The following is a 144179-nucleotide window of genomic DNA, read 5'->3' as shown; positions in this document are numbered from 1 at the left end:
CACCTTTTAACACTATTTGGTTGACAGTTCTTTGTAAGGATATCCTTATCCTGGAGCAGTGCAGGTAGCATAATGGTTAGCATTACTGCTTCACAGCACCAGTTTGACTCTCAACTGTTCTACTATATTAGCCTCTGCCACCTCTGATGAGAGGCTATTTCCAGTGTTGTACTAGTCCATAGGGGTACAGGGAAAATCCGTGGTGGGCAGTGTTCCCTCTAAGCTGTGCGCACGTGCGCGCGCACACAACTCGACAAGCGTGCGCACAGACATTACAACAGAGCGCACAAATCAGCAATGGTCCCTTTTTGCAGTTGTGGACTCAATTAATGTGTGTTTCACCCATTAACTACATTGTTTGCTGTGTTTTCAATGTTTAATATCATTTTGAAGTAAAGTTAACACAAATGCTGAATGTCATTTTCCAGTTATCTAGAAGTGACGCACAAAAATTTAAATTTCCTTCCAAAGTTGCACAGCCAACATCTTTTGCCGCACACAGCCTTCGTAAAATTAGAGGGAACGTTGGTGGTGGGCATAGGCGAAACTGGCGGATGGACCGCTGCAGAGTACAAGAGGAAGTCCCAGCACCTGCACAATGGGCACAAAATTTGCAAAACTCCAGCTTCTATGGACAGCATCAGATGCAGCCTATAGATCCCAGATAGTGCTGATGATTAGGCAGTGGTAAAATTCACCACTGTCATTTACCTTGGTGGAGCAGGACCACGGAGAACCATGGACGTTTAGATTATTTTTATGGAACTACATAAATAATAGTGTGCAGTTTGGGTACATCCGAATAGTAGACATGATCTCTGCAGGCTTTATCATCGCTACTGACTGATGAAGAATATGTATTGGCTGGACACAACCCCTCTAGTGGCTGATCAACCCCTTAAGAATGGGCCAATCATACCCCAGTCCAATACTGTCTATTACCCTACCCTCTTTCTGTGAAGCAATTTTCCCTCAAATTTCCTCTGAACCTACTTCCCTTCAATTTCAATACATGTCCTCATGTTCTAATACTTCTCTTAACTGAAGAATGTCTCCCTCCTGGACCTTGTTAAAATCCTAGCTATATCTGAAAGTTGCAATCATGCCCCAACTACCTGCTTTCACTTCTGTACTTCAAACTACACTTACTTCAAACTATATTAATCCAAGTAAGTTTTGTTATTTAGGCCATGCACCATTTTACAAGGTTTTGTTTATGGTTTTGCACTTCCTAAGGGGCAGCTCCCATTAGAATATGTAAGTAAGGGACCTGATGTCTTTAAGGTTACCAATCAGAAGCTGGTAACTTAGCTTCCTGCACTTGTATCTCCTTTGCCGAGTCATAGACAACGGGACACCTGAAGAATGCGCCACCAGAAGTTGCTAGAAATGAGCAAGAACCGCTGGGCATACTATTGAGCAGTCAGGTATTGAAGCGTGCTGGGTCTCTTCTGCTTCCCCATGCGTTTCATGCTTCCTGCAAACTTTTTCAAGGATAATTGACTGTGTCAGCAGTTGCTCTTTGTATCGGCAAAAAAACTTTATTGGTAAAACAGGTCCTGGAAGTATCAAAACTGCGGGAACCACAGGGGAATTTAATAGAATGAGAGATTCAGAAAGTGAGATATTTGGTAAGAAATCTCAATTTTTTTTAAAAGCAGCAATCATTTACATTGCAAAACCAGTTTGATTTTGAAGTGTAAATGACTGCTGCTTTTTTAAAAAAAAATCGAGATTTCTTACCAAATCTATCACTTTCTGAATCTCTCATCATATTAAATTTCACGCCACATGTTCCTGAAACTGGGGATTAATTTCTATAAACTTTATATAGAAAATAATAAAATAGGTATATAAAATAATTATATCTATAAAATAAGGTTCTTGTCCTGATGAAAGGCTCTGGCCTGAAACACTGTTGACTATACACAGTAAAAGATTTTCTACACTTTCCAAGAACCTGGAGTGACGCTGCTTTATTCACCCATATCTATAAAATAATGAATTAATGGGTACCGCTCATAATGTATATAGTTATAAAAATGAATTTGGTACTTGTTTCCTAGCACGGCGCCCATGATATTAAGTTGTATGACATCTAATCGCATCGCATGCCATATGACCGCATGCGATGCAATGCGATGCAATGCGATGCAATGCGATGCAATGCGATTTTAAATTGTATAAGCCTCTATACGATTTTTAATTCTATAAGCACCCTAATGGGTGCTTACAATGTTAAATGCACCCCCACCCCCCCCCCCCACTATCAACGCCAACCTGAAGCATGGCGAGCGCAGCGAGCCCGCGAGGGGTGGCGGTACGCATCCTCTGACCTTTTCATACCCCCACTATCCACGTCGGCGTGGAGTCGATTTTATATAGTATGGCGAGCGCAGCAAGCCACTGAGCCCAAAGCGTGGCGAGCGGACGCGTATTACTTTACATGTATTCCGCGTGTGCTCGCCACGCTTCGGGCTCGGCGGCTCACTGCGCTCACCACACTATATAAAATCAACTCCACGCCGACGTGGATAGTGGGGGTATAAAAAGGTCGGAGGACGCGTACCACCGCCCCTCACGGGCTCTCTGCGCTCGCCACGCTTCGGGTTGGCGTTGATAGTGGGAGTGGCATTGGGGGTGCTTAGGTAACCACCCATTATGGTGCTTATGCAATTAATTATCTTATAGGGGCACATTTAACATTGAAAACACCCATTAGGGTGCTTATACAAATTTAAATCGTATACCATTGTCTATGGCATACAATGCGATGGTATACAATTTAAAATTGTATAACATCGGCTGCCATCGCGTAACATTGAATCGCATCGCATACCATCGTATGCCTTATGGTCTGCGATGCGATGGGCGCCGTGCTAGGAAACAAGTACCATGAATTTAGTTTAATTTCAATATTCATACCAAGAGGTTCTAGTATTTTAATTTTGAATATCCATTTGGTCTCTATCTTTTTATGTAATTTTGTAAGATCGCCACCACACCAGTTTTACACTTTAAGCCTGCTGATACTTTAGCATGTTTTTCAAGAAAATTCTTAGAAATGCTGTGAGTTTTCAAACCTTTTATAATATTATGGGCGATATTCAATCACGGAAAGCGTCTCTCGTCGCGGAGATGCCCGCCGGGCCCTATTCAATGCTGTCTTCCCCAACAGCATTGAGCAGGGTATATCGGCAGAACGAGCCCGACATCACAAGCTGTCGGGCTCATTCTGCCGAGAAAGGCTGGAAAGTGACGAGCTGCCGGCTGCAGCTAGCCTCTTTCCGGCCCAACTAGCGGCCATGCCCCCTTCTCGCTCACCGGCAGGTGGGACATTGAATCCTGCCTGCATGTTCTCGGTCGAGCTGACCGAGAACGGGACTGGGTCAAGTTCCCACTACCCCCCCTCCTTCTCTGAACCTTCTGGGCATTTCTTTTTCTGCTGCACCGCGCGGCTTGGATTTCCATGGTGTTCTAAAGATGGTGCTTTAACCCTCGAACTTGCAGTGCTACATGCTGGAGTTGTAGTGCTAAATGCTTATGCTGCTTCTGCCTATTGCTAGTTCATTTAAAGACCTGGGCAGCAATCAAAACTGAGCTGGATGCCAGTGCTCTGCTGAAGCATCTTCTGCTGTTCTTCCCTGCAATGGGATTCAGCTGTTATGCAAGGTAGAAAAGCCTGTATGCCCTTGTCCGCTGAACCACGATGCTGCTGCTGCTAACAGCTCTGTCCTTATGAATGCTGCAGCTGCCACTCCCTCTGGATTTTAACCCCTTACTAGCTGTACTTGCCCCACTCTAGCCTGAATGGCTGCCCTGCACCTCAGGCATGAAACTAAGGACTGGCACACCTACCCGCCCCCTGACCTTCCTGCAGCCCCTTCCCTATATGCCGCACCGGTGCCATTTTACCGCTTATGCTTCATACATAAGCACCTTTGTTCTAAAAACAAGAACATAGTAAAAGCATATAGAGCTAATTAATAGGGGGTACAATAGCATTAACCCTACTGGTAACATATTAGGGGCCAGATGCACTAAGCTTCAAAAGTGATAAAATGGAGAGTGATAAACAGCCAGCCAATCAGCTCCTGCTTGACATTTTTCAAACACAGTCCGTGACATGGCAGGTAGGAGCTGATTTGTTGGCTGTTGATCACTCTCCATTTTATCACTTTTGAAGCTTAGTGCATCTGGCCCTAGGAATGTAAACCCCAGACTTTATCTAATTAAATTTCTTAAACCATTTGTGGAGGTAGAAAAAAGGAAAAAAGAGAATGGGATCATTGGAGGATTGAAGGTCAGCGGTCAAAAGGTCACTTTTTTTGGAGCCGAGGTGCCGATGGGTGTACTTTCCTCAGTTCCAGTCCAGTGACTCTATCTATAGGCTATACTGCCTATATTCTGGCATCCCCAGATTCAGTCCGCTCCACTGTGCTCCTGTAACTTTCAGACCAAGTTCTCAGACAAGAGTAATGTTTAGTTGACTCCTCATATACTAGGTTAACGGAGGGTACTTCCTGCAGAGTGCCGGGACCTACTGCAGTAGTGCACCCAGGTGTCTATGGGCCCTAGGCTGAAAGCTGTGGATCCCCTCTTTCCATGGGCACAAGAATTTTAAAAATCGGCCCTTGGGAACCAGAGATATCTGACTTCAAAGCAGTGGTCCCCATCCAAGCCTGTTAATTGCTCTTCCCAGTCAGATATTTCAGGTTCTGTCTGATTTAGAGTTTTTCTGAGGGTATATTGCAAAAGCTGGGACTCTCCCCCTTTGATGGACACTAGTAGCTTGTCTGTACTATTCCCAGAACCAGAGATATCAGCCTTCCAGCAGCTGGTTACTGCTCCAGCTCCACACACCTGGTATGTAGTTTTATATTCTCGCTGGCAGATTGCTCTGCCTCCTGAACTCTGATCCCCTAGTCCCCAACAACATTTTGTAGGTGGGATTCTCTACTTTTTAATTCCATTAAAATCTATGAAATCTATTTCCGGGAACTGGAGATATCTGCAGTCAAGCAAGCTGTCCCCCCACCAGAAAATGATGAATAATAAGCCCACTCCACTATACACCCCTCCTCTGCATATTAAACATCCTCTACCACCCTGGAAGTTATGTATCAGGGCCCCTTCATTCAGCCCAATGCCCCCTTCTCCCACCCCATCTCCCACCATCTGTGCAGTAAAGGGGCAATTAGTGGAAATTACTGATCCAGGCCCTACATGCTGAGCAGTTGGTATAATACCCCCTACCACCCGCGCAACATCAAAGCTTCCCCCACCCCTACCATTGGAGGATTGGTAGGGGCCCGAACACATTGCTATGCCCAGGGGTCTACACTGCTGTTGACACCCCTGTATGTGTATATATGTATGTATATATATATATATATATATATATATATATATTGTTTTTTATTATTATTATATATATACATTTGGTCTATAATACTTTAACTGACCCGGCATATACTGGGTCACTGTCCATCCCCATGCTTTGCTCTGCCCCTCTGGAAACCCCCTTCTGAAAATCCTGCGTTTGCCCCTGTACTGACCAGACGCAGCCAAGTCTAAACTTCCTAGTAAAAAACATTGGTCAGTTAGACCCTGTGCCTCTGTTAGGAATATCTGTCAACACCCTAGAAAAAAATTGGGATATAGACAAAATGGCGCAAATAGAAATACTTGGAGATTTACGTTCGGGTTCCTCCCTTTGTAGGACGGATTCTCTCTCAATCGGGATGTTGGTTATCAGACCATGATGAGTCGTGAAACATAAAAATAAATAAACAAAGATTACAATACAATTTTTGTGTGAGTGTCTCTTAATATAAACCCCCTATTGGGTGGTATCATCAGTGTGCGAAGTGAATTTGATTCCACGGGGCGTACCGAAACTCACGTTAGGTTACGATGGTACTCCTCTTATCAAGGTTTCTTTTGGTATAGCCTCAGGGAAATCAACTTCTTAACATAGGTGAACGTTTTCCTTATATGTGTAGGTGGCGGGATAAGCTCACACGTGCTCCGAAAAAAGGAAAGAAAACAGTGTCTGGGACTGTAATGTGACCTTATACTTTTTTTTTTTTTTAGAAAAAGTGGGCAGCTGGACAAAAATGGTTTATTTTGACAGCGTACCTCACTTACATGTGAATAAACTGGAGAACATATATAAAGGTTTCTTTTTGTTGAAAGAAAGGGCGTACCCCTACTCACGATGCAATCTGTGGTTTTCAAACCTATCGAGGTTTCTTTTATATATGTTTCTCCTTAATGTGATATAGAAATTTGGGTGACATCAACTGTGTCTCAACAGACCCGATAACTCCGGTGCCCCGAAATACATAAAATATAAGAGATATCTCAATGTAACGGCTGTTTTTTTTTTTAATAGCCACAATGCTTAAGACCCATCCTGGGGAGGGCGTACCTTACTCACCCCTTTTGATGGGGGGCGAAAAGCCCGTAGCGTTTTCTTTTTTAATTCTGCTGGATAATTCCATCACACAAAGCTAGGAAACCAGTTTTGATAAAATGGTATTCCACCAAAGTTTTTAATCCGTACAAAAATCTTTTACATAGATCCCATAGACAAATAATGGGAACAGAAACCAAAAAAATGTCCAAAAAAATTCCAAAGCCAAAAAGACAAAGTATAAAACTTGAATAAAAACAATACATACATCCAAAAAGTGTGGCTGTTCACTCTCCTCTGACAGGATCTACGCGTTTCGGTCAGGATGACCTTTATCAAATTTCCATGTTGTTGAAGTAAGGGTGTATCTTCAGGGATTGTGATTTTTTTGGGCAGCATTGCGCCACGTATTACCTTTCAACTTTTCTGTGTATTGTACCCTTGTTATCTAGTTTATGTGCCGACATTGTATCCACCACAGCCCACCTCGGTCACAACTGGGTCCACAAAATCCACAGACGAAAAGGTATGGAAAGATAAGAGATGATGAGAATTAAGCTGCAGAAAATGTGAACACAAATAAAATAAAAGTAAAAAACAAATAGAAGTGTGATAGAAAAAAATGGTTAATCTAAACATGTTAACAGCTCTTTTTGGAGGTTTTTTTTTTTTGGGGGGGGGGGGGAGTCCATGGAATGCTCTATGCTATCCCTGTCTCCTGCTAAATACTAGGCATTTTAGGGGTGGCCAGTGTATGGAAAGATGTTATTTGGCTGTTTATTTCCAACTGCTATGTTCTCCTGTGTGCGGTGCAGACTGACGCCGGTGGATGACAGAGCGTCTCCGTGTCCGGGGAGTATTGGGTGGTATACAAGTTGGTAAGATGCAAGGTTTTTATATATCTTCCACCCATTTTTCTAAAATAATGTTATTTTCTTTTTTTATTCTTTATATAGAAGCTTTATTAAAAAACAGAAATAGATTAAAAACAAAAACGGAAGTGGCCATGAGGGTATTTGGTGGGAATATCACGTGCTGTTGGAAGTCCATTCTGTCAGTTAAAAATATTTCTGGTTTCCTCTTTGGTGCCACAATATATATAAAAAAGTTAAGAAATATAAATAAATAAGAATAAATATAAAAAAATTAAATTAAAGATAAAAATCAATAAAGATAAAAAAAAGTAAAATAAAAAAAGTATAAAATGAACATGAGTAAAAGAAAAGAAAAAATGAAGAAATAAAATTAAAATAATAAATAAAAAGGAAAAAAATAATCAAAAAGATATAAGAAAGGTAAAAATAAGAGTGCATTTGAAAGATTATGGGGGGGGAATCTTAGAATGCACACCTGCATTTGAAAGATGTTTATGGAAAACCGTTTAATATCGAAATCAATGTTGAGGCCATTCGGCTGCAAAATTTGAGCTTAAATATCCATTTACGAAGTCTCATTCCCAGAAATTAAATTACTATTGAGTTATTTTCATGTACTTCGGTGAAGTGGTTTGAAAGGCTGTTTTCTGACCACGTTGGATATTATAAATCTGTTTTGAAAAATGTATTTTGAGTTTTCTTTTTGTTTGCCCTACTATATATTGTTTTTCACAGGGACATTGGATCAGATATATCACTCCTTCTGTTTCACAGGAGATGTGGCCTATAATGTAGTATTCTTTTTTTGTTATATTTGATGAAAAAGATGAATCACTCTTGTTGAGGAATTTTGTTTATTCTTGCTGGCTTTAAAACGAAAGCATTGATGGTTAAATGGAGCTTAAAACCAATTCTTGTTGCCGATTTTTTGTTCTGTAAATAACATTAGGGTTTTTTGGTATAAGTGTTTTTATATCTTCATTCAGCTGCATTTTTTTCAATTATTTATATTTATTTATTTATTTTAAATTTTTATAATAAAATTTATTTGGTTATTTGGCATAGTTGATTGGGTTTAGTGTTGTATTTTATCTTTATTTTTATTAGTTTGTTTATTATCATTATTATTTTATAGTTTATTTATATGGTGCCACAAGGGTTCAGCAGTGCCTGACAATACATAGAGCAAAAGAACTAAACAAGAAAAATAATGATTTACAGTACAAATGCAAATTAGGACAAGTACATGGTAAATAAAAAACACAATTGCAGCGGACACTGATGCAATTATAACAGTGGCAGAAAAATATTCTAAGAAAAGCACATGAGGAGAGAGGGCCCTGCTCGTTAGCTTACATTTTTAGAGTTATTTATAACTTTCTTTTATTGAAGCATTATAAGTCAAAACAATACAAACATATTGTGTACAAATTTCGGTACTTGTGTAGTTTCATGGCGCCACTTACGTAGTCAGTGTAGACAGTGTAGTGTCCCTTTCAGCATCGGCGTTGTGTTCCCACAGCCAGCGTAGTCAGCATCCCTGATACGCTTCCTCCTGACCTATTCATACCCCCTCTATCCACGTCATCGTGGAGTTGATTTTATAAAGTGTGGCGAGCGTAGCGAGCCACCGAGCCTGAAGCGTGGCGAGCGCATCGGAAAATGAGCCCGAAGCGTGGTGAGAGCAGCAGATTACTTGACGTGTATTTTGTGTCCGCTCACCATGCTTCGGGCTCGTTTTCCGTGTGCGCTCGCCGCGCTTCGGGCTCGCTGTGTTCACCACACTTTATAATATCAACTCCATGCCGACGTGGATAGTGGGGGTATGAACAGGTCGGGAGGTCCACTCGCCACACTTCAGGCTGACGTGGATAGTGAGGGTTTGAAATGGAGGCATTTGTCAGTATGTAACATGGAGCACTGGCAAATGCGTCCTTTTTTGTGCACTTGCGCCTGCACCCCCCCTCTGTGCATGAGACGCTTGCACTACTGAACCCCTAACCCTGAGCGTCTCCCTGAAGCGGACATGGGCAGGGTTGCCGTACCCGTCGCATGAATTACTGAGACACACTTGTGTATGAGACGCTTGTGCGTCTCAGGCAGATGGAGCACCTCTCTGCCAGTGCCCGCATGATGCTCTCTCCACTGGCGTCCACCAGCGCAGGGGTTCTGGTGGTTACCGGCACTGTGTGAGAGGCGCTCACTAGGCTTTCCAGGGACGCCCAGGACAGAGCTGCGGCTCACGGGGACACTACGGTGACTACACTGCCTGGCAGGGACACTACGCTGACTATGCAGGGCTGCCAAGTGGACACTATGCTGACTACGCTGGGCTGCCGTTGCCATACGCTGACAACGTAGCATAGCGTGGCGCCATGAAACTACATAAGTACCCAAATTTTGATACATTTTCCATATAACATGTTTTTGACAAATAAAACAGTATATCATAACAATATTACGGTGTGGCCTTTGTTTAGAAAAATTCACAAATACCCAGAAAAATATACAAAAAGAATAATATGAAGGCCCTTAGTCCACTGCCACTACAGTACCTCTACAAGTATTATCATATATGGATGAAATGATTTCTGAATCAAATTATAGTCAATGAAATTGCGGTATCCTGTGCATAGACTCGTGTTTCGTACCGTAATGTGTTTTGAAAACATTTCCTAATCTGCTCCTATAGTGATTGATATAGGGTTTCTATATACAGTAGCTCTCCCAAGTGTCGGAAAAAAATTTGGTACATCTTTCTTTGTGTAATAATGCTTCGAGCCACTCCATTCTAAAAATATTAAATAATTTGTTTAAAAAGGAGAATAGGGGAGCTATTGAAAAATAAATTTCCTAGCAGCTAATAAGCAGTAGTTTCCTAACTACTTCTGTCACTTGAGTCCTCTGTGGCATATCATTGCCCATTCAGACGTTAAGGGGAAATTAGATAATAAGGGGGAAATTAGTAAGAAGAAATGGCTATAAATACGCCTATTCATAGCCATTTCTGGCCGTATACAACTGTAAATTAATATTTTGTTTTAATTTACTATGGCCAATATATGGCCATTCGTATTTGTATTCCAGGTGTATTCGTATTTTAAAATACAAATGCATACTACTTCGATAGAATACAAATAGGAATCACCATTCTGTCAAATAGTGATTCCTAATTTACTAACCAGCCATATGTAATATACAGCCGGTAATTGACCCAAAAATATGCCTGGAAAATACAAATTTTCCAGGCGTATTTGGCTTTAGCCTACATGGATTTATTTATTTTTTCTAATTTTTTACACTGAAGCCTGCCGATCTGTTTTTGTTCGCAGCATACGAATAGCCACAAATACAGCCGCCTATGCCATCGGAAAATATGAATCCAGTAACTATGTCAAATTAGTAAATCTGCCCTATTTACAAATTGTATTTTCCCTAAAATACGTCTGATGCCAGTCGTATGAATTCAAACCGGCATTGGCCATATTTGTATTTCTTAATAAATTTCCCCCTGGGTAGCATATTTCCATATTTGAACCCAACCCCCGAACTATTGGACATAAATAATGGTACAATTCTACCCTTTGTGAAGCACATCGAAGGCATAAGCGGTCATCGATCAATCCCATTAAATAATGACAATGTGGCGACAAGTATGTCTGGTGTAATATATTTTAAAACAATTCTGTATAAGCAGACCAATTTAACAAAGGATTTTAACACGTTTTGGTAGTTAGTGATGAGAAGTGATCTTTTGATTGTGCCAACCCAGTTTTTAAGTCATCATACTAAATGGGGGTGCAAAGGAATGAATAGTGTACCAATATTGCCTTAAACAAAGAATCTAGATTTAGATTTCTTTCTAATGTGGCACCAAAGGAGACCAGAAATATTTTTAACTGACAGAATGGACTTCCATTAGCACATGAGGTTCCCACCAAATAACCTCAAGTCCACATCCATTTTTGTTTTTTATCTACTTCTGTTTTTTAAGAACGCTTCTATATAAAAAAAGTAAAATATAGAACATCATTCTGGAAAAAGTGCCGGCACTTGTGTAGTTTCACGGCGCCAGCATGGCGCCGTGCTACTTCCGGGTCCTACGCTCGCCACAAAATATGTCAAAAAAAGTAACTTAACTCCATGCCAACATGGATAGTTCATACCCCCACAATCCATGTTGGCATGGAGTTGATTTTAAATAGCGTGGAGAGCGTAGCGAGCCACCGAGCCCGCAGCGTGGGCGAGTGAAGCGAGCCCCGCAAGGGGACTCAGACGCACGGCGCCATACTGGCGCCGTGAAACTACACAAGTACCAAAGTGCCTAGTGCACAAAATGTGTTAATATTCTGGCTGGAATATCCACAAGGAAAATAAAAGGAGCTGTTAACATTTTTAGATTAACTCCTTTTTTTCTACAGGTGCCATGACTATTTATATTTTACTTTTATGTTTATTTGTATTCACATTTTCTTCAGATTCATTCTCGTATTTCTTTATCTTTCCCTACCTTTGTTTGCTATTTATCTTTTCTTCAGTGCTCAAATTCCAGTTTATCAAACTATATCATCCCAATGGAACAGCTTTTTTCATTCCCAACAAGACCATAGCGCAGTGTCAACTGTTAGGAAACACCTGAACCTGATTCAGTAAGAATCTTAGGGGTAAATTGATTAAGATGGGCGTTCTATTGAAGATGGAATGTTGCCCATAGCAACCAATGTCATCCATAGCAACCAAAAGCAACTGATCCGGACCAGCCCCAGACGTCTTCAGCACTAGTGCACACCCCAGTTACGGGAGATTACCACCGGCTGCCACCACCGCTAGGCTATCCTCCATGGCAGACTGGATTCCATCTGGACAAGCCTAATAGACCCAATAGGAGGCAAACAGGAGTGTGGGACTGCATACCCATTCGTGGTGGACGGTAATTAACATCTTATTTACATATCAAGCACTTACTACCAGAGGCATAATAGGAACAGACAGTACCTTTATTTTCACCAGGAACTGTGTAGGACCTTTGCCTAACATATGCATAATATAGTGCTTTATTTATTTAAACACTATTGGTTATACAGTATGTGTTTTCATAAAATGTACCTTTATATGTAAAATTAGTCCAGTTGTTTTATAGTTATAGTATAAGAGGGGTATGAAATACCACCTGTTGGCACAGGTCGGCTCAAAAAAAAAGTAAAAAACCCATTGTCGACCTTTTGACTGTCAACCTATTGACCCTGTTGACCTTAACCCATGTTGACCTTCAGTCATGTCGACCTTCATGCATATTGATATAGTGACTGTATCCCTGACCAGAACCTGCAACCACAATGAGCAGCGGTAACAACAACTACTTCATTTGAACCAGCACATTGGAACATATGATGTATGAAGAGAAATTTTGTATTTTTTCTTTCCCAGTCATTCAGTATCTTTTTTTCATTTTTTAAAGCTTTTTATGTGCCTTGCACTCCAAATATACGGAACTCCAAATATATGGACTATATGGATATATCTAAAGGATGGCCACAAACAAAAAGAGAATATGAAAGAATAATCAACATTTTAATAATATCTTGAAAACCATCCTTGATACATTACATCATCTTAAATAAGAAAATTAACATTCAAAACCCGATATTATATTCAAATTGATTTGTATTGCCCAGATATCAATAACCATGTCATGATCAGCTTAGTCATGACACAATACTGCTGTACGTAGGGTCGAGGTACATGGAAATTAAATAATACTTTGATGACATTTTCTGAATATACCTATTGTAATTGAAAATTCAATGAAGCACACTCCAGACACATTTGCAGCTTTATCCACCTAGCCTCTTATACACAAATCAGGTTAATCAATGTATAAATTACTTAACTAGCAAACAAATCTCCCGAATTGGAGTTGAGCTACATGAGATTTTAGTTAACAAGACAGAATTTGCATGCTGTAAACTGGGCTTAGCTGGGCAGACAGGCCAGGTAAATTGAGGCATAATACTTTTAATCTGTTTGTCTTCGTTGTAAACCCTGAGGACAATGAATCCGGCTACTACGGACATCCAGGGCAATAGAGAGGCTAGTTGGGACCAGGTATTTATCTGGGGGTGTGGCCTACTCATAGCAGGTGTGGCCATGTACCGTTAAAATAAAATAGAGAAAAAATAGCACTTTAGCACCTCCAGGGCCACACTGCAGCCCACCAAACACTTTTTTTCCTCAGGCCTTTAAACTCATGCATGAAGCTACTTTTGTCCCATAGATTCAAAGGTGGATTTAAACTTTATTGGGCAGTAAACAAAATACTGATTTGGAGCCCCCTTCCTCAAACAATCCCTCCCAGTCATATCCCTTTCACACCGCAGCTGTAACATGGTATATTGATGTTTTTTAAACATTTCAAAGCGGTTCTAGCTGCAGTGTGATAGTGGCAGAGTGAATTTACTGGCTACAAAAACCTGGTATTTGAAACCGTATTAAAAGAAGAACACGTTTCAAAGCCAATCCATTTGCAGTGTGAAAGCCTCAGACCTGGTATTTTGAACACATTACTCTGCAGAAGGAGGTGATAGGTTATCTCTCTGCCTGATGACACTATCCTAAGAAGCATTGCTGGCATATTTCTACACTACAGAACATATTTATAGCAACATGGACGATTAGGAAGGGAGGGAGATGCTTAGATAAGAGGGGAGGCAGACATTGCCAGACATATCACTGATAAAGGCATTTGTAGCTAGATTACAAAAAATGTGAACCATAAAAGTCCACTGTTTTCTATGGGTGAAACGGATTCAGTGTGAAAGGTACCAACGCAGAAATTAATTGGTAATATACTGGTTACTTACAACTGGCGATGTGAAAGGGGTTTAACTTGCTCAGACACGTTTTAAGAAATGTTTCAAATACCGGGTCTAAGCAGGTTTTGTGATGTGAAAGCAGACTCAGTGTATTCTAATTCTCCCTGAAAAAGAGATATGGTATTGTGGGGAAGGGGTGTGACCACAAAATAGTACCTCCAATTCAAATTACTCAACAAAATAGTGTGCCTTACTCAAATTACACAGTATAGTAGTGTTCCTTATTTATGCTACACCACACAGTAGTACCCTTTAATTCATGCTATGCAACACACTAGAGCCCTTATTAACTTTATGCTACAAAGTATTACCCATAATGCCACACATTAGTGCTAAAGAAACACTGGGGGTCACTCTGGTTGGCTCACTAAGCAGAGGTATTTCGCTGTCTAGCAAGCCTTCTAACGCTGTCCTCCGAGCATATGAATGCCCACCCCCGCCATTTTGCAAATGTCCCCGCCACACTGCGAATGAATGTTTTGCATTAACATCCATTTGCAGGGTAGCATGCGGGCCCAAATCATTCGATGGTCACCGACCATCAAATGATTTCTACAGTGCTTGCAAATATAAGTCTGGGCTGACTTAGATTTGCGGTGTCCTGGTTCGAGAACTGGGCAGGTAGTTGACGTCCGGTGTTCTCAGTCGTCAAGATGGGGTTAGGAATGACACATGCATTAGGTCGACATGGGCTAGTTCAACAGTCAAAAGGTCAACATTGGGTTTTTCGCTTTTTTTGAGCCAACTTTTGCCGACAGGCGGTATTTCATGTTCTACCATCCACTAAGACATGGTGGGAGAATAAAATAGTGCGCTCGACACTGTGCCCGAAGCATGGCGAGCACAGCGGTGCACATTTTTAGTGTCCATATCAACTGTGTCCACATTCTGGATAAAAAAATCTCCATGTCGACCTTTTGACTGTCGATGCAGCCATGTTGACCTAATGCATGTGTGGACTGAATGACCCCTTTGACCTAACCCCATGTCGACCTTCAGGTGTGTCAACATTGATGCATGTCGACCCTATGACCCATACCCGATGAATAGAGCCCTAAATTGCAAAACAAGCTCATTAACACAGTGTACAAACTAGAGAGTCCTGGGACCAGGTGCTACAATATGCATCCCCCCTCATTTTAAATATGGACAGCTGCAAATAAAAATTTTATGTGGCCTGACTCAGAAGGAGCATGGCCTCACTGAGATTGGCATGGCCACATAATAGTACCCCCAATTCTAACTACTCCACACAGTAATACAACCTTACTTGCATTACACTGCATGCTCCTTATACATGGTACACCACACAGTAGAGCTCCTTATACATGCTACGCCACATGGGATGCAGTTTACAGTTATACTTTGACATGCAAAAGGTTGATGGTCAATAAGTCGACCACTAATGTGATATAGTAAAACATACAAAATTACACGATTTCGTGTCTACCATTTTCATGTCGACTTTTTGATCTGTTGACATTGAACCACGCCCAATTTTGCGGTGTGGACTGGACATCATATTATTATAGCTCTTTCTGCCACACAAAAAAATCATTCTATACAGAAACACTGTATCAGTTATTGGCTTAAACACATGGTAGCACTCACTGGTATATAATCATTTGATTCATGCTCAAGTTATTTCATGGCTATGTTTTGGATTCTCTGTTTTTCTAATTACCAATTCACAAGACCTCAATAATTTTATATCCATAAAGTGGTAATTCTCTATCCATCCACTAGATAGCAATATGTCACATAATTGAACACTGTCAAATAAAAAAGTACATGAATAAATCTAAACTAAAAATGACAGAGAATTGTAAAACTATACATTTTTATCCACTATCCACAGTTTGAAAAAAAAACATTCTAGCAGGCAACGGGAATGACTTTAATCATATCTATCTACAATTTTATACTACTGACCCTAAATAATAATCCACATCGTCATATTCTGGTTTAGGGACTGGGGCCCTAACCTTTTTTATGATGTTATGATTAGACTGCCATTTTCTATGATTTACATGGTAATTTTCTCATTGAATTGTTATTTGTAATATTTATTCCTGGTTAGCTTGTTTGAAAGTAGAGATATGTGTTGTACCATGGACTTAATTCTGGTTCACTTGCAAAAGTAAATTCTCTCTTTAAAGGCCCATACACACTAAAAGATTATCATTCCAATCTGGCTGGTTGGAATGAAAATCTGGAAATTTTGTGGAGAAATGACAACTGACCATTTGCTCCTACGCATGGAAAACACACACAAAATGGCCCTACAGACAAATTGGTCATACAAACTGGAAGATATGAAAGACAGATATTGCACTGACAGCGGCATACACTCGCGGAGATTTGCTGAGTGTTCTAAACATTGTTAGATCACTCAGACTGCTACTTAAGTTCACTCAGCTCACAGCGCTGCACAGCAATGTTTCAGCGATGTGTGTTGAGTGACCTGTAATGGCCAGTGTTCTTCAGTGAGAACACAGTCCCTGACCGGTGATTAACTAGATTTATCCACCATGATAGGTATTAATCGGCAGGTGATAGCAACGTGCGGGGCCACTCATCGCTATCTATATGGCCCAGTGGTGTAAGTTCGTCGCAGTTGCCCAGAGGCAAGATAAAAATTGGTGCCCCCCTCCCAACACACACAAACCATCCTATATAAATATTAGGGATGTGCACCGGCCACTTTTCGGGTTTTGGGTTTTGGGTTTTGCGTTCTGATTACCTTGAGGTTTTGGATTCTAATGGGTTTTGGCAAAACACCTCCTAAGTGTTTTGTGTTTGGATTTTTTGGGTTTTTGGTTCTGATTTTTTTGTTAAAAAAGCATAAAAACTGCAAAAATCGCAGAATTTGGGTGGTTTTATTTGCTCCTACGAAATATTAACCTCAATAACCTTCATTTCCACTCATTTCCAGTCTATTCTGAACACCTCACACCTCACAATATTGTTTTTAGGGCAAAAGGTTGCACCGAGGTAGCTGGATAACTATGCTAAGCCACGCAAGTGTGCGGCACAAACACGTGGCTCATGTAAGAGTGGCAATGCAGCGGTAGATACGGCAGTACTAGGCACCAGACAGGTAGATAAGACAGTACTAGGCACAAGACAGGTAGATACGTCAGCAATACTAGTATTGTGCACCAGCAGAATTTATAATAATTAATTTTATTATTAGGTACTGCTTGGCAGTGGCACACGTCAGTGCACCAGCAGCATGGAATTATTTTTTACAGTCCCACACAGCACAAGTATTATTTTTTTTATTAAATTAGATATAGCAGCCTAGTATGTACTAGGTAGGTACACTAGGTAGGCAGCAGCACTGCCAGTGGCAACAGTGGACTGAGTAACTAAATAATACTGGCAGATTCAGTGCAGGCAGCACCAGTGGACTATATATATAATATAATTAATTAATTATTAATATAATATATAATATTACAGGCACAGCACAGCACCAGAGGTAGGCCCCAGCACAGAGGAGACAGTAGTGCTACAGGTACACAGTTAGACTGTTCTCCTAAGCAGAGAGGAGAACAGAGTACACAGCAGCACTGAGGGAGACAGCCCCAGGGAATAAAATAATTAATTACAGCACAGCACACCAGAGGTAGACCGCACAGAGGAGACAGTAGTACTACAAGTACACAATTAGACTACACAGCAGCACTGAGAGACAGCCCCAGCGAATAAAAAATATTGCGTTCAAGGTCAAGCTCAAGCTCAAGTTTAAGCCCAAGCAGCAGCACCAACACACCCTCTCCCAACCCACTACTAGACTGGAGTGAAGATGGCGGGCGCAGCAGCCGCTATTTAAAGCCTCGCGAAATCCGGCGCCTGGAGATGACGTTCTGACCACGCGGACGGACCCGAGTCAGGCGGGAATCTCCGAGCGCTGCACGGAACCGGGCTCGGAATGATGACGTCCTTGGGGGCTCGGATCTCTGGAATCAGAGTCTGCACATCTCTAATAAATATATGCATGCATGTATGTATGTTATGGATATTATGTTTGGAATAAAGAGAGTGTGACATTTATGATCCTGCTATGAGGAGGAGACAGCCACAGAAGCGATATCAACGGCTTTCAATTAACTTATTCAAACTCACAGGGGAGGAGAAGTGCCCCCTTGGGAGCAGGAGCCTAGCGGCAGATGACTCCATTGCCTCCCGGAGTTCTGCCTCCGATATGGCCCCTACACACGGAGTGATGTAGGGGCATTTTCGAAGCGTATCTAGTTAGAAGAATGCTTAGAAAATGTCCTGATATTTCCCCATGTGTAGAACTTGTGCTCTGTAGTTAGATGTCTATGCTGGGAATTTGTCTCAGACATGCCTTCTGCTGCTGACATACTTGTTCAGTAAGTATTATCCTAGCTTTATTTAAAGTGGTGCTTAATGTAACTTCTCTTGAGCCAGTATCCTTTACTATCTTGGCAGTATCTAAGTAGGGTACATTCCATGGATCTGGGATCCAGTTTATGTGGTTTCTACTTGGAGAAATGCACATATGCTTTGCTATGAAATAGATGTTGCTTGGCTTTCTTCAAGACCATGCCTCTAATGGTATATTACTTTACACAACGGGAGTGGGAGCACGATTCTTCTGATCTGCTGGTGTAGATATTGCTTCTGACCAAAATAACTTATTCAGAAGTCTTTAGCACATAGTTACCTACCCTCCTGCATTCTAGAAATGAGCACGTTCAGATTCAGGGAATCCAGACACTCCCGTACATGTGTCTGGCAGTCTTCCCTGGCATCCGCGTGCTCACTCTCCCGCCCCGCTGCAACCTGCGTGGTGTAGTAGTTTTAAACTACACTAATGATAATGACAAGTTGACAACCTGCGTGGTGTAGTAGTTTTAACTACTACACTGCTGATAGTGACAACCTGTGTGGTGTAGTAGTTTAAACTTGTAACTACTACACTGCTGAGTCTGACTGTGTTCGTGTTGTTTAGTGTGGTGGTAAACTGACAGAGTCTGTGCTGTATATTATTTATCCCTGTAGTCTGTGCCTGTGCCTCATATAGATTGATTTACCTGTCCTCTAGTCCCTACCACCAACTAGTAACTTTGAACTACTAGGTGGCACATATGTGGCACCCCAACCTGGCCCACTTCTTCCAGCAGGGACCGTGTTAATAGGGTTGCTAAGCAACCACTTCATAGGGCTGCCCAGACAGCGGACTTCCAGGGGTTAATACCCCGAGGACTGGAGGGCACGAGAAAAGTGGCTTCAGGCTAATTGACAGCCTGAAGAACGTATGGGTGAAGAGAGGAAGTGAAGCGGAGGCGCGGTGTCCGGGGTCAAAGGTCCCAGCACGAGGACTGGAGAGCGGGTGTTGTGAGGAGAAGAGGGGGAAGACCTGAAGAGCCTCCGCTTACCCGGGAGAGTGCCGAATTGGTGTCCTGCTGGAGAGGAGAAGCAGCGGCAGGAGCTGAGGATGCGCCACTGAGAGCCGGCGCCAGGGGAAGCAGAGGAGTCGCCGCTATCCGGGGAGCCGCAGCGCGAGAGGACCGGAGCGAGCGGCTGAGTGTGGCAATGCTGCAGCAGCAGCGCCCACACTAGCGCGCCCTCCGCCGCCGAGGAGAGAAACAGCCAGCCGGACAGACTCCAGGCAACAGTGTCGGTACGGGCAGGAGCCCGCAACTGTCTCCAGCCATCAGGTACTGTCCACCGGTCCCCCAGACAGGCCCCGCTATACCCCTGCTGTGGCCAGGAAGACCCTGCTATACCCCCGCTGAGGACCGGCAAACGCTGCCATACCCCCCAGCCAGGCAAACTCGCTATGCCCAACCACACTGGGCAGACCCCTCTGGCCAACCTCCAGGACAGCCAGTGGCCCTGTTTGGCCCATGTCACTGCCCCCTTGACGAACGGCGTGGGACCTTATTATAGGCTTCCTTGCCTACCAGCCTTTCTACCTTGGAGTATAGTGCTCTACTGAACCCTAGGAACCTCTAAAGGATCCTCACCCCATTTACCTGCCACTGTGTTGTGGGAGCATTTCCTCCGTGCTCGGCCTCCGCACATGGAGAGACACTGAGGCTGCATTAAGGACTGAGTTAGCTCCTCAGTTGAGAGACATCGCCATCTTGTGGTTTTAAAAGAGAAGGCCAGGAATTGTTCCCAGTTTATCATCACTAGGGTTGGACTTTAGTTTTAACTCCGGAACATCCTCCCTGCAAGTATGATACCAGGAGAACTGATTAGGGACGTCCCAAGTTATGTGATGTTTTGCGTTAAGTCTGTTTGGTAAAGCATTCTTTGACTGCGTTGGGTGTAAATATATAGGTGACTAGCGTCACAAAGGAGTTGCCGGCACTCCTTAATGTGAGATTGTTGAGATTCTTACGAAGTAAGTAACCTGCTAGGCGGGTGTAAGGTCAGTATTGTAGTGCTAGGCTGATTAGGCCGGTTACAGCCTTGAAATACTTTGACAATTGTTTATTCATTTCTTTTCACTAAATAAAACATAAGCGGTTGTACTTGCTGAGCGCCTTGCTTGAGTTCCTAGGGTGGTGTGTTCTCTGCAGCCGACGCGGCAAAGAATCGGTGTGGAACCAAGAGTATCCAGCGACTCAAGGTATTTAACTACCCCCGCCGGCGGCGTATCACAATTGGCGTCACGAACAGGATCCGAGTCGCGTTGAGAGAACAACCGAGCAGAAAAGATGGAGCAACAAGCTGTGCAACCGGCGGTACAAGCACTGGTGCAACCAGCTGCGCCAGTGCAAGGTGGAGAGATACTGGTACTCGGGGGTGAACAACAAGAACAAGCCACTGCTGCACTAACCACCCAAATCACGCTCCCTTACTACATGGTTGCCCAGCTACAGCGGAGACAAGAAGAAGAAGCCGGTTACCACATTTGCGGAGTTCAAGAGGGGAATATAATCAACATGCCTACTGTATACCCTGCAGGAACAACAGAAGGTTCAGATCCTAATAGGACAACTGACCGGATCTGCCCTCTGTGAAGTGATGTCATGGGCACCCGAACACAAGACAACGGTAGCACAGATACTAAAGAAGCTATTCGCCACCTTCGAGACGCGAAGCCTCCCAGAACTAAAATTGAAGTTGTATGGAAGAAAGCACCGAGCGGGCGAGACGTTGTGGGACTATGCTCTCAGCCTACTAGAAATGAGTAAGGCGATACAAGCCATAGACCCGGAAGAAATGAGGAATGCGGATGAGACACTAATAGTTCAGCTGATCGAGGGGGCCGGGCGAGAGACCATACGGGTGCAACTGAGGCTGTTGCGAAGGCAGATGTCGGGTGCGACCTTCGCCGACTTCAAAGACGCTGCCATTGGGGTGGTCGGGACACAGGATGAAGCATAAGAGGAGTACCCTGAATTACTAGGGTTTCACGAACAGCCGTACTCACAGAGAGCCTTCTCTACCAGCCCAGATGGGGCAAAGAAGAACAGAGACACAGCCATACGGGCCGCACAGAACCTACCGGATGACCAGTTCAAGGTTCTACAAAAGCAAAATTGAGAACCTCACCGTCGGCATGGAAGATATGCAGAGGGAAATACGCCAGCGACCCAGAACACCGGGAGTAGACCCAGACACGGAGGAATGGTGGGCCCAGTACGTAGGACAATGCCCGAGGATCAAAGTGCTGATCAATGGGATAGAGACAGTGGCCATGATAGACACCGGGTCGCAAGTATCCATGATACAATTACCCACTCTCCAAAAATACTGGGGAAAAGAAATACCACTTGGACCGCCCCCCACGCAGGTGAAAGTAGTCGCTGGCAACGGCCGGGAGATCACCTGCACCGGGTACTGGGAGGCCGACCTGAAGATCGGACGAACGCACTTACCCAAACTGGGGTATTTGGTGATCACCTGTGGAGAAGGAAAGGTTTCCCCCATCATCCTGGGAATGAACATCCTGAGAAATTGCCCTGAAGAGCTGATTTCGGCACTAAAGCGGGAACTGGTTGACCAAGATCAGGCTGAGAAGGCAACCCTGGAACACATCATCTGCGTCCAGAGGAGTCAGGTGGAGAAGAAAGCACTGGCCACATGGGTACAAGGAACTGTCAAGTGGTTTAATGTCCGAAGGGGATATGGCTTCATTAACCGAAATGACACGAAAGATGATGTTTTTGTCCATCGGACGGCCATAAAGAGAAACCACCCGCAGAAGTTCCTGCACAGTGTCGAAGATGGTGAGATGGTGGAATTCGATGTGGTAGAAGGAGAAAAGGGTGCTAAAGCAGTGAATGTGGCTGGTCCAGGCGGGGTACCGGTAAAAGGAAGCCGGTTTGATCCCGACAGGCGTCGTTCCCGCAGGCGTTTTTACCGGTGTCGGAGTGGGCGCTGCCACGCCAACACCGTTGCCCTCTTCCGCTTGCCGCTACACCTGGAGGGAGAGGTGGAGGATAGCAGGGAGCAACGCGAGATGCCAACGTTCACCAGTCCAGTAACGTCCCGCTGGGAATCATGCGCATCCTGGGTGCAAGAACACCAGTCCAAATTGGCTGATGCAAGAGTCTTGGTCGACCAGAAATCAGAGCAGAGTAGGGACCGCCAGAAGGTCAACTATGAACAGATCGCCCCAGCTGAACGCATACTTGTTGGTACCCCAGTGTTCAAAAGAAACAATCGCCCCAAGCGCACGCTCGATGCGAAGTGGGAAGCGGACCCCTACGTGGGAGCAGAAGAACCACGGGATACAGTGGCAGCCTACCGCATCACCCAGCGCATTGGCATCCACTCCCAGTGGATCCATCGAAGTCAGAGCAAACCGTACCCAACCCAAACCCCAGTACTTTCCAAGTCGAGCAGCGAAGAAGGTTTTGAAAACGAAGATCCCGTCGCAAGGTGGTCCCAAGACCCATTGGAGCTGATGCTGAATGTTGGATGGTCCGTACCGCTTCTTCCGAATATGCCGCCGCAGACCAGCCTGAGGATCGATGAGCCTGTTCCTGAACCCGTCAAGATTGCACCTTCTGGGACCGAGGCGAGGCGTTCAGTCAGGAATACACAGGGCGTGCTACCCCTGCGGTACAGAGAGTAGGCTGCCGCACATAATGTCTTGTTTAATGTTGTGTACTGTATATGTTGCGTTTAAGACTTGTAAATGTGTGATTTAGACGTGTGGGCCTTAAATTTAAAGTCAGGGACTTTCGCCTGATCCATTTGTAGTGCCCAAATCAATACCGAGGACGGGTATTGTTTAAATGTGGGGATATGTGGCACCCCAACCTGGCCCACTTCTTGCAGCGGGGACCGTGTTAATAGGGTTGCTAAGCAACCACTTCATAGGGCTGCCCAGACAGCGGACTTCCAGGGGTTAATACCCCGAGGACTGGAGGGCGCGAGAAAAGTGGCTTCAGGCTAATTGACAGCCTGAAGAACGTATGGGTGAAGAGAGGAAGTGAAGCGGAGGCGCGGTGTCCGGGGTCAAAGGTCCCAGCACGAGGGCTGAAGAGCGGGTGTTGTGAGGAGAAGAGGGGGAAGACCTGAAGAGCCTCCGCTTACCCGGGAGAGTGCGCAATTGGTTTCCTGCTGGAGAGGAGAAGCAGCGGCAGGAGCTGAGGATGCGCCACTGAGAGCCGGCGCCAGGGGAAGCAGAGGAGTCGCCGCTATCCGGGGAGCCGCAGCACGAGAGGACCGGAGCGAGCGGCTGAGTGTGGCAATGCTGCAGCAGCAGCGCCCACACTAGCGCGCCCTCCGACGCCGAGGAGAGAAGCAGCCAGCCGGACAGACTCCAGGCAACAGTGTCGGTACGGGCAGGAGCCCGCAACTGTCTCCAGCCATCAGGTACTGTCCACCGGTCCCCCAGACAGGCCCCGCTATACCCCTGCTGTGGCCAGGAAGACCCCGCTATACCCCCGCTGAGGACCGGCAAACGCTGCCATACCCCCCAGCCAGGCAAACTCGCTATGCCCAACCACGCTGGGCAGACCCCTCTGGCCAACCTCCAGGACAGCCAGTGGCCCTGTTTGGCCCATGTCACTGCCCCCTTGACGAACGGCGTGGGACCTTATTATAGGCTTCCTTGCCTACCAGCCTTTCTACCTTGGAGTATAGTGCTCTTCTGAACCCTAGTCTGTTTGGTAAAGCATTCTTTGACTGCGTTGGGTGTAAATAGATAGGTGACTAGCGTCACAAAGGAGTTGCCGGCACTCCTTAATGTGAGAGTGTTGAGATTCGTGCGAAGTAAGTAACCTGCTAGGCGGGTGTAAGGTCAGTATTGTAGTGCTAGGCTGATTAGGCCGGTTACAACCTTGAAATACTTTGACCATTGTTTATTCATTTCTTTTCACTAAATAAAACATAAGCGGTTGTACCTGCTGAGCGCCTTGCTTGAGTTCCTAGGGTGGTGTGTTCTCTGCAGCCGACGCGGCGAAGAATCGGTGTGGAACCAAGAGTATCCAGCGACTCAAGGTATTTAACTACCCCCGCTGGCGGCGTATCACACATACACAGTCACTCAGTGTATTGTAACATAGAAACATAGAATTTGACGGCAGATAAGAACCATTTGGCCCATCTAGTCTGCCCCTTTTTTACCCTTCAGGTAAACTCAACCCTTTTTAATCCTTATTTCTTTGTAAGGATATTCATATGCCTATCCCAAGCATGTTTCAATTGTTCTACTGTCTTAGCCTCTACCACCTCTGATGGGAGGCTATTCCACTTATCCACTACCCTTTCTGTGAAGTAATTCTTTCTAACATTTCCCCTGAACCTACCTCCCTCCAGTTTCAGTGCATGTCCTCGTGTTTTATTACTTGTTTTCCTTTGAAGAAAATTTCCCACCTGTACTATGTTAAAACCCTTGATATATTTGAAGATTTCTATCATGTCCCCCCTTTCCCTTCTCTGCTCCAAACTATACATGTTAAGATCTTTTAGTCTATCCAGGTAAGTTTTGTGATGTAGGCCATGAACCATTTTAGTTGCCCTTCTTTGTACACTCTCCAATGTATTTATATCCTTCTGAAGATATGGTCTCCAGAACTGGACACAGTATTCCAGATGAGGTCGTACCAATGACCTATAAAGTGGCATTATTACGTCTTTTTTTCTGCTACTGATTCCTCTCCCTATGCAACCAAGCATCTGACTAGCCTTCCTCATTGCTTTGTTACATTGCCTCCCTGCCTTTAAGTCACTTGAAATAGTGACTCCTAGATCTCTTTCCTCCTCAGTAGTTTCCATTATAGTACCCTTGATACTATATTGAGCCTTTGGGTTTTTGAGTCCCAAGTGCATAATTTTGCATTTTTTAGCATTAAACTGTAGTTGCCATTCTCTTGACCAATTCTCAAGTTTACTTAGATCATCAGTCATTTGATTTACCCCTCCTGGTGTGTCTACTCTGTTGCATATCTTTGTATCATCTGCAAAAAGGCATACTTTCCCTTCAATACCATTTGCAATGTCACTGACAAAGATATTAAAGAGCACTGGTCCAAGTACAGATCCCTGGGGTACTCCACTGGTAACATGTCCCTCCATAGAATGCACTCCATTTACGACAACTGTCTGTTTCCTATCCTGCAACCAGGTTATTATCCATTTAATTGTTTTATAATCCAATCCCACACTTTCAAGTTTATTTAGCAGCCTGCGATGTGGGACAGTGTCAAATGCCTTACTAAAGTCTAGATATGCCACATCTACAGCCCCCCCCTTCATCTAGTATTTTGGTCACGGACAGAAGTGTACAGTACACTTCTTCTGTAGTGCAGTCCTGTGACTGTCTGTGGTACTACTAGTACTAGTATAGCAGAGTCTGTGCCTGTGATATTTTGTAGTACATTTAACCTGTAATCTATCCCTGTGCCTCATAGATTAATATTTAATAATCCCTTTAAATTCATTTTTTTCTGTGTCTGCTGCTGTGTGACTGTAAACTGGTACAGGGTACTACAAGTCTCACCTCACCTGTGTGGATAGTGGGGGTATAAACAGGTCGGGAGGACGCGTACCGCATCCGCTCACCACATAAGTAACCCTTATTGTAAAAAATAAATAAATGTAAAAAAAATTTGCAGCACCAATGTGCACAATTTTTTTTTATTTTTTTTTTATTTTTTTACAATAAGGGTTACTGACTTAATAATAATCCTTTTCAATTTTTCTGTGTATGGTGCTGTGTGACTGTTAACTGGGAGAGGGTACTACACAAGTCTCACCTCACCTGTGTGCACGCCGGTGCTGCAAAATAATCAAATTTTTTAGGACAATAAGGGTTACTGACTTAAATTCCTTAATAATAATCGGTACGTGTGTATTATCACGGAGCCCATGATCGCAGATCAAATCGTATGCAAATTGCATGTAATATTGCATAACATTTGCATACGTTTTGCATACAATTTGCATACGATGCGATTTAGCACACCACCACTATCCACGTCAGCCCGAAATGTGGCGAGCGGACGTGGTACACATCCTCCCGACCTGTTTATACCCCCACTATCCACGTCGGCGTGGAGATGCAGTTATAAAGTGTGGCGAGCAGAGTGAGCCACCGAGCCCCGAAGTGTGGCGAGTGCAGCGAGGCCCGCGAGGGGGCGCTTACAACGAACCCAAGCTTGGCGAGCATTCGCCACACTTTATAAAATCAACTCCACGCCGACATGGATAGTGGGGGTATGAACAGGTCGGGAGGAAGCGTACCGCCTCCCCTCGCGGGCCTCGCTGCGCTCGCCACGTTCCGGGCTGATGTGGATAGTGGTGGTGTGCTAAATCACATCGCAGATCGAATCATATGCAAATCGTATGCAAATCGCATACGATTTGCATAGGATTTGGTATACAATATGGCATGCAATCCGCAGGTATGGGCGCCGTGATAATACACAAGTACCTAATAATCCTTTTAAATTTTTCTGTGTCTGCTGCTGTGTAAATGTTAGCTGGGACAGGGTACTACACAAGTCTCACCTTACCTGTGTGCACGCCGGTGCTGCAAAATAATTGCTGCTGCATAATAATCAAATTTTTTGGGGACAATAAGGGTTACTGACTTAAATTCCTTAATAATCCTTTTCAATTTTTCTGTCTGCTGCTGTGTGACTGTTAGCTGGGACAGGGTACTACACAAGTCTCACCTGTGCGCACGCCGGTGCTGCAAAATAATCAATCTAGTTTTTTTGGACAATAAGGATTACTGACTTAAATTCCTTAATAATAATCCTTTTAAATTTTTCTGTGTCTGCTGCTGTGTGACTGTTAGCTGGGACAGGGTAATACACAAATCTCACCTCACCTGTGTGCACGCCGGTGCTGCAAAACAGTTACACAGCTAACAAACAGTTACACAGCTAAACTGTCCCAGCTAACAGTTACAGTGTTTGTTGCTGTGTGACTGTACTCCAGAAAGATAATGGAGAACTAAAATATGGAGGCTCCAATAGTACAAGAACCACTTCCATCTTGCGCAAAGCCGGCGCTAGCTGCTCAGCAAAGGATGCACAGCAGGGAGGCGCCAGGCAAGAGAGGTGCTCTATCTGCTGTGCATCCCCGCTGATGGCTGCTGTTGCTGTCGGCTGCTGCGCCAGTCACACTATCTGACAGGCAGCAGCAGCGGCAGGACAAAAGTCCCCTCACCTCCGTTAAAAGATCCAGCCGAACAGGACCTGAAAGGGGACGTGGCTACACAGAACTCCGGGGGCGGAGCTACACTGAAGAAGCAAGGCAGAGTAAGCACAGGACGAGCTGCCAGCTAGAATGATAGGGTAATAGAGAGTGTGTTTATGTAGTGCTTGGGGTGAGGGAAGGGCAAATTATAGGTGGAACTATTACAGTGGGCAGAGCCACTTGGGGTGACATGGAGATGCTCCCCTCCTTCAGCTATCCCCTGATGCATGCAGTTTATATATATAAAAAAGAAAAGCTGGGATAAATGAGTGGGGAGGACGATGCCTCGGTGTCTCTGTTCACATACAGAAATCCTGCAACCCTCCAAAAATATAGGCAGCCTTACAGGAGACAGACACTAATAGTGCCCCTGTATGTCTCGCGTCTGTCAGGGTGCCCATTGCTACCCAGAGTGCTGACACCAGGAGCATTAGCGCTGTGCCTCTAAAGCTCCTGTCAATTAGCATGTTATCCCCCCTGGGCCACAAGCATGTAATCCACTGAGGCAACGAGCATGTAATCACCCTCGGCATGAGTTTGTAATCCCCCCTGGCCAACAAGCATGTAATTCCCCCTGGGCAACAAACATGTAAATGCACTGTGGCAATCAGCATGTACAGTAATCCCCTATGCCAACAAGCATGTAACCTCCTATGATACCGAGCATGTAACCACTTGGGAATGAGCAAAACAACCCTGGCAATGAGCATATAACTCCTGGCAACGAGCATATAGGTAAGCAGCACTTATGTGGCATAATATATAACCGGTATAACAGTGTGCGGTATAATATGTAATAGGCATTACGTGTGTGGTATCATGTGTAATGGACATTACAATTGGTGGTATAATGTGTAAAAGGCATTACAGTGTGTGGTATCATGTGTAATGGACATTACGATGGGTGGTATAAACTGTAATAGGCATTACGGTGTGCATAACCTGGCACAGTGAACGAAATTTACTAAGATGGGAGTTTTGTTTCACATGTGATGTTGCTATGGGCAACCAATCAAAATCTATGTCTTATTTATTTTACGACACCTAGAAGATAATACATCGTATTTGATTGGTTGCCCATAGCAACATCCCATTTGAAATAGAACTCCCATCTTAGTAAATTTCCTACAGTGTGTCCAAGGGGCTCTACCTGGCGCAGTGTGTCTAAGGGGCACTACCTGGAGCAGTATGTCTAAGGGGCTTTACCTGGTGCAGTGTGCCTAGCTGGTACAATGTGTATAAGTGGTGTAATGTGAGTAACATGTGTTGAGTAACATGTGGTGTAATGTGCATTGGTACTATTATGTGGACACGGCCCTTTCCCAGGAAGTCACACCCTTAATTTTAAGTGCCTTTGGCGCGCATGGTCCCTGTTTTTATTTGTGGTTGGGGCACTAATTCTTTTTATTGGCACAGTTCACGAAAATGTCTAGTTACAGCAATGCTGCTAATGGACACATTATGTGTATAAGAGGTGCTGCTACTACGGGCATTAAACACCCTTTTTTATTGTGTGCCTTCAGCATGCACCTCTATCTATGAAAAATATAGGAGGGCGCAAATTTATAGTTTGCAGGGGGGCGCCGAACACCCTAGCACCGGCCCTGAGCTTGCGCCTCTTTTTGACCAATATGTGCTTTGTGGGGTCTAGTTTTTCAAACTGCCATCCTGTCTGCTGCGGCAGTGCCACGTGTTTGTACCGCACACTTGTGTGGCTTAGCATAGTTATCCAGCTACCTCGGTGCAACCTTTTGCCCTAAAAACAATATTGTGAGGTGTGAGGTGTTTAGAATAGACTGGAAATTAATTGAAATGAATTATATTAATCTGCGATTTTAGCAGATTATATGCTTTTTTTTATTTTTTATTTAAATCAGAACCAAAAATACGAAACACAAAACATGAAACACAAAAATGGTGGTTGTTGGCACTAGGTTCATGTTGTTAGAACAGTCCCTATTTTTGTTCCCCAGGGCCTGATTAAAGGTTCCAGGTGTCCTAGATTAATGCACATGCATACCTCCCAACTGTCCCGCATACCGCGGGAACATCCCAGTTTTTGGGGATGTTCCCGCGTCCCTCCCGCAGCCAGCAGTGTCCCTTGGCAGGGGGTGGGGGCAGTCGGGAGTCCCCCCTGTCACCCGGTGAATGGATGCTGTGCGCATGCGCACAGCATCTATTCACACAAGCAGAGGGGATGGGGGCTGGCCAGCAGCTTACAGAACTGCTAGCCATGCCCCCATAGCTTCAGAAAATGGGGGCGTGGCCTCGCAAAATGACGCGATTTATAGGCCCCCTTGCTGCGAGGCAATGCCCCCTAATTTTTACGGCTCGCACAGATGTCCCTCCCTGGCCGTGTTAACAGTTGGGAGGTATGCACATGTAGCTCCCCTTGTAAACATACTCGCCATTCATACTGCCTATGTGCATGTAATGAAGGGTATACAACTGGCATGTAGGATGTGATGCTTGTGGCAAGGGAAGGAGACTTTGGCTTTAGGCTGACCAGCTGGTGCTGTAGCACAATGTACATAAAGTAATGTTTAGATCAGTAAGTTACATCGGCACAACCGGTACTTGTGTATTATCACGGCACCCGATTTTACTACGTATGCAAACATAGTAAAATCGCATCGCATGCCTTTATGGTATGGCATGCGATGTGATTTTAACATTTATAATGGCATTTAATGTACAGTACTATACCATTAAATGACATATAATATAATTTATTAAGTCGTCCCCCCCCCCCCCAGTATTGACGTGATCCCGAAGAGTGGCGGCGGTACGCGTCCGGCAGACCTTTTCATACCCCCACTATCTGCGTCGGCATGGAGTTGATTTTCTACAGTGTGTGAGCCACCGAGCCCAAAGCGTGGCGAGTGCACGCGTATTATGTTACATGTATTACGCGTCCGCTCGCCGCGTTTCGGGCTCGGTGGCTCCCTGCGCTTGCCACACTATATAGAATCAACTCCACACCGACTTGGATAGTGGGGGTATGAAAAGGTCCACTATTATATCCAAACACTATTGGATCCCAGTTGGACTATATTGTACACTAGGCTATGACTAGCCAAATAGGGAGACATTTTAACTCCATTCAAAAGGTTCCATACTAAGAATCCTTATTGTGAAGGACTTGAAAAAGAAAAACCTGTGCCCTTTTTCCATATTGATTAACAGGATTTCACCATAAAAGGTGGCAGACCCAATCCAGAAAGGGTCATCCAATATACCGAGAGGCCAGCCCATAAAATAGATCTTATACAAGAGAGAAAATCCTTGTTAGAACCTTTAAAGATTTGTTTAAAATTTGCATACCCCTGATGAAGTCTCATACCGAGACAAAACGCGTTAGGTTTATGTTTCATCCATAATCTTGTGAAAAATACACCTCTGACAAGAATCTAACATGGAAAAACTGTTTTAAAATTACTATTTTTTAATAAATGTTTTATGTATAAAATATATTTTTTCTGTGTATGTAATATTAAGTAAGGAGAGACAGGAATTACCACTTTATGTTATAGGGCGCCTGGTAACACTATTGTGGGTATTTTTGGTTTGAGGAGCCCCACTAGTAGGGGGCCAAGTGTTACTGGCGACCAACTTGAGTTAGTCATACTAGCGCGGCACAAGAGATTTTGATTCTTATATAAATATATATATATATATACCCCTCCCTCATCAATGGCACCTGTGATGGTGTTTGCGATTGGAGCGATAGCAATCTGGGTTTGAGCTCTGTCTCTATGATGGCTTGTTTGGAGGAGCTACACAGGAGGAGGGAGCAGGAACAGCACCAGGTCCAAGTCCCTATTGGGCTCTGTGCTGCACGTATGTTCCAATGCGAGGGTGGTCCTAGGCTCCCTCTCTGATCAACAGGTGGTGCAGCTTTTAATGTTGAACCGTACAGACCTCTTAAGCTTAAAAGAACAAGTGAGAGGGGATTTGGAGCCTTTTTATGGTAGCATCTATGCCAGTGATGGGTAACCTTTACACTCCAGCTGTTGTTGAACTACACATCCCAGCATGCCCTGCATCAGTTTTAGCATGGCCAAATAGTAAAACTGTAGCAGGGCATGCTGGGATGTGTAGTTCAACAACAGCTGGAGTGTCAAGGTTAGCCATCACTGATCTATGCAGTGTCTGGGCTGCAAAAATTAATGTGTGCACTTTTTGCCACAGTCGCCTCACAGTCTATGAGCTCATGGTCTCTAGGGATTACACTTGCCAATTTCTCAAGGCATTTAACTCAAGTGGGAGCCATACATTGCACCCATATTGAGATATGGGCACTACACATGAGGCAGTATGTCTACGTAAATAAACATGGGAATCACTCCCTCAATGTACAGGTGGTGTGCGATGCTAATCTCAGGATTGTTAATGTTGTTGCAGGTTACCCAAGGTCTTGACATGATGCCTTTCGCCTGTGTCACTCAGCCCTCTGGAACCGTTTCCACGAAAGACACCAGCCAGAGATATGGTTACTTGGTGGGTTACATTTTCTATATTGCAAACTATCATGAGCTATCATGTAGTCATCAGGAGGGACTACAGGGACTCCAGTCCTGTGTGCAGACAGAAAAGGGGACCATGACTTGAGTTTATAAAATATACTTTGTTCTGAAAAAATTTCACAATTCAATTGTAGCAATGTAGAGGTTGGGTATACTGCTCACAGTAGGCATTGTAGCTGTGTAGTACAGTTTAGCCATTCTTCCACTTAAATGTTGCACAGAGATCCATGCCAGTCTTGCTAGGGTTTGTTACTTGTAATTTCTACTAAACTTAGTTATTTTTTGTGAGCTAAAGCATGAGTCATGTTTTTAAACATTACTGTAATTGCATTAATATATTTTTGTTGTTGAACCTTTTTGTTGAACACATAAATGCAGGTGATTCAGGATATGGCTGTCAAACTTGGCTCACGACACCTCTGTGAAATCCACAAGGCCCCACACAGCACCGCTATAATGTCGCACACATTGTCACTCGCAATGTTGTGGAATGCACATTTGGGGTGCTGAAAGGCCGGTTTAGATGTTTGCACTGATCATCTGGAATGCTACTTTAAGGCTTGCTGTATGCTTCATAACAGTGCCCTGGGCCAAGGCAATGCATACCTTGAAGATTTTGCAGCAGTGGTGGAGGAGGCTGACGTATAACCTTCTGGGGTAGTGGCAAACATGCAGAGGGGGAATGTGGTTCGGTAAACAATCATACGGCAATATTTCACAGGGAAGTGGTTTATGTGTAATTGTGTCATTGCTCACCATATGGTAAACCCATACATTTTTTGTTTTAAAAAACAATATATCTCTAAATACAGCAAACTGAGGCCCCCTCTTGGGAAGTACTAGCATATCTGAATATATCTATGTAGCATAATTGATGGTAAGTTACTGTATGTGATTTTGTAACATTCTACAAAAACTATTATATTTTACAACAATAAACACCACTACTCAATTTTCAAGGTAACATAATTTTTTATAATAACGATAATGTCAAAAGAATTACCATGAACAATGTCAGTGATACAAAGTAGGGATGTGCGAGTTCGGATTATGGGAATCCGAACACCCCCGAACACCCCTAATCTGAACTCGCTCTCCGAGCTTGTTTGGGTATTCTCCCCCAGACTTGGAGCGTGGGTGTCACAACATTCAGTTATTGTTTGGTGCTTACCTGGTTTGTGACTTCTCCTGTCAGTTCAGTTCTGCTCCATGCTGCAAGAAAGTTCTGTGTGATCTGAGCTCTGCTAATTAATTGCAGCACCTGGGTGAATCTCTGCTGCAAGGAAGTTCTGTGTAACCTGACCATGCTCAGCCGTCATTGATTAAGGCACCTGTGAGTATCCAGCTAATTGTGCTTCCTATAAAAGGCAGCCTCTGGCAGACAGACTTTGCCAGAGTATAGGTTCACACCAGCTCCAGCATTCCTGTGCCTTGTCCATTACTAGATTCCTGACTATCGTATTTGACCTCGGCTTGTTCCTGACCATTCTCCTGCTTTATCCTTCGGTACCTGACCTGTGTTATCCGGTGTTTGATCTCAGCTTGTCCAGTGACCTTTCTTCAGCCTCATCCCAGTGTACTGTGAACTGTGCCTTCCTGTGTATGACCCGGCCTGACTCTGACCATTCATTGCTGCATCCCTTGGTACCGTATCTGCTCACCTGTTACGGACCCGGCTTGACGACCACGCTCCATATTCCACAAGCTACTTCCAACTCACACAGGAAACCTGACCAGAGGGCCGCGACCGACATGTCGGGTGCCGCCGAAGCCCAAATTCCGCTTGGAGGGGTCACTGGCAGAAAACCCCTGGCACGGTTAGACTCCACGCCCCTGTATTAGGTCTAGCCAATTCCCGAGTTGGTAGTATCAGGACTTCAGTTTGTGACAGAATACTCTGGCCCTAACTGAAATATGGATCCTGCTAGTGGTCTGTCTCATAAAGAACTCCTGGAACACCTGCTGGCCAGGGTTAACAAGCAAGAACGGGACCAGGCTCTGATTATGCAAAGCTTGTAAACTCTGCAGCAGCGAATGGACCTTGCTCCATCCCCTCCAACACCCGTGATATCAGATCCAGAGACTATTGGAGTGCTTCGCCTGCTAATACAACAGTTACAGGAGCTGCTGTCCAACCTCTTCACACTTGTCACTAAATTGCTTGGCGATTCTGCTCTGGGTTTGGTGCTTACAAGACCCTCAGATTCCAGTCCAGGCATCCCATTGGTATATGCATCTGTGCCCTGTAAGGACAGGTACCTGAGTCGGCCTCGTCCCCAGTTGTCAGATGAGGAACGCCAGCGGCGCAGGTCCTTAAATTTATGTTTTTATTGTGGGGCCCAGGACCATTTGATTGGGGATTGCTCCCTCCGATAGGCCAGGAATAAGATTATTGCTTCTGTGCCCACTCAGGAAGAGTTTCATGGCTATCACTGGGGTCCAAGAACCAAGATCTTTTTGTCTAAAAGCAGTAAAATTTCGGTCAAGCCGCAAGAGGGGAGTCCTGGTGTCCAACCCCAAGAGGAGGCCCTGTCGGTCCAGGCCCCAAGTAGGGGGGCTCACAGTCTCCATTTCCAGCTCCAGGAGGGGGCATTTCAGAATGTCAAGCCCGAGGAGGGGAATCCGATATTGAGCCTCCAGGAAAGGCAACTAAATTATCTATTCAAAGAGAACTTTATGACCTATTAACCCCAGAAGGGGTACTTCCAAGTATTGTGCTCCAGGAGGAGCTTCTTAGTGATTTGCTCCAGAAGGGGCATCAAAGTGCTTCACCCCAAGTGGACTTTCACAGTGTCGAGTTCCAAGAGGGGTCTCAGAATGGCGAGCCCCAAGAAGGGTTACAGAGTCTTTTACCTCAGAAGGGGTCTCGGAGGGTCATATCTCAGAAAGGGTCCCAGACTGTCATTTCCCAGGAGGGTTCTCAGAGTTTCAAGCCTCAGGAAGAGGTTCAGAAGTTCATGCACCAGGAGGGGTCTCAGACTGTCAGGCTCCAAGCAGGGTCTCAGAGTACCACACCCCAAACAGGGTCTCTGAGCATTGCGCCCCAGGAGGGTTTCCTGAGCACTGCACCCCAAGAGGGGTCTCTGAAAGTGGTACCCCAAAAAGGGCCTCTGAGTATATTACCCCAAGAGGAATCTCCGAGTGTTGCACCCCAAAATGATCCTCTGGTTGCCACACCCCAGGAGGGGCCTCTGAGTGTGGCTTCCCAAGATTTGGCCACTGAGCATTTTGCCTCAAGAAGGGGCTCTATATGTCACCCCAGGTAGGGGTTCTGACTCCGTCACCCCAGGTGGGGGTTCCGAGCCAGTCACCCCAGGTGGGGGTTCTGAGCCAGTCACCCCAGGTGGGGGTTCCGAGCCAGTCACCCCAGGGGGGGTTCCGAGCCAGTCACCCCCTGGTGGGGGTTCCGAGTCAGTCACCCCTGGTAGGGGTTTCAAGTCTGTCACTCCTGGTAGAGATCCATCTGCCCTTGCCTCCAGGCATTAGGACCCATCTGCCCTTGCCTCTGGGCATGAGGACCCATCTGCCCTTGCCTCCGGGCATGAGGACCCATCTGCCCTTGCCTCCGGGCATGAGGACCCATCTGTCCTTGCCTCCGGACATGAGGATCTATTGGCCCTTGCCCCTGGGCATGAGGACTTGTGTGCTGTGGTCTCCGGGCCAGTCTCCGTGGCTTCCGGTCCAGTCTCTGTGGCCTCTGTGCCTGCCTCTGTGGTCTCAGGATCTGCTTTCATGGCCTCTGGGCCTTCCTTCGAGGTCTCGAGGGTTCCAATGCCTTCCATTCAAGAAAATTTGCCTGCCGTGCTTCAAGTCCCTACTCTATCCGAACTGTCCACCCAGCCCATATTCCAGGAGGATCCAGTTCAATTGGATTCAGCTAAAGAGCCTCAGTTCATCCAATTTGATGGAGATCTCGCCCATTTCCAAGCCCTAGCAGACTATTATTTAGATGCTATGAACTCCGACCCATCCTCTGGGGTTAATTTGGCAAACATTGTCAAATACTTAGTGTTGTCATTCAGGGGGAAATCCATGGAGTGGGTTGGTCCACTCATTGAAACTCATGACCCCCGACTAAAATACCTAATTTCTTTTTCCAGGGCTGTAGTTGAAAGATTTGGACCAAAGATTCCTGGTGAGAAGTAGTAGTAGTACGTTTATTTATAAGGCGCCGCAAAGTGTCCGCAGCGCTGTACATAGCAAACAAAAAACAAATGACAAGGGAACGTACAGGGTGTGTTGAAAAATACAGTATAAATAGGGGTATAGCTGGTAGAAATAAAATCAGCATCAGTTCAGAAGTAGGTGTCAAAATTGTCGAGGAGACTGAAGATGAAGTAGAGGAAGGGAAGAACAGGACAGGAGGACAGGTGAGGTAAAGAGGTAGGGTGAGTACATGAGGCAGGAGGACCCTACTCATAAGAGTTAACATACTAAAAATAGGTGGGTGGACGAACGAAAAACAACAGGATAAGTAGGAACGGAGGCAGGATAGGAGGATCAAAAGAGGTTAGGAGGAGGGATAGGCTAGTCGAAAAAAGTGGGTTTTGAGGGAGCGCTTGAAGGAGGTAAGGGAATCAGAAAGCCTGATGGGTGGCGGGAGGTTGTTCCAGTGCAGGGGGGGCAGCGTGAGAGAAGTCTTGGACATGGGAGTGGGAGGAGGTGATTAGGTGACAGGTCAGTCGGCGGTCAGTGATGGAACGAAGAGGACGGGAGGGAGTGTGGATAGAGATCAGTGAAGAGAGGTAAGGAGCGGTGGAGGAGGAGAGAGCCTTGTAGGTGGTGGTGAGGAGTTTAAAGAGAACTCGGAAAGGAATGGGGAGCCAGTGAAGAGATAGACAGAGGGAGGAGGCGGAGGTAGAGCGGCGGGAGAGGAAGATGAGCCTAGCAGCAGCGTTAAGAATGGTTTGGAGAGGTGGGAGGCAGGTGAGAGGTAGCCCAGAGAGAAGGATGTTGCAGTAGTCAAGGCGGGAGATGACAAGAGAGTGAATGAGAATTTTGGTCGCGTCAGTGGAGAGGAATGGTCTGATGCATGAGATGTTGCGTAGGTGAAAGCGGCAAGACTGTGAGAGAGCATGAATGTGGGGGGTGAAAGAGAGGGAGGAGTCAATGATGACACCAAGGCAGCGCATTTGGTCGGTGGAGGTGATCTCGGTTTCACCAATGCTGATGGAGATAGTGGGAGAAGAGGGGATGTTCGGGGGATGGAAGATTAGAAGTTCAGTTTTAGCCATGTTTAGTTACAGGAAGCATTGGGTCATCCAGGCTGAGATGGCCGTGAGGCATTCGGAGACCTTGGACAGGAGTGATGGGGATAGGTCGGGGGAGGAGAGATAGATTAGGGTATCATCAGCATGAAGGTGGTAATGAAAACCATAGGATCTGATGAGGGTGCCCAGAGAGGAAGAGGGCCAAGGACTGACCCTTGGGGAACACCGACTGGCTGCAGAGTAGTAGGAGAGGAGGAGCTCGGAGTGGAGACGGAGAAGGAGCGATCGGAGAGGTATGAGGTGAACCAGGAGAAGACCGTGCCAGTGATGCCAAAGAAGCGAGGGGTGTTGAGCAGGAGAGGGTGGTCAACAGTGTCAAAGGCTGCCGACAGATCAAGCTGGAGAAGTCTATCCTTTCTGCACCTGAGGTCAGTCAGAGTGGTGAGTTAGCCAGACAACATTCTAATACTCCCAGAGCATCTCGAAAAAAAAAAATTTAAACCCGACTCCCTGGACTTAAGAGCTGGAGTTATCTGTGTAGGTTATTCCAAGTTGGCGGATACTCAAGAACTTTCTACATTGACCAGGGACCAGGATTCAAGTTCAGAGTGCGGCTCAGATCATGATGTCACGGCTTTTCTGGGATGTCCAATATTCTCTACTGCCCGTTTTGTAGAGCCAAAGGCCACATCTCAGTCAACCAAATCCAAACAGTCTTCCAAAAAGAAGCACCACAGGCGACCTTGAAAATATCCATGTGGGGTGTTCAGAGCCCACCCCTAGAGGGGAGGGTAATGTCACAACATTCAGTTATTGTTTGGTGCTTACCTGGTTTGTGACTTCTCCTGTCAGTTCAGTTCTGCTCCATGCTGCAAGAAAGTTCTGTGTGATCTGAGCTCTGCTAATTAATTGCAGCACCTGGGTGAATCTCTGCTGCAAGGTAGTTCTGTGTAACCTGACCATGCTCAGCCATCATTGATTGAGGCACCTGTGAGTATCCAGCTAATTGTGCTTCCTATAAAAGGCAGCCTCTGGCAAACAGACTTTGCCAGAGTATAGGTTCACACCAGCTCCAGCGTTCCTGTGCCTTGTGCATTACTAGATTCCTGACTATCGTATTTGACCTTGGCTTGTTCCTGACCATTCTCCTGCTTTATCCTTCGGTACCTGACCTGTGTTATCCGGTGTTTGATCTCAGCTTGTCCAGTGACCTTTCTTCAGCCTCATCCCAGTGTACTGTGAACTGTGCCTTCCTGTGTATGACCCGGCCTGACTCTGACCATTCGTTGCTGCATCCCTTGGTACCGTATCTGCTCACCTGTTACCGACCCGGGTTGACGACCACGCTCCATATTCCACAAGCTACTTCCAACTCACATGGGAAACCTGACCAGGGGGCCACGACCGACGTGTCGGGTGCCGCCGAAGCCCAAATCCCGCTTGGAGGGGTCACTGGCAGAAAACACCCGGCACGGTTAGACTCCGCGCCCCTGTGTCAGGTCTAGCCAATTCCCGAGTTGGTAGTATCAGGACTTCAGTTTGTGACAGTGGGTCTCCGGCAATGTTCCCTCTAATTTTACGAAGGCTGTGTGCGGCAAAACATATTGGCTGTGCAACTTTTGAAGGAAATTTTAATTTTTGTGCGTCACATAACGTGTAAAGGCCTAGGTTTCGAGTTCTGTTGAGTTAATAAAGCAATTTGAATGTTTACAGACTTCACACACCACACATATAGGCTATTGCAGTGATTTTCAACCTTATTAAACTCGTGGCACACTAAACAAGATTTTAACCTTTGTGCGCTCAGTTGTAATGTCTGTGCGCGGGCTTGGCGAGTTGTGTGCGCGCGCACATGCGCACAGCTTAGAGGGAACACTGGTCTCCGGACTATATAAAGGGGCGGGTGGCCGATGTAATCTTCACTCCTGTCTACGGGAGTGAAGAGGCCACCTGTCCACCTGCTCACCCGCCTGCTGTCCCGCTGATACTTCATAGTTTTTACTACTAGTATACAGTTATACTGCTGTTGTCCAGTCCAGTGATAGACAGCACTCAGTGCTGTAGTGTGTGGCCAGTCCAGTGATAGTGCTGTGCTGTATAGGCCAGTCCAGTGATAGTGCTGTATAGGCCAGTCCAGTGATAGTGCTGTATAGTCCAGTACAGTGATAGTGCTGTATATTATAGTCCAGTCCAGTGTTGTATAGGCCAGTCATAGTAACATAGTAATTAAGGCTGAAAAAAAGATGTTAGTCCATTGAGTTCAACCTATCTAACTTGTAACTACTAACTTCATATGTATAGGATTCCCTTAGTGGGCAAAAATGCATACAATTCATTAACAGTAGTTGCTGAAATCACCCCCACCGGCAATGAGTTCCAGAATTTTACTGCTCTAATGGTGAAAAAATCTTCTTCTTAATTCAGTACAGAATTTCTTGGTACTTATGTAATATCTGGGCTCCCGTTTTTCTTATGAGACCGCGTCCGCTCACCACGCTTCGGGCACGGTGGCTCGCTGCGCTCTCCACACTATATAAAATCAACTCCATGCGTAGTTGGATAGTAGGGGTATGAAAAAATGGGGTGCATTTAACATGGGAGCCCAGATAATACATAAGTACCAATTTATTTTACTCAAGCCTCAGTACATGCCTGCGTGTCCTAAGTATAGGCCTGTTAGTGAACAAATCATCTCCCAGTTCCATGTGATTCCCAATCCTATATTTGAACATACTAATCATATCAAATTATATAACCTCCATTTCTCCAGTGAAAACATATTCAGCCTAGTTATCTTATCTTTGTATTCTAGTGATTCAGGACCTTTTAGTAGCTTAGTCGCCCTTCTCTGTACCTGTTCCAATTCATTTATGTCATTTTTAGGGTGCAGTGCTCAGAACTGAACACAAAATTCCAAGTGTGGTCTCACCAGTGCCTTGTAAAGAAGCACTATCACATTGGCATCCCTTGAATCCATACCCCTTTTAATGCATGCCAGTGTCCGGTTTGCTTTTGCTGCTGCACTTGAGAAGTGTGCACTATTACCCAATTTTTCATCTACGATGACCCCCAAGTCCTTCTCTACAGCAGAATTCCCTATAATAACTCCATTTAGCATATAAATTGCTTGTTAATTTTTGTTCCCATAATTAATTACTTCACATTTGTCAACGTTAAACTGCATTTTCCACCTAATACTGGCATTAAAGTCCAGTGATACTGCTACATAAGTCCAGTCCAGTGATATTGCTGCATAAATCCAGTTCAGTGGCACTGACGTTAAAGTCCATTGGTACTGCTGCATACTGTAAGTCCTGCAATACTGCCATTAAAGGTATTATGCCCTGCTGACTGTGAGTATTTGTAAGTCATTTTCAAGCCTGGATCTTTTTACAATAGTTATTCTATTTAGTATAAAACATGCCGAATACCAGATTAAGGTATTAAAAAATCTGGTTTCAGATTATTATTTTGGAGTGATGCATCTTGCATTCCAACTATAACACCTAACAAGATACTTCCGTGCGGTTCAAATACATGTATGGAACAGGACGGAAGGAAACTCCGCCCACTCCATGTACGCACAGTCCTACAAGCCGGATGTTATCATAACCGGCGGGTCCTGTGCGCAGTTTGCATTCCACTAGTCTGTAGAGACGTCACTTCCGTGCATCTCAAAGACCGGAAGTAGACGAACGGGAATGCTGTTTCCCACTTTTGGACCAGCTGCACTTTTATAAATTAAGTTATTCATTAATCTTAATCAAGCGCGCATGTAGCAATATGAATATGGCATGTATTAAACACAGGACTAGCATAAAACCAGGACCAATTACCGTAACCGGAAGTACTGAACCCAGTCCCGGAAACCACTCACCCAGCATGGTATAAAACCAGGCACAGTGTCAGTCACTCTGTAGCCTTGAAAAAGACAGCAGTGGCTGTCGAAACACGTTGGAAGACAGAGTGACTGAGCTCCAATTTTCTTTGTCAGATGACCTTACTTCCATAAGGTAATTTTTCAGGTATTTACTTTTATTCAATTTTATTCCAGTGTTTGTAAATTATTAAAGCCTTTTTTAGTACTACATCTTTGTTTGTCATGTACTGCTTGTAATATGAGCAAGTTCATTGGAACATTTAGAGAAGACCGCCTACTAAAGATACCTTTATAGGAGTACCACCACATAACGTATCGTAAGTATGGTATGCATTATTATGGAATATAAAATACCTCACCCTGGGTGATCCTGATATAAAGATACCTTTATATACACATCTGTGCATGCTTTTCAGTGAGTTTGGTACGCCTTATTGGTTCCCCCTATCTTTCTGATCTATTGGATTGCGAATATTAATACGTTTCTACGATCCTTTCCGCTTCTTTTACAAACCCACAATGAGGAACATTTTGTGTGGAACACTAAACCAGTAGACACGCCAAAAAGAAACCTTTATAGGAGTCAGCATACCCCTCCAACTGTGAGTATGGTATGCATCTCTAGCATTCTCCTACTGTGAAATCCCCTTCATCTCCATGTGAGTCTGGTATGCGCCTTATCTAGATCCCTCATTGTCTTTTAGAACTTTTATTAATTTGAGATATCTCACACAATGTTTCATATATTTTTATTTCAACATGCCTGATCAACATTGAATTTAATAATCACACTACGGAGTCATGCTACATAAGTCCATTCCAGTGATATTACTGCATAAGTCCAGTCCAGTGGCACTGACATTAAAGTCCATTGCTACTGCTGCATAAGTCCAGTCCAGTGACATTGCTGCATAAGTGCAGTCCAGTGGCACTGACGTTAAAGTCCATTGGTACTGCTGCATAAGTCCTGTAATACTGCCATGAAAGTCCAGTGATACTGCTACATAAGTCCATTCCAGTGATATTGCTACATAAGTCCAGTCCAGTAATACTGCTGCATCAGTCCAAATCCAAAATGCCAAAGTTCAGTAAGTTGAGGGAAAAAAATAAATGTAAATCGTTGGAGGAGAAACATAAGCTTGCAAATATGCCATTTACAACATGGAGTGTCAAGTAACGGCTAAGGCCCTGGCTTATGTTCATGACTAGTGGTTCATCTTCACACAACAATCTAAACCCTCCTCCCCCACTAGAAATTTTAAGAGAGTTAAGGTGTCATCAAAAACACAGCAAACAACTGTGCCTTCTAAAGACATGGTATCACAAATCCCCAAGGAGAGTCCAAGATCTTGGTGGTTGCGATGCCTGACCTTCCCATCACTGTACGGGAAGAGATGGCTCCTTCCACCATTTGCATCATGCCCTCTGCATATGCTGGAAGGATCGCCCACAGTACAGTTCCTGATTTTGATATTAAAGGTGTCAATATTGTACACCAGGAGGAGGATATTGAAGTAGCTGGTGCTGAGGAGGAAGTTGACGAGTATGATGCTGCTGATGGTGATGTGGTTTGCTTAAATGAGGCACCGGTCAAGACAGTTGTTGTCCATAGTATGCAAAAGGCCCTCGCCATGCCTGGGCAGAAGACCAAAAAATTCACCTCTTTGGTCTGGAATTATTTTTATCCAGATCCGGACAACAATTGTTTCACCATATGTAGCTTATGTAACGCTGCAATAAGCAGGGGTAAGACCATTGGCCACTTAGGGACATCCTTGCTTATGTGTCACCTGAAGTTCATTCATAAGTCACTGTTTAGTTCATAAACTGTGGCTAGGACCGTAATTAATCCAGGTACACCTAAATCCCTTGATCCTGTTGTATCCAAGCTCCGGAAAACCACACCAGCAAGTCACTCCTCGTCAATTTCCTCCTTGAAGGTAGTCCTGCAGGCCATGTCACCGGCATGACTGACTCAACTTCTATCCGGAATTCCTCTGGAGGATCCTGCAGCACTACGCCTCTGCTGACTCTGGGAGTCATTTATCATCAAAGAGGGCAAGTTGGAACATTGCTATGTCTTTCACTAAGCAATTGACCATCCAACAGTAATTTGCGATGAGGACAAATTATGACAGCGGTCATCCTATGGGAAAGCGGATAACTGCGGCCTTGACAACTATGTTGGTGTTAGACGTGCGTCCGGTGTCCGCCATAAGAAGAGTGGGAATTAGACAATTGATGGAGGTAATGTGTCCCAGGTAAAAAAATCTCATCTAGATTCCACTTCACTAGGCAGGCGATACCCAGTACGTACAGAGATGTCTGGATAAGTGTCCTCAGTGCCCTGAAAAATGCTTTGTACCCGCTGTCCACTTAATCACGGACATGTAGACAAGTGGTTCAGGGCAAACTAAGGACTATATGACTGACAGCCCACTGGGAAGATGCATTGCTTTCTGCAGCAACAGCATCTCCGAAACGCCAGCTCCTTCTAAGGCAGGCTACGCGGTGTATCATCGGTTTGGTGAACAATGCCGACAACCTCTTAGAGAAACTCATCTTGCAATGGCTTACCCCACTTAGACTCTCCTTGGGATTTGTGGTATTGGACAAAGCCAGTAACATGGTGCGGGAATTACATATGGGCAATTTCCAACATGTGCTATGTTTTGCCCACACAGGAGTTGCTTGCAGTGGCCCACAAAATTGCGGTACACATTCGCCATTCTGACACTGCCTGCTAAAGGATGTAGCGACATCAAAAACTCCTCAACCTGCCTTGCCATCACCTCAGACTAGATGATGTGACGCACTGAAACGCCACCCTCTATATGCTGCAGAGGATGGAGGAACAGCAAAAGGCCATTCAAGCCTACACAGCCACCTACGACATATGAAAAGGAGTGGGGATGCTCCTGACTCAAGTGCAGTGGAGACTGATTTTCATGTTGTGCAAAGTTCTCCAGCCATTTGAACTTGCCATATGTGAAGTCAGTTACGACACTGCCAACTTGAGTCAGGTCATTCCCTTGACCAGGCTGCTGCAGAAGCAGCTGGAGAAAGTGAAGGAGTAGCTAAAGCGTTGTGATTATGCAAAGCATGTAGTGCTTGTGGATGAAGCACTTCATACGCTTTGCCAGGATATGAGGGTGGTCAATCTATTATAGTCAGAGGAATACATTCTGGCCTCTGTGTTTGATCCTCAGTTTAAAGCGTATGTTGTAACAATGGTGGTTTTACAACGGTGCAAAGTTCTGCTGGTCAGGAGATTGTCATCTGAAACTCCTCCTTAATTTTTTCCCACACCAGTGGCTCTGAGGAAACAGCTCAAATTTCATTGAAGACCATAAATTACCTCCAGAGACTACAGAGGGACCTGTGATTGTGGATTCCAGCAGAGATAAATTGATAATATGTGAGCATGAGGATGTATGACCTGAAGGGGGTGAGCAATTGGAGCATAAGGATGGCATCTCGCCTCTGTAGAGCCGGTTTGTACAGGGAGAGATGATTTGCTTATTTTTTTTGGGGACCCAAACAAACCAATCATTTCAGCCACAGTCGTGTGGCAGACCCTGTCTCTAAAATGACTGTAAGGTTGAGTGGGAGGGCCCAAGGACAATTCCACCTTCACCTCTTTTTTTGGCATTATGTGCTCTTTGGGGCCTAGTTTCTCAAACTGCCAGACTGTCTGCCGCTGCAGTGCCACTCCTAGATGAGCCACGTGTTTGTGTCGCTTAGCATAGTAATCCAGCTACCTCGGTGCAACCTTTTGGCCTAAAATCAACATTGTAGTGTGTGAGGGTTTCAGGATAGACTGGAAATGAGTGGAAAATAATGTTATTGTGGTTAATAGTAGCATAGAAGCAAAAAAGAAAACCCCCTATTTCTGCAATTTTAGCAATGTTTATGGGTTTGTTTTTAAAAAAAATACAGATACAAAACACTGCTGGAAATACAGATCCAGAACATGTTTTAAGAAACACTCAAAGTGGCCGATGCACATGCCTAATACAAAGTTACAATTTGCAAATAACTTAAGACATACCAAATTAGTGTCTCATTTTAGCACAACATAAATGTTTACATTCTGCAAAGTGTTTTCAATATTGTACTCAAAAATTGCATATAACAATTAACAAACAATTAGTAGGTGCAAGGATCAATAAGCACGGGTATCTTTACATTATGACACCAATCATGAGCTACAAAGATCAATAAGCATGGGTATCTTTACGTTATGCATGAGGTACAAGATCAATAAGCATGGGTATCTTTACTTTATGCATGAGGTACAAAGAACAATAAGCATGGGTATCTTTACATTATGACAACAATCATGAGCTACAAAGATCAATAAGCATGGGTATCTTTACGTTATGCATGAGGTACAAGATCAATAAGCATGGGTATCTTTACTTTATGCATGAGGTACAAAGAACAATAAGCATGGGTATCTTTACATTGGGCCTTATTCTGCTTGGTGCAGTCCGTTCCGAATTCTTTCGGAGGGTGCTTTTTAGCTATCTGCGCATGCGTAGGCAACGCAATGCGCATGTGCAACGTACTGTCTGCGCACTCGTTCTCACCAATACCGTCTAGAAATGTGCACCGAACTCCCTCTGGAAATATGGGCGTAACATAGGCGTCATGTGGGCGTACACAAGGGCGTGGTTTCCAAGTGGGCAAAACTGGGCGTACACGTGGGAGTGCACAAACAGTGGTAGGCGTGCATTCGGACCGGACACCGAGTGCAAGCGAACCAACACGCCAGAAATCTGCGGATTCCATAAGCAAGTTTCAGTTCTCGGAGAGCACTGGTTCATGCGCTAGGCATTCGGACCAATTAGTACGGCCGCACCTTAAACACTCGCAGCTAACCACAATACAACCCACTCCTCTACTCATTAGTGATAAATGATACTCTTTTCACAGGTTCAATTGGAAGCATTGCTGCCTAAATGGCCCATTACAAAAAAGGGATTTTTGTAAGAACTTACCGTTCGAATCCCTTTCTCTGATATGGTCCTGGTGACACAGCTCAACATTGGGATGTAGGAGGGTCCGTAGGAGTCAGGCACCTATCCTAAAGCTTTTGGAGGGTAGGCTCCTCCCTCTGCATCCCAGACTCTTCAGTTCAATCTTGCAAAGCCACTGGAATACATTAACTCAGTACAAATGCTGAGCGTAAGGGAGGGATCGCTGTGTCACCAGGACCATATCAGAGAAAGGGATTTGAACGGTAAGTTCTTACACAAATCCCTTTTTCTCTTTCAATGGTCCTGGTGACACAGCTCAACATTGGGACGTTGAAGAGCCGGTCCTTTGGGAAGGTCCGGGGGCCGGGAGGGTGACCCGGACATTCCGGGAGGGTAGGCAACCCTGGGCTGGAGCAAAATACCATTTTGAAATAATGGTAAGTATTGTACATTTGAAATGTTTGGATTTCTGTGTGAATGGGGGAAATGTGTATCTAACACCTATTAATGGTGAGGTGGAAAGAGTCAGACCTGAACCTTTATGAACGATTTTCACATAACAATCATCATCAAGTTCATTCAGGGGATTACAAGACATTGTTTTCAAAACAGTGTACATCTTAGATATATCTAAGCACAGATTAGATATTTGTTCTGATAGATTGTTCATAGAAAACGTATAAACATATCAGAAAGTATATAATGGTGAAATAATACATGCACATGTTACATTTGCCCCACACAGAGCGTCCGGGGCTGTGCCACTTAATACATTTTTTTACATACCTCTCACCGGTAATACATTTGGAAATTGACACCTACTTTCAATAGGAACATTTAAAGATGGCACCAAAGCACAAGGATTAACCCTTTCAGGGGTTGCTGGCTTGGCATATTTTTGCCAATCGTCTCCCACGTGTTTTGGATAGCTTGTAATATACATCTGGATAAATTCAAACTTGCGCTAAATTTAGTAAAAAGAAACCAGTAAATGTGAACCCGCATATCTCTATATTAGTGTATCCTCACAGATCTCTTCCTGTGTGAACCTGAATGCATTAGACAATGCATTACTGTAGCTTAGATATTTTTACTTCCAGGAAGTGAAGTCAAGTTAAAAATGCTTGGGTTAGGCATATTGATATCCTTATAAAAAAATAAGGATCAAATATGGTTTGAGGTAACATGTTTAAAAAAGGGTCAGACTAGATGGGCCAAGTGGTTCTTATCTACCGTCAAATTCTATTGGGAAATTCCACCACCTACAACAAGAATCACAATTTTTGTAAGGCCAGCTTGCTGGCTCATAATTTGTTGTACCCTACAGCATAATTATTTTCTAGAGTTGCAAATGTATAAGGGAAGAAGCTATCCTTTTGTGAAAGCATTGCCCCCACACCGACAGTATGGAAGCATCCGCTTCCAGGAAAAAAGCTTGTATAGTTACCTGCTCATTAATCTGGACTTAGTCACAATCCCTAATTCAAAAGTTTCCACCAGGATATAAAACGTACATCTAAAGAGGAACTTTCCATATTAAACAAGCATTTATTGAATTACAAAACCTCCAGCGGCACCCAGCATCTCCATTGTTTGGATTCAATCTTGTGGGAACTTTGACATGCTGTTCCAGTGTAGGTCTAACTATACCATTATTACATGATGGTCCCCATTTGTTTTATGATTTATGCATAAATCAATTTCAATTTTTATTGGTGTTTATTAATATTAAATCTGCTACACTTTATTCCATTTGCTTGTGGATGAAGGTTTTATAGAGCGCTGCTAATTGTGTATTTTCTTATTTGAGTAATCCCCTATAGCAGCAGCTCCCAGAATACAATCTTGATGTGCTCTCAGAACAGTTTCTTATTTCTGTATTTCTTTTTGCAACCCACCAGGGTGCCCGGCGGTGGCAGGAATAAAGACTCAGGCACCCAAGTGGGAAGAGCCCGGGGCTGGTGGCAGGAAGAGACCCGGCGCACCCCCACGTGGCCTTCAGCCTCCCAGCGGCAGCAGGAACAGAGACCCAGGCTCTTCCCACTCTGGCGCCCGGCTCCCAGTGGGGTTCAGGATGGGTACTGTAGCAACGGCCACTTCCACTGCTTCCTGCTGCACACTTTTTTCTTAAATAAAAATCACACTTCCGGTTCATTAGTTGAAGAAGTACTGGTATGCCATAAACCGGCACACTGATACGGATCATATTGACCCAAACAGCACATGAGTATAGTAGGACATCAGGGTTAATCACACACATTAATCTCTACAGGAAGTAGAGGTAAGGAAAGGAGGACAGCATCTGCATGACGACCTCATTCTTAAGTGAACTATTCAACAGAATCAACAGTAATGCGGATCAGTGACAGTTAATACTAAAAAAAAAAAACGTGAATCAATAGGAAAACAAGAAAATAATCCTGCAGTCTGAGTAGAAATAAAGCGACATAGGGTAGGAGGGACAATGAGCCCAGTAGACCAATTACACTGTGTGTAAAACCAAACTGAATGAGAAAAAAACAGCTAAAGGGAGAAGTGGATCATGGTGGATCGGAATCTTCATTTCTAACTTTGTTTTAGATATTGGAAGTAATGGGGTATGGGGTCCCTTGAAAATTATAGCATATGGTGATAGACCAGCAAGTGGTTAGTTTTGTGAGGGAGTATAAAAGACACAAGTGTAGATTCAGGATGGCATGCAGTAGGATAGTAAATTTCACAGCACTCTAATGTATAACTTATCCAAACTGCATCCTAGGATGTAGTGGGGGATATTTACTAAGCCGAATATGCCTAAAATAGGCGTTTTTGTAGGCATTCGTATGCAAATATGACTGCCTATACCTATTTCTGGCATATTCTATGCCGAAAATACATCAATTCGTATTCATGGCACATTCCTATTCATATTTACGAATATGAATGCATATGCCATCAAAAGAATAAAAGTAGGAATCACCATTCAGTAGAATGGTGATTCCTAATTTACTAACCAGTCGTATGCAATATACGGCCGGTTATTCCCACGATACGGACGCTAATTGCCATGAAAATACAACTCATTTCCCAGGTGTATTTGGCAGAATCCTGCACGGATCACTCAGATCCATCCAGGGTTCAGTATATATAAAAAAATAGATAAAATAATGAAAAAAAAGGCGTGGGGTCCCCCTCCATGTCCGTATCCAGACCGAGCCGCTTCGGGAGGCTTCGAGAGGCAAATTAAATAGGGGTCCCCTGGATTTTTTTAAACCAGCATCAGGCTCAAGGGCAGTCCTGTTTCCCAAAATACGGGGGACAAAATGAGTAGGGGTCCCCCATATTTCGAGAACCAGCACCGGGCCCAACCAGCTAGCAGGGTAATGCCACAGCCGGGGGTAGACTTTTTATACAAGTCCCCCCCCGGCCAAAGCATTTACCCACTGACCAGTCAGCCTGAACCGGGAACCTGGGGAAGTGGGGACCCCCTAATTGAAGCGGTTCCCCCCTCCAGAATTTACCTGACCAGGCTGAAGCCCGGTGCTGTTCCTGGTGCCCCTGGGCTTTGGGCACTGAGCAGATGTTAGTGTAAAAGATAAATCTATTGGGTTCTGCTGGGGAACTATGAGATCCAGAAAGCCTGGGCCACATACTGGGACTTGGAAAACCACAAGTCCCAGCATGCGGCCCATTAATGGGCTTGCTGGGACTCTTAGTTCCACAGTAGAAACAATAGGCAAATAAACACACAAGGACACCTGAAAAATAAAACTATATTCCATACAGAGAAAGTGACAGAGAACCTACTATTGTTTGGATGTTCCATACAGAGCCCATACCTATATACTTACCTACAGTATCTTGACCCAAACCTTTGCTCTCCTTCTCCAGTAGTAATCCATATGGAGTACCTGTGGAAAGAAACCATACTCACCAGGATCCTCTGGCAAAGATCGCATCCTCTTGGGTCCATGTAGGCATCTACTGTACTTGGCAAAACAAAAAAACAGCTGACCGCGATCCCTGCATGAACTGGTGGAGCCGCAGAATACCTATGTTTACACTCTGCTGCTCCTCCCCCTGAATAGTGCTATTGGTCACCTACCAACTCCTGATTGGCCACCAGGCGGCCAATAGCGCTATACCAAGAGGCCAGAAATCTATTTCCTCTGATGAACATCCAGGCCTCATCCTTCACTGGTAATGGTTTTGAGAAATGAAGGCATTTGATGTCCTCTTTCTGCCCTCAAATAGCATTAGACTATCACTGATTATCCATGTCTCCTGTGACTGGATGCTGCTACTCAGCCTGAGTGCCAAATGGCCAGATATCACCAAATGGTTCATTAGACTGCACCAAGAATTTTTTTTTATAAAACAATAGGTAGATAGCATAAGATATTCTCATATAAAGACAGTACAAATTTAAGCTAGAGTGTTTATCCTTAAGACAGTACATAGCCCTTTATCTGTCCTTTATTTATATCTCTGAACTTATACTCTTTGTTCTTCCAAAGACGTTTTTAGCAAATCTTATCACTAATTTAGCCATTCTATTTGTGTACTGCACCTATCATCTGGAATGCTGCTCCTGATTCTGTGAATCTGCCTTACCCCTCAAACTTTTAAGCAGAAATTTAAACTCACTTAAGGCCCATACACACTGGGCAACTTTGAGCTGAAAGCCGCTCAAAACAGCAAGTTTGAGCAACTTTCAGCTTAAATCCGCCCAGTGTGTATGCCCCGGCAATGAGTGCTGCTGCGCACTCCCGCATCATCACTGGGAAAGTCGCACATCTGCTGGTATTACCAGCCATTGAGCAGCTTTGAGGATAGCTCTGCATAGCGCTGTGCTATGCAAAGCCGTCCGCCCCCACGCCGGGCAGGGGGAAAGCGGCTCAGTGTGTATGCCCTGAGCGGCTTTTCCCCCCAGCGATGATAGAGATCATCGCTGTCCATACACGCTGGGCATAATCGCCCAGGGTATATGGACCTTTACAGTATTCAGGGACGTTTATAACATTCCCAAGCTACAGTACTGTTATCTCCCAAAGGTTAATAGATCAAGGGGGTCATTTTGGTTGATTCACTCCCACGCGTTCACGTCGGGAGTTATGTTTTTAATCTGTGCATACGCATAATGAGTTATGCGCATTTGCAGGGTCCCTGGGGAAAGGACTCTGCTACTTGCATAGTCACCTATCAGTTTGCACAGACCGATGCGGGCCAGGGGCATTTGGTGGCAGAATTGGATGTCTCCCATGGGCATCCCCATTAAAACGCTGGGCGTTGCCATGAGATTGTGGGCAGGACAAGGAGTGACGGGTTCTGGAGGCTGACATCACATAAGATCAGTGCCGGTCCTGTCTTCGTCCCACTGCCCGCAAATATAAGTTAGTCTCCACTGACTTATATTTGTGTGGCCTGAAGAAATCATTTGTGATTTCTCTGGCAGTGGGACATGCGAGGGGATGCCTTCCTCACACATGCCCTCGCATGGTTGCGAGGGGATAGTGGTGATGGTGGTGGCAATTCAGCGGGGCGGGCCCATTGGGATTCAGTGTGCCGAGCATAGCGAGGCACCGACCTTTTCATGTGTCTACCTTTTTCATATCAACCTTTACCAAGTCAATCTTTTGAACCTGTTGGCCTATTGCATGTCGACCTTTAGGGTCGGCAAATTGACTGTCTTTTTAGACACTATCTAATAACTCACACCCCATCTCTGGTGCCATCCCTAAAAAATATGGCCCTTATTCTGGTTGACTCACAAGTCTGCAAATTTTTCAGGCTTGTGAGTCCATCAGGCGTGGTGCTGTTACCGTGCAGGCACAAAATCATTTGATGATTGCTTACCATTGAATTCGTTTTCTTTCGCCTCTTTGGTGTCTTACATCTACGAGTACCTGTATGGGAAGAAGGAGGGCATCTGACTTCCGCTGTCATCAGGTAATTACCATGAGAACGCCCAGTGTTTTCATGAGAACACCCATGGAACGTTGGGCGTTCCCATAGGCAAATAGCCTGGCCCGCAACCCCACCCGCATTGATGTATGTGAGCGTCAGCGAATAATCTATTTGCCGTGGCTGCTCGCACACAGCGACTGCACATAACGGACTATGCGTGGTCGCTAAACAGCGAATGAAACAGAATAAGGGCCTATATTTCTAAATCCAGACATAAAACAGCTGTGTAGCCGGGCCATTTAGCGCCTGCTAACTTTATTTACATGTCTATATGTTAAAATGAGGTCATAAAATGTCATGAAGCCTTTTATCTACAGACTGATCTAGTGTAAAACCAATATTCATGGTTTTAAAAACACTCCTAAAAATAAATATTAACATTGTATAACAACAGCTCTTTAAACTTTTGGGCTTATGAAGCACCCAGGGTCTGACCCAGTATTTTGAATAGTTCCAAGCAGGGTCAAACCCAGGATAGACCCAGTTCACACTGCAGTTCCAAGCTGCTTTACTACCAAGTTGGCACTGTTCACACTACACATGGATGCTCTCTATGGGGTTTGAACACATCCCAGATTCATTGAGCGTTCAACCTAATGGTGTGTACACATGGTCAACATGCCGTGCGATGCGAGTCCCGATGCGATCTGATCGCACGGCATGAGGACATTACCGATACCTGTCACCAGGTGCTGGGCAGGGGCACAGATGGCAGGGTGCCACGGCACAGCAACAGCTTCCCCCCGCCGCATACATCAAAGGCCACACCAACAGACTTTCACAGTGACCCGGAAGTCTATATGGCGGACTTCCGGGTCACTGTGCATCAGCCCTGCAGCCCCAGGAGAAGCCCCTCTGGCCGCCGGAGCTGTGTGAGTATAAAGGCACAAAGACTATATAGTGCAGATCTGCACTATATAGTCTTGGCTGCCCTCACGCATCGGGCTCGCAAGCCCTGAAAAGTACACAATCGGTATGCGATATGGCTTCCGATGTGCACTATATCGGCAACATCGGAAGCCATATCGCCCCCGTGTGTACACACCTTAAGTTGTTGGATCTGTTTTATATTTGCTTTTTTTTTATTTTTTTTACAGGGACCATTTTACACTGAGACGCAACCCAGGTTAACCAGGCCCAGGTAGCTGTAATTTGAAAGTGGATCTTTTGCTAAATCTCATCTTACATGCTGCATGAAAGATCAGAAGATTTAGCAAAAGATCAATAGGAATGCACATCGGATCTTAAGATAAATCTTCGCTGAAAATGCGCTCTTGCCTAAAATCTATTGTCCAGTATGGACAAAAGATTTCAAGGCAAATTTATGGGCAGATATTTTTAGTGTGTGGGTACCTTTAGGCTGGTCTCACACACTCCGGCTCCTGCCGGACGGCGAAATCCCGCACGGCCAGGAAGCCGTGAAGCCCTCAGTAGTTGTGAATGGACACTATTGTGTCCATTCACACGGGACAGCCACGGCCCGGCCGCACGGTTGCAGCCGGATCCCGCCACTGGAAGGGACGGCTGCCGGGCTGTGGCCATCCCCTCCATGATAAACTAGTGTGTGCTACATGGCTTCCTGGCCGTACGGGTTTTCGCCGTCCGGCAGGAGCCGGAGTGTGTGAAACCAGCCTTAGAGTCAAAAGGCCTACTGTGTGGGCAAAAAGGGTCTGGCAATACACTGGGGTGATTTGAATGCAGTTTGGTCACTCTTTATATGATTGTACATGCACATTGCACCAGAGCCTCCGAATCAGACCGGCTGCAGAAGCAATCTGTTGGATTGCATCTGAGCCGGATGGGCTTGGATTGCATACGATATATCAGATGGTGCCGATTTATGTTTTTGCTGGTGGGTGCTCAAGGCTCAACAAACAAATACAGTGGCCAGGCAATGGGACTCTGGAGTTACGGGCACGTGGGTGCTCATTAATTCCTGTGGGTGCTCGGGCCCTTGAGCACCCACAGAATCGGCACCTATGCGATACAATAGATCACAATTGATCCTGCGGCTCAAGGGGGTGGGGTGGGGGGGTGTGCGCCCTCTCAGAAGTCACTCAAATGTATGGGCTCCTTTAGAGGAACCCCATCCCACAAAGGGACAAGGGTCATTGGACTTCCCTCCACCTTGCACCTCAGGGTCGTCGCATTCTCCCCAGGTTTTGAGAGCCTCGACGACGAGTTTGGATGCATTCCATGAGGGTTAAGCCCAAAAGCCTTGAAAAAACATGACAGGTACATGAGGCGGTAGAGGCACACACTATGTAGTGTGACAGCAGCTACAAGCATGGGGGAGGGGTGTGAGGAGAATGATGCGATCTCTATTTAGGGCTGGCAGACCGGGGGCTATATTTAGCAGGCACATGCATTGCACTTAATGGGAAAGTTGTCCCCGCCCCACTGTTGCTTTTTGGGCAGAACAGCAGACGGGGGACCCGGCCATCCCTCCCACGGGCCCCAGCATGTCCCCTCCTGGCTCCCGGTCACATGCCCCCGCCTGTCCTTAACACTGCTATCCTAGGGAGACACCCCATTCTCCGACGCCGGGTGTACCCTGCCCTGCTCCCTTCCCAGACTGCGTTCTCCTGCGCCTGCAGCAGCTGCGGGCCGCGACGGCCTCCCCGCTGTGTGTACAACATACAGTACTACTGCTGCTGCTGCGGTCTCCTCCCCTTCCTCTCCACCCCCCGCCCCCGGCTCTCTCTCTCTCGCCCTCCTTCCGTGACGCAGAAACTTTCTAGAAATCCTTCCCATCGCCCTTTGCGTTTCCAACATGGAGGACCTGACGGTGGAAGTGCGCGGCTCTAACGGAGCTTTCTACAAGGTAACCCGGGCGCCCAGACGCAGCCCCGACGCGACAGGGAAAGGGGACTAGACCTAGTGTCAGGGACAGATATATTGGGAGCGGCTGCTGGCTGCCTGCAGTGTGGGAGCGCGAATGGCGGCAGGAGGAGGCCGCGGCTTTGCGGCGTAGTGGAAGCATTGTCGTGATGAGTCTGGGAGGTCTTTCCGGGGGGAGGCAGCTGGGCGAGTAACCGGCCAGTGGGCTGTAGTGGTGGTGGTGGTAACTGGATGTGGTGAGATGCCTATGGCAGCCACCTGGATAGGTTCCCAGCTTGAGCATCCCGGTGGGTGCTGTGTTCCTGACTGCACCTGGTTACCAGCACCCCTCCCATTGTCACTTCCTCTCTGTGCTCTTCAGCCCTCTATGTTCCCCACACATCCCCGGCCCGCTACCGTGCTGCAGACTAGCTCACCCCCACCTTCTCGAGGCCCCGTCTGCAGACCATCTCACCCCCTGGTGAAGTTGGCCTTGCAGTGTCCTGTAAGATGCGGGGAGTTGGTACTGGAGATTAATGTGTTGCAAGTTTCTTCCAACCAAGCTTCCTACATCTCTCTGGGTCTCTGCAGTACACAATTAGGGACAATATATCAGGATTTATTATTGTCTGTTATGCTATTTACAGAATAAATAAGGCAATATTATTTTCCTTAAAATGCTCTACTAGTAAAAAGTTGCTGTCATACAGAACATTCTGAGTATAGCCTTAGATGCTCTCTGATCGCACCCATGCAAGACCATTCACAGCGCTTGCAACCCCCAGATTTACATTCATATAATAATGGTTTTTAAATGTAGACTTTATGATAATTAAACAGTGCGTACTAAAGAGTGCCAATTATATCTCCTGTCAACTATATTTGTGGATTTATAAATATTTATTTTACAACTTGTTTGCTCAGTAGTGTTCAGTATGTGGAGAGAGTAAGCATAGTTTTAACAATCAAACGCGCAAATGTTTCTATAGACATCCTTAGCTTTTATATTTTCATTTTTTTCATGTTATATTATACTCAGAAATAGCTAACAGACCAATTTGATCATTAGCAATATAACACTGCTACTTTGTAACAAGAAAGACACCTAAAGCATCTTGCCAGGGAGGCAAGAATCTAGTAAAGAGTATTTCAGCTGTTCCTGTCACTCTCAAATCTCAGGCGCATTGTCAGCTATTTAAAACATGTTAGCCTTTCTATTTATAATCAGGCTTCCTTTCATATGCTGGTGTATTTAGTTTAATAGATAAGTTTCCAAGTCATTTGAAATGGGTAGTTCCTTCATTTGTTGCAGAGTACCCTGTAGCTTCAACAAGGAAATATTTTGACACTGAATAAATCCATTTGTACACAGGTGTAACCTGTAAATGCCAGGCATGTAGTAGCTGAAGTGTATAAAGGTGCCCACACATGGGGACAGATGTATTAAGCCGGGCGAAGAGATAAACTGGAGATAAAGTGGAAGGAGATGAACCGCCAGCCAGCCAATCAGCTGTGTTCAAAATCTGACAGTTGGGAGTTGATTGGCTTGTGCGTTTATCTCCTTCCACTTTATCTCCAGTTTATCTCTTCGCCCGGCTTAATACATCTGCCCCATGGTGTGATGTGCTCCGTGCGTTTTGAGCTAGATCGCACCTATTTCAAAAATCATGCGGTATGCTAAACAGCATGCGTTCTGAACTAGATGCGATGCAAACTAGTTCAAAAAAGTACATGCTGCACGTACTTTGCGATGTGATGTGCGTGGGAGCGTGTATCGCATGCCCAAAATGCACAATGTGTGCACAGCTTTACTTCATTTCAAATTGGCAACTATCAACAGTATATCTACTTTATTTTTAATTAATCTTTCCAAGCTATTTTTTTCATAGGATTTGTTTGAAAGGGCACACAATAATATTTTCTCATCTCCATCAAAAAATGTAGTGCTTGATTACACCATTGTAGAAAGACCGTTTTGCCTGCTGGAGCTTTGAGTCATGTATTTCAATATAACCGATCTTGTAATGAAGCAGTAACTTAAGTGTTATAAATAAGGCAAAGGATGGTCTCTGTCCTAGATGAATAGCCACAGGTGCAAGAGCAAACTTGACCAGAGATGTTATGGCTATCTAGACACAACTGGTTAAACAGACACACTTCTAAAAATGTTCAGATACTTTTTTTTTTTTTTTGTGTAGTCACCAGTTAGGTAACACATTTTGTTGCCTGCAACTTTTCCGTATTGTTTTAAGACATTACTGGTCTATTGCATAACTGTAGACTTTTTTGCCCACTCCTCTTTTATAAGTTATACATCTTTTCTATATATGACCCACTTTCCATTTCACATATGGACCCGAATGTAATAGGGTTGTTGCCAGATTTTGTCTTTATAGCCTTAGGAGTTAAACCTGAAAACTTGCTCAAAAGAAAAACTTACATGGATTTGGGTTTGTTGTGCTTCAAGCCACAAAGTGGGTAATTTAGGGGCAAGTTTATTAAGCTTGGAGAAATGATCAAGTGTCTGGTTTTTATCACCGGCCAATCAGCTCCTGCCTGTTACTTTTCAAACCAAGCCTGTAACTTCACAGTTAGGAGCTGATTGGCCGGTGATAAAAAAAGACACTTTATCACTTCACCGAGCTTAATAAATCTGCCCCTCAGTTATTTGGGTGACATAAAATGGGGCACACCAGAGCAATTCAGTTCTTTGCAAACGCCCAATAATTATCCCAGTTTTTGTGCCCAAACAAACCCGCCCCACCAAATTATTTCTTTACCTCTTCCCTGGATCTGCTGCAAAGATCTAGGGAAGTTACCCTAATGGTATTTGTTGTGGTTAGCGTTGCTGATTCATAGCATGGTTATGAGTTTGGTTCCTCATCAGGGCTATACAGCGCTTTGGCATAAGTTGTGGCATTATATAAATATTAGCTTGGCTATACATGTTTAATTTAGAATTGTGTAAAGGTGCCATACAGGGTACAACATTTCTGTGTGTTTTGAGCTTGATCACATGCGTTTTGAATGCAATGCGAAAGTTCAAAAAGCACAGGCTGCACAGTCTTTGTTCTATTCGCGAGAGCACGCATTGCACTGCACCCTCGCACCTTTAGGATCTGCGCTGGATTGGAAATTACTCTATTGGGGATCAATGTTTTAGCGGTGCTAATCTTTTTTTGAAATAGTGGCGGTGCCATCATTCAGTTACATGTTCCAGCAAAGTTTTCCTTAATGGATTGTGTATGTTGCTTGGTTCCTAAATTTGAACACTAACATTTTTAAAGAATGCTGCTGTCTAACTACTTTCAGTATGTTCTCATGGCCTTTTAGTAACCAGTGAAAAGGGATACCCATAAACATGTTAATGGTCATTAACAGGTGCCGGAAGGGGTCCTGACAGTCGGGATCTCGACGGTCATTTACCCAACATCGAGATCCTGACTGTTAAAATACAGACGCACGGGTTCCTGACGGACACCGGCTATTCTCCCTCGTGGGAGTCCATGACCCCCATAGAGGGAGAATAGAATAGGTGGCGAGTACAGCGGGCCCATAAGGGGCTTTGTTGCGCTTGCCGCGCGGTCTGAGTCCGGCCAGTCGGGATCCCGACGTTGGGCTAATGACTATCGGGGTCCCGACTATCAGAACCCTGTAGCACACCCGACATTAACATATACATTGTATAATATAGGACCATGTATTGATGAACTTTTGGGGCTGTATTCAATTGTCATTTTGTGTCTGATCTGCAGTTTAAAGGGATAGAAGATATCAGGGTGATATGCGATTGATCTTTTTGTATTGAATTTTTTTTTTTTTTGCATTGATCGCTCTCATTAACATCTGGTATAGCTGCACACAGCAACTAAACCAGACCAAACTATTGGTGCTCAAATGGTGACTTTTCATGGATTTCAGCATGCCACCCGCAGAAGAACTCGACCAAACGGAGTTACTTTTAAATGGCTCCTTCAGTTAGCCTACAGTTGCTGCCAACACTAAAACATTTAATTGTGGCCCATTTGCATTTTCGTACTTTCACTTACATTTAATGCTGGATAGTCTTCTCTAGCATGAGTGACTGATAACTGGGAAGACTTGCTTTACAAAAATGCATTAACAGGCAATGTTGGTGATTTCACAGCAGCTGAAATCTGCTGTATCTTATTTCTGAATGTTTTGCGGTTATAGCATATATAACTTTGCACATACTCCAATGTTGAGAGTAGCATTCTTTAACAGCATAACTCGAATTTACTAAGCAAGCCTAGTGAAGGTTTTTTTTTTTTTTTCTTCAACATCAATTGAAATGCATCAGTGGTCTGCAGCTTTAGTCTTGTGCTTCATTTATAGAACACGTCCAGGATCTCCGTATGCTTAAATGTTCACGTTTTGAAGCACTAAAACATTTCTCTATGTGAAATTCTATTGACCGCTTGTGGCCTCACAGGTCTTTCTAGCATGTCACCCCATGAATTTATAGAATTGAGGTAATCCAAAACGGTAATCTTTAAATAAAAATGTTACTTATCTAAAATGTCTGGAATTCCAGCTCTTCAAAGAGAACAATATATGTCAACAAGTACCTCTAACAGCGCGATTACTTTCGTACCAAACTTCTCCCAAAATAAAGCCATAAGCAAATAACATCATTATTTTAGAAAAGCCAAAGATTATAAAGCCTTTCAATTGTAATTAATTAATACAATAGCCGCATGCTACTACCGGATTTTTTAACACGTCAGAGATGAGCAAGAAAAATTAAACGGTCTTTGTTGGGGCACTCCTATAACAGTTTAAAACTTTACTTTAAATCACAATACTGTGTAAGACTCACAAAACACATTCTGACCCATAAAGATAAAAACATTATATATTAATACAATTACAGGCGCTGCTTGAAAAATCGCACAAGGTCATTGTCTGTGTCAAAGTATAAACTCATGGTTAGATTTACTAAAGCTTCTAAAAATAAAGAGGTGATGTTACCAGTAGCAAAAATTAGGTTTTGTCTATCATTTCTCTATTTTCTAGAAAATTATATAATCTGGTTGCTATGGAGCTTAGAAGGTTTAGCAAATAAACCCTACAAATGTGTCTACATACCTCTAGCCCTGGGGTAGCCAACCCTAGTCCTCAAGAGCTACCAACAGTGCATGTTTTACAGGTCTCCTCACAGAATCCTAAGTGAGCTAATTGGCTCCATCTGTGGATCTTTTAAAATGTGTCAGTGATTAATGAGTGCAGCTGATAGGTTGTCTGGAAAATATGAACTGTTGGTAGCTCTCGAGGGCTAGGGTTGGCTACCACTGCTCTAGCATCTCTGCGTTAAATAGCCCTTCTAGTTGTGACTTGGGTGTTTTTTTTGTTTTTTTTTGTGTGTGTGACTTTTTTTCTGTTCATTATCTTCGTTACAAAACAGGTAGGACACAAAAGTAGCTACTGATTTATGTATAACGCACATGGAGTATACTTGTATGTATACACCTGCATCAATAAGTTTAGTGCTAAAATTATGACAATAGGCCAGATGATATTGATAAACTAAACTAACAGCCAGTCAGCTCCGAACTTTAATTCTACAGGCTATGGGGTAGATGTATTAAGCTTGGTGAAGAGATAATGGACCAGAAAATCAACTCCCAACTGTCCTTTTCAAACATAGCTGATTGGCTGCTGTGTTATCCCTTTCCTCTTTATCTCTTCACCAGGCTTAATACATCTGCCCCTGTGTTTGAATAATCAAGCTGATTGTTTTTTTTTTTTTTTTTTATCCACTATCAACGTCAACCCGAAGCGTGGCGAGGGGCGGCGGTACGCGTCCTACGACCTTTTCATACCCCCCCCCCACTATCCACGTCAGCGTGGAGTCGAGAATAGAAAGTGTGGCGAGCGCAGCGAGCGGACGCGGATACCTTCACAGCTATACGCGTCCCCTCGCGGGCTTCACAGGTATCCGCGTCCCCTCGCGGGGCTCACTGCGCTTGCCACGCTTCGGGCTCGGTGGCTCGCTGCGCTCGCCACACTTTCTATTCTCAACTCCACGCCGACGTGGATAGTGGGGGTATGAAAAGGTCGTAGGACGCGTACCGACGCCCCTCGCGGGCTCGCTGCGCTCGCCACGCTTCGGGTTGGCGTTGATATTGGGGGTGGTACACAGTGAAAAATTACAGTTGGGGCCAATTATCATACTAATTTTAATGCATTTGGATGCATTTAAGATCAAAAACATATGCCGTCGTATGGCATCCGATGCGATCGCATACGATTTTTGACCAAAAATGCTGAAAAATCGGTAAAAATCACATCGCATACCAGCGTATGCCATCGTATGCCACTACATATGGCATACGATGGGAGCCGTGATACTCCACAAGTGCCCAAATTATTTTAATAGAAATGCACACATGAAATTAATGCATTTGCAGACATAACTGTAAAAATCAATAATTAATAAAATCTCACTGTTAGGATGGGTGTTGGAGCCACCTAGACTCAGGACTGAAATGAGGTCCTCTTGGTAAGTGCACTTTACCGTGGCCAATGTAATTGTAATTCCACTGCTTTGATTCAGTACTGAGAGGAAGTGGTGAGTCCACTGTGTTGGACTGTGGCCAAATGGGGCCGTGGGGGGGAATTGGATGGAAAGGGGGTTGGCCAATTTCGATACCAGGGACCAGTCGTAGCCAATGAAAGACTGGACATTGTCCGTCCTATTGGAAAAACCTCCTTGGGGTGGCCTTGATGCAGTAGCCCGGAATGACCTCCTGGAGATGGCTATTTTGCAATGTCCTGGAGGTGTCCAATGATGGATATTGGCTGAGATCTTCAAAGTGGTACCCAGGGGGACATGACCTGAACAGATGGCTGGAATGGGTGCGCCTAACCTGGAGATATTCTCTAACAGGGCTCCATTGTTGATAGTCCCGGGGAGGGCAGGCTCAACAGGTGGCTGGTGGAGAGGGCTCACCTGGAGATGTCTCTAGTGATGTGGTCCTGTATCGATGGTCTTGTGGGTGGATTTCCAAAGTGGCACAAGTGGAATGGTGTGTGAACAGATGGCTCGGGTCCAATCCTGAGAGTGGAACGATCACAAACTGACGCGTTTCGCCAGATCAACTGGCTTTATCAAAGGTGATCACCTGAGTCTAGGTGGCTCCAACACCCATCCTAACAGTGAGATTTTATTCATTATTGATTTTTACAGTTATGTCTGCAAATGCATTAATTTTGATGTGTGTTTCTATTAAAAAAAATGTATATCCATATCCCATGGTGTTTATTCCTTCTCAAAAATAGCGCTGTGCCCCTTTTCCTTTTTCCTCTCCATTTTGTTGCTGGGACTAACTACCCCACCTTTGCACAGCAGCTGGGATCTGAACTATTACCAGCGCTTGTTCGTCCCTTAGGGGACCACCTCTTGTACAGATCTGAAGATAAATCTTACTAGTGTATGGGCACCGATCCCGGCGTGCTTTCTGGGCTAAAATAGCATTGCATGCGTTGTGCATGCAATGTGCTGAAAAGCAAGTACAAAAAGTATGTGCAGCACATGTTTTTTTTACTATGCGATGAGGTGCCGTGGAAGCGCGCACCTCAAAGCACAGATCGCACCGCTGGGATCTGTGCATGTATGGGCACCTTTAGTGTAGCATAACCGCTGCTTCCAGTAGTTAGGGCTTTGTCAAAGAGAGTACTATCTAGTCATGTCTGCTGATGCTAAACGGGGCAGTGATAATCGCTGATGCGCTATCCTGCATCATTGCTGGCTCAGCCACTCATCTGCTGGTATTACCGTAGAATGAGTGAGGTGGTGGACTGCTTTCCATAGTGTCCTGATATGAAAAGATGTTCACCCCGGGAAAATCGTTAAAACAGGCGAAAAACTCAGTGTGTATGCACTGAGCATTTTTCAGCCCACCGATTTTACCCATCGGTCAGGATACACGCTTGGCAAAATTGTTCAGTGGCTGTGCACCTTTTTCAAATGTTAAGCTGTCACCAGAATTGCTCTGGTCATGAAGGTATAAATAACCTCCAGTTTTGAAAGGGTAAAAACCCATCTATTGGAAAACCAGTGCCTCAGTGAGCTGATAAGAATTCTAATGGAATGAGATTGTTGTTGTGACACGAGAATCACTGGTTTAACCGCCATTGGAATTTATTTAACTATATCAGGGCTGGGCAACATCGGTCCTCCAGATGTTAATGAACTACACATCCCAGGATGCTTTGCATTAGTTTTGCTATGTGGCCATGCTGAAACTGATGCAAGGCATGCTGGGATGTGTAGTTCATCATCTGGAGGCCCGGTGTTGCCCAGCCCTAAACTAGATGCTCACTGCTGCCGTTTGCATCCTGAAGTCAAACAGCTTGAGTATTTAAGTGTTTAAACAGAAGCAGGTGAGTTATAATACAACTATAGGAAAATTCAACTTCCTTTGGGATATTACATTATTAGAGGAAATGCTGCCGAGCTAGAGAAATAGGGTGCTTACCTGGTGCCACAGCTCCAAGGGATAAAGAGCATCCTAAAAATTGAATTAAGCAAAAAGATATAGCTTTAGATGTCATTGTTCAAGCTTGTAAAAGGGGATCAGAATACTTATGTCCCATACACATAGAGCAAGTCCATCTTTGTGCTGGGCGACACTGAATTGCTCAGCACTTCACCAGCGATGTGTGCTGAGCTATCTGTCCATGTTCTCAATAGAGAGAACACAGGCAATGATTAGATATATTAAGCATACTTAAAACATCTAGCCCGGCGATAGTGATGCGTAGGGCTGCACATCTCTATTGGACACACATACACACACAGAGCGATTTGTGCTTGTAGTCACATCACTTAGAAAGGGGGCTTAAATTGTCCTGTGTGCCCCATAAGCGAGCATTTTAGAAACTTCCGGAAATATTTAAACTAGCATAGGGAGGCAGTAAACTAAATAGGAATAAAGCAACCTGAACCACTAGCAAGAAGTATTGTATCTGCATGTAGAGGGAAGCTACATCCACAGCAGCAGAAGACCATGCCGAATGAAATGCAAATAAACCGAGTGCTATAAACCTAGATAAGTATATGAAGAGCACATACAAAACTCCTAGAGGTTGAGAATGTCTATATGAATGGATTTCCATTTGAGTGATTCAACTGTTTCTTCAATAGGGCACCCATCAGCTGTCGCAGTCTGTTTTTCTCACAGCCTCTGGAGGTGCAGGGAAAAATTGGGTACTTGTGTATTATCACGGCGCCCATCGCATACCAAAAGGTATGCGATATTGTACAATGTCATACAATTTTTAAATTGTATGACATTGTGTATGGCATACAATGCCATACAATGCGATGCGATGCAATTAAAAATTGTATAAGCACCCTAATGGGTGCTTACAATGTTAAATGCACCCCCACGCCACCACCCCACTATAAACGTGAACCCGAAGCGTTGCGAGCGCAGCGGTGCGCGTCCTCCGACCTTTTCATACCCCCACTATCCACGTGGGCGTGGAGTTGAGAATAGAAAGTGTGGCGAGTGCACGCGGATACCTGTGAACCCCGCGAGGGGACACCAATACCTGTGAAGGTATCCGCGTCCCCTCGCTGCGCTCGCCATGCTTCGGGCTCACTGCACACTTTCTATTCTCAGCTCCACACCGACGTGGATAGTGGGGGTATGAAAAGGTCGGAGGACGCGTGGGGGTGCGTTTAACATTGTAAGCACCCATTTCGGTGCTTAAAAGCACCCTTTAGGGTGCTTATACAATCTTTCATCGCATAGTGGGCAAAAATTGCGTTGCATCGGGTGCATGGCATGCGATTAAAACATCGCACGACCAACATCGGGGGGCGCTGTGATAATACACAAGTACCAAAAATTGTGAAAGTCTTTAGTTTGGCTGCCCAAGCAGGACAGGAATTTGAACGCCCAATCAAGATCTTTAGATCTAAGTGAAAAACGCTTTGTGCTGATAATGCAGGAACTGATAGGTTAACTACTAATGGGCATATAGCTAGAGGTTGAGTGGATCCGCACAGACACTTAATGAACTGTACATTTTTTTGCTCATCATATAAACCCAATATCTTGGACTACTATAAAACTCAATTCTTGTAGTCGTAGATTGGTAGTGCACTCAAAAACATTAAGTACAATTACTAATTGGCATTCAGCTCAGTCACCCAGTGTATGGGCCTTTACGCAGGAATAAAGGTGCCCATACACGTCCCGATGCGGGCGTGCATTTTGAGCTTAACTAGCACGCATCGCATGCGTTGCGATGAAGAAAAGCAAGTGTATGTGCAGCACATACATTTTGTACTGTGCGATGAGGTGCCGCCGAGCACGCACCCCATCGCATAGCATCGCACCGCCGGGAACGGTGCGTGTATGGGCACCTTATGAAGATAATCAGATATGAAAAAGCACAGCCTGAGGAAAAAAATGGCCCAGTCTGTAGGTAAAAGGGCAAAACTTATTTTTTTGTTTATAGCAGTGAAAGGAGAATTTTTCGTTAAAGTAGTATTCGCTACTAAAGGAGAGGAACGGGCCACAATTAAGTTGTAAGTATATTCAGAAAAATTAGGTAGATACGAGTAAGACTTTATTTACAGAGGAAAGCCTGAACAGAAATGAATAGGATACATCCAAGATAATGGTAACACCATTAACTGAATTATACCCCTTTTCCACTAGCCTAAATATCCTGGGTTTTTGCACAGGAGTGCGCGAAACCCAGGATTTTAGGCTGGTGGAAACGCTCCCTTTTAGAAATAACCCAGGTCATGAGACCCGGCATTTCTACCCAGGTAGCGACCATGGTTCAACCTGGATCACTGTGTAGTGTAAACAGGTAACCGGGGTTGATGCGACCCGGGTCCTATTCACTACAGTGCCAAAGCTGGGAGATGCTTTCATCTCCCAGCGCCTCCCCGACCCCACCACCCGGTGACGTCAACCGCCCGGCTTTATGCTGGGTGGGGACTGTAGTGTGAATGGGTTTGCAAGCCAGGTCGCACACAGGTTGTAGCCGGGTACAAAATCCTGGGTGCGACCCGGCTTGCAGATAGAAAAGGGGTATAATTGAACAGTTTACTAGCTACAGAAGTAATTCCAGTGGACTAAAAAAGAGCAGTTCCCCACTGCACAAAATTAGAAGCAAGAAGAGACAAGTAGATACCTTCCAGTGAGCCTTATATTAGTAGTGTGAGGATACCGTGTGACCTGGGTACCCAGGAGGTTCAGGGATCACACAGCAGAGTGAGCAGGTAACAATGAAAACAAGTTGTACTTTATTCAGGGAGACCAAGAAATCCAGTAACCAGCAGCAGCAGCAAGATTATACTAACAAAGTCCACTCACAGTTCAGCAAAGTCTCATCAAGCTGCTATACAATGTATCAGTATATCTCCTACAGTCCTGAGCAGCACTGACAGCTGTAGCAGGGCACACAGAATGGCTATTCACTGATTACACAGAGGGGATGGCACCCCAACCTCCAGTGACTATAGCTGTGCACCTCACCTCACAGTCCCCTCTTCTTCCATTTCCCCTCTCCCACAATCCACCTTTGCTGGTTCTTTCCATTTTCTCCTTTCAGATTGGTGGACCATGCTGTCAATCTTTACAAAGGGGAGTAGGAAGGTTTTTTCTAAAAGGAACACTTCCTTACTGTCTGCTTTTGAAAGGCTTCCTGTTTGTGAACTCTGCAGACTGAGGGATTTCATTTAAGAATACAGAACTTGGGCCATAGGGTAACTAATTTCTAAAATGCAGGCAGGCCCTATCCTTTGCCTTCTCACAAGTAGTAAGGAAATTGTTGTAGAATATCTCAAATCCAGCAGTTCACAGCAGGCATTCCCAACCACGGTCCTCAAGGCACACCAACAGTGCTGGTTTTAGTGATATCCAGGCTTCAGCACAGATGGTTTAATCAGAATCCCTCAGATACTAATTAAGTCACCTGTGCTCAAGCCTGGATATATATAAAACCTGCACTGTTGGTGTGCCTTGAGGACCTTGGTTGGGAATGCCTGGCTTACAGGAACCAAAACAGCAATGGTTCACTGGAGGTAGAATATGACAAAGAACAATTTACTTTTTTTTGACTGGGTTACTAAAGTTTTAAATCAAAGGGTAATGTTAACTACTGCAGGGGAAATGGATCTAGGTGTCCCTGTTTTAGATGACTTCAAAGCAGGTAAGCAATATAACAAGGCTATGAGGAAGGAAAGCAATCTGTTTGGTTGCACATGGAAGACAAATCTGCAGCAGGCAGGAAAAAAAAATGAAATCACTTAACAGAAAGAGTAGAGAACAAGGGAGTCTCCAATCAGAGGTGGTAGAGCTACTTAAACATGCATGGGATAAACTTAACAGTATCCTTTATAAGCCTTTAATATGGTTCGCTGTAACCAATAAGGCTAAAAAAGGGGCAGACTAAGGGCCAGATTCTCTTAGCTTCAAAAGTGATAAAATGGAGAGTGATAAACAGCCAGCCAATCAGCTCCTACCTGCCATGCCACAGACTGTGTTTGAAAAATGTCAAGCAGGAGCTGATTGGCTGACTGTTTATCACTCTCCATTTGATCACTTTTGAAGCTTAGAGAATCTGGCCCTAAATGAGTAAAGTGTTTGTTTTTTTTTGGCACTCAAATTCTGTATTTATTGAAATTTGTGTTTTTAACCCCTTCCCGACATTTGACGTATATATACGTCATGGCCGGGAAGTACTTCCCGACACATGACGTATATATACGTCATGACTTAAAACTGTCACTGCGTCTAGAGACGCAGTGACAGAGGGACGATGTCTGCTGTCCCTGACAGCAGACATGTCCCTGCATGCCCAGGGGGGGGGCTGCGATGCCGCCCCCCCCGTCGGCGATCGCTGTGATTGGCTGTTCAGTGTGAACAGCCATTCACAGCGTTTTCTGTGTCACCGGCGAATAACGTTCGCCGGTGACACGGAATCGGAGGTGATTGGTGCTGTAAAGTACAGCACCAATCACCGCGGGGTGTAAGGGTGACACTGGTGTCACCCCACCTCACCCCGCCCGCCCCCAAAGGCCGTGATTGGTTCGTCGGACCGACGGACCAATCACAGCCATGGAGGGGGGTTTAAACTAACGGTGACTGCACTGCAGACGCCATTCCGGTCTGGAATTGCGTGCAGTGCGGTCACCGTGCCCAGCTGCCGCCATATACTGACCAGAACCTTGCTAAATACTTACCTGATCACTGCCTGGATCTTGCTTCTTCTTGTGACATCCTGTGCTGTGTTGTGCTGTGTTGTGCTGCTGCGAGTTATTAGAGAGATAGAGAGAGATTGTGCTATATATTTTTTATATCACTGACTGCTGCCCCCCCTTTTGTGCTGATCAGTATAAATTAACTGATCAGCAACTTTTTGGGGGCGCAGGTTTTTTTTTATATATATATATATATATATATATATATATATATATATATATATATATATATATATATATATATATATATATATATATACATACCTGTCAGTGCTGCTGCTGCAGTGTCAGAGTGATAGATAGTGAGAGATAGTGACAGAGAGTGATAGAGACTGCTATATTTTGTGTCTGCTGCCCCCCTTTTGTGCACCCCCAGCAACTTTTTGGGGGTGCAGGGGTTATTTTTCATATATATAACTGTCAGTGCTGCTGCTGCAGTGTCATAGAGTGATAGATAGAGAGAGATAGTGATAGAGAGTGCTAAATTTTGTGTCTGCTGCCCCCGCCTTTTGTGCTGATCACTATATCTGAGGTGATCAGCAACTTTTTGGGGGTGCAGAGGTTTTTTTTTTTAGATATATACCTGTCAGTTGCTGCCAGTTGCACTGTCAGTTGCACCAAAGGTTGTGCACCTGCTGCCCCTCACTGGTAATCAGTGTCGCATCACTGATCACCTTTTTTTTTTTGTCGGTGCTGTGGGGTCTTTTTTTAATTTTTTTTTTACGCACACTGTGATTTTGTGGGTGTCCTGTGGCCACTGTGCGCTGATCAGTGACGTACATCACTGATCAGCTTTTTCGGCACAGGGTTGATCTATTTTTATTTATTTTTTTGATCAAATTCCTGTTGCCTTTGAGCGCTGTTCAGTGACGGACGTTACTGACCAACATCTGTGCTCAATTTTTGGCGCAGGACCTTTTTTTTTTTTTTTTTTTAACCCCTTCAATTTTTTTTTTTGTATAAAGTATTTTTTTTTTCTGCACTACATACACACTACATACCCCCCGGGTTGAAATAAAGTTTTTACCCCCCCTACACTATACACGTGTTGAAACATTTCACTACCAGTAACACAAAAATAAAAATGGCATCCCAAATGTCATCCCAGTCATCCAGAAGAATGTATTCAGCGGAGGAGGCATATGCCATGCTTGCCTCTGACTCTGACACAGCCAGTGATGCAAGCGGGGAATTTGAAGGATTCGTCTTAAGCTCCTCTTCCTCCTCTGGTGATGAGGGACCCCCTCAAAGACGCCCCCGTAGAGCAGCTGAGGACCCCCCCCCCCAATAATTGATCTCGTATGGACCCCACCACCAGACAATTTTGAGCCCCAGGTTCCTGAGTTTTTGGCCATGCCAGGAATCCAATTTGATTCCACAGGTCTCAGAGAAATTGACTTTTTCAAATTATTTTTCTCTGATGATTTTATAAATTTAATGGTGGACCAAACTAATTTTATATTGCTCAAAACCCCACGTCATCATTTGCTAGGTGGACCCCTGTAGATGCAGTAGAGATGATGACGTTTTGGGGTCTGGTGTTTCATATGGGCATAGTAAAAAAGCCAGAAATTAGGCAATATTGGAGTACAGATGTTCTGTACAGCACCCCATTTTACCGTATGGCCATGCCCCGGGCTCGATTTGAGACGATCCTTAAATTTTTGCATTACAACGATAATGCACAGTGCCCACCCAGAGATGATCCCACCTTTGACCGGCTATTCAAAGTCAGGCCGGTCATTGATCATTTCAGTGCCAAATTTGAAGAGATGTACATCCCAGATAAATTCATTTGCATAGACGAGTCCCTTATACATTTTAAAGGAAGGGTTAAATTCCGCCACTACCTTCCCAGTAAGAGGGCAAGGTGTGGCATAAAAATGTATAAGCTGTGTGAAAGCACCTCAGGGTACACTCACAGGTTTAGGGTATATGAAGGGAAGGATTCCAGAATTGAACCGCCAGAATGCCCCCCCTCCCTCGTAGGTGTTAGTGGAAAAATTGTCTGGGATTTAGTGCACCCCTTCCTGGATAAAGGTTATCACCTCTATGTGGATAACTTTTACACTAGCATCCCCCTGTTTAAGGCCCTTGGTTCAAGAGGTACAGCAGCTTGCGGTACTGTGCGCAAGAACCAAAGAGGCCTCCCAAAAACGCACATTGCCCAAGTAATGAGAAGGGGTGAAAGCAGGGGAATATGCACCGAAAATATGTTGTTGGTCAAATATAAGGACAAGAGGGATGTCCTTATACTGACAACAATTCACGGAGACAGTACCACCTCCGTCCCTGTACGAGGTACCAGTACCCACACCTCAAAACCTAATTGTATCCTGGATTACAATAGGTACATGGGCGGAGTGGATCTTTCAGATCAGGTACTGAAGCCGTACAGTGCCCTGCGGAAAACAAAAATCTGGTACAAGAAGCTGGCCGTGTATATCATCCAGATGGCACTGTATAACGCTTACGTGCTATTCCGTTCTACCGGCCAGAGGGGGACATTTATGCACTTTCAAGAGGAAGTCATAAAGGGCCTAATATTTGGGAACCAGCAGGCAGAGGGCCCCAGTACTTCTAGTACTGTCCCCCGTATTGTACCAGGGCAGCATTTTCCGAACGAAATCCCCTCCACTGCAAGAAAGGGCAGGACACAAAAAAGGTGCAAAGTTTGCTATAAAAAGGGAATAAGAAAGGAAACTATTTTCCACTGTGAAACTTGCTCCGACAAACCCGGCCTATGTATAAAGGAGTGTTTTAAAATATACCACACATCTATGGATTATTAGGTTCATCATTTCACCGTGCTTCGGGGGTCTTGCTAATGCCACATAGCACCCACCAACATTCCACCAGAATCTGAGCTGCAAAATCCAAAAATCACTCCTTTCCTTCTGAGTCCTGCCATGCACCCAACTGGTATTTTTTGGTCACATATGAGGCATTGCCATACTCGGGAGAAATTGGGGCACAGATTTTGGGGTGCTTTTTCTCCTTCATACCTTCTGAAAATCAAAAATTTTGAGCCAGAACTGCATTTTTGTGTAAAAAATTGTGTTGTACCACAATTGGTGAAACCCCTGGGGGTTTGAAATGTACACTATACCCCTAGATGAATTCCCTGAGGGGTGTAGTTTGCAAAATGGGGTCACTTGTGGGGGGGGTTCCACTGTATTGGTGCTTTTGGGGGTCTTGCTAATGCGACATTGCACCCACCAACATTCCACCAGAATTTGTGCTGCAAAATCCAAATATCACTCCTTCCCTTCTGAGTCCTGCCACTTTTTGGTCACACATGAGGCATTGCCGTACTCGGGAGAAATTGGGGCACAGATTTTGGGGTGCTTTTTCTCCTTCATACCTTCTGAAAATGATGAATTCCCTGAGGGGTGTAGTTTGCAAAATGGGGTCACTTGTGGGGGGGTTCCTAAATTTTAGCATCTTATGGTGCCTAGAAACCTACATGGTGCCTAAAAAATAATCTCATAAAAAGGAGGCTCCAAAATCAAGTAGGTGCTCCTTCTATTATGAAGCCTGTGGTTTGGTCAACGTGCACACTAGGGCCACATATAGGATATTTATGAAAACAAAAGAATTGGGGGAATCAATTTTTAGTCACATTTCTCTAGTAAAATGTACTGTGTTCCTTAGAAAAATGTATTAAAATTGCAAATCTGCAAAAAAAATGAAATTTTGAAATTTCACCTACACTTTGTTTTAATTCCTGTGAAACACCTAAAGGGTTAACAAACTTCCAAAATGCGGTTTTGAATACTGTGAGGGGTGCAGTTTTTGAAATGGTATCATTTATGGGGGTGTCTCACATACAAGTCCCTCAGTCACATCAGAACTGAACTGGTTACTAAAAAAATCAGTGTTTGAAATTTTCTTGAAAATTTGAGAATTTGCTATTCATATTGTAAGCCTCCTAGTGTCCAAAAAAATTAAAAGGAAGTTGAAATAATGATGGAAACATAAAGTAGACATATGGTCTATGTTAGTTATTAACTATTTTGAGTGGTATGATTATTTGTCTCACAAGCAGAAAATTTAACATTTTGCAAATTGCTAAATTTTCCATTTTTTTACGACATTTTGGTATTTTTCACAAAAAAACAGACTGTATCGACCCAAATTTACCACTAATTTGAAGTACAATGTGTCACGAGAAAACAATCTCAAAATCACTGGGATAAGTAAAAGCAAAAAAAAGTTATCCCCACTTAAGTGATACATGTCAGATTTGAAAAAAAGGGCTCTGTCAGGAACGCAAAAACTGGCTCTGTCAGGAAGGGGTTAAAAATGTTTTGAGTTCACATTTTTTGGGGGAAATAAAATCTTTTTGGATGGATTACAACACACTGCGATCCAGACATTGGGCAGTATTCAATGAGAAAAATTCGCTGTGATTTCTGGAGAGTTTGTGCTTTTCACGCGGTGGAGAGAGGTTTTTTTTCTCCAAAGGCGAGCCACCCTATTCAATGTGAAATATTCTCCGTCTTTCTAAGTGATTCTCGCCGTCTCTCTCCGTGTAGAAATTCTCCATCTTTTGATGGAGAGCAGGAATGTGAACTTTTAAACTAAAAGGGTGTTTTTTTTAATTTTGGTGTCAAAAAATCAGGTTTTTTTTTTCTGTGAAGGGCCATGTTATTTTTATTCATGTGCCTATAGCACATGAATATATATTTAATTTTAAAAAAAAATATTTTTTTACATTTTTTTTTTTTTTTTTTTTTTTTTTACACAGTGCAGCCAGCAGGGGGCCGGAGCGCTCGAGCCGCTCATTAGATATTCATATATTCACTGCACCCGATGCACGTTCGGGTACAGTGAATACTGGGTCCCCCGCTGGCTATAGGGGGGGCAGCCTGTGCTGCCTGGGTCCAGGGGAGCCCTGCTCCCCACCCCATATCCCCTGCAGCAGCCAAGAGAGACTTTAATCTCTCTTGGCTGCTACGTCCCCTGGCTCCCTGACAGCTCCCTGCCGCGGACGCTCGTCCGCTGCAGGGGTTAAGACTCGCCGCGAGTGGCGGCGAGTCTTTAACACGTTGAATAGGGGGAGCAGGAGGCTCCGGAACACGGAGAGTGCATGGCGAGAGAAAAAATCTCTCGCCATGCACTGAGAATATTTGACATTGAATACTGCCCTTTGTCTAATCTCGCGAATGCTCTTGTGACTGAATGTATGAGGACTAGTATTTAAAATCTGAAAAGCCTACCAAAGGGTGGAGGCTGTTATAATCACAGGGCTGACCATCTCCATACAGCTCATTAGAAATCAGCTATTCAATACACGCATTGGTTTTTCGCTGTTCAGATGTCCTCATACTTTCGCCCATGTGCTACACACATGGTCACACATTGTATTTTAGACTTCAAAACATTTGTCTTATGTATGTGAAAATATATTTCCTGTCTCTGGCTAATATGGGTAGCACGGATGGTGTAATGGTTATGGATTCAATTCCCACCATGGCCCTAACTTTGAAGATTGTGTATCCTTCCTGTGCTGTGTGGGTTTCTTCCGGGTTTTTTCAGTTTCCTCCCGTTATCCATAGATCTACTGGTAGGTTAATTGGCTTCCAAAAAAATTAAACCTAGCGTGTGTGTGTGTGCAAAAGGGAATAGAGATTGCAAGCTCCACGGGTGCATGGACTGATGTGGATGGGTGAATATTCTCTGTAATGTGCTGCAGAATGTGTGCGCTGTATAGATAACTGGTAACAAATATATTTACTGTTTTGCATGTACAAAACCTAAAATTAAATTACATTTCTTTAAAGATGTGTGGTTGTATTTTTTCTAAATTCATGGTTCACTGTAACACAAGGCCCATACATGCTGGGCAATTTTGAGCTGAAACCTGCTCAAAACACCAAGGTTGACGACTTTCAGCTCAAAGCTGCTGGGTGTGTACGGCCCGGCGGTGATGCGTGCTCCCGTGTGATCGCTGGAAATGCCCCCCCCCGGTCCATGCATGCTGTGCATAATTGCCCAGGGTGTATGGACCTTTTTAGTTCCTACTAAAATGCTAATTAAACTTACTGAACATTAAGAAAGTTTTTAGAGTTTTGCAAAGTATCTCCCCCCTGCTGAAAGTGCACCTGTCACCATTGCTTACATGATTCATCCATCTTATTTGGTCTGTAATCACCAAGCCCTCCAAAGCATCATTCAGTAATTGACAGCCCCAGTGTTGTTATTAATAGCGCTTGGACTGTTAGTCACCATATGACACTATGGAGTGTAAGCTTCAGCCTTGATTGGAACTGCTCATCTACCCGATTATAGTTACCTTTGTCAGGTTGGTAAACATGAACAGTAACCTCGTAAAAATTGCAGTCACACAAGTTGCTTGGAAGATTTTCATTTTTTCCCAAGAGAACATAACTCTCAGCTATTATGTGTTTGTTTTTCCTACTAATCATTTTCTACTCTTCCTGAAAGAAGTCTGCTTTCATCTGTGTGCGAGCACTGGGCAGAATTCCAGTTGTAGCTATTCAACACCTCCTCATCCTTTGAGCAAAATGCTTCTCCGGTCACTATTCACACCAGGGCATGCTTGTCTAATCTTATGGACATAGCTGCCTGACATTTTGAATGTATTTTGGTATGTACAGGTATTGTGTGTGTGTGTGTGTGTGTGTGTATAGTTCAACATTCACATCAGTCCCTGCCCCAGTGGAGCTTACAATCTATATTCCCTTCCACATATACACACACATTCATTCCAGGGTTAATTTTGTTGGGAGCCAGTTGACCTACCAGTATATTTTTGGGAGGAAATGGAGTACCCGGAGGAAAACCACGCAAGCACGGGGAGAATATACATACTCTGCAAAGTTAGGGCCAATGTGGGAATCAAACCCATGACCTCAGTGCTGTGAGGCAGTAATGCTAACCATTACACCATTTCTGAAGGGTCGAGGTCAAATATTGCAATTCATACCACTTTTCCACTACTGCAATTACCTGGGTTATTGCCGTATCTACCCAGGTCGTTTAGTGTTAAATACCCCTTTCACATCGCACCTCGGACCCAGTTTATTGCCCGGCTGATGACGTATGGACCCATGTTGAGGTGCAACGTAAAAGCACCACATCGTATTACCTGGGTTGACCAATCTGGCAATTTGACTTGGGTTATAACCAGGGCTAAACCTGGGTTTAGTGTGACAGCACTGGAGCCGGGGCAGACACTGGATAGTAATCATGGGTCTGACTCGGCTTAGCAATCTGAAAGGGATAAAAGGATCCTTGAAAAATAACCTGACCTGAGCGTCCAACCCCGGTGATCAGCAGGGCTGGACCCAGGTAATGGTGAAGTCTGCATAGCTGCTGATGTAATGCAAAGTTCCTTGTTGTATAGTTACTTAAACTATTTTTAATAATGTATTCTACATATGTACTTTAGTGCATAAGTGTACGTCTTTTACTTAGAACAAATGTGAGGTAAAATAATAAGTTTTGGGCAGAATATTTTTACAGCAAAGTATCTCCAATGTGGTACAAACCTGCTTTGTAACTGCAAAATCTTTGTTTAGATTAATTCTCATGTAATACTCTGTTGTGCCAAAATTGGGTATGGGTCATAGGGTTGACACTGTAAAGGTTGACTTATGAAATAGGTCGACATGGCTAAGGTTGACACAAGTACCAGGTTGACATGAGTTGTTCACGATTTGTTTTTTTTTTGTCTGAAATTTCGACTTAAGTGGACATTGACGCTGTTTCAGTGTACTGTGTCCCCTCACAGTGTACTGTGTCCCCTCACAGTGTACTGTGTCCCCTCACAGTGTACTGTGTCCCCTCACAGTGTACTGTGTCCCCTCACAGTGTACTGTGTCCCCTCACAGTGTACTGTGTCCCCTCACAGTGTACTGTGTCCCCTCACAGTGTACTGTGTCCCCTCACAGTGTACTGTGTCCCCTCACAGTGTACTGTGTCCCCTCACAGTGTACTGTGTCCCCTCACAGTGTACTGTGTCCCCTCACAGTGTACTGTGTCCCCTCACAGTGTACTGTGTCCCCTCACAGTGTACTGTGTCCCCTCACAGTGTACTGTGTCCCCTCACAGTGTACTGTGTCCCCTCACAGTGTACTGTGTCCCCTCACAGTGTACTGTGTCCCCTCACAGTGTACTGTGTCCCCTCACTTGTGGCATGGTGTCCACAATAGGTACTGTGGTGGCTTCCTTTACAGTTAAATTTTTCTCATCTGTAAACATAGAGGGCCAGATGTACTAAGCTTGCAAAGTGATAAAATCGAGAGTGATAAACCAATCAACTTGTAACTACAATGTCACAGGCTGTGTTTGAGACTGTTTGAATTGGCAAAATCCCCAGTTTTGGCTTTAGTCCCAATTTTTTTTTTTTCTTCAGACACATTTTGGCTTGTCAATATGCATTTGATCAAATTCCAGGTTTTTTTTTAATTTTTTTTATGTTTTTCAAAAATACGGTTTCCTGGGTCCATCTTGCTTTGACCATACTATTGCTCAAAGAGCAAGAAATGGTGCGATCAGACACTGACTTTACAATTTAGCTTGTGTTTCTGTGAAAGATTTATTTGGCTCTTTAATGACATGCTTGCTATCCTTCTGTTTAATCTGGAGTCAGTTTTCTTGTGAATAGGCCTGGGTGGTTGGCTATAGACCCAAACTTTTTCTAGTAATATTTGAAACTGTAGTCACTGGAACATCCATATGCTTGTAGATCTTATAGCCTTAAACCAGCATGTTTATCATTTTTCTTTCTGGTCTCCTCCGGTAATGTTCTCTTTTTGGTTTCCCTTCTCCATGTTCAGTGTGGTACACATGGTGATACCAAACAGAGTGACTTTTTTTTTTTATCCATTTAAATACATAGGCTGAATGATTACAAGATTAAAGACTTGTTTCCATTTAAAAAAAAAAAATGAACTCCATGTAGCTTAATGCCTGGTACACACCAGGACGACTAGGGCCCGATTCCCTCAATCTAGATCCAATTCCGACCAATTGGATGTAGATTGTGTGGTGATTGGGCCCTTTTCTGTCCTGGTGTGGACCGATACCAATCCGATGCGCGGTCCCGCGGGTCGGTCGGTCGTTATTCAGATCCTACCTGCTGCAGGTAGGATCTGTTACATTAAGCAGCATAGGAACAGTGTTCCTGATAAAATGTTCCAATTGAGCCCCTTTTACTGACTCGGGTATCCCTGAGATCCTTAAATTATTGCGTCTGGCCCTATTTTCTGCGTTTTCCAAACCATCCTTAAGGTATCTCTGTTCTTTTTCTAGTTTGGTCACAGTTTTTCTCAGCATGAGCAATTCCCCCATGTTGCTATCAATTTGAGCCTCCGCCAACCCCAGCCATGTGGTAAGCTTCCCCATTTGCGCAGTTATTTCTCCCACAGCGTTTTGCAGTAATGGCTGTATCGCTGCCTGTATTAGCGCTGTGAAATCTTTCTGGGCTGCTGGGGACATACCTTGAGTATTATGTATATCCAGAGGGGGGCTTCCATCTTCCGTGATGGTTTTTTTTGCAGCTGGCGTGCCTCGGGCGTTGTCTGGGTCAGATGCCATGCTGTGATCACCTCTGTGTTTTTCATGTCGTTGCTGCTGTGGCGCAGCGGCGTTCTGTCCTCTGGTCCCCGGGTTCAGTTTGGTGTCCATCCTGGCGTGTGGATGGCGGGGTGATCGTGAGCGGTGTCGACGTGGGGAATTCAGGTTGAATGTAGCTGTAATATAGCTATAATATGCGGGCGGGTAACGGAACAGTGGAGAGAAGCTGCTCACCTCTCCATGCCGGAACCGGAAGATCCTGCAGGTAGGATCTGAATAACGGCCATACTGCCAGGTGCGGGTCGCCATTGGATCGGCCCGCTCACAGTGCACATCGTGAGCGGGTCTGAAGAAACACTGACAACCCGCTCACAATGTGCATCGTGAGCGGGTCGTCGTGGTGTGTACCCTACATAAGGATATTTTTGGTGATAAGCAATACTTGCTCTTCCGGTTTCTCTGTTTTTATTCTATGATTTAGCAACGATATGCAGCTATACAGAAGACCATAGCTTTTAATTCCATCTTCTTCTGGCTGCCCGGGTACCAACAAATTTGTCCACAACTGCACTTGGTGTGTATGTCTCTGCAGCAAGTTTGATTAGGGTGTCTAAAGGCCCATACACACTAGATGATTTTGAGCTGAACGTAGCTTACTTTTGGTGTTTTGAGCTTATTTCTGCTGCTAGTGTGTTGAGCGCTGATGCGTGCTCCCGCGGTATCGCTGGCCGTCTTGCAGTTTTACAAGCCGACTGAACCACTGTCTATAGTCTCCTACTATGGGCAGTAGTTCACCCCCTGTGGAAATTGCTGGGACGGGTTGAAATCTCCTGTATATGCATTGAGATTTTTTTTTTTTTTTTTTTTTACCATAGACACCCTCCTCCTTATACACGTTGGGCAAATACGCATTTAGACTGGAAACCTTTTGATTCATATTCGCCAATTTTAAGGTGGTCATGTCTGAGACAGTCAGTACTGCACAGATTCATTAACCCCACCTTTCCCTGAGATGTGCCATCAAAGCTTAATGTATGACTGAATACTAATTTGAAAAAAATTCTAATTTTAGGGATTCATCAAAGATGTCCATGAAGATTCGCTCACAGTTGTTTTTGAAAATAAGTAAGTACGATCATTGATGGCATAAAGGCTTACTTGTTGTATGTTGTACTAATGTGCCTTTGCTTTATCAGCTGGCAGCCAGAACGTCAGGTTCCATTCCATGAAGTTAGAATGCCCCCCCTACCTGATATCAAGAAGGAAATTACTGAAGGGGATGAGGTTGAGGTAAGTTTTACAGAATCTAATTTTTGCTTTGTATAGTAATCAACTGTAAGAAATCCCCTTTTTCCTAACGCGCAGACGTAATGTCTTATTGTCTCTAAAGACTGTGAGCGAGCTGTGGTATGTACTTCAGAGTATAAAAAGATGAGCAAACCTGTAGTTCCCACATTGGGAAGAAGAAGAAAAATATAACACTCTATATCCATTTCTACTGATGTCTGCACTGTTCAGTATTTTCCTGATGCTGATCTTGATTTTTAAAGTCAATTTTCCAACTACATATTACTTTTACATCTTTTACAATACACACACATGGAAATCCTGGGTTTTTATCCATAACAGTGTACGCTGCCGTGCAGTTGAATACTGCCTTTAGTATGAGAACAGACATCAATACATGATTTTACAAGTGTGGCAGAAATGCTGTAGTGTGCATAGGTCCCCATCAGATGTATGGCAAACATTTTTTCCTAACAGTCATGACCCTGGCCCATTCTCGGCCCTCTCAACTGATATTCGGCAGGCGGTTTCAATGTCCCGAATTTGAACGTCGAAAAGGGGGGGTGTCTGCGAGAAACGCCTGCGGATCATCAAGATACAGCCGTGATCTCGACAGTCCACGGCTTTAAAGTTGGGTTCGTTCTGCTGAGATGCCTCTTCAATGCTGTCGGGAAACACTGCATTGAATAGACTCCCGCTGCTGTTTTCCCCATCGGAAATAGTGGCAGGGAATTGAATAGCCCCCTTCATATTGGTTAATATATTTCTGTCTATTATCTGTTAAAATACTGATAACTGCTACGCAGGTTATATTGTGAGGAATTTGTCTATAACATCCTTTAATTATGTAATTATAATCTTTTATAGAGATTTTTATAGTACTAACTGGTTTTAGTGATTACATTAGAATTAGTTTACTATAAAGCTTCTATGACTAAATATATCTTTTTATTTTTTCTAGGTTTACTCCAGAGCCAATGACCAAGAGCCTTGTGGATGGTGGCTTGCTAAAGTTCGAATGATGAAAGGAGAGGTTGGCCATTGTTTCTTTATAGATACATTAAGAATAATCGTGTACATCTAAAATGTCACTTGTCACATTTCACTTGTGATATGTACATACGTTTATATAATAATTATAGTGCCTGCTTCTAGTTTTGAGTAGTAAACTGGCGCTGCTTCATGTTCCAGACAAGCGTCTTTCTTTATTGCAGAACAGCTGCAAGTTCTTAGTGTAATTCTCCCTTTTTTTTTTTTTATAACTGAAATTCACATTAAGGTTTTTTTGGTACTCTTTACCTAGAAGGGCGCCCACGATTTTGATCGTGGGCATCGTTAGGAAAAAAAATCGCGTCGGTCGCATCGCATGCGACCAAAAAATTGCATGCGATGCGACCGACGCGATGACCGCGATTTCCCATAGGGAACAATGTTAAATGCCCCAATTGACCCGATTTTCCATAGGGAACAATGTTAAATGGCCCACAGAGGCCAAATAGGCACCCTGAAGTGTGAAATGGCCCCCCCAATTGTTAACGCCACCCCACGATCAACGACAACCCGAAGCGTGGCGAGCGCAGCAGTACGCGTCCTACGACCTTTTCATACCCTCACTATATACGTCGGCGTGGCGTTGAGAATAGAAAGTGTGGCGAGCCACCGAGCCCGAAGCGTGGCGAGCGGACGCGTATACCTGTGAAGGTGTCCGCATCCCCTCGCGGGGCTCGCCACGCTTCGGGCTCGGTGGCTCGCTGCGCTCGCCACACTTTCTATTCTCAACTCCACGCCGACGTGGATAGTGGGGGTATGAAAAGGTCGTAGGACGCGTACCGCCGCCCCTCACGGGCTCGCTGCGCTCGCCACGCTTCGGGTTGACGTTGATCGTGGGGTGGCGTTAACAATTGTGGGGGCCATTTCACACTTCAGGGTGCCTATTTGGCCTCTGTGTTCCATTTAACATTGTTCCCTATGCAAAATCGGGTCAATTGGGACATTGAACAGGAAAATCGGGTCAATTGGGACATTTAACATTGTTCCCTATGGGAAATCGCGGTCATCGCGTCGGTCGCATCGCATGCAATTTTTTTTTTTTAGTGCATGCGATGCCCGCGATGGGCGCCCTTCTAGTTAAAGAGTACCACTTTTTTTTGTTAATAGCCTATACACACTAGACCAGGGGTGCTCAAACTATTTTGCTCTGGGACCCCTGGGTCTTGGACTTACTGAGAGGAAACGCCTAAAGCGTACAAAAGAAGCATTTCATGGCATATCCATTATATTAACTCTGCTTAATTATACAGCATAAGCGATATCAATCCTTTATCTTAATAGGTAGTCATTAGGATCATCAACTTTCTCTGTATCAATACGCCTAAAATAAAAAATAACCGGTGCATCAGGGACATTTATTAAAATATATATTAGTATGTGTGTAGAGCGGATAGGTGGCACTTAAGGTCTTTAAAGTGTAGAGACACAGGCTCAAGTTGAAAATCAACTTGAGCCTCTCTCTCTATACTTGAAAGACCTTTAGTGCTGCCTATCCACGCTACTATTACCTTAGAGAAGGCACCCGGGCATATTCAGAATGGTTGATTAAACCCTTTCAAGTACTGACCAGGCCCAACTCTACGGGTTTGGTATGACTCGCTGACTTTCGGGATCCTGACTGCTAGTATACAGCCAGCTGGTATGCCCATTGGGGGGAGGGGGTGGAGCACAAAAAGAGCCCTTTGCTGCGCTCTTGCCCCACAAGGGAGAATAGTTAGTTTTGGTCGGGATTATGACTGTCGGGCAATTGAACATTTGGTGTTTCCATGTCTGCATTTTGGACTGCCAGGATCCCAATTATCGGCAAATCATCTAGCACTCCATTACTTGGTTTCCAAGATCAGATGGGTTTGGATATTGCCAGTGTTATATCACTTCAGGTTTATAATCCCCCAGTGCTAATGAGCGTTCAGAGAAATGTATGGTAAGGTCTAAAACAGGCATGTCCAACGTTGGCCCTCCAGATGTTGTGAAACTACATATCCCAGCATGCTTTGCCACAGTTTTTCTATTAGAGAATGCTAAAACATGCTGGGATGTGTAGTTTCAAAACATCTGGAGGGCCAACGTTGGACATGCCTGGTCTAAAACATTAGTTGTGTAATACTATAAAGCATTTTATGTGAAAACTCGGTACTTGTGTATTATCACGGCACCCGGCTACCCTATGTTTTCAACTTAGACTAAGCTACGTTGTCGTCGTAGCCGGCGCCGTGATAATACAGAAGGCAGCATTGGGAGCAGGGTGGTGTGGTTTATACTTACCCCCTTCCGGGCAGCGTTTCCCCAATGACGCGACGGTTACTCGGCAGCGGCGGTCACTCCCCGGCGGCAGCGTTCAGTCCTCCTCCTCCAGCACTCCTGGACGGACGCTGTACGTAATTCAGCATTGTGCCGCTGGCGGTGCATCACATGGTTTCCCTGCTCCCCTAGCGGCACTACGCTAATTGCGTACAGCGTCCATGGCGATTGCCGGAGCAGGGGGGCTGAATGCGACTGCCGGGGAGTCACCGTGGATCCCAGCGTGAGTCAGCGGGGATCGACGCGGTTCCCTGAGGGTAAGTTTAGACCAGCCATTTCACCCCCAGTATCCACGTCATCGTGGAGTTGATTTTATAAAGTGTGGCGAGCGCTGCGCTCGCCACCCTTCCGGCTCGCTGCGCTCGCCACACTTTATAAAATCAACTCGTGGATAGTGGGGATATTAAGCATTGTGTATTTGTAGGGCTCCAGAGCCACTTAAGTAGTTAATGTAAACTATGTAATGGGCGCCCTGATAATACACCAGTACCGAAAACTTTACTAGCTATATTTCTAGAAGGTCATTGCTCTAATTGGCCCTAATAATTGCTGATCCAAAATCCTAAACTGTGTGGTCCATGTATAGTGTAATATACTAGTATTATAGTGAGAGAGAATTACCCTGCTGTCATATGAATAGTTAGGTCGGCCCTCTTGCACCAATGCAGTGAAGGGTTAATGAGGCTCCTATAGTGCAAATAAACAGCAATTGCAAAAGAGTGCTTCTGCACTTGACCAACTGTAAAGTAACAGTACTTTATTTTTATTTTATTTTTTTTACTTAAATTTGTCTCTTGGATAGATCAGCTAAGATGCAGCAGTGTAAGGCTGGTTTCACACACTCCGGCTCCTGCCGGACGGTGAAATCCCGCACGGCCAGGGAGCCGTGCCGCACACAGTAGATTATCATGGAGGGGATGGCCACAGTGCGGTCGGGCCTTGGCCGTACCGTGTGAATGGGCACAATGGTGTCCATTCACAACTAATGTGTACGGCACGGCTCCCTGGCCGTGCGGGATTTCACCGTCCGGCAGGAGCCGGAGTGTGTGAAACCAGCCTTAAGCTACATGTCACTGTTCTTGCTTGCTGGGTACAGCGACATTCATGCCGGCTTCCTACATGTGTTTCACCAAAGTCTGGCTTTATCAGGGAAAGGGTTCTTGTATCCCTTTAGGTTATTCATGGCTTAAATTATATCATTTTCAATAAACTCCTAAAAAGGATGTGGGTGTTGTAAACTAATGTAACTGTAAATTTGTGTGCATTGTTTGTATTAAATGTATATGTATGTATTTTACACACACTAATGTTAAAGTACTAGGCAGGTGGGTATAAAAAGTATTTTCTCCAACATCGGAATCTAGAATGTCAGGAGCCCAACTGTCATGAGCTCGCTGCACTTGCCACCTATTATTTTCTCCCTTTATGGGGATTGTGGACCCACACAAGGGAAAATAACCTGTGTAAGTCGTGCTTCTGACAGTTGGGATTCCGATGTCAATGTAATGACCGTCGGAAACCCGACTGCCGGTGAGTCATCCGGCACCCTGGCAGGTGTGGAAAAATTCAGTGCTCATTCACTTCGCATTTTAATTGATTTAAAATAATCTATAATCGCTTATTTATTTTTTTTTAAGCATTTTTCCACACCTGCCTAAAACTTTTGCACACTACTGTATATGTATGTGATTGATCAATCTATCAGCAATTTATTGTTTATGAAGTTATGCAGGGTGTCTACAAGATGCAGAACTACATGTATTTATAAAATGTAGCTTACTCTCTAGTCAAAGAATAGGATTTCTTGCCCTAACCAAATTGCGTTATTTAAGTTCACTGTAGGAAGCATTGAAGCAGACTTTGTAGAAGAGGCTGTCACATGCGTGGGTATGAGTAGAGTGTGTAATGCTCGCATCCGCATTTGGTATGCTCTGTTTGACCAGGCATGTTCTGCTGCCAAGCCTTATCGCAGAAAATGAAAATAATGCAGTTTAGTTAGGGCTGGTAGTCGCCTAAATGTGATCATATTGCAGCAATATGGCATAGAAAGTTCTAACGTAATATTTTAAATGCAGAAATATGCACTGCAGGGTGGATGTCTTCATTGTTTTGTTTTCTCCCCTATTAGTTTTATGTTATTGAATATGCTGCTTGTGATGCAACCTACAATGAAATTGTCACGTTTGAGCGACTTCGGCCTGTTAATCAAAACAAGCCAGTGACAAAGAATTCTTTCTTCAAATGCATGGTGGATGTTCCTGAAGACCTGAGAGAAGCGTGAGTTGTTCCTCTAAAAACTACCCTCTTCCCGCTTCTATAGTATTTATGATTTAAGAAATGTAGTATTTTCTATACCTTTAATATTAAACGTTTAGCCATATTGTGTATTAAAATGTTTATAAGTTTTATTTATCAATGCTATGAGAAGTTGTTGTGCATAGAGAGAATTATTGAATGTGATTTGTCTTTCTTTGTCTCTCTCTAAAAGAGATACACTATTATGCTGATGCAGCTTTGGACAATTAGAAACAGCCAGATATCGCAAATACCAATGGTGGTTATGCGGTATCCAATTAATGCCCATTTTTAATGGCCAAAAATGGCTCTGCAATTGTGTGAAACATATGGAATTGAGGAATCCAATGTGTTATCGCAGGTCCTAGCTGCTGCTAATCAGGGATTCTGCAGCACACTAAGCATAATACCTAATAACAGCAGGCATACAAACTCCTAGTAGCTGTGAATCGCCACTGCTAACAGGATATCGGTCTATGTATCCCCTCCCCCATCTTTTTTTTATTTTTAGTTCCTACTGTATGCTCTTATGCAGCCTAATTATCATCATAGTTTGCTGGATTTTAGGTCTGGCCTGTTTAAAATAAATGCACACAACTTTGGCCTATTAGTGATAAGGCCTTGGATTGTTAGTGTAATTCTTGAAAGGAGACATTGGTGAGTATTCAATGCCGGTGCGAGCGGCCGGCGAGGGGGTTAAACTGCGAGGATCACAGAAAACCAGTGATCCTCGCAGTTTAACCCCCGCGCCGGCCGCTCGCACTATGCAACGTTCCGGGGGAATCCTCGCAGTCACAAAACTGCGAGGATTCCCCTAAACTGCGAGAGCCGCGGCTAGTGCAGCAAGCTCGCTGTAATTAGCCTCGGCTCTCGCAGCTTTTGGAGGCACATTCGCAAATTCCCCCTCGCTCAAAAAACGGAGCGAGGGGGAATTTGCGAATGAGGGGGGGTCAGTTGAATACTGACAGGGTGAGCGGTGACTGCGAGCAAAAAGTCCTGCTCGCAGTCACCGCTCGCCCACGGCATTGAATATATGCCATTGTCTTAGAACTTCTTTTCATTTGGAATATTTTAAACTGTTCAGATGTTTTATGAAGTGCTTGAAATTATGGACTGCTTCTATGATTTGCTGCTACTTCTGAAGAGGCAACATTGCATCGTTGTTTGACAGCCATGTGTTTTCTGAGTAGGCATAAGCTAACTCAAAACAGCTACCCAAACTCAATTGCAGAGGCCAGTAAATCTGCAACAGTAGCACACACTGGTCTCTGGATGACTAGGAAACTTGGCCGATCTGACCTAATCTTCCCTTCCAAAAGGCTATTGCATCACAGTTGAGCTTTGGTTTCCCCAAAGCTGTCATCAGAGCTGCAGCAGTATCACACCATTGAGATATCTGTGGCATTATTGAACTACCATCCACCTCTGAATCTGCTGCATGGTTACTTGACAAATATTCTCATGTTTGTATGTTGTTTTTGTTTTGTCCTTTTTGATGTGTTTCTTTGTTTCTGTATTTGCATTATTTTGGCTATCTGAATAAAGTAAAAAAAAAAATCTGTGTCCTTTGTGTCTAATGCAGGTGTGCTAGTGAGAGTGTACATAAAGAATTCAAGAAAGCTGTAGGAGCATGTCGAGTATATTTTCACACAGAATCTAATCAATTAATTATACTGGTAAGAAATTTTTGTTATGATTTGTACACGTTTATTGACATTTTTATTCTGTCAGTGTGAAATAAAAGTGAAGTCTGAATCTAATAGTTGTGTGTTTTTGTATGAAGCATTTCTATAGCAGGTTGGTTAGTTAGCTGCATCTTATATACGACATGCTTGTTACAGTAGAGAAACACATGTTTGTAGAGTACTATTCACTTATAACTCTAGTGCAGCGGTTCTCAAACTGTGGGTCCCGACCTACTCAGCATGGGGTCACGACTCCATGTTGCTGACAATCATGCTGATGACTTTTCTAATCTCAGTGAGTGACTCAGGGGTAGATTTATTAAACTCGCTGAAGTGATAACGTGTCTGGTTTTTATCGCCGGCCAATCAGCTCCTACCTGTCATTTTTCAAACCAAGCCTGTAACTTCACAGTTAGGAGCTGATTGGCCGGTGATAAAAACCAGACACTATCACTTCACCAAGCTTAATAAATCTGCCCCTATGAGTCTGAGAAATCTGCTGAATTGTCTGTTATTTTAGACTCCTCCCATCATGTTGTGCCTCCACAATGCTGCCATGTATGTGCTGTCTGCTGAATACACATGTGATGTGATGGCCTTCTGCAGTAACTTGCTGGGGTCCTGTCATTATTATTATTGTTGTCTGATGGGGTCCCAGAGCAAAATAGTTTGAGGACCCCTGCTCTAGTGGGACAATTCAATGGGTAATGCTTGCGGTCTGGCTTTGTTTGAATATCAGGAAAAAAACCCTACATTGCAGGAAAAAGCATGCTTCAAGCCTACAATAAGGATTCACTGTAGATTCTGCAAGCAGAAGCAGTTTTACGTTGACCCTAGTTTAGGGAATGGCCTCGAAGTATGCTACATATTAAGTAGAAACAAATATTACTGATGAGCACAAGGTATTTTTTGTTTGTGCATAGGGTAATGCAAGGATATAGTTTCAGAAGCAACTAAAACTGTAACTGCATAATTACCGTAGTTTTTAACCCCTTCCTGACAGAGCCAGTTTTTGCGTTCCTGACAGAGCCCTTTTTTTCAAATCTGACATGTATCACTTAAGTGGGTATAACTTTTTTTTGCTTTTACTTATCCCAGTGATTTTGAGATTGTTTTCTCGTGACACATTGTACTTCAAGTTAGTGGTAAATTTTGGTCGATACAGTCTGTGTTTTTTTGTGAAAAATACCAAAATGTCGTAAAAAAATGGAAAATTTTGCGATTTGCAAAATGTTAAATTTTCTGCTTGTGAGACAAATAATCTTACCACTCAAAATAGTTAATAACTAACATAGACCATATGTATACTTTATGTTGCCATCATTATTTCAACCTCATTTTCATTTTTTTGGACACTAGGAGGCTTAAAATATGAATAGCAAATTCTCAAATTTTCAAGAAAATTTCAAACACTGATTTTTTTAGGGACCAGTTCAGTTCTGATGTGACTTTGAGGGACTTGTATGTGAGACACCCCCATAAATGATGCCATTTCAAAAACTGCACCCCTCACAGTATTCAAAACAGCATTTTGGAAGTTTGTTAACCCTTTAGGTGTTTCACAGGAATTAAAACAAAGTGTAGGTGAAATTTCAAAATTTCATTTTTTTTGCAGATTTTCAATTTTAATACATTTTTCTAAGGAACACAGCAGATTTTACTAGAGAAATGTGACTAAAAATTGATTCCCCCAATTCTTTGGTTTTCATAAATATCCTATATGTGGCCCTAGTGTGCACGGTGACCAAACCACAGGCTTCATAATAGGAGCACCTACTTGATTTTGGAGCCTCCTTTTTATGAGATTATTTTTTAGGCACCATGTAGGTTTCTAGGCACCATAAGATGCTAAAAGTTAGGAACCCCCCCACAAGTGACCCCATTTTGCAAACTACACCCTTCAGGGAATTCATCTAGGGGTATAGTGTACATTTCAAACCCCCAGGGGTTTCACCAATTGTGGTACCACTGGGCAGTGAAAATGAAAAAAAATAATTTTTCATTTTCACAGCCCAGTTGTATCAAAATTGGTGAAACCCCTGGGGGTTTGAAATGTACACTATACCCCTTGATGAATTCCCTGAAGGGTGTAGTTTGCAAAATGGGGTCACTTGTGGGGGGGTTCCACTGTATGGGTGTTTCAACCAGAATCTGTGCTGCAAAATCCAAATATCACTCTTCCCTTCTGAGTCCTGCCATGCACCCAACTGGTATTTTTTGGTCACATGTGAGGCATTGCCGTACTCGGGAGAAATTGGGGCACAGATTTTGGGGTGCTTTGTCTCCTTCATTCCTTGTGAAAATGAAAAATTTTGAGCCAGATCTGCATTTTTGTGTAAAAAAATGTAATTTTTTACAGAAAAATGCAGTTCTGGCTCAAAATTTTTCATTTTCACAAGGAATGAAGGAGACAAAGCACCCCAAAATCTGTGCCCCAATTTCTCCCGAGTACGGCAATGCCTCACATGTGACCAAAAAATACCAGTTGGGTGCATGGCAGGACTCGGAAGGGAAGGAGTGATATTTGGTGGTGGAATGAATGGTGGGTGCTATGTCGCATTAGCAAGACCCCCGAAGCACCAATACAGTGGAACCCCCCCACAAGTGACCCCATTTTGGTCACCAGCTTTGGGAGGGGGGCTGGCGCTGCGGCTGGCGGGGGGGTGGGAGGGGTGCTGGCGCTGCGGCAGCCGGGTGGGAGGGAGGGGGGCTGCCGGGTGGGAGGGGGGGGCTGGCGATCGGTGGTGATCGGTGCTGTACTTAACAGCACCGATCACCACCGATCACTGTGTTACCGAGCGGCTTAGCCGCCGGTAACACAGAAAATGCTGCAATTGGCTGTTCACATTTGAACAGCCAATCGCAGCGATCGCCGCGAGGGGGGATGTCTGCTGTCAGGGACAGCAGACATCTCCAAACTGTCACCGCGTCTATAGACGCAGTGACAGTTAGAAGCCATGACGTACATGTACGTCAAATGTCGGGAAGTACTTCCCGACCATGACGTACATGTACGTCAAATGTCGGGAAGTACTTCCCGACCATGACGTACATGTACGTCAAATGTCGGGAAGGGGTTAATACATTTTGGCAAAATGTGACTTCTTGCATCCATAATTTCACTAGGGAGAGTGCAGTTTTTGCACCTGCAGAAGAAGATGGCTTAATTCCTTCACTACTAATGATGCTAGTTCTCGGCACTGAAAGTTTCAAATTATTAAGTTATAAATGACTTGACAAATATCCTCCTCAATAGTTAATGCCACTGATAGTCTGGTATATGTTTTTACATCCTCTCCCTCGCTGTAGATTCCCCTCCAGGCTATATATATTTTCTAAAGCTGATCAATTGTGGCATAAAGATACAGGTTTGCTAAATTGAAACTGCGTTACCTCTTTGGTATGATGTCACTGAGAATTTATCTTGCATGAAACACAGCTGCGCTGTTTACATTATTAAGATGTCCTTGCTGCTGCAGGCAATGAACTAGCACCAGGGGGGCACCAGCATCATTGTTTAAATGTGTTCTTGCGCCTACTAAAAATCTGTACTGGGGACATAAGTGGCCCCTGCACCAGTTAATGCACATAGGGGGTATTTGAGACTGCTTTTCATCATAGGCATTCTTGGTGTGGCTTCCTAGGCTGGTTACACACCTACAGATTTATGTCTAGTGGGAACAAAAATCTGGAAATGTATTGAAGCTAATGTCTATCAAGCATTAGCTCCCAAGTGCCGGGAAATGGATAAAAATTACCGATAAATTTGTTAAATCAAATGGACGACCATTGTTTGACTTCTATTTTTTTTATTAAGGGTTTGGGAGAACATGTTTGATTTTGCATATTCCCCCATACATTACCAGATGTTTGTTACCATTAGGCACATTGGGCAGAAATCTTTTAGGTATGTTTCCACCTTTACTTAATAGTCCCATGGTAGCAGACATGCTTACAGCATTAGCTCCTCCCTTCTGCACCCTCATCGCAAAGGAAATCCTGATCCATTGTTTTGGTGCGTTGGGTATTTTGTGAGTTCTGGTCTTGGGTCATGGTCTTTTGCAGCTTCATATCATCCTCCCTAGGTATTTGTAACCTGCAGCAGAACCTCTCTTAAGCCTGACATTGTGACCAGTTTTATCTTGCAAGAAAAATGTTGTACTAAATAGCCTATTTTTCTGTTGAGTCAACATGGGCCATCTCAACACACCTTAGAGCTAGGCAGGGATTTAAACAAACATTTATTTTTGTTGCTATATACAAACCATGAAACCCTTGTGGAGTAACTCTGAACAGGTCCTTTTATCCTCCACTTCAATTCAGTCCAAAGGTCTGCCTCAGGTGTTCTCTTAAGATATGATTGATCACCATTCAAAAGCTTCCAAGGTTCTTGCGGATTCTAAAGGGCCATACACACTTTGCGACTGAGTTGAAAGTCTCTCAAAACAGCAGGTTTGAACAGCTTTCAGCTCAGTCGCCCAGTGTTACTCGCTCCCGCAACAGCCGGGAGAGCCGTTCATCTGCTGGTCATACCAGCAGATGAGCGGCTTTCAGGACGGCTTTGCATAACGCTCCACTGTCCCCCTCCGTCGGCGCCGGGCAGGGGGAAAGCCGGTCAGTGTGTTTTTTCCCCCGCAGCGGTTGGTTAGATGACAGAAGGCTCTCAGTTGGTTGGTTAGATGACAAAAGGTTTTATTAGAATGTCATCATTGTGGAGGCACAACATGATGTGAGGAGGCTAAAATAACTGACAATTCAACAGTTCTTTCAGACTTCTTGAATCACTGACTGATATTAGGAAAGTCCTCAGCCTGATAGTCAGCAACATGGAGTCGCGACCCCATGCTCAGGAAGTCGGGACCCACAGTTTGAGAACCGCTGCACTAGACTATATCCTTTATGAATGAGAGCAATATCGCTTAGTCGCGTGTACGGGCATTAAGAGCTGTTTCATTAGAAGTTAAACTCCTACTGCACATTATAGGGATTGTTGCCCAAAGGAGTATCAATGCCACTTTTGGCCAAAAAATACATTAATTTCCTTGGTAAGGAAATTTGGAATGCTTAATACATTAATATATTTAAAAAAGAATGCAACCTGTAGTAGCAGATGAAAGGACTGATAAAGTTCTGCGTTTTTCTCAAATATTGAATTGTTTTATGCTCACAATTGCTAAAATTGCTAGTTTCACATCCACTTACTTCACATAGTAAATGCAGCATGTTTCTTGAGTACTCATAAGTCTAAGTTTTCTGAGTCTGCCATTTTGACTAATTCTGAGTACACCCTGGCTGATGGACCATCAGCCAGTGTGTGCCAGGGATAGATATGTGTCTGAACAACATTGTTAAGAAATATTGAGTCCGCTGTGCAACACAGCTGATGGCCGATACATCTAAAGATATATTTGCGCATCATGCTTTGTGGTCAGGCGATTTAACGACAGGCCGTACACCCACACCAGGAGCCAATGGTGATTGACTTCATAACTTGGGCACATGTGATCTGTCGGTTAGGATGGATCGGGCAGTGTGTATATATTGATCTGCAGATATATCTTCTAGTGGAGAAGTTGAATTTTATTTGCATGGTGTGTTTGAATTAATGTCTTTTGGAGTTTAAATGCACTATTAATGTCCGTTTTGTATTTTTCTATTCTTTTAGTCTGCTAGTGAAGCAACAGTGAAGCGGGTAAATATACTAAGTGACATGCACCTACGCAGTATCCGTACAAAGCTAATGCTTATGTCAAGGAATGAAGAGGCAACCAAGCATTTAGAAGTAAGTCTTTTTTTTTTTTTTTATATATAATAAATGAAGTAAATAATTGTATTCTTCACTCCATAGGGGAGAAAGGGCTACCGCTAGGTAGTAGGATTGGAGGCACAAAACGGGTTAAACTTTTGCCAACAGACAGCCCAGGCTCCTCTTCCCTTCTACACTGCCAAAGGCAGCCAGCTTTCAGATTTTAAGTTTCAGTTTGGTGCCGGCAAGAGCCAGATACACCTTTTCTATAGAGTGAGGCTGCTCTAAGCAGCCTGTTCTTATTTTATGATTTTTATTTATTTGTATGTAATTTATTACACTGGGTCTCAGACAGACAACCGCGCTACTGCTTCATCACCCGGCCTATGGGGCCGCAGCACCAAACCACAGTAAGTGACCTTGGCTGATCCCCTGGGCACAGAGGACCACAGCGGCATCCAGATGCTGGGAATAGGTAACTGTGACTCCCTGCGCTCAGGGAGCCGCCGGTGTGTCTCTGCATGTGCAGACACTAGCAGCTGGGCAGCTATGGCGCAGGGGGTAGCTGGATTGCACTGACAGAGGGTGCCTGGCCACTCCATCTGCCTCGCTAGACCACCAGGGAACCAGGCAGCGGGCACATGGTGCTAAAAAAAACCTCTTCTTTACCGGTGCTTTTCGCTGGGGGATTTCTGTCAGCAGCGGCAGGTGGCCTCTCCTCGGCCTTGTGGCACGTTGTTTTCTCTCGCAGGCTTCCTCCCTCTCTCACTCAGAGCCTCAGACGTGGAGCGGCCATGTGCCTGCTCCAGAGTTCTGCAGCACTGGTGGAGAGTTGGGATTGCTGCCCCCCACATGCCTCCCCTCCATTAAGGTCAGGTCACACCAGCCTCTGCTGTGGTTATTTGAGCAGTTTGCCCGCATTTGCTCTGCATTTGTGTACTGTATATTGCAGTGTATGATCATGTGTACTGGATATCTGTGTATGCTTCACTTTGCCTTTAGCCCTTAAAGTTATAACTGTGGTTATTCTGCCTGTACTGTGCTATGTAGCGCTGCTGTATCTCGCTAGGATGGGCATGGCTTATGGACTGGGGCTCCAGCATCTCTGTACAGTTTTGTGCTGCAGGCTTGTCCCCCCTGGTACAGGAAGGCTTATGTGTGACACAATGCAGAGTATGCCCTCAGTTTAAGTCTGATAATATGCTTACTCTCATATACAGATGGTTTCCTCTCGGGAGTGCAGGATGGCTGTTAAACCAGAGAGAGAGTGGGCTCCTGTCCCCTGTGTACCTCAACCCCATATTCAACAGTCAGGTCACACATTGCTGCTCATACTAGCCTTGCACAGTTGAGCTATGCTAGCAGACTGATTGCAACATTGTATGTGCCTGTGGGCCTTGTAGGACAGTGCTCAGTTTCAGTACATTCTGATAACCCTTTGTCTGTGGGTTTGTCTCCCCCCTGGCCACACTTATACCATTTTTAGACAGCAAATGCCGGGTAGCACCCGGGATTAGGATACGGGTCCCATCCCCGGAGCGACACAGCATTTGTGGTCTGAAAGCTCAGTGTCCGACCTGGCTTATTACCGGGTCAGTGGCGTCACAGGGGGCAGAGCTGAGCGGCGGCATGTCACCGGGGCTTGGGAGGAAGCAGCACTTGGAGCTGACAGTGCTGCCTCCTCCATAATGTGAATGGGACCCAGGTCGCTCGACCCAGGCACCTATTCACACTGCACTTGACACAGGTCAGTGCAGTGTTCAACCCTGGTCATTACCAGGTTGAACTCTCGTGTTGCTCGACCCGAGGTGGCCCTTTCAGACCGAACCTCGACCCGCGTTTGGCCCACAAGAACACGGCAATAAGCTGTGTCTAGAGTGCAGTCTGAAAGCGGTATAAGTTGCTGCTACAGTGCGGCTGTTTAAAATAAGCTTGTTTTAGTTGCTCTGTGCTTATCAAGCCACTGTATCGCTATCTGCTACTTACTAACTTGTATGACAGGAATGGCATTGGTGATGCAATCGCGAGTTCCCTGCACTGTACAATTTGGTGCAAAATAATCGGTATAATGTATGTAGGTCCTGCATCATGTCTTCCAGGGGTAAGCTCCAGGAGACATGGGCTCCAGTGTTACTGTCGTGTACAGCCTGTGCTACTGGTTTGTCCCCTCAGGATCATGTGCAGGATGGCTTGTGTGCAAGCTGTGTCAAAGATCGCAAGCAGCTCTCAGCCATCTCTCAGAGCCGGCTTCGGCAGTGTCTCTGACATAGGTGATGTACTGTAAAGTGGGGGGCTGTACATTCGGGCGGTTCCACCTCAGGCACTCTGCACCTTTACACTCGGGGTCAGTCTGACTCCGTGGAAAGTTGCTCAGTCTCTACTGATGTATAGGTTTCCACTACTCCCAAGAGATACTCACTTTAATATTATAGTGCAGTCTCTGGTTTAAGGTAGATCTGGAGGTTGTGTACTTGGAACTGTTTAAGTAACCTCCTAGGTCACAGGGGCCTTGCTTCAGAGAAGAGAAGGGCTAATACCTGTTTTCCTGGGTGTCTAAAGGACATGTTGCCAGACACTCCTAACTGCATATTTGCTCTGCCTTCCCACTCTTTACCCGCTCTCTTTAGAAAATGGGAGACTCTTCCCCCAGTGTTTCACGTGTGAACGTCCACTCTCCCAATTCCTTCACGGCCTTTCTTAGGGATCCGGCTGCCAGGAAGATAGAGAAGCTTTATTAAGAACCTATTTCTATATAGTCAGTTGGGGCGCTATTGCGGTACTCAGCAGTAGTTGCACAGGCTCTATGTAAATAGAGTGATAACATTGCTAGCCCATGTGCAAAAGTACAATGGTGACTAATGTTACACTATGCATTGGCATTTTTGGGTGAAGCAGAAGTCAATCTACTACTTATGCTGTGAGGGCCTGGCTCTGTGACTCTGCGCTACATTGCAAGTACTGCCTTAAGTCAGCTTTGGTCCTGAATTGGACAAAATGGTATCCTTCTTAGTCCGATTTCTGCTCTTTATGGATTCTCTGGGGTCTGTTCTGCTACCTCTTGCCACCCTTGGAATTTATACAAAGACAGGAGTCAGAGTTTCTCTGAATCTGAAATGCAGTTCTCTGAACCCTTCAGGCCAGATAGTGAGTGGTCCTGGTCATCCGGGGGAATGAGTTCTAAGCCCTCAGACAAGTTTTTCTCAGTGAGAGGGCAGCTGCACTTGGGGACTCCACATCGGGAGGTCATCCTTGGAGGATTTCAACTGAATGGTGGGACACTGTATCATAGATTTTCAGTTCTCTCAGTGGTCTAAGGAAGATTACACATTCAAGGTTGATATGCCAGCCTGTTCTTTGGTTCAAACTATGAAATGCTATATGCTTTGACTAGATTGACTAGATTTTGGATACGCAGCTACTAATTAATATATCTTGGTAATCATAAGGGCCGATCTTAGTCGGCAGGGTATCCAAGTTAAGGGTGGTTGGATGTCCTGCTTATTATGGTACAGTCCGGAGAAGGGCTCAGGGAACTCAAGACAGATCATTGATAGTGCAGCGCAGACTGTCAGGGAACTTTCTGCTATCCTGGGAGTTTCTTCCCAGACGGCAGACACAAGGCTCCCCTGTCCTGCTTACAGAATTTCCTGTCCTACGGGCCAGAGTCTGTACATCTGTGTATTTCCGTTATAGAAACACTGCTAGATGGCTCGGATTCCTCTCCCCCAAAGGGGAGGATAGTGGGTTATGAAAAGGGTTATTGCCTCAACCCTTGACATGCCATTGAGGTGGTGGTTCCACTCAGGTCCATTGCAGGGGGTGATGTTAGACAAACCCACAAACTCTTGCCTGGCTCCCATGTCCGTTAAAATGTTGTCTCCGTAGGATCGTCTTTGCATCTCTTGAGAGTGGTCACCTTTCCCCTGATGTTTCAGAGACGTACTGCCACTTAGCTATCATCTTGTTAAAGTTGAGAGGGGGGGTCTTCAGGCTGTAGATTGGCTTTTAAGTCTTATCGGACATCTTCCAAACAGGAGTCTTCAATTTGAAGGTGGATTTTGTGAGTCCCTTGACATATTCCAGAGGGTATACCGGTACTAGTTTAGCTTATACCAGAAATGGTTAGGGCATCTTGCCACAATTACAGGGTTCCCTTGCAGGGCCTATCAGTCTGGGGGGCCTCCTGCCTGATGTACAGGTTCCCTTCATTCTAAGATCATAGACTGTTGGCTTTCTGTGGCTGGGGGGTAGTACAAGTTTTGGAGGGGGGGGGTACTTTTCCTGGGGCTCCCCTGGACATTTTAACTCCATGACTCCCCACCTTTTCTGGTTGTGGTTGTGCCTGCAGTAATGGCTTAAAACGGGTTTGGGGTTTTCTTCCCTGAAAGTCCCAGTTTTCTGCTTTGCTGATCATTTTTCCAATAGGTTTGCCTTGATTACCTACTGTAAATAGGTTCTTTCTGGTGACGTTTCAGTTGGCCACATTTTGTACCCTATGTGGCCCCAGGGGGTCTTTCCTTGGGCTGTTGGATGCTTCTGGCGTTCACCTTTTTGAACTTTTGTGCTTATTCCTTGCTTAGGGGAAGATTATAGCCTTCGCTAGGTGAGTCTCTGCTTTGTATGCTCTTTCCTGTCGCTCTTCCATCTTTGGTTGTTCACCTGGATAGAGCCGTCCTCCAGTAGGGTTACCTTCCCTGTGGTGTGGATTTCACATCAGCATAAGTGCTTGTTGTTCTGACCACCTCAGGGGTCTGTATCCTCTAAGAGAGTGGTCTTTCTTAGGCTTGTATAGTCCACATACATGTCAGGTGTACCGGGGCATCTAGCATTTGATACAGGTTTAAGATGCTAGAAAGCAGAGGAGGGAAGCAGTGACACAAAAACACATGAATCTCAGCTCCTACCATTTATTTCTTTATTACAAGCAGCCGGGTATTTACATAGACGTGGGAAGCAAGCAGGAATTGCCTGATATGAAAATTATGTATAACAATGCAAAGGGGTTTTAGATTGAGATAAACCTCAAAGGGCTCCCTCCTGTGAACTTCTGACATATGCTTACAAAATCTTCGCTAATGGAGAAAAATTTGTTTTTAGAATTGTTTTCCTGTGTTTCATGATTTAATTGTTTATTTGCATCCTGACATAAAGGTGCAGATAGATATATGTGATTGATTCATACCTGCATCATAATTATTGTTTGCAGACAGTTATTTGATTTGGGATACAGACACTATTTCAATTTCCCAAAAAAGTGACAAGTCACCTCTCCTTTTAAGAATAAAATAATTAAAAGTTAAGTTTTAAAATAATGTAATAATACCAAACACATCAAATTAAAGTGTGCCCCAGGTAAGACTTAAATCAGTTTTTTCTTGCACCTTACCGCAAGACCCCCTCTTCTAGTTAAGTTCTCTGAAACTTGTTGAAACCACCAACAGGCCACTCTAGAGATCATCCTGTGATGATAATCATGTTGGTTTTGAAATTACAACATACCCATATGATATGTGCGGATTCATACCAAAACTTTGCCTTAAGTACCGGGGCATTGCGTAAGGTGGCTGCCCTCTTTGTTCTGTGTGTTCCAAAGGTATATTTGGCCTGCCACTGACCTATTGCTTGCTGGCTTTGGTTGGCAGGTTTATATAAACTTGTTTTTCTCCCAGTTCCAGCTGGGTTGAGAGCTTCTGCCACTCAGCCTTTGAGTGACTCACGTGGACTGTTCGAAGTGGTGCTAGGGTAGTCTGCTCATATGTGTTTGCCTTGTTATGCATACTTTTGCTTCCTCAAGACTCTGCCTTCGGGCAAGGAGTTATTAGCGCAGCTTGGGCACGTCCCTACCCTTAGGGTGTTGCTTTGAGGAACCCCCACCGATGGCGAAGTCCACTCATATCTAAAGTGACTCTCGGGTCACTTAGATATGCGTCCACCCTCAGGAGGAAGTGGGCGGGCAGCTGACATCCCATGATGAAATCTAAATGCATGTATTGTTTGGACAAGCGATGCAAATTATATTTGAAAATAAAAACTGAAATCCAAAATGGTATACATACGGATGACTGGCAGTAAGTATGGCGGTGGCCAGAATGCAGACGCCAACATCCAGGCGGGAATCCCGGTCTGGGAAAGTATACTTACACTTAAACCCCCCCCCCCAGCAGTCATTCTGCATTTTGACCTCCCCGTTAGTGCCTAACCCTAAAGGACTGTAAACTCTAGGTGACTTTGAGCTGAAAGCAGCTCACTTTTGGTGTTTTGAGCTACTTTCAGCTCATAATTCCCTAGTGTGGGTGCTCGCTCCCGCATCATTGCCAGCTGACGCCATCCAATGGGCTGTTTTTCCAGCCGAGTGAACCATTCTTCAGTCTTCTACTGTGGAAAGTGAATCACCGCCTGTGAAAATCGCTCGGTGTGTATGTATTCATCCAAAATACATCTGTTCCCAAGCATTTTGGATATGGGAGACTCAACCTGTATTAGTTCACATTTATGTTTTAACTGATGAAGCATATTTAATTCTAGAATAAATTTGGAATACTGGTATTGTGCTTAAGCAACAATTTTATTTTATACCTACATGTACTGTTTTATTAGAACAGTCTTAAACAGTGCCTCAGTCTAATATACATATCTTTTTTCTAGTGTACAAAGCAACTTGCAGCAGCATTTCATGAAGAGTTTGTTGTTAGAGAAGATTTAATGGGCCTGGCAATCGGTACACACGGAAATAACATTCAACAAGCCAGAAAGGTTCCAGGAATAACCGCTATTGAATTAGAAGAAGATAGTGGAACATTTCGAATCTATGGAGAGGTTCGTCCTTTCATTATTTCTCTAATTTCTTGAGTTGCTACCACAAAATGATTCTTAGGATTCCCCTGTCAGTCGGCATTATGAATGTTGGGCATTTGAATAGCCGGATTCCGATACTATTAGAATACTGACCGTCTGAATCCCCACCGTCAGATAGTCATCCGGCTCCCTTACCCATTAACAGGGATGTGATTATCTAATGTAGTAGAAATATATTTGTAGAATCCTTTCATTAAAACTTTATTTTTTTTAACCCCTTCAGTGGTTTTTTTTTTTTATTTTTTTTTTTAAGGTAGTGCTCCCCATTCGGCAAGTTTTTTTTTTTTTTTCTTTTTTTATAGGGAAAGCACTACCTAAAAAAAAAACACCGCGCACTGTGTAGAGTCCGTGCAGCGCCGCTGAACACTGTCAGCGGCTGCCTGGCGATGGGGAGAGAAACTGGGAGCCAGGCAGCGCTGAAGCTGATTTCAACCATCAGCTCAGAGGCGCTGCCCAGCTCTAACCAGCGGTAATCTTGAGAATTTTCCAGACTTGCTAGTTACTTACAGTGAAAAAAACCTATGTCGCTCTAACGCATTTGTCGACCTTCAACCATGTCGACCTATAACCCTGTCGAGCTTGTAGACCTAATGACTGTTGACCTAAGTTGTGTCGACAATACGACCGTATCCTGTATAAGATAATTAATGGGGATATAGCATTTGCATGTCTTGTGTTGTGTGCAAGCAGTTAACTATGTCCTCCTACATCTTTGTTGCAGTCACACCATATAATGTATCAAATTGATCAAAGTGTCCATGTGCATCCTAGTTACATTGTGTTGCAACTAAAATAAATTTTTCTACAAACACCCGACAATAGTAGAATTGCACAGGACCTGGCCGCTCACTCATACCAGGCATCTCACGCTGCATGGCACATAAAGGCTAGATTTATAAAGACGCATCTTTATGTGAACATATAACTAACCAAATTATGGTTTCTCTTAGAGTGCAGAAGCAGTCAAGAAGGCACGGAGTTATTTGGAGTTTGTGGAAGATTTCATTCAGGTTCCCAGAAACCTTGTTGGTAAGGTTTTTTTTTTTTTTTTTATATCTAGCTGTCCTTTCTGTACTGTTGAGTTATGAAGGACACTGATGAGCTACCAAATAATTTTGCATAGATTCTATCCTATTCGAAAGACTTGAGTCTCCATATAATGTTCTGTTTGCAGGAAAAGTTATTGGCAAAAATGGAAAAGTCATCCAAGAAATTGTAGATAAATCCGGAGTAGTACGAGTAAGGATTGAAGGGGACAATGAAACAAAGTTACCTCGTGAAGATGTGAGTCTGCGCCTGGGGACAGATAAGCATTTGTTTTAATTGCACTCTGTTTTTCTTTTGTTTCTCATAAATTCAGTTGTTGATACATGGGCTGAGATTATCACTATTTTATTTCGACAGGGTATGGTTCCATTTGTCTTTGTGGGAACAAAAGAGAGCATTGGAAATGTCCAAGTTCTCCTAGAATATCATATTGCTTACCTAAAAGTAAGTGAATATTTTTTTTTAAACTTACTCTTGTAATTTTTTAAGGTAGTCTGTAAGTGAAAATAATACTTTATACCATTTGCAATCTCAGGAGGTAGAGCAGTTAAGACTGGAAAGACTTCAGATAGATGAACAACTTCGGCAAATTGGTATGGGCTTCAGACCATCTTCAAGCAGAGGAACAGAAAAGGAGAAGGGTTATGCAACTGATGAAAGTACTGCCTCCTCTGTCCGTGGAAGCAGGTCCTATAGTGGAAGGGGTCGAGGCCGCAGGGGCCCAAATTATACGTCTGGTTATGGTATGAGGTTTTTTTTTTGTTTTTACATTTCTTATCTAAATGTAATTAAATTTAAAAACTGCTAGGAGACTAATGTACCATGGTTTTGTAACGACAACATAGGTTTTCCACTTAAACCACAGAATTTATTGGTGCCTGAAAGTACAGGGTTTATTTTCACTTTTTATGTTAACATGCTGATGCCATTTGGTTACCAGCGGCATCATAAGACCACAGTAGCAGTTGGCCAGCTTGTGGTTCTGCATTGACTTGTTGTGTTTGGGAGCTTTCCTCAAATATTTCTCCCCTCCCCTCACAAAGGTACAAACTCTGAACTGTCCAATCCATCTGAGACTGAATCCGAAAGAAAAGATGAATTGAGTGACTGGTCTCTGGCTGGTGAAGATGACCGAGAGAATCGCCAACAGAGAGACAGCCGAAGGCGCCCCGGGGGAAGAGGTCGTAGTGGATCTGCTGGTCGAGGACGTGGAGGATCTAGGGGTGGCAAGTCTTCTATTAGTTCTGGTATATTGATGTATCTTCATCTTTAAAAGATTTAGTACTTGGAACATGCACATAAAATATGAAAATAGCCAGTATATTACTGCATGCCTACTTATGCTAAGAAGCACTCAACATAAAGCCCTCATTTAGTTTAATTGTGCATGATGTTTGTATAATTGTATACGGATGTGTCCACCTTGCAACTAGCCTCAATATGCCCCCAGTGCGATGCCTGGTGCCAGGCTTCTTCTGGCAAAAGATGCATTCTATTTGCAATGTAATGCAGCTGGGAGACACTGATTTTAACTTGATAGGTGACACTTATATCTATTTGCATGACTTGTATACACGGCCCAACCTGGCGGCCATCGATACCGATTTGATTTTAATGGCCGGTGGGTGATGGCATCGGCCAGGAGGGAAAGAGGACGGCGCGTGGGTGGAAAGGGAGAGGGGGGGATGTTTCATTGAGCAGCATGGAACCGCTTTCGATCTGGCAGTTCAAAGCCCAATAGACTTGCTTGCCAAGTTTATTTCTGCTTTCGATCGAATGCAGCTAACGCTGTTCATTCAATGTCCTTTTTCAGTTGGATTTTGACTAGTCCAAATCCAATTGAGAATTACACTGAATCTAACCGTGTGTTCATAGCATAAGTCTGCACACAGATCACAACTGAACTTGTATTGGAAACCAGCTACAGCTGTTACATTGTAGAACCTCTTATAAGGATTCAGAGACTCATTCGCACACAGATCTAAAATGGTCACTTATCAAATATCTCATTATGTCCAAATACTAGTATTTAGGATCAACTGTTACCCTTAAAATATACAGTGGGGAGTGAAAGTTTGGGCACCCCAGGCAAAAATTCATTTTAATGTGCAAAAAAAGCCAAGGAAAGATGGAAAAATTTCCAAAAGGGCATCAAATTACAGATAAGACATTCTTATAACATGTCAAAGTTTGATTTTATTACCATCTTTTACACTTTCAAAATAACCGAAAACAAAAAATGGCGTCTGAAAAGTTTGGGCACCCTGCAGAGTTTATAGCATGCACCCCCTCCTTTGGACAGCTGAGACCTGGCAGTGTCATGGATTGTTCTCAATTATCATCTGGAAAGACCAGGTGATGTCAGTCTCAAAGGTTTTAAAAGCCCAGACTCATCTGACCTTGCCCCAACAATCAGCACCATGGGTTCCTCTAAGCAGTTGTGTAGAACACTGAAACTGAGAATAGTTGACGCTCACAAAGCAGAAGGCTATAAGAAGATAGAAAAGTGTTATCAGATGCCCATATCCTCTGTTTGGAATGTAATTAAGAAATGGCAGTCATCAGGAACAGTGGAAGTTAAAGCAAGATCTGGAAGACCAAGAAAAATATCAGACAGAACAGCTAGCGGGATTGTGAGAAAAGCAAGTAAAAATCCACGTTTGCCTGCACGATCCCTCCAGGAAGATCTGGCAGACACTGGAGTTGTGGTACACTATTCCACTATAAAGAGATACTTGTACAAATATGGTCTTCATGAAAGAGTCCTCAGAAGAAAACCTCTTCTACGTCCTCACCACAAAAATCAGCGTTTGAAGTTTGCAAATGAACATATAGACAAGCCTGATGCATTTTGGAATCAAGTTCTGTGGACCGATGAGGTTAAAATAGAACTTTTTGGCCGGAATGAGCAAAGGTACGTTTGAAGGAAGGGCACAGAATTTAATGAAAAGAACCTCTGTCTAACTGTTAAGCATTGGGGTGGATCAATCATGCTTTGGAAGGTGTATTGCAGCCAGTGGCATAGGGAACATTTCATGAGTAGAAGGAACAATGGATTCAATAAGATTCCAGAAAATTTTGGACGCTAACTTTATGCCATCTGTGAAAAAGCTGAAGTTTAAAGAGCGGCTGTCTTCTACAAATTGATAATCATCCTAAGCACCTCAAAATCCACGGATTACATCAAGAGGCATAAACTGAAGGTTTTGCCATGGCCTTCACAATCTTCTGACCTCAACATAATTGAAAATCTATTGATAGACCTTAAAAGAGCAGTGCGTCAGACAGCCCAGGAATCTCAAAGAACTGGAAGAATTTTGTAAGGAAAAATGGGCGAAGATACCTCAAACAAGAATTGAAAGACACTCTTGGCTGGCTACAAAAAGCGTTTACAAGATGTGATACTTGCCAAAGGGGGCAGTACAAGGTATTAAATCTGCAGGGTGCCCAAACTTTTGCAGAAGCCATTTTTTGTTTTCTGTTATTTTGAAAGTGTAAATGATGGGTTTTATGAATGTCTAATCTGTAATTTGATGCCTTTTTGGAGATTTTTCCATCTTTCCTTGGTTTCTTTTTGCACGTTAAAATTAATTTTGGTACTTATGTATTATATGGGCTCCTATGTTAAATGCACCCCATTTTTTCATACCCCTACTATCCAACTACGCACAGAGTTGATTTTATATAGTGTGGCGAGCGCAGCGAGCCACCGTGCCCGAAGCGTGGCGAGCGGACGCGGTCTCATAAGAAAAGTGGGAGCCCAGATATTACATAAGTACCTTTAATTTTTGCCTGGGGTACCCAAACTTTCGATCCCCACTGTAGCCTATCCTCATTGTGAAGTAAAATCTACCATGTTGGCTCATAGCAATGTGTAGTTTTTTTGGACAACACTATCTTGTCCCTTTTTTGTACCAGATTGTTTAAACAGAAACTGTTAACCTTGCGCATCTGTCTTTCTCAGTGCTCAAAGATCCAGACAGTAACCCATACAGCTTGCTTGATAACACCGAGTCCGATCAGACAGTTGATACTGATGCAAGTGAATCTCACCATAGTACTAACCGCCGCAGGCGATCACGCAGGAGGAGGACTGATGAAGATGCATCACTAATGGATGGAATGACAGAATCTGATAATGCATCTGTTAATGAAAATGGCTTGGGTATGTTTTTTTTTTTTTTTTTAACTAGAGTAATTTATTTAAAGTCTTAGACTTTATAGGTTTATAGTCATTATTTTTCTGAAGTTTTTGATGCGTCTCCATTTCCAGTGGGAGTTCTTGCAAGACCTAAAGTAGTGGTTATATACTCCAAAAATCAAGTGCCATGAATGTGTCATGTGTTTTGGAGGTCTCGAATAGTGCACAGGCGATTTAAACATTACATGTTGGATAAACTTGAAGGCTGAAGTTTAGAATCACTGCTCTAAAGCATTTGGCATACCAATGTTACTACAAGATTAGCATGTTCAAAGATTGAATGGTATTTATGAAAGGGTTTTCCATTTAAGAAGGCCATTTTTTAAGATAATAGCGGGGATTGTATCTCAAGAACTCTAAAGCCTCAGATCGCCTTCCTCCTTAACTCTTTTTTTAAGATGCATGCTAGAAAAATATCTGATAACTCCTATTCCTAGAAGTTTTAAGTATCCTAGTTATGAAAAAATACAAAGTACTGGTTAGCTTTACTGCTTTACAGCACTAAAGTCATGGGTTTGATTCCCACCATGGCCCTATTTATTTTCCACGTGCTTGCGTGGGTTTCCTCCAACATTCCAAAAATATACTGGCAGGTTATTTGGCTCCTAACAAAAATTATCCCTAGAATAAATGAATGAGTGTGCGTGTAGATGTGGTAGGGTATATAGATTGTAAGCTCCACTGGGGCAGGGGCTGATGTGAATGTTCAAATATTCTCTCTGTGCTGAGGAATGTGTGCGCTTAATAAATATTATGTTCTTTTTGAATATTTTGTTCAAAAACAGAGTACTGAACTAGGGCAACGAATTTAAGACCTGGTTCACAGCCTGTGATCCAATGAAATGTTTATATACTTAGATGTATTAATTGATATATTCTTTTAAATCTGCTTTTCATGGAAATACCCATATGCTGAGATGATAAATGGCCTTCTCCATGAACTTGCTTTGTATGCCATTGCATTAAGGTTTCCCTTCAAAAGGCCCATGCCGATAGAGATAGCCCCAAGACATTATTTACCCTCCAAATCTTTATTTACTGAACGCTAAATAGAATACAAACAATGAAAATATATCAGGTTAAAATATGTACTTCAGTTCAAGAGCTATGTTTCCCAACCTCTGTGTTCAAGGCATACAATCTGTTCAGGTTTTAAGGATATCCATGCTTGAGCACTGATGCTTCAATCGAAATAAGAGTTACTAATTAGGCCATATATGCTCACGTATGGCTAACATCTAAAACCAGGACTGTTATGGTGTGTACACACGAGGCGATATAATTGCTGGCGATATATATTGCCAGCAATCCTATTGCTCAGTGTCTCCTTTTCATCAGCGACGCTACTGTTTTCGCTTGGAAGGGAGGAGGGGTGGGGGCAGTGTCATGCTGCTGCAGTCACTTGGAAGGGAGGAGGGAGCAGCGTCACGGGGTGGGGGGGAGCAGCAGCACTCCAAATCACTGGCAATATGGTCGCTCAGCGACCATATTCCCATCGATTTCAGCCAATATCGCCCCCGGGTGTACACACCTTTAGTGTGCCTTAAGAACCAAGGTTTGGAAACTTTCAGTCTGTTGGTAGTTCACAATGGAGTCTAATACCAGAGTACTCAGAAAGGGAGGGGGGCACATTTTGGGTATTTGATCCAGATACCATTGTTGTGCTACCTACTTTTAATGGGGATACGGTCATTTGGTCTACAGCATAATGGTCAACATGGGTCTTGGTCGACATGTTTTTTTTTTTTTACTGTTTTTGGAGCCGACGTGTCCTGAGGGGAAGCGGTGCTACCTTTCAGTGTCCGCGTCAACGTTTTCACTGACGAGACCTAATGCTTGTGTTTCAGCACGTCGACCTTTCAGCGCGTCAACCACCATGTTGTACACCAAATTTATTTATTTACAGTTTCTTATATAGCACAGCAGATTCCGTTGCGCTTTACCAAATGATCCATATCCCTTTTAATGGCTGATATTAATTGCAGAACATACTCCCAACAAAACATGTAGGGCAAACATACAATCATTTGTTCATTCCTAGCTTTAGAACTTTTTCATTGTGAAATTTTTTGTAAGATCGTAAAGAGTTTCTTAACGTAGAAAGTGTGCTATGGCTGGCAAATGACAAATGTCAAGACATGCTGGTATGTGTAGTTTGACAACAGCTGGAGGGCCACAGTTTGGATATGCCTGATTTACAGAATTTGTCGGGTCAAGCGCCTAGTGGTATTTCCAAAGACTTTCCAAATTTAATCTTGTGTGGTTGATGGTAAACAAGTGATGAAGGAACCCCATTTCCTATTAGTTTTACTGCCCTTTCTTTAAGAAAAGTCAAAATTCATTTCATTGTATGCTGAGGTGTCCCATTAATGGAATAAAGAAATTCATGCCAAATAAACAGCCCCAGGGGTCTGTGCTAAGACTTGGAGAGAGATAAAGTGGATGTGGATAAAGCACCAGCCAGTCTGCTAATTGCATGTTACAGGCTATTTCAAAACTTAATGTAAGGAGCTGGAACTACCAACAGTCCATGTTTTCCAGACCACCTGTGGATCTGTAGAATGTGTCCATCATGAATGAAATCGGCATGTTTGAAAAATGTGTCCATAATGACTACACCTGTGCACTTGCTAGGTGGTTTGGAAAATAGGAACTGTTAGTCTAGGGCAGTGATGGCTAACCTTGACACTCCAGCTGTTGTTGAACTACACATCCCAGCGTGCCCTGCATCAGTTTTACTATTTGTCAATGCTAAAACTGATGCAGAGCATGCTGGGATGTGTAGTTCAACAGCTGGAGTGTCAAGGTTAGCCATCACTGGTCTAGGGCAGAGCTGGGCAAACTGGTCCTCAAGATCTACCATTATTAATCCTTCAGCAAGCTTAACAGTTTAAAGCATGGGTCCTCAAACTGCGGCCCTCCAGATGTTCTGAAACTACAAATCCCAGCATGCCTTGCCACAGTTTTAACACTCCCTTATAGCAAAACTGTGGCAAGGCATGCTGGGATTTGTAGTTTCACAACATCTGGAGGGCCGCAGTTTGAGGACCCATGGTTTAAAGTATGCACTTGAATAGAAACTTCTGGCAATCCCTGATTTGTCTGTCAGACTGCTGGATGGTTAAGCATAATTGCACACTCCTTGGAACACGCGGGAAGCTGATTCTCTTTGAAAACCTAAGTAATGAAGCTCTTGCAAAATCAGACAAGAACTATTTTTTATCGCACCTTGGGAACCGGGTTATTGCTGGGGGTTGGTGTAGTATGGACCAGGGTCGAGGTGCATTGTGAAAGCACCACAGCTTATTACCTGGATTGACCAACCCGGCAATTCATCTAGGTTATAGAACGGGTTTAACCTGGGTCCGCCCTCTGTATAATGGGCGACCCAGGTTTAGTGTGAAAATTAATCTCGGGCTGACCCGATTTAGCCATGTGAAAGGGGTATTTGTAGTGAAACCCTAATTCTATGTACACTATTTCTAGTAAGTATATACTTTCCCCACACCTTAGTTAATATTTACTATGTGCAATTTGGAAATTCATGTACTATTCTGTGGTGGGGTTCTTTTTTTTGCCTATGGAGGAAAAAGTCTTGATTTGTTGAATTTGCATATTCCTTAGGTTTAAGGTACTTGCCTTTAGGCAAAGAGTAGTTTAAGTTTTTGATGCCCTTTAATATTGCAGATGATAGTGAACAAAAACCCCAGCGACGCAATCGTAGCCGCAGGCGTCGCTTCAGGGGTCAGGCAGAAGATAGACAGCCAGGTAACTGAAGTGGGAGGGGTTATTGGTAACTAATCTGCATGGACATGCACTGCTTTTTATTTTCAGGTATTGCAGTGAAGTGCAGTGGAAAAGTTTTAATGTAATGGTTTTAATTTAAAATGGTGTTCTCTATGGCGTGTGTTGCCTGATTACATAGTGTTCATTTACAGTTGTTGCTTATTTTTTAAAGAACTGCCCTAATTTGCCACCCTGCTTTGCTTTGTTCTTTTGAAATAACCGTTAATACTAATTGTAATCCTTTGTGAGCACATTAAATTAAGCCAAAACTATTAATGAGCATTTTTGTATGGGTTGTGTATAACACTGCCTTACACACTGTTCGTTGCTAACGATCTGAGTTATTTTCTGCAGTATTTTTGGCTGTTAATTTTGTCAAGTGGTAAATGTAGCGGAGTATGAATGTTTTATAAATAGTGAAGACCACAATTAGTATACATATTGAATAGTCTTGTCCTGTTTTCCCTTTACAGTTACAGTGGCAGACTATATCTCTAGAGCAGAGTCTCAAAGTAGACAGCGAAACCTCCCTAAAGAAACGCTGGCTAAAGGCAAAAAAGAAAAGGTAAGCTAGCGGTATCCTGAAGATCCATCAGCAAGTGTATTACTTGATGCCCCAAAAACAAAATATTCAAAAGTATGTTCACCTGTAGGAGATGCCACCACATCTGATGTTATTGTATTAATGTTTCTGGGGTGCCATTCCATTTAAGGGTTATCAACTATCTTCAGAAATACACACGTATATGCATGTACAGAGCACTCACCAGACCTGCTTGTAATGTTTCTTTAATTACATACCAACCAGGATAAAGTACATAGTGCAGTCATATTTTTGTACATACTCCTTTTTGAGTGGTTTCTCTGTGGTGTTTTTTACTCATTTATACTGTACTAGTAAATCCGCTCGAAGCTAGTCTTTATTCCTAATTTATTCCTTAAATATTTTACAAGGATTTCCATTGATGGGTCACCTTTAGTTATTTCATAAAACTTTCAACTAATTAATAATTACTGGGCAATTGAAGATAATAAATCTGTATTGATGAGAAAACAAATTATATATCCACTTATATGGGAATTGGATGGAAATAGTTCCTAGTTCTAATAAAATGTGTATGTCCTCCAGTGTGTCCCGCTCACAAGTTTTTATTATTTCAAAGGGCTTTTTTAATGGTTTGACATCATATTTCCCTGTTCCAGTGTCTCTGCTCAGTTATTATTGATCATACAGAAATATCTGTTTAATTAGTTCTGCTAGTAATGTGTGGACTTTAGCCCCTTGCACACTGTGTGATTTTAGCAATAATCGCAGAGGATATGGTTGCTAAGCGACCATGTCCCTGGGAGTGTGCTCCCGCGGTCAGTGGCTTCCCCAGGCAGTCAACTGTTTCCCTGCCTCTTACCCCTGGTAGTGTCTCATTTTCATCAGCGACCATCTCTGCTCAGTGTCTCGTTTTCAACAGCGACCAATGTATTGCTCAATGTGTACAGAGCTTAAGTGTTTATTTTTATCTTTTCTATCATTAAAATCTAAATTTTACAGGTAAAGGATGTAATTGAAGAACATGGACCAGTTTCAGAAAAGGTCATAAACGGGCCACGCGGGTCCTCTAGTGACAGTGCTTCAAAGTCACAGACAACGGCACCAGAAAGAACCTCTGCAAGCTGTCAAGATGGAAGCAACCAAGAAGCCATACTGAATGGGGTGTCCTAAATGGAGTTTCCTAGTTTACAGTTCCTTTACATTACATTTTACAATAGTGCTTGTACAAGCTTGCCAAAGATAGATTAAGGATCGCCAGTCTTTACACCACACTTTCAGTTCCTCCATTTGGAATAAAGAAAGGGGAGGGATCCTGATAAACATGTAAAATATAAGTTGATACCTACTGTGTTCTAAATACATCATCAGATGTGCCTTGAGATAGTATACGAAACATTAAAGAAGAAAAAAAAAAAGAAAAAGTGCTGGCTATAGGATTTTTTTTTTTTGTTTCAGATATGGCATTGAATTGGGAGGGGGGGGGGTACTCTGCATAATATTCATTCTGAAAGCATTAGCTGCTTTTTGTTACATTTTTAATAATATGCAACCACTTCTTCACCTGAGGAAACTAGAAAAATGCAGTCTAAAGTATTTTGCACTGAACTGTAACTTCTCCATTGGTTAGGTCTGGAAACTGGTCGTTTTAATACATGTTGTGTTTTTGTTTTTTTACTTTTTTTTTTTTTTTTTAATTGAAAAAGCTGTATGGAGGAAAACTGCAGACCACTGGAACACAGACAAATATTCGTCTGCAGCTACTGGCAGTGACTGTTCTTCATTGGAGCTTTGTTTGGTTTATTTATTAAACTGTACAGTATTTAAAAATCAAACATTGCTATAAACACTAAACCGAACGTAGTCATGTCCACAAAGGCATAATCCTAACTACTGAAAAGATCAATTTCCAGAATGTTTCTCCTGTATAAAAAAACAAAAAACTGCATATGTTAGTCCTTAGTATGGTATTTTTATTTTTGTTTTGGTTGTTTGATGTGCAATATGTTTTTGTATGCAGGTAGTAAAAAAAAAAAAAAAGGAAAAGTGAAAAAAAAATAAAAATAAAACTTTGATCTTCCATTTTTGATTATCAGCCTAGTTTCCTATGGGGAAAAATGCAAATAAATATTTACCCATTCAGTGCATGCATGTTCCGCAGCGGGAAGGTTAATGTGTGTATCTACATAATGACCTTTGATTCATTAGGGTAAATACATTTGACCTGTTTTGAAATTGAAGTCCTCCGTTAAACTCACAAGAAGTAGGAGTTAACAAAGCAGTATGATTCCTTTTTGTACTAGACCTATTTCCTGGATTTACATTGTGTCACAATTTATAGCCTGATGTTGGTCACACATATTGGACGCCGAAGTACTTAACTGGACAGAAATCCATGAAATAAACAACTTTCCAGCACATAATTTTCAAGCATATCTTGTCTGCTTCTTTCATTTCTTTCATTCCTCACATGACTTTTGTTTGCCTTACATCTGTGCCCTGTGACATTCCCTTTTTTTTTTTTTTTATATATATATCTGAATTTCTAGTTTCAGTCCAGCCTTCAGCTATTGCATGGCCTTGACAATGGAACAATGTAAAAGACTGTTATCCATGTAATTGGTTATTCCTTTTTTAACTTGATTGTGGTAGGTATTAATAGTAGTCCTAGATGTATGCTGCAGTTATTACAATATGTAGTTTTATGTATACTTTAAGGATTTATTTCACTATTCCATAATAAATATTAACCAGCATATATTGCCTAGACACCATGAAAATGGTTGTTAGCATGGTCATAAAGTTATATTCAATGCACAATCTATGAATTCATTCATTTTGCATCTGTTGCTTGCTGGTTTCCACAATTGGTTCAATTTGCTGTGATAGGAGCACTGCACAAATATATCTTCATAGTTGCATGTCACATCTGTAAATATTGAAAATGGTAACGCTGGGGTCCCGCAAACTATTTTGCTCTGGGACCTTATCAGACAAAAATTACAGGACCCCGGCAAGTTACTGCCGAAGGTCATCACGTCACATGTGTAGTCAGCAGACCGCACGTACATGGCAGCATTGTGGAGGCTCGAAATGAAGGGAGGAGTCTAAAAAATATGTTGAATTATTCTGATGTTTTAGACTTCTTGAATCACTGACTGAGATTAGAAAAGTCATCAGTCTGATTGTCAGCAACATGGAGTCGCGACCCCTTACTGAGAAGGTCAGGACCCACAGTTTGAGAACCACTGTGGTAAAGTATCTGGTTAGAAGTTCCTCTCCCTTATTTAGCATAATGTAATCCAAAGAATATGCAAATATTGTATGGATAAAATTTTGAATGGGGAAAGGGACCTGTTTGAAAGCATTTCTTAAATGCTGTAGACCCATCATTTTGACAAGGCAAAGCATTAATGTGAAGTTGCTAGGTAACTTTAACACAGAGCTCATGTTAGATTTGCCCCACCTGCAGTGCAGCATGGGTTTGCCTGTTTGCAAAAATTGCAGCCTTGGTAACAGGTGGGAATTATGTCTGATGTTTCTTAGGGGGGAAAATGAATACTCCCCTATATTTTTAAAGCGTTTTGATAGAGTTCGTTGTAGAAAAATATTAGAACGTGGTGACTAATAGCATTGAATTGGTCCCTGTGAAAGAAGTTGTTATAGTACTCCTATCCTCTTTGTGTAATATTCTTGGGAACCTAATCTATGGAAATCTCGTTAAAGAGAGCACAATGAATTTTCCCAATAAAATATTGGATACTATATCTGCAAAATATAACCTGAACGTGAAAGACACCAAGAAAACTAAGCAAAGGGGAGGGAAAATATTTAAGCAGTTGACTCTGCTTTTAATACATAAAAAGAAGACCATAAGAACAGATTGACAAAAGGGTACCTTGATTATTTATAAAATAATCTATATTAAGGTTCTTTTTCACTTCGATAAACATTCCCTGCAGAAATAGTTTGAAAGGAAATTAATCATTTTTAATGACAAATTAGATTTTTTTCTTTCCCAATGTACCATTTTTGGAGTTCTGTGACTACCCTAGCAACCACTGTTACATGCAATTGTACTGCATTACCTTTTTAGCAGTAAAGTAAGTAATGTTTGTGTATCTCCCCCCCCCCCCCCAATGCTAGCTGTTTTTTTTTTCTTTTAAGATTTAATTCGTTTAAGACCATCTATTTAAAACTCCTCTAACACTATTTTATTTGCAATAAAAATCAAATCTCATTTTAAAAAAATTGCTAGTTTTTTTAGTTTAACCAAACATTGGTGACCAATACATGACCTTTGTTTTTTCCCCATAGGACCATTAGCTTGACATTGTCTAGGTCATCAGTCAAAAGGTTAACATGCATTAGGTCGATTTGGTGAAATGGTTGAGTTTTTTTTGGGGGGTGTTTATGTCAACACTGGTTGCAATACTTTGGGCATGCTAATCTACCTCTGGGAAAAAAAAAAAAAAATATATATATATATATATATATCGTGTTGACATAATGCATATTGACTGTTAACCAATAGTGGTTGAATTTTTGATTGTTAACCTAAGGACTGTATACTGCTCCTCTAGCAACTTCTTTGTTTGGCTGGCTGGCGGGGGGGGGGGGGGGGGGGGTGCACCATTGGACTGCCTGATCAGCATTAATCAGCCTGATCAGCATTAATTGGCTAAGTGGCAGGTACTGGGGAGGGAACTGAGCATAGCAGCTGCTGGTATATCTTTCAGATTTCGCTCACTGGGCATTTCTGGTTTGGTTGCAGCACATGCTATCATGTCAGGCAAGGCCCAGCGGCATTTGGTTAAGCCACACTAGTGTTGTTTCTTTCTATAATTTAGTCATTGTCATGCTGGAAGATAAAGCTTTGAAGTTCAAATGTTTGTGTAAACTGCAGTTCTAGTTTGAACTACTGCAGAATCTTCTGACACATGGTCATTTACTAAACAGTAGCCAGGCTTACTTCTTGCAACCTTCTGTAATAATACAGAACATATAGCAAATTCTTTAAAACTACTTATTGATCCATGCCAGGTGCTAAGGATAGGGACACCTTTGAGTACCATAGTCCTTAAGGAAGGCTGTGTTGACTGCAGATAGCTCTTCATTTTGTTCCTCTATCAGACATACAACTTCCTTTACTCCCCCTGGACTTAATGCCATAACTACTTCCCATCTTCTGCAAGTCTGTTCCCTCCTGGCAGGCAGCTGCCCGCGTGCTTCTGCTCTTGGCACATAACTGCCCTTGACTCTTTTTACATAAACAATGGAAATACCATTGCTAATGCTAGTTGCAACTGTGGACAGTCTCATGAATTTTAGAGCTGTGACTGGATATTGTTGGATTTTGTGGTCGCTGTGGAGGAGAATGGGAGGTAATTGTTGATACCACAGGACTTTAATTAAACCACTCTATGGTGCTTTACACTGTCCAAGAATTTTATCCAGCATGGTTAGCTAGAAGTTCAACCAGCTGGGCTGCTTGTTTTGGGGTATTCTTTAAACTCTCTATCCATCTACTTTAAAAACTGGTCCAGAATGTCATAGCTTGTTGGTCTACCAATATCTGGCTGTGATTCCTATGAAGCCAATTTATGAACTGCCCATGAGGGTCATGCATTTTACACAGGATTCTGGGGCTGACAGCATACCAGGCCAATAGTATGGATTTAATAGCCCCCTAATCTTTTAATTTTAGTGCTTATTACATATCCTGGGTGGGTTGATAGATGTCTACCCATACTCTGGAACTGACTAAACCAAGTTCAGAGATGTGGAGTCTTGGTGGTGGTGGTGTTTACCATGGACCCCTGTAAGAAGGATTGGGCTCTGCTGCTTTTTCAAAAGCAGCACAAGCAGTGAAATGCGTAAGGTGTCCCTGCCGGTGGGCCATACAGATTTTTTTGGGATTGACTACCCTCACCTCCCCCAAAGGATTCTTTAACATCTATAGGCGTACCATTAGTATCAACTAAACTTGGTGCAATGGGGTGTAGTATAACACACCGACAGTCGGGATTCTGACAGTTATTAGCCTGACGTCGGAATTCCGATTGCACACGGGGGGAGCACAATGAAGCCCCTTGCCGGCTCGCCATGCTGCGGGCACGGTGGCGAGCTGTTCTCGCCACCTATTTTATTCTCCCTCTATGGGGGTCGTGGACCCCCACGAGGGAGCAGTCGGGATTCCGACGTCGGAGTAATGACTGTCGGTGAGGCGTCCAGCACCAGTGCAATGCTATCCTAAAATCTGGACTCCACTACACTGGCAACTTTCAACTTTGGAGGAATGCCATCTTAAAGGCCCAGTTAATGAACCGTTAAAGTGGGTGTGGTCCCCCATTAGATTACATACCTATCATTTTGAGGGGAAAAAGCACTGATCACCCCAATACTGGTGGATACAGAGAATGATTATCCTTTCTTATAAATATTTCATTGTTCGTGCACACCTCCAGTCAATCATTTTTGTTCCAACTTCTATGTTATAATTTGTTTTGTTGTATTAATTGTATTATTTTTTATTCAAATTGCCACATGCCTGATACTTTCTTAGGGCAGTTTTAACTCTTCCAGTATTTGCTTTATTATGCAGCTTGGCATAAGCACACTCATACTAAGTGCCTTTTCTTGATATGTATTCCATTGCATTGTCTATATGCAGGATATCTCACTGCAAAATATATGTGGGTCCTTTTTAATCACTGATAACAAACCCTGATACAATTTGGCTTGGCCTATATGTTTGATAAAGGTATTTTTTTTTAAGTCTATTTCAAAACTGACTGAAATGGACACCATAGGGTCAATCCAATTAGGTGTGAGTTGATGTTTTCTCCACAAATGCCTATTGCAACTTAATATTGAATTCCAATTAAAAACATGCACTGAGGGGTTTATGGTCTGCTCAGAGCGAAGAATAGCAGCACCTCACAAAGACCCAGGTTGAAACATTGCCATCTATCTAGAAGTATATTACAAGGGGGTCAACAACTACCCCTGATCTCGGCCTACTACTGTACCAATCCTTAATCTTTTATAGAATATTGGACTATACACACCCAGACTCTAACAGGAAACAGTGGTTGACGCTTGAATCTTACTCCACGCAATTAAACCTCAGACATGTTCTCTGGCTCCCCAGAATTAGGAAACTTTAACACCCCACTGTGGGCCATACTCTAGATATTTGGAAATTGAATAGAGTTAAATAAATTATTTCATCCGGTAACCCCCATGCCCATTTTAGATAACCCTTCCTTTTCCCCAGGGTTGTCAGGAGGGATAGCTGCCAGATGGAAAAATAAGGGATTAGATAGTGTGCACTGGTAATATAATCAGGGTACAATTAGATCCTTCTCAGAACTATGTGAAACAGAAAACATACCCCCCAGAGACTTCTGATTCTACTTACAACTCTGCCATTTTGTCCAATCACAAGGAAGGACGCTAAATTTTTACTTCCTCTCTTTGAAAAACTATGTACACAGAACTCAGCTCCTACGCACAAAATCTGTAAGGTTCATAGAATTGTCTTGGACAGAACATTTCCCAGTACTCCCTCTTTCTGCACAGCATGAGATAACGACCTTATCCATAGGGGGATACAAATTGACTGAAAAAAAACATTGTGCAATGATATTGCAATGTTCCACCAGTTTAGATGTCATTGAAACCCAGTATAAGTTGTTCACCAGGTGGTATAGATGCCCCACTTTGCCCCATAAATGCTACGCTTCCGTATCACCTCTGTTGGAGATGTGGTGGGGAAAAAGGTGTCCGCATCGGGGTCTGCTGTGTTCCCGGCTGTGACTGTGGTGGACTAGTGGAGGGAGGGTTAAAGTATGATGAGGTAATACACAGGCACACCAGAGAACAGCTGGACCAGAGGGTTGGCGGAGACCAGAAACGAGGCGGAGTCTAACTCATCAGCTGTATTCACCAGGGAACCCCTGCAAGGAGCTTTGGACTTGGCTGCGTCTGACGAGCAGGTCACGGCCCCTGCCCTGGTCCTCTGGAAGTAGCTGTCTGGTGCTGAGGACACTGGACTGGGAATCTGAAAGTTGTCTTGAAATGACCTGTCGGTCGGGGATGACAGGTGGCTTAGGAGCGGTTAGGACTTGTCGACAGTCTGGGAGCTGGAGATAACTGTTGACGGCCTGGAAGCCGTTAGTAGTTGTCGATGTCCTGAGAGCGGGAGATGGCTGTTGACGACCTGGGAGTCATTAGGAGTAGTCCACGGCCTAAGAGCCGGAGATGACTGGCGACAAACTGGCAGCCGGAGGAGTGTCGATGACCTGGGAGCCAACGATAACTGTTGATGGCCTGGTAACCAGTAGGAGTTGTCGACAGCCAGGACATGGATGGTAACAGTCTCTGGTGAACACAACAGCTGGTGGTTGATTCAGAGTGTCAACAGTCAGGACACTGATGATAATGGTCTCTGGAGAAGTACAGCAGTTGATGGTCGACCCGGGGTGTTGACAGAACACATCCAATAACAAGAGTTTGGCCTGGGAGCCAATGTAGGTGACTAGCCTGGAAGCTAGCAGGGATAGCTTAGCCAGAACCAACGGTGACCTCTGCTGGGGATGGCTGGCCACACTCTCCCACAGGAATGGAATATGCAGGAGTGACTGGCAGGTAGAGGGATAGCCAGATAGCAAAAGCAGGACAATTGAGATGGTATAACTGGAAGCACTGGGACCCCAGAAACTCTCTGACTCAGGAGCGGGAACTCAAGGGACAGATTGAGCAATTGTTCAAGGCTGGGAGGAAAGGCCAGAACTTTGACTCATATCCCCCTTGCCTGTCTGTGATTGGTTGCAAGCCGCAGCATCATTCAGAACCTGAGAATACCTTGATTCTGGCACAGGTGTACAGGTTAGAGCTTGCAGGTAACCTATTGGAGCAACGATGTCAGTCTTCAACATGGAGGAGCCTGGAATGCAGACAACCTGAAGTAGCCTGTGATTACTTCAGCAGACAGGAATCCTCACACTCGAGTAATCAGCTAGGAAGGTGATGCTGCAGCAGCAGCATGGACACAGGCAAGCCTGGAAACACTTGAATATGGAGAAAATGAATGTGAAACAAGTCAGGTTCGTAACAAGAGACACCTGTCTGCTGTGGTGTTTCTAGCACAGGTCTGGTTTGCATATCAGTGCTGATATACAGACCACACTGTGCTACAAGCACTACAGCAGACAGCGATACCCCAGGCAGGGAAGAGGAATTGCATGGATTTCCAAAGATAGCGGGTGCTAGAATGAACACAAAGAATACATTGCACTTAGCCCACCTAACCGCACTTGATGTATGCTCTCCTGAGAATAGCACAATTCTTCTACCCTACCTGTACTTTGTCCCTTGTCTTACCCTTCCTTTCCCCCCACCTCTTACTTATGTTTATTATTGTTATAACTTTTTGTTGTTGTAATGTATGTCTTCTGTTTTTATTTGATATGTGCAAGAAATAACCTTCTAGACCTAATTTGTCTCTGTCCCTGCGTCCCCACCATCTCTGTCCCCACCGTCTGGCCCTTCGTCACCACCGTCTCTGTCTCTGCATCCCGCTCTATGCACCTTTGTCCCCGCCACCTCTCTCCCTGCATCCCCACCATTCCTCTCACTGTCTCTGAATTTTGCCTCAATCTGTGTGGCATAATGTGAATTTTGGCCCAATCCATGTGGAATAATTTGAATTTTGTGTCATTCCCTGTGGCATAATGTTACTTTTAAGACATTCCATGTGAATTTTGGCTCATTGTGTGTAGCATAATGTGTAAGGGGCAAGTATAAGGAGTCTACTATTGTGTTGCATAAAGGGTATATGGTGTGGTATACACCCCTATATCCTTTAATGGCCACACCTCTTTTATGTAGCTCGCCACTGCAGGGGGGCCCCGTGACGCTGTTGTACCGGGGCCCAGGATTTCTCTTGGCAGCCCTGACCACAGTAAATAATTATTTTCCAGTTGGACCTCAGTGAGGGTGAGGAATGGTTTGGAAAGAACTTTATTTAGGCTTAAAATGTCGGACACCATGCAGAACCCCTTGGACACCCTCCTTTATGGCTAATTAGGTATTCAGACATTTTCAATTAGCTTAACTGGGCAAATAACTATGTCCTTTTTGAGAGTACAATAAATAAATGGCCTCAAATTACCCCCATATCAATATATTCTAAATTTTGAGGCCTTTATTCTTTTAATTCCTTTCTAATTAAATTATATTTATAAGCTTTCTATTTCTTTTTACTAAAAAAAGACAAATCCAGCTCGTTCTTTCTATTCCAATTACAACATTATGCTCAGTCCCTCCCTCAATTGCTCCCCCACACCCTGGCGTTGATGACAATGATGAGGTTTATATCTATAATCCAAACAGGTAAATTCAAGACAAAATATATCTGAATCGTTCTCTTCACTATCTGCAGAACATACCTGGAAACATATAACACTAACGTGGTCAAGCGATATTCCTTTATTATCAGATAACACTTCGATACATAAATACTATCACAACACGCTCCGCATTCTAAAATCATCTATCCTCCAGGAGGTTCACATTAAACTGCTCCATAGAGCATATTTTTTTTCACAACATCAAAAGAGTTATTACGTCCCGGAGGAAACAGGAATGTGCCTTAAATGTTGGTTCGGACCTGCAGACACATAAAGAGATTCTGGTATAAACTTGTTTATTACATCAACTGCAACTTTAACCTGAAAATTTGACTCAATCCTCCTCCACTACTCTTTGCAAACTCTGAACCTTGGTCTCTCCCACCTGGTTGTAACCACTTAATACCAATCTTAACAGTTACTATTGCCAAGAAGGTCATTTTGAACTCCTGGAAATCTCACATATTCCTACTGTGGCAGAGGTTGAAACAGTGGCGTAGCTAAGTTTTGGGCGCCCCCCCCAATCCCCCGCAGCCTTACCTATCGCGCTGGTCCCGGCGGCTCCGTTCTTCTGCTGAGGACCACCACAAAATGGCCGCCCCCATACAGCAGACAGTTTCAGAGAACAGTGGGCTATATGGGGGCGGCCATTTTGTGGTGGTCCTCAGCAGAAGAACGGAGCTGCCGGGACCAGTGAGATAGGTAAGTCTGCAGGGGATTGGGGAGGGTGTAACTATAGCACCGCAGCCCCTGGCGCCCCCACATGCACAGCGCGCCCCCCCGCGATGGCGGGGGCGGCAGTGCTATAGTTACGCCGCTGGGTTGAAACACTACTTCTGAAATACATGTACTATGATAGATATGATACCCTGAGACGCTTCACTGTACCCTCATCTCGCTTCTACTCTGTTTGGGGCCCGTTCATAAAGAGCCGTAACCCCTCCTTAAAAGATGACATCTGTAAACTGTTTGAAACACATATAGATAACTTTGTTATTTGAGATTATATACACTTATAATAATTGAAATACCAAAACTGTCATACACCCCCCCCCCTCCGATCCCCTCCTCTACCCCCTTGTTAATACTGATATTAATATAACCAGAATGACAATAAGTGAAATGCGCAGTTTACGTACTCTTTCCGTAACCCTTTATCCCTAGCTACGTGCGAACAAAGCGTAGCGGACCTTTTCCGTGTATTGTACACGCTGGATCAGTTCCAGTAATAAGAAATCCCTTCGCAGTACTTAGTACTTAAACTGCGAATACCTTTTATGGACAATGTCCGTAATATACCTTATCGCTAGATGCGAATAATAGACGAGACAAAGATATAACAAAGTGAGGAGATAGATTCCCCAAATGGTGTATTTAGTCCCTAGCGGACACCAGGGGATTACAGAAAGAAGAAATACAGGATAACACGTGATACAATTCCCTTAACAATACTCATTCAAGTCAAATACTACTAGGGGAAAGAAAACAAGTACAGAATACAATCAGCCAATAAACAATATAAGAAAGCACAAGGAATGCAACCGTTTACCATCTCATCAGATATGCGCAGCGCAGTCCGGTCGGAGCTCGCTATGTTCAAATAGAACTTTAGCCCGGTCAATGGTGGGGGGTAGATGCAGTGCCGAAGTGACCGAGCCACCCCAGGGTTCGCTATCTTTATAGGGTCAAAAGGGGGGAGGTTAAAGGCCATTCCTATTGGTCCAGTGTTCGAATGTCCAGTCCTCAGTGATTGGGGCAAAGTATTACACCTGGTTTGGATTGGTGCAGGGGGAGTGTACTTTGGTGTCCTTTGTGTGTTGGCATCGTCGTTGGGGGTCGTAAACAGCAACAAGAACCGGTTATAACTGGATTCCTTTGTCTCACACAGTTTAGCAGACATGGTCCTTGAAATATGGATTTTGTCCGTAATTATCGGACCATATGAGTTGCGAGGTTTTCGCAACGACCGGAGTGCTGCGCATAAGAAACGGAACATAACGATACTAAACATTATACAGACATAGTGTGTATTGCTGATTAAACTATGTGTAGTGCTCTAAACCTTTAATTAACTACATTTTATTTGGTGTAAGTATGGTATTATGAATTTATGTGTATTAGTATGGCTGCGCTTATGATCCACTTTGTTACACAGACTCGGGTATTTATACTTTATTTGCGCAACTCTGCGAACCAAAATGGTGGCCATACTATCCTAAAATTGCGTGTGTGCAACTCGACTTTAACAGTCCACCCTTTGACAGTAAATACAAAACTGTCACAGTACAAAATATTCCCTAAAAACACAACAGAAATTCATAATCCTATCAGAAAAAATTTGGGATCCTTGAATTTTACATAAAAGGGGAGTAAACCATCTGCGCTAGGCCAATCCGGGATTATGGATAAACGTGGGGCCACATTTATCGAACAATCTACTCAGGGTGACGAAGGATAATGTACAATTTTTGGGATAAAAATAAAAACAAGGGAGGTCACAATATATACAATTTTTTTTTCAGATATGGTATCTTTTAGTGGGTGATGGTTTCAATTCTATGGTCATATACCAAACCCTGGTCTTTCTCTGCATCCCTCGTTCTTACACTTATGATTTCAGTACGTTTGGTCTTTCCCCGGGTCACCATTTTAACACATTTAAACAATAACACAAAGACTATGATGGCACCACCGATGCAAAGAAGTAGTTTTCCGATATTAGCTATGATTCCTTGCGCCCATTCTCCTAACCCGGAGAACCAATGCATTGGGTTCAACCAGGAGGTCCATTTGGTGACCTTATCACCTACTTCCGCCAGGCTGATATTGTGTTCCCTTCTAAATTCCCATTTAAGCTGAAGAATCTCATCCATCCGATGATCAATGATTTCTTCTGGGTCTTCAGTATTGTTGGTAATGTAAGTACAACACTTTACCCCAAACTGTGTAGAGAGGGTGACACAATATCCTCCTGTCATGGCTGTCAGATAGTTCAACACCATCCGATGTTGAACTAGCTCTCTTTTATAAGCTTGTAACTCCCTCCCAGTGTATCTAAAGGTGTCATCATAAATCTCAGTAATATTGTCTACCAAGCTTGCTAATGCTTGAATATACTTAAAATTAATGACTCCCCTGGCGGTATGGGTAATGTCTAACACAATGAGGAGTTGGATACCGAATGATTCGTGTATCAATTCAGAGGCTAGGGGTTCCTTCTTGATTGTTAAATCCCTTTTGTGGATTTGGTCATGTTGGGTATGAGTGTAAGGAGGAGGTATACCTTTGTGTATGCTTACCATTTCATCATGTGTAAGGGTCATTACTTCGGGTAACACTCTACCTAAATAACAAATTCCAACGTAGTTCATGGAGAGCCATTTGTACGCCCTTCTACCACAAATATAATAAACATCGTCAGGGAGAAAATAAGGGACAGAATATTTCATGATTTTATCACACACTATCCATAAAAACATTCCCGTCCTCTGCTCCCTGACCTGTTCTTCACAGGTTTCTGGTTGTAGGGTCATATTACAATAACCGGCGGATACTCTGGCAGCCATCATTTTATTTCTCTTTACAGTGTAAACATATTTATAGTGTCTTCCACTGGTGCAGATCTTTAATAACAATTCCTTATCAATAGGCTCTCCATCTGGACGCTGGGAGTAAGTTATTGTCTGGTTGTACCATGTCACTTCCCAAGTACCAATCTGTCTGGAACTAGAGAAGTTCATACACACCAGGGACTTGTCCACTTGGTATGGGTGTAATCTAAGACTAGGGGACCTGGTATACAGGTATCTCTTATCCAGTGGCTTCCCCTTATTTAAGACACTTATCTCAGATATATTTAAAGGATATGGGACTAGGCCTACACTACTCCTTTTATGTAATACTTGTGAACACACCCAGCATTCTGTTTGGTTTAAGACCTTGCCCACTAATGAGTGGTAATCACTCAAGGGATTTCGGCTCGTAGTGGCCTTACCCATCGACTGACATCGCTGGATACATTCTTCTTCCATCTTTGGTTGACAATATCTACAAACACAGTATTCACCAGACAATAACTCATCACATTGCCCTTGAACTGCATTCCCCTCATACCTCTTACCATCTCCTGTTATGGGTAAAGTATCAGGCTTACTTAGGGATTCTACTTCACCCTGATCTGGGTCGATTAGTACACTGTCAGAACTCCGCTCCGATCACTCTAGGGTGTGGCAGCCACCTTTGGATGAAGAAGATTTCCCCTTCTTCATCTTTGGATGAAGAAGGGGAAACAAAAGGAAAACAAGGGAATAGAAATAAAACCATGAACCTGTTGCTTGTAGTCCTTCCATCGTCTTTACCAGGGGTCTTTTATTGCTCTGTCCTTTAACTTTGCTCGTACAGGTTGCTCGACCTTGGCTGCCTTTCAATCTTCCCGGAACAATGCCTCTAGCGATATTTCATCTCTTTCGCTCTCTTCACAAGGGGATTCCGCGTTACTGGCTTTCTTGCAGTGGGACGAATGTATCCAAGTCTCTCTCTCTCCGACTTTAATTGATGTAGTGCTGGTCAACAAAACTTGGTACGGTCCTTCCCAACGGTCTGTCAAACAACCTGAGCATAAAAAATTTCGGATCATAACAAAGTCTCCTGGTTTAAGATTATGACAGTTCTCAACAGGCATGTCAGGTGTCAATAAGTTCAGTTCTTTTTGCTGTTTCCTCAGCTGTTTGTTTAGCTTTAGGATATATTGCACAGTCAGTTCATTGTTACATTTTAGATCATCCTGTGGGTCTATCATGACGTGTGGCTGCCGGCCAAACAATATTTAGAAGGGGGACAAGTTAAGGGGAGCTCTGGGAGTGGTCCTAATGCTATACAGCACAATGGGCAGTGCCTCTGGCCATAACAACCCTGTTTCAGCCATAACTTTACCCAATTTGTTCTTAATAGTACCATTCATTCTCTCAACTTTGGCGCTCGCTTGGGATCGATATGGAGTATGAAGTTTACTATTAATTCCCAGGAGTTTACACATGATTTGGAAGACTTCTCCTGTGAAATGAGTGCCTCTGTCACTCTTGATAACCTTTGGGATACCATATCTACAGACAAACTCTTGACATACTATTTAAGTAGAGACAAGACTCATTAGAGCTTGCTCATTGAGAGAGAAGCTTGCATACTAAAGTGAAGCTTGAATATTTAAGTGACTTGTGAGTTGGAAACAGAAGCAGGTGAGTTAGAATACAGAAAAAGGTGAGTTTGAACACAAAAGCCAAAACATATTAATATTGTTATTACCATACATCTGATACAATGTTTGGCCTGGTGCAGTGCAGTGGATGTAATGCATTTGTTTTGAGGGAGACATTCTGGAGACTCGGCTGCTGTCCAATCTGCAAACAATTTTCTTTGCTGCAGGAGGAGATAGCTAAACTGCATGCTGAGCTACGTAGGATGTCTGTGTCCTTGCAACCACCACTGCCTCAGAGAGCCCCCAGAAGACATTCTGCCTGGACTGCTGTGGGCTCTGAAAGGCAGAGACTGACAGAGGGCATCAGACACATTCCCCAAGTGGTCACACTGCAAAACTCATATGCTGCTCTTGCAGGGTTGGAATGTATGACCAACATAGGCAATAAAGAACAGGAAGATATGAGGACTTCTACCTCTTCTAACTGTAGGACCAGGAAAATTTCACCTCCAAAAAGGACTGCACTTCTTTTGGGAGATTCCATAATTAGAGGAGTAAATCTGGGAAATGATACTAAAGTAGAGAAACAAGTAAGGTGCTTACCTGGAGCCACAGCTCCAAGAGATAAAGAACGCATGCTAAGAATTGTAAAGGCAGCAAGAAAAGATGGGGAGATGGATGTTATCGTCCACCTTGGCACAAATGACCTGGTTAATGCTGAAGTCATGGCCGTAAAAGATGAATTTAGAAAGTTAGGAACTGCTCTAAAACAGGTGGCAACCACTGTAACTTTTTCAGAAGTATTGCCAGTACACCAAGGGGAAGATAGAACTCTGAAAATTAGAAACTTCAATGTTTGGCTAAGGAATTGGTGCAACAAGGAGAGATTTGGATATTTAGGTCAAAGTCAAGCTACCTGGCAAGACAGAGCCTTATATAAAAGTGATGGCCTGCACCCATCTTCAAGGGGAACGAGAATATTAAGTGAGAAGTTTGGAAGCTTCATAAGCAACTATTTAAACTAGCAGAGGGGGGCAGTGAACCAAATAAGAATGAAGAAATCTGCTCCCCCAACCTAGAGGTATTGTCTCTGCAGGCAAATGGAACAGAAAGCCTATCCACTGCAACAGAAGATAATGCCGATCAAAACCGAATAGATATAGGCAGAAAGATGAACATAGCTAGCAGCAGGAGAAGCACAAACACAACTTTAAGAGCTATGTGTGCAAATGCTAGGAGCTTAGGAAATAAAATACCAGAACTAATTGCAATAATGACAAGGGATGAACTGGATATTGTGGCTATTACAGAGACATGGTGCAATGAAAATCATGACTGGGACATAGCTATACCAGGATATACTTTATTTAGGAAGGACAGAATGGGAAAAATTGGAGGAGGGGTTGCAATATATGTGAAAAAATATATAAAGACTACCTTAATACAAAGGGTACTTATGTATTATCTGGACTCCCATGTTAAATGCACCCCATTTTTTCATACCCCTACTATCCAACTACGCATGGAGTTGATTTTATATAGTGTGGCGAGCGCAGCGAGCCACCGTGCCCGAAGCGTGGTGAGCGCAGCGAGCCCCGCGAGGGGACGCGGTCTCATAAGAATAACGGGAGTCCAGATATTACATAAGTACCATACAAAGTATTGAAGAAAAAACGGAGGCCCTTTGGGTGACCATAGAAACAGGGGAGAAGGCGATTCTTCGTATAGGGGTGATCTACAGACCACCAGGTCAGGAAGAGGAACTAGACAAGAGCCTATTGCAGGACATCAATAAAATGGCATTAAAAGGAGAGGTGATAATCATGGGAGACTTTAATCTACCTGATGTAAACTGGGAGCTGCCTGTTGCAAGTTCCACCAGAAGTAGGGACATGCTGAATTCCTTGCAAGGAGCATCCCTCCAGCAATTGGTGAGGGAGCCCACTCGTAAGGACGCAATATTAGACTTAATACTTACAAATGGTGACAGAATATCTGACATAAATGTGGGTGAAAATCTGGGATCCAGTGACCATCAAGCAGTATGGTTCAAAATAAAGACAGAGACTGACTCATCGCACACAAAAACAAAGGTGTTAGATTTTAGGAAGGCTGATTTTGTAGAGATGGGAAACTCTGTAAGGGATTCTTTGGCAGAGTGGAAGAACTTGGAAGGAGTGCAGGATAAGTGGGAAAAATTAAAAAGTGCAATTCTAAAAGCAACAGAACTTTGTGTCAAAAGAGTTAGGAAAAACACAAGAAAAAGAAAGCCATTGTGGTTTGCAAAAGAAGTAGCAAGTATTGTGAAAGCAAAAAAGTTGGCCTTTAAGAAATTTAAGCAGACGCAGAAGAATGAGGACAAAGAGGTGTATCTTGTTAGACAGAAGGAGGCTAAGAAGGTAATCAGATGTGCAAAAGCACAGGCTGAAGAGAAAATGGCCCAGTCAGTGGGTAAAGGGGGAAAAACTTTTTTTAGGTATATAAGTGAAAGGAGAAAAACAAAAAGTGGAATAATTAGACTGAAGACAGAGAGTGGAAGTTTTCTTGAGGGGGACAATGTAATAGCAGATAATATTAATAATTATTTCTGCTCAGTATTCACTGCTGAAAGAGAGGGGAAGGGGCCACAGTTAAGTTGCAAGTATAGTCAGAAAACTGAGGGAGAGACAAGTACATTTACAGAGGAGAAAGTCCTCGCAGAACTCTCAAAACTGAAAGTGGATAAATCAATGGGGCCAGATGGGATACATCCAAGGATACTAAAAGAGCTTAAAGGGGAGCTGGTAAAACCAATAACAGAATTATTCAACCAGTCACTAGCTACTGGAGTAATCCCAGAGGACTGGAAAACAGCGAATGTAGTCCCACTGCACAAAAGTGGAAGCAAGGAAGAGGTAAGCAACTATCGACCAGTGAGCCTTACATCAGTAGTAGGGAAATTGATGGAAACACTCTTAAAACAAAGAGTTGTAGAATATCTCAAAACCAGCAATTTACAGGATCCAAAACAGCATGGGTTTACTGGGGGAAGATCATGTCAAACAAATCTTATTGACTTTTTTGACTGGGTGACTAAAGAAATAGATCAAGGTGGGGCTGTAGATGTAGCTTATCTAGACTTTAGTAAAGCTTTTGACACTGTCCCACATCGCAGACTGTTAAATAAACTTGAAAGCTTGGGATTGGATTCTAAGATAGTTGAATGGATAAGAGCGTGGTTGCAGGACAGAAAACAGAGAGTTGTAGTAAACGGAGTACAGTCAAAGGAGGGAAAGGTTACAAGTGGAGTACCCCAGGGATCTGTACTTGGACCGGTGCTTTTTAATATCTTTATTGGTGATATTGCAAATGGAATTGAGGGTAAAATGTGCCTTTTTGCAGATGACACAAAGGTATGCAACAGGGTAGACACACCAGGAGGGGTAAAACAAATGATTGAGGATCTAGGCAGATTAGAGAAATGGTCAAGAGAATGGCAACTACAGTTTAATGCCAAAAAATGCAAAATCATGCACTTGGGTCTCAGAAATCCAAAGACTCAATATAGTATAAATGGCACTATAATGGAAACTACTGAGGAAGAGAGGGATCTAGGTGTCACTATTTCAGGGGACTTAAAAGCAGGTAGGCAATGTAACAAAGCAATGAAGAAGGCAAGTCAGATGCTTGGTTGCATAGGGAGAGGTATCAGCAGTAGAAAGAAAGAAGTAATAATGCCACTGTATAGGTCATTGGTACGACCTCACCTAGAGTATTGTGTTCAGTTCTGGAGGCCATATCTCCAGAAGGATATAAATACATTAGAGACTGTACAAAGAAGAGCAACTAAAATGGTGCATGGCCTACATCACAAAACGTACCAGGAAAGACTAAAAGATCTTAATATGTATACTTTAGAGCAGAGAAGGGAAAGGGGGGACATGATAGAAACTTTCAAATATATCAAGGGCTTTAACAAGGTACAGGTGGGAGACATTCTTCACAGGAAAAGGAGCAACAGAACACGAGGACATGCACTGAAACTAGAGGGAGGAAGATTCAGGGGAAATGCGAGGAAGAATTTTTTCACAGAAAGAGTAGTAGATAAGTGGAATAGCCTCCCAACAGAGGTGGTAGACGCAAATACAGTAAAACAATTTAAACATGCTTGGGATAAGCATATTGATATCCTTACAAAAAAATAAGGATCAAATATGGTTTGAGGTAACATGTTTAAAAAAAGGGGCAGACTAGATGGGCCAAGTGGTTCTTATCTGCCGTCAAATTCTATGTTTCTATATTTTCTTAGCTGTAAAGGTAGCAGTGTTGGAGGCAGCGGGGAAAGCCTCCACCCAGCTGGAAAACATGTCAACACATACTAACACATACTTCAAATTTCTACAGGGTGGTAACTGTATAAAGTCGATTTTTTATTACCTGGAAAGGGCCTTCTGTAGGAGGGATGTGGGATGGCTCTGTTGGGATGGCTTTTCCAGTGTTCTTCCTCAAACAGGTGAGGCATGACATTGCCACTCTACCTGCTTGAGAAGCAAACCCTGGTGCACACCAGTAGGCCTTTACCAGCTTGCACATACCTTCCTTCCCAAGATGTGTCAGCCCATGGGCCGCCTCGGCTAGACTAGGAAGGTATGCCCTGGGGGCCACTGGTTTCCCATGTCCATCTCTCCAAAGTCCGGTGGACTCTTGGCCACATCCCTTCGACTTCCATACTGCTCTTTCCTGTGGGGAACACAAATTCTGTCAGTTTTGATGTGGATACCATGTTTAGTGTACAAAGGTTTGTAAGGGGAGTAGAACTATTTACAGGGCATGCGGCCCTTTTCGCTGCCTCATCAGCGCGGCTGTTACCAAGTGACACCGGGTCCTTCTCTGATGTGTGTGCTTAGCACTTGATAACAGCCACTCTGTCTGGAAGCTGGATAGCTCCCAGGAGTCTTCTGATATATGTCGCATGCGCCACTGGTGTGCCAGCCGCCATCATGAAATTTCTGAGGTGCCATAGGGCCCCAAAATCATGCACTACTCCAAAAGCATATCTGGAGTCGGTATATATGTTGACTGATTTTCCTTTGGCCAGTTCACATGCTCTGGTCAATGCCACCAGTTCCGCTAACTGTGCCAAGTGAGGTGGTCCTAGGGGTTCAGCTTCCACAATACCTTCTCCATCTACTACCGCGTAGCCTGTGCACAGCTCTCCCGTCTCCGTTTGTCTATGACAGCTACCATCAGTGAATAAGGTTATGTCTACCTCACTTAATGGGCTGTCGCTTATGTCAGGACGTGCTGTAAAGGTCTGATTCAGGTAGGTCATGCAATCATGTTTGTCCTCACTTTCACTAAACTCTGTCTTACCATTTTCAGCAACATTCCTATCAATCCCCACCCTTTGTGCCTTGGAGGGCAGATGAGGAAGGAATGTGGCTGGGTTCAATGTGTTGCATCTTTTTATGGTAATATTTACTGGGGCCATCAGCGCCAGTTCCCACTTGGTGAACCGTGCTGAGGACACGTGTCGTGTTTGGGCAGAGTTTAGGAGGGCAAAGACAGCATGGGGAGCATGAACAGTTAAATCGTGTCCTAACACCACATCCTCACTCTTGCTTACTAGTTGTGCTATTGCAGCTACGCTTCGTAAGCAAGTTGGGAGTGAGCGTGCTACGGTGTCCAATTGGCCACTGTAGTACGCTACTGGTCGGTTGGCATCAACATGTTTTTGGACAAGTACTCCTGCCGCACACCCAGCTGTTTCTGTTCCGTACAGTTCAAAGGGTTTCCCGTAATCTGGCATTCCCAGTGCTGGGGCCTTTGTTAGGCTCACTTTTAGTTCCTCGAAAGCCAGCTCAGATTCCTCAGTATGAGAAACCCGATCTGGCTTAGTTGAGGAAACCATTTCTTGTAGTGGTAATGCCAGAATAGAGAATCCTGGGAACCAATTGCGACAGTATCCACACATGCCTAGGAACGTACGGATCTGGTGTTGGGTCTGCGGCAGTACCATGTTTTGAATCGCTTGGATTCGGTCGTCAGTGAGGTGTCTCAACCCTTGGGTAAGACAGTGGCCCAGATACTTAACCCTGGTCTGGCATAATTGTAATTTATCCTTTGATACTTTATGTCCTGTCTCTGAGAGATGCATCAGCAGATGTCGAGTGTCATCCACTGATGACTCCAGTGATTCAGAACACAACAATAGGTCATCAACATATTGTATTAGTATCGAACCACTCATGGGTTGATAGGATTGTAAACAATCATGCAAGGCCTGGGAGAAGATGCTAGGGCTGTCTATGAATCCCTGAGGGAGTCGAGTCCAGGTGTACTGTACTCCTCTGTAAGTAAAAGCAAAAAGGTATTGGCTGTCAGGGTGCAAAGGGACAGAGAAGAAAGCAGAACACAAATCAATGACTGTAAAATGTGTACAGTGAGGTGGGATTTGCATCAGGATGACAGCTGGGTTTGGCACTACGGGGAATTGGCTCTCAACTACTGTGTTTACCCCTCTTAGATCCTGCACTAGTCTGTAGCCCCTCCCCCCACTCTTTTTCACAGGAAAGATAGGACTATTGGCCGTGCTAGAGGTTCGAACTAGGATTTCTTGCTGGAGCAATCGTTGGATCACAGGGTACACACCTAGTTCGACTTCAGGTTTTAAAGGGTATTGTGGTATTTTTGGGGCTATCCTGCCTTCTTTTAAACGAATCTCTACTGGAGCTACGTTTGCCATCAACCCAGCATCCTGTCCATCTTTAGTCCAAAGGGAACTCGGTATTTGTGCTATAATTTCAGCTACCCTAGATGGATTTGAATCTACAACAGTTGAATGCAACATTAGCCTCTGAGGACTGTCCAGCAAATCTTGCACTTCCTGTGCAAGATTTCTAGGAGTATCCAAAAATACCCCATCGGGGGTGCAATAGATGACACATCCCATCTTACATAGTAAGTCTCTACCCAGGAGGTTAGTCGGAGCCGCTGCAGCCAACAGGAAAGAATGTTTGGTATGCAGAGGCCCGATTGTAACGTCTGCTGGTTTCGTCAGTGGGTAATGTTGCACTTTTCCTGTTACCTCAATTGCTGCTACGGATTGATCAGTGAAACCCAAGTTTAGAGGAGTATTGAGAACAGATCTGGCCGCCCCTGTATCAACCAAAAAGGTTTGCCTTACCCCAGCTATATCAACCTTTACCTGAGGTTCCTCTCTAAGGTGTTGTGTCAATCTAACTGGCTGTAGGATACAGGTATGACCTGTTTCCTATTGTCTTACCTGTGTTGCCCTTAGCACTGAGTCAGCCATCAAATGAGGAGGAGGCATGTTGCGTGACCTGTCTGTCTCCTCCCATTGTCTAGGGGTTGGGTATCTATGTGTCTCACCCTGGTGAGGCTCCCAGTCTCGTCTATGTGCGTTGTATCTCCTGGGGTTTCCTGATCTGCAATTCCGGGCTGAATGCCCTTCCGTTTTGCACGTGTAATATATCATTGTCTTTCTACTTGTGTCTCTGGTGGCTGAGCGTTGTGTAGTTTTGTTTGGGACATTCGTGAAAGCCTGGATGCTAACAGACATCAGTTTGTCTGCTTGCATCTCTCGGTTTTTCTTTATGTTTTTGTCATGGTCAACAGCAGATTCCCTTAGGGCATCTACTGTCATTCCGCGCCAATTGGGGAAAGATGTCTGGACCCTGATCTTCAGGTTTTCTCTAAGCCCTTTCACCAGCACAGAGACAATCATTTCCCTCAGGTGTGGGTTATCCTTAGGATCGGAGACACCGGTGTGTTTTGATACCATCTGCAAGGAACGGTTGAAATATTCGCTAGCAGATTCACCATCCTTTTGTTTGATAGTGAATATCTTGCTATATTCCACTGCTGCAGGAAAATATACACCCAACTGTAAGTTTATTAGGCGTATATTTTCCTGGTTGATCTCATCATTTATTTCCTTATCAACCTTTAACCCACTGTCCTGAACGAATTTCGGGATATCTATGTGGGTTGGGAGACAGGCTCGCAACATGATTCTCCAATCCTTGTTGGTGGGTTCATCAGAGTTTCCCAGATCCCTTACAAATTTCTGGCACAATGCCAGATCTTTCCTAGGATCAGGGAAATCTGAAATGATGGACCGCAGTTCTAACCGTGTCCATGGATTTAACATGGTCATCTTCCTGGTAGGTATCACACCCTCTCTGTCTGCCTTACCATAGGGAACCTCCAGTGTACGTACTGGGTATGTTTGCACCACATCCGCATTACTGGGTCCTGGTATGGGGTTGCCTGTGTCTGTGCTGTGTGATGCCTTCTTACCTGGGTCCACAACTACGCTGTTGGCATCAGCCGTCTCCTCTTCCTGTGCTGGAGCCCCAGCAGCAGGTTTTGCTGGTTCAGCCTTTCCTTCAAGCATGTTAATTGCATGGGAGATGGCCGATGTCAACAGTAGATCGTTTTCCTCTCTGGTTTCCTTGTAAGGGTATAAAACAGGGTACAGGTTAGTAACGGTTACATCTTTACTCATATTCTGTTTAGCGGTTATTAACCCCTCCGGCACATATGGGGGGGAGGAGCGGTTGCGGCTGCATTCCTACGGCTGATTGTATCTGCAGTTGATGAACACCTCATTCCCATTTGTTCCTGACTTTCCTTCTGCCACAAATTAAGTATTTCATTGTGTTTCACTCTTTTTCTAAGTGAAGAGAGTAAACATATCTTATCTTTAACTGCAGATAAGATTTCTGGATTGAAACTGCCAACGCTGGGAAATTCTACTTTGCTGCCCTGTGTCATTTCCTTCCATTTATTCAAGTAAACAACTGCTCGTTCACCGTGCTTCCTGCACATTATGAATGCCGCCGATCCCTCGGGCCGGCGTAACTCTTCCCTACGTAGCACAATCTTCCTGTGCGAGCTAATATTTCCCATTGTCACAATTAGGCTTATAGGAATTAATAGTTCGCAGCTAGAAAAGACTGGTGGGTGATTTTGTTTGTGAGCAACACCCAAAGAACTCCTCCTCCGGAGCGTGAAAATTTTCCGCACCTAAGCGTGAAGCACAATCTGCAAGGATGTAATACTCAATCACCACTATCCTTCGGCTAGCGACGAATCACTAGCGCGCCTCGAAGTGGTGCGGCCAAATTTTGCAGAAAACAAAAAAACTTGTTTTTCTTGTGTTCGGCAAGACTTGTATTTTAAATGGGGAGTTAATCAGATCACTGGGTTCTGATTTGGCTCCTATACCCTTTCGATAAGTTCAAATAGGTGGACCTACGAAAGGGGCAGTTTAAAATTGGTGGATCGGCACCCACCTACGTATGTCTTTGTTACCATACACGTATGTCTTTGTTACCATACAATCCTATTCTGATTTCCTATAGCGCTATGGGTCGCACCCGTCATACGCCCGTTCACCCAATGATTTTCACACTGGATGCTATTTACACCGGGGCCTTACACTTAAAACTTGAAATATTTCTGTACAGAAAACTTACCCTTGTTGGCAGTTTCTCACCAGATGCTTATTGCGAGTATAAACCCCTTAAATGGCTATAGGAATCTATTAAAATAATGCTTGAATTGCTGGCTTTTGAAAAATGAACCCCAAAAAATTATTTACTTTTAATAATTACCGCTTTATCCACAGTATGTTAATATACCGTTTAAATAGAGCTTGTGATTAATACTAGCCACCTCTGGGCTCCTATGTGTGCTGCATGTGCAGTGCCCGCAAACAGCCACATGCACGTGTGTTTGTTAAAACCTGTTCACAGGCTGCCGATGAATCGGCCACCCACATGTTCTACAGTGTATTTGTAAGGTCGTGATCGGGTTTCGCTAAACGCAGTAATTGCGCAAAAATGCGAAATGAATCCCTTAACTCTGTCCGAAAGTTACGTATAAAGATGCGAAAAAAATCCCGCACTAAATCCGTAAATTACGTACAAAGATGCGAAATTACCTAACGTAAGCACGTGTGTGCGTACCTTACATAATACACTGTAGACGCTTCACGTTACTTTAAAGGCCCAGAACTTGTCGCTACGTGGCTGAGTCCCTGGCCCTGCAGTAACTTACAATAAGAGATTATAGTTTTGCACAGAAGGAATCCTCTATGTACTATAATAAACACAGGCCTTTGCCTCCACGTGTGTGAAACTTTATCGCACGCGGCACATATACTATAATAAACAAGCAATTCAAGACACTATACCCCGTTAAACTACTTGTGGCAGGCAGAAATACAGTTTACTTAATACGAACACCTTATATACTTAAAACACGTCACGTAATTTCTCTTTGGATTTCACTTATTATGCCTCGGGTACATACGCTAGCACCTCTCAAACCCTGTACCGCCGCGGACTTGGCCTCTCCAGCAATGGTTAAATGATCACTTCCACCCTTTTGCTGGTATAGGCTCAAGTCGTGCGCTTGGTACAGTGTTCTAGAGTATGAAACGCCCGGACGAAGCCCGCAATTGTTAATACTGATATTAATATAACCAGAAGGACAATAAGTGAAATGCGCAGTTTACGTACTCTTTCCGTAACCTGCGTACCCTTTATCCCTAGCTACGTGCGAACAAAGCGTAGCGGACCTTTTCCGTGTATTGTACATGCTGGATCAGTTCCAGTAATAAGAAATCCCTTTGCAGTACTTAGTACTTAAACTGCGAATACCTTTTATGGACAATGTCATATTCCTACTGTGGCAGAGGTTGAAACAGTGGCGTAGCTAAGTTTTGGGCGCCCCCCCAATCCCCCGCAGCCTTACCTATCGCGCTGGTCCCGGCGGCTCCGTTCTTCTGCTGAGGACCACCACAAAATGGCCGCCCCCATACAGCAGACAGTTTCAGAGAATAGCGGTGCTATAGTTACGCCGCTGGGTTGAAACACTACTTCTGAAATACATGTACTATGATAGATATGATACCCTGAGACGCTTCACTGTACCCTCATCTCGCTTCTACTCTGTTTGGGGCCCGTTCATAAAGAGCCGTAACCCCTCCTTAAAAGATGACATCTGTAAACTGTTTGAAACACATATAGATAACTTTGTTATTTGAGATTATATACACTTATAATGACTGAAATACCAAAACTGTCATACACCCCCCCCCTCCGATCCCCTCCTCTACCCCCTTGTTAATACTGATATTAATATAACCAGAAGGACAATAAGTGAAATGCGCAGTTTACGTACTCTTTCCGTAACCTGCGTACCCTTTATCCCTAGCTACGTGCGAACAAAGCGTAGCGGACCTTTTCCGTGTATTGTACACGCTGGATCAGTTCCAGTAATAAGAAATACCTTCGCAGTACTTAGTACTTAAACTGCGAATATCTTTTATGGACAATGTCCTTAATATACCTTATCGCTAGATGCGAATAATAGACGAGACAAAGATATAACAAAGTGAGGAGATAGATTCCCCAAATGGTGTATTTAGTCCCTAGCGGACAACAGGGGATTACAGAAAGAAGAAATACAGGATAACACGTGATACAATTCCCTTAACAATACTAATACAAGTCAAATACTACTAGGGGAAAGAAAACAAGTACAGAATACAATCAGCCAATAAACAATATAAGAAAGCACAAGGAATGCAACCGTTTACCGTCTCATCAGATATGTGCAGCGCAGTCCGGTCGGAGCTTGCTATGTTCAAATAGAAATTTAGCCCGGTCAATGGTGGGGGGTAGATGCAGTGCCGAAGTGACCGAGCCAGCCCAGGGTTCGCTATCTTTATAGGGTCAAAAAGGGGGAGGTCAAAGGCCATTCCTATTGGTCCAGTGTTCGAATGTCCAGTCCTCAGTGATTGGGGCAAAGTATTACACCTGGTTTGGATTGGTGCAGGGGGAGTGTACTTTGGTGTCCTTTGTGTGTTGGCATCGTCGTCGGGGGTCGTAAACAGCAACAAGAACCGGTTATAACTGGATTCCTTTGTCTCACACAGTTAAGCAGACATAGTCCTTGAAATATGGATTTTGTCCGTAATTATCGGACCATATGAGTTGCGAGGTTTTTTCAACGACCGGAGTGCTGCGCATAAGAAACGGAACATAACGATACTAAACATTATACAGACATAGGGGGTTATTCTAGTTCATTCTTTCTGACAAAATCCTTCTTAGATGGACAAAACCATGTGCACTGGGGGTGGGGCAGATGTAACTTGTGCAGAGAGAATTAGATTTGGGTGGGGTTTTTCTTCAAAGTGAGATCTATATTGCAGTGTAAAATCATGCAGTCAGTATTTTCCCTGCACAGAAACAAAAAAACTCACCCAAATCTAATTCTCTCTGCACATGTTACATCTGCCCCCCTGCAGTGCACATGGTTTTGTCCATCTAAGAAGGATTTTGTCAGAAAGAATGAACTAGAATAAACCCCATAGTGTGTATTGCTGATTAAACTATGTGTAGTGCTCTAAACCTTTAATTAACTACATTTTATTTGGTGTAAGTATGGTATTATGAATTTATGTGTATTAGTATGGCTGCGCTTATGATCCACTTTGTTACACAGACTCGGGTATTTATACTTTATTTGCGCAATTCTGCGAACCAAAATGGCGGCCATACTATCCTAAAATGGCGTGTGTGCAACACGACTTTAACACCCTTAGTTTATAAATCATAAAAATTATGATTTATGAGCTTACATATTTGCTCTCTTTGGAAATTATACGATACCGCATTATGAATAGAACGACGTGTGTTTTTACTTGCTAGATACCAAGCAAATGTCAAGTGTACTTATTTTCCCATAGTATGTTCCTATTGTACACCCTTGCATTATGTATAAATGTCAGTATACCATGTTATTTCACACTCGTAAGCCTGAATAAACATTTAACAAACAAAAAGCACAAATTGTCCATTTTTACACCTTTTGAAAGCACCTATATTTAATTTCTGTCCCGCTAACTTCCTTCTGATTGATTCTGCTAATGAAATTGTCACTTTTTATACTAATTGGACTGACCCCCATATGTTGGACTGTGCAAATTGCATATTTTCTGATATGCCCTATACACAAGGGGTGAGTTGAGCTTTGTGCTGAGCGACACTGTATCGCTCAGATCACACAGCACAGATCGCTCAGCACACAGCACTGCATAAGCGATCTAGTCAGATTGCTTATAAATGGGGCTAAAATCACCCCAAGTGTATGCCCCAATAGGCTTCTTCTTTTTTTTTAAGCCAATATCAGTCAAGTTTTATTTTTGTGGCGTTAAGTCTGTTGTTTTTGTATGTCCACTTCAAAAACCAACAACAAATTTACCTGTAACTGCAATACTGTCTCAATTTTCCATTTTTTAAAACATACCAGGAGTGCCAGATGGCCAGTCCGGGCCGGCAAAGACTTAGCGTATAATTTGAAGAGGCCTTCTGGCAATACAACATGAAATGTGCTCTTTAATTTTGCTGAGAATTTTGCTGTGGTCAATTCTTTTGTATCTAGCTATGGATCACTATGGGGTGTGGGCTGCTCCCTGGTGTCACCCGGCGAAATCTTGCAGGTGAAGTAGCTAGTAATTACTGAAGCCCTAGTCCGCCTTTCCCGCTGTACTCACAAGACCCCCTACTTGCTCTTTGTCTACTGAATAAATTGGTGGTAGAGCGTGTTGTTATGCAACAGACAGCAACACTTTATGTTGGACACCTTTATATAACAAAATGCCACCATATTTATCAGTAAACCTGGATTTTAATAGCCTAAAAGGTACGTTCTATCATTGAGTGTCTAGTTTCTCTTTATACGGTACTTATATGTTAGTTGGGTGCCCACTAAGCTATTTTCTTAGTTTTGCACGTCTCCTCGCCACGCTTCGGGCTCGCTGCACTTGACACACTATATTAAATCAACTCCATGCCGACATGGATAGTGGGGGTATGAGCGTACTAACTATAGTGGGCGCCCAACTAACTTTATACTTATGCTCAGCATGATACTGCAGATGTGACCACAACCAAGGAAAGGTAGTGGGTAGGTCACTCGGGTAGTAAGGCTCAGAGTAGCTACTGGAGAATGGGACAAAGACTTCCTGCAAAGGTTCAGGGAATTGACCGGTGACGGCGGCTACAAGAAAACAACATGGGGCAACATGTGAATGCTGGAGGCTGTGCACAGCCCAGCAGGTGTCGGTTCAACTTACAGAGGACAACATACAACCTGCAGTAGTGTCTGCAGAATAGACTAGGGCTCAAGTTTAAAAAGTGGGGAGGTGTGTGATGAAACAGATGGACCTGGACTGACAAACTTTAGATTCACCTCTCGTTCCTCACAGTGTAATGTACTTTTTAATTCTTGGCCCAGTCTAGGCTTATACACATGAGCACATGTGTGTGTGTTATGTGTATTGTTTATTGTTATCAAGTATATCTTGCAATATTGTATGTATTAGAGCAGGCATTCCCAACCACGGTCCTCAAGGCACATCAACAGTGCAGGTTTTGTAGATATCCAGGCTTGAGCACAGGTGAATTAATTAGTATCTGAGGGATTCTGATTAAACCATCTGTGCTGAAGCCTGGATATCACTAAAACCTGCACTGTTGGTGTGCCTTGAGGACCGTGGTTGGGAAGGAATGGGATCATTCGTTAGACAGCATTTAGGTCTACAAGCATAAGGTCGACAGGGTCATTAGGTTGACAGGTATAAGGTTGACAGGGTAAATAGGTCGACAGTGAAAAAGTCAACTTTTTTTTTTAAGAGTCAACATAGCACCGCGTCCCCTCACATGGCTTGCTATGCCTGGCATTTTATTCTCATACCACGCCCTAGTGGATGTTAGGGCATGAAATACCGCCTGTCGACACATGTCGACTCATAAAACAGTCAAATGACCCCATGTCGACCTTTTGCCTGTCAACCTTCCCCATGTCGACCCAATGACCCTGTCGACCTTATAAAAGTCAACCTAATGACCCTGTCGACCTAAATGCAGGTCGACCTAGTGGTGTAGACCTAATGCTTGTAGACCTAAATGCTGTAGACAATATGACCGTATCCCGGTTGGGAATGCCTGTATTAGAGAGATACAGTTCATTGCCATACTGTGTGAAAGGAGGGAGAGCCAGTAGCTGGGCCAGTTAATTAGCATTAGTATTAGCATTAGTATTAGCATTAGTATTAGCATTAGTATTAGCATTAGTATTACATATACAGTGTATACTAATTTACATTAGTATTACATATACAGTGAGGTGTGATAGGTGTTGCTGGCAATGTAGCAGAACTATATGAGTGACTGGTCAGATAGCTGCCAGACAAAAGGATATATATAGGTCAGCAGGTAACCTGGGAGAATAGGTTAGTCCTCCCAGAGGATCTACAATGGGTCTCTACTGCACTATACTGGCTGACAGCATTGGGATATCTGACCCTACCCCCTGAGTAGGCACTAGGTATATAAGGAGAACAGTTTCTCAATGGAGGATATTCTTTCCTGATGTATACAAGATATCAGAGGAAACCCTACCAGGGCAGGGTTCTGTGTGAGCCAGTACCCAAGCTGGGGGACACAGCACTGTCTAGCTCAGGGCTGGGCAATTGCGGCCCTCCAGATGTTGATGAACTACACATCCCAGCATGCCTTGCATCAGTTTCAGCATGGCCACATAGAAAAACTAATGCAAAGCATACTGGGATGTGTAGTTCATCAACATCTGGATGGCCGCAATTGCCCAGCCCTGGTCTAGCTAATGGTAGTGGTAAAGCTGCAGATTGCTGACTGCAAGAGGCTGCTGAAGGATCTAGGCCATGGGTCTTCAAACTGTGGCCCTCCAGATGTTGTGAAACTACAAATCCCAGCATGCCTTGCCACAGTTTTGCTATAAGGGAGTGTTAAAACTGTGGCAAGGTATGCTGGGATTTGTAGTTTTACAACATCTGGAGGGCCATGATCTATGCTACTGATTATTCTGTACCATGTGAGCAACTTTTTCCAGCTAACGGTGGTTTTCTCTCAATTATCTTTACTGCCTCACATGGGTATCTTTACTGAGCACATGGGTTCAAATACCACCGTGGCCCATACTGTGCAGAGTTTGTATATTCTCCTCATTCGTGCTTGTGTGGATTTACTCAGGGTACTCTGGTTTATTCACACAATCCAAAAAACATACTGGTAGGTTAATTGGTGTCCAACCAACAGAATGAATGTGTGTGGTATACACATGGTAGGGAATATAGATTGTAAGCTCCACTGGGGCAGGGACTGATTGTTCTGGTAATAAATAATAAATATATTGAGTAAGTGTGCACTTACTATATCGCTCATGATGCATGCTCTGTAGGTCAGTAATGATATTATCCGTCATCTGAACATGTAGTCCTATATCGTCAAAGACTGCATGTTCAGCAGGGAGCCGGATGATGTCACTGGACGATATTGTTAGTGATATAATTCAGTATGTTTACACTATATTGTTCATCCGAGAGTGAATCATATAATGCGTACCCAGATTTACGCTATAGGCATACCTCCCAACATGACCCTCTCCAGGAGGGACACAATGCTCTGTTTCTAGACTTCTCTCTTAATTTATGATTACCATCACCTCTGTTGAAACATGTTTCTTTTCAATTAACCTGTTTAAAACAGTTGATGGCAATCATTAGTTAAGAGGAAAGTCCAGAAATAGAGCATTCTGTCCCTCCTGGGGAGGGTCATGTTGGGAGGTATGCTATAGGTCATACTTGCCTACCTGACCCTCTCCATGAGCGAGAAAATGCTCTGTTCCTGCCTTCCCTGGTAATGTATGATTGCCATCACATGTGTTGAGCTGGATGTCCCTGGTAATGTATGCCAGCACCTGTGGTGAGCTAGGTAATTGATAAGAAAGGCGTGTCACCACAGGTGATGGCAATCATACATTACCAGGGAAGTCCAGGAACAGAGCATTTTCTCCCTCATGGAGAGGGTCAGGTAGGCAAGTATTAAAAACAAATCTAAACACAGTACAGGTTAATGGGCCAGATGTACTAAGCTTCAAAAAGGGATAAAGTGGAGAGTAATAAACTTACCAGCCAATCAACTACTAACTGTCCTTTTCAAGCATAGCATGTAGCCGGGCAGTTAGGAGCGGATTGGCTGATATTTTTTTAAGCTTAGTAAATCTGTTCCAATAGGAGTAATAATCCACTGTGCATGTAATTTAAAGAGTAGATCCAGTTGTTCCTACCTACTGCCTGCTGGGCCCTACAGTGCGACTTGGGGTTGGTTGCTTACATGCTAAACGGAGAAGACGCACATGCGCATTGCTTAGTGGTGTATGCGGTTAGTGCAGTGGTAGCCAACTCCAGTCCTCGAGAGCAACCAACAGTTCACATTTTGTAGATCACCTAGCTGGGGCACAGGTGTATTCATTACTCACTGACACATTATAAATGATCCTTAGGTGGAGCTTATCACTTTACTTGTGATTCTGTGAGGAGATCTGGAAAACATTAACTGTTGGTAGCTCTTGAGGACTGGAGTTGGGTACCCCAGGGTTAGTGCATACAAAGTCACATGTTCTTCCTTGTAGGCTACAAAAAGAATATTGAAATGCACGCTGCTTGATCATATTAACTAATATGCCTTTAAATTTTATGAAAACTGAAGTGCAGGCTGTTTGTGCAAAGGAGATGTTAGAAGAAGTAGTTAAAAGAAATTAAAGTAACACTCCAAGATTTTCTCTGCCTTCACCAGAAACTACAATTCACTATCCCTTTGCTTTATGGATAAAAAGAAATCTCCAGTACAAGATGTTTTCGCTCTGTGGCTAAGCTTTACAGCTGACAGTTTGTCAAAACAATCAATGTTATGTAGTGAAGTAAAACATCTCACCCCAATAACCAACATTTCCACCACGACCTCCTCTTCTTCTCATTCATACAAATTTTTACCTGAAAATTGCAGAAAAAATCACACAAACAGTTAATTAATAAAATGAATACTGCTGTCAGAAAGTGATATCACTGTATTTATTAGGTCAGGTGGGAGGACAGCTCATTGTTTCCCTAGGATTAATCCTCCCCAAAAATTAAAGGTCTTTAAAGCTGCAGCATTGGTTATAAAAAAAAAGAGTCAGGTTTAATGATAAATCTGTCCTCAGAGAACCAGCCAGAATGGATAGTGTTTGAAAAGGATTTAAAATCCAACTGTGTGCAGAAATTAGAGTTTTGCCCCTGAATCATATGGAATTACAGTTCTGGAAGCATGTGCCATGCCTACACAATACAGCCCAGAGGAAGCAGCTATTTCTGTTGGTTTTTATTAAACCAACCAAGCAATTTAATTCTTTTGTTCAGGAGAGTTCTACTTCATTGATTAACAAAAGCAGGGATATAATTTTTTCAGCCTTTTTGAAAAGCCTGAAATGTCAAGCCTTTTAAAGCAGATTATTCTGCCTCTGTGCAGTGAATACAGCCAGAGTAACCTTTTGTCTACAATTAAATATTCTAGCATAAATATAAAAGAAAATCAGAGATGGGAAAGATTGACTCACGAGAGATTGGAGAGGTAGATTCACACACTGATAGTGGAAGCAGCTTGCTTCTAATTAAATATGCGACTGAGTCTCAGAGCATTTGCTTTCAGCCGCAGAGAGGAGAGGCTGCCCAAGAATGGGGAGGAAGAGCTATATCACATAATCTGTTTGTCCACAGTGTTTCCTTTGGGTTTACTAAGGTATTTTCATTTTTTTTTTCTTACATTGTCATTTGTTGTGGGTATTAAAGGTGATCTCTCAAGGGTAAAAAGCCATCTAAGGTTAAAGTTTGCTCATTCTTTTTTACAAAGTGAAGTGAGTTTTAAATGTTTGTTGTTTAGTTGGATAACTATGATTCTATGTGACTTTTTAGGTGTTTTTGTTAAGCTTTGAGTTATTTATTGAGCACGTTATTTTGGGGGGGTATTTTTGATTGCACACTTGTCAGGTGTATGCATATTCTTCATACAAGAAAAAACATAGTAATGTTTTTTTATTTCATACTACTGGTTTAAATACTATTTTGCTTGTTGCATTCATACAGTTTACTTTTATGATCTGTAATCGCAACATTTTTGTTGAGCATCTTATCTGTCTATAGATACTTAAGAAAAACTTCTAGCAATGGTGCTAGGGAGTTAGGAGTTTAAACTGTACAAATGCATTTACATCTTCACCTGGTTGCATAATGTAGTTCTCTCAAGTGTTGCATTGTCTTCTCCCTATCCTGTTGATCACAAAACTGTCTGAGACAAGAGTTACCATGTAGGGAAGACATAAGAGCTAAATGAATTGTTAGACAAATACAGTACAAATAAAACTCTGGCAAGTAGTACGTTTCAACATTGTGGCACTTACTTTTTGTGGTTTAACTTGTCGCCTAGTACTGTAGTTTGAAACTTTTTAATTCAAGACCAAGAATGCGATTTTAGTTATTTGTGTCAGAAAACTCTTTGTAGATAAATGTTGGTATGTTAGACTATTGGTTCTCAACCTTGGTCCTCAAGTACCCCAAACAGTTCACGTTTTTGCAGGTCTCCACACATCATCACAGGTGAAATAATTAGCTCCACCTGTGATTTTTTCAAATGCGTCAGTGAATAATGAGTGCACCTGTGCACCTGACCTGGAAAACATACACTGTTGAGGGTACTTTAGGACCGAGGTTGAGAACCACTGTGTTTGACTATATATGTTGGAAATGGTAATCATTTGTAATTTAATTATCAGTTGCACACGTTAGTGTGTTTATGAATTTAATGCTAAACATAACTCAATTAATTCAGAAAATGGTTATTAACTATGTAGCAAGTTCTCTT

At 43.6% G+C, this 144179-nt stretch overlaps 2 protein-coding genes across 11 annotated transcripts in view; both read left to right on the top strand.

Moving 5' to 3' along the window:
• The first annotated feature begins 55027 nt into the window (after window positions 1-55027).
• On the top strand, window positions 55028-111207 carry FXR1 (FMR1 autosomal homolog 1). Of its 2 annotated transcripts, XM_083177689.1 has the most exons (17): window positions 55028-55183; window positions 79050-79102; window positions 79174-79267; window positions 80226-80297; window positions 84744-84892; window positions 86493-86586; window positions 92261-92377; window positions 98987-99157; window positions 100147-100225; window positions 100371-100480; window positions 100601-100687; window positions 100779-100986; window positions 101287-101490; window positions 104208-104408; window positions 108132-108212; window positions 108704-108795; window positions 109777-111207. In XM_083177689.1, the coding sequence occupies exons 1-17, from the start codon at window positions 55133-55135 to the stop codon at window positions 109945-109947; spliced, it is 2034 nt and encodes a 677-aa protein (XP_083033815.1). In that variant the 5' UTR covers window positions 55028-55132; the 3' UTR covers window positions 109948-111207. The 2 variants fall into 2 exon arrangements, with proteins under 2 accessions (XP_083033815.1, XP_083033814.1); XM_083177688.1 differs by lacking the exon at window positions 108132-108212 and having other exon boundaries at window positions 55030-55183.
• Window positions 111208-142891: 31684 nt separating this feature from the next.
• LOC146064321 (uncharacterized) overlaps window positions 142892-144179 on the top strand; it is a 626027-nt gene continuing 624739 nt past the window's right edge. For 4 of the 9 annotated variants that reach the window (XM_083177678.1, XM_083177677.1, XM_083177665.1 and 1 more), the window contains exon 1: window positions 142893-143060. The gene's annotated coding sequence lies outside the window, so the exon portion shown is untranslated. Of the gene's footprint in view, window positions 143061-144179 lie in introns of all 9 variants that reach the window. The other 5 variants (XM_083177672.1, XM_083177666.1, XM_083177662.1 and 2 more) reach the window with 2 other exon arrangements.

This window comes from Crinia signifera, chromosome 3 (genome assembly GCF_055691185.1).
Source record: "Crinia signifera chromosome 3, ASM5569118v1, whole genome shotgun sequence".
Lineage (NCBI taxonomy): Eukaryota > Metazoa > Chordata > Amphibia > Anura > Myobatrachidae > Crinia > Crinia signifera.
This window is presented reverse-complemented; position numbering and strand designations above follow the sequence as displayed.

Coding starts and splice junctions, on each gene's coding strand:
- FXR1 (XM_083177689.1), top strand. CDS start 55,133: ATGGAGGACCTGACGGTGGAAGTGCGCGGCTCTAACGGAGCTTTCTAC. Junction 99,158..100,146: donor CATTTCGAATCTATGGAGAG/GTTCGTCCTTTC, acceptor GGTTTCTCTTAG/AGTGCAGAAGCAGTCAAGAA. Junction 100,987..101,286: donor AAATTATACGTCTGGTTATG/GTATGAGGTTTT, acceptor CCCCTCACAAAG/GTACAAACTCTGAACTGTCC.